Source organism: Saccopteryx leptura, chromosome 5 (assembly GCF_036850995.1).
Source record: "Saccopteryx leptura isolate mSacLep1 chromosome 5, mSacLep1_pri_phased_curated, whole genome shotgun sequence".
Classification (NCBI taxonomy): Eukaryota; Metazoa; Chordata; class Mammalia; order Chiroptera; family Emballonuridae; genus Saccopteryx; species Saccopteryx leptura.
In genome coordinates this window covers 82,567,007-82,711,185 of record NC_089507.1, presented here as the reverse complement: position 1 = coordinate 82,711,185, position 144,179 = coordinate 82,567,007, and the positions used below count along the sequence as shown (strand labels likewise).

The 144,179-nt window shown below is 38.3% G+C and overlaps 2 protein-coding genes and 1 non-coding gene across 6 annotated transcripts; 2 read left to right on the top strand and 1 right to left on the bottom strand.

The window, feature by feature from the left end:
• Positions 1 to 49,839: 49,839 nt before the first annotated feature.
• On the bottom strand, positions 49,840 to 49,946 carry LOC136407274 (U6 spliceosomal RNA). Its single transcript, XR_010751831.1, has one exon. It is a non-coding gene; the product is annotated as a U6 spliceosomal RNA (small nuclear RNA).
• A 26,475-nt stretch (positions 49,947 to 76,421) lies between these two features.
• On the top strand, positions 76,422 to 78,701 carry H2AZ1 (H2A.Z variant histone 1). Its single transcript, XM_066387382.1, has 5 exons — positions 76,422 to 76,576; positions 77,026 to 77,103; positions 77,373 to 77,486; positions 77,855 to 77,984; positions 78,266 to 78,701. Exons 1-5 carry the CDS (start codon positions 76,574 to 76,576, stop codon positions 78,325 to 78,327), a joined length of 387 nt encoding a protein of 128 aa, XP_066243479.1. The 5' UTR covers positions 76,422 to 76,573; the 3' UTR covers positions 78,328 to 78,701.
• Positions 78,702 to 80,212: 1,511 nt separating this feature from the next.
• On the top strand, positions 80,213 to 136,785 carry DNAJB14 (DnaJ heat shock protein family (Hsp40) member B14). 4 transcript variants are annotated; one of them, XM_066387379.1, is made up of 9 exons: positions 80,216 to 80,486; positions 101,991 to 102,165; positions 109,924 to 110,069; positions 124,642 to 124,827; positions 126,628 to 126,722; positions 127,489 to 127,598; positions 128,554 to 128,726; positions 131,815 to 131,984; positions 136,428 to 136,785. In XM_066387379.1, exons 1-8 carry the CDS (start codon positions 80,354 to 80,356, stop codon positions 131,937 to 131,939), a joined length of 1,143 nt encoding a protein of 380 aa, XP_066243476.1. In that variant the 5' UTR covers positions 80,216 to 80,353; the 3' UTR covers positions 131,940 to 131,984; positions 136,428 to 136,785. The 4 variants fall into 4 exon arrangements, with proteins under 4 accessions (XP_066243477.1, XP_066243476.1, XP_066243474.1 ...); XM_066387377.1 differs by lacking the exon at positions 136,428 to 136,785 and having other exon boundaries at positions 131,815 to 136,007; XM_066387381.1 differs by lacking the exons at positions 101,991 to 102,165; positions 136,428 to 136,785 and having other exon boundaries at positions 80,222 to 80,486; positions 131,815 to 136,007.
• Positions 136,786 to 144,179: the final 7,394 nt, after the last annotated feature.

The window sequence follows — 144,179 nt, the reverse complement described above, 5'->3', positions numbered from 1 at the left end:
ACCCCATTAAAAAAATAAAATTATTAAAAAAAAAAACTGTAACAGCATTTCTAAAAAAAAAAATGATTTAATATTTAATAAAAAATGAGACAACTGAAAAAAAATAAAAAAAATAAAAGCCCTTATTTTCTTCTTGTAAGCACATAAATGTTACTTTGCTATATTAATGTTAAATGTTTATTAAATGTAATTTTCTTTTTCCTTTATTGTATGACACTTCAGGCTTTTTTTTTTACACATGTCCTTTATTTAGGTTCATTGGCAAATACCCTATGTAAATATCAATCTCTTGAGAGAATATTTTATCTTGTTTCTCTTTTGGACCATTTAAAAATGCTTATTTAAAAATATGAGCTAGCTATCTTGCTAGATATTAGGGGTGAACAAAAATTAGAACAAAAACATATATAGCTTATGGCTTGGAAGATAGATACTAAACAAAAAATAAAATATGCAAATGAAATTAAAACAGTTGTAAGTACTGGAATGAAAGCATATAACAGGGAGGGTCATTTCTTCATTTCTTTGTATCAAAGAGTGAGGCTAGTTTCAGGAAGATGAGGCTGGAAAGGAAGAGAAAGGGCACATTTTGAAAAGCTTTGATGAAAGGCCATGTTAAAGACTTTGGTCTTCATTTTAAGAGCAATGGGAAGTCTCTGGAGTTTTTATGTGTATGGGGTAGGGGAGATGAGGAGTTGTGGGGAACACGATTATTTTAAATTTAAAATAATCTCTCCAATTTCAGTTTAGAACTGCAGCCTTCAAGGTGGAGTACACAAGATGTTCAATTGGGAAGCAAGAAAGAATTTAAACATTATTAACATATTATATCAAAAACTTGAGCTTTACTAATATTTAATCCAGGGGTCTCAAACTCGCGGCCCTTTGTGCGGCCCGCAGACTAATCCACGAAGTTCAAAATATTTTGGATAAAATTAAGTAAGCCTAGGGGCCTACTTGTATTTTTCATTTCTCTAGCATCCTAGCTAGATATTAGCTTAGTTAACAGCAGTTGTGATGCGAACTACAGTTTCTGGTCGTTTTGTGACACTGAGTAAACTGCATGTACGATTGTGCTTGTTGTACTGATTTTTTTTTGTTTTCAACTGTAGTGAGAAAAGTGTTGTGTAACAGTTGCCTTTTGTAGACCTAGTGCGGCCTGCCGAATGGCTGTGATCTTGCTCTGCGGCCCACATGCTGAGTTGAGTTTGAGACCCCTGATTTAATCCGAGGATTCACTTAATCTGTATGTCAGGTAGTCATGAGTTGCTTAAGGTAGTTGAGATAACCTACAGAAAGTATGGTTATCTACGATGTTGATGGGGAAGCCCTCATCCATTCATTCATCTGTGCACGCCAGGTTAAGTGTACGTATGGACATAATGCTAGTTTAACTGAAATAATCTTCCTCAAGAAAACACAAACTTTCAAACACAAACACAAAAAAAACATGGAATAAAGTTAATTCTAATATTATAAGGCTTAATGATCAAAAGAAATCACCCTGGGTTTTTGACTTGCCTGACGCCAGTCACTGAAATGAGAGCAGGTTTGGATGTGCTGTGGAAGACAGGATGAGGGGTCCATGGCTTTGGTTAGGACCATAATAAGGTCAAAGAAGTGCTACTGAATATGGATGCCAGAAATTTTACAGATATCTAGACTAAACATTTAAGTCACCTCAATAACTTGGTAATTTAATGAAATCTTAACTTTAAACATAAAAATTTCAACTTTTGAAAACCTCATATTGCTGTAATCTGTCTTCCCACATTATCAATAATTTACTCCAATGTTTTTAAAGTTATCCTTTTTAAAGTTAAGCCAATATGTTTCCACTCTGGGATCTTATAAGAAGAGTTCACAGTATTTTTTTCCATAAGCAAAAGTTTTAACAATTATTTCTATGGGTGCTTGTTTAAAAGTGACATTTAAAATAAACTCAATTTTAGCCTGACCTGTGGTGGCGCAGTGGATAGAGCGTCAACCTGGAATGCTGAGGTCGCCGGTTCGAGGCCCTGGGCTCGCCCAGTCAGGGCACATATGGGATTTGATGCTTCCTGCTCTTCCCCCCTTCTCTTTCTGTCTCTTTCTTTCCTCTCTCTAAAATGAATAAATTAAAATAAATAAATAAATAAATAAATAAATAAATAAATAAATAAATAAAAAAAATAAACTCAATTTTAAAGTACAAAAATTTCCAACATACAGAAAAATAAATTTTATACCTATGCAGACACCAGCCATATTTGGTAGGCTTATATTTTGTTATATTTGCTCTGGACTCTTTTTTTGTAGGTAAGAGGAGGGGAGATAATGAGGCAGATTCCCAAATGCACCCCCACCAGGATCTACCCAGCAACTCCATCTAGGGCTGATGCTGGCATACTGAACTATTTTTTGGACCTGAGGCTGGCGCTCTCAGACCAACCGAGCTTGTCCTCAGCACCCAGCGCCATGCTCGAACCAATCAAGCCACTGGCTGCGGGAAGGGAAAACGGATAAAAGAGGGAAGGGAGGCAGGGAGAAGCAGATGGTCACTTTTTCTGTATGCCCTGACCAAGAATTGAACTTTGGATGTCCATACGCCTGACCAATGTTCTATCCACTGAGCCACTGGCCAGGGCCAGATGTTTTTTTAAAAAGGAGCAAAGCATTGTAAAATGAAAACACATCCACCTTTATTCTTGCCCTCTCTTTTCAGAGGTAGCATTAATTCTGCATCTTAGGTACAACAACTTAATGAATGTTTTCAAGTGATAATGGGCTCAAGTTAGCTGTATCAACAAGGATAAAACTTAAACATAAATGGTAAGGGGATAAAAAGGAAGTCTCAAGTTATTTTCGTAGTTCACATAGTTGAATGAAAATAATATTTAACTACAAAAGTATTGCTAAGGCTAATCAAAACATTAAATTGCTTTACTCTTGGTCGGAATTTTTTTAAGTTGTATGGTGTTATGTTTATATCAACAATAATGAGAAGTCAGAGATTATTTTAAAATTGCAGTTTGTTTTGTAGAAATCTGTTAAAACATGAAATTCATTAAGAAAAAAATTATTTTAAAGGGACCTTGTGATGAGAAAACTGTAATCATTTCTGGCTTAGGATATATGTCTGATTACTTAATATTTCAGACTCTGACTATGATCAATTCTATAAATTTGAGGATGAAATTTGCGCTAAACTCTGTAGTTACAAAGATAAGCATATGATTTAGACCTTGCTTTCAAGCATTTCAAAGTTGTGGAGCAGAGATATAAGCAAATTGCGAAACAGCGTGATAAGCGCTTTCACAACCATGCAGAATGTACGAAGGGAAGGAGGATGGTGTCTGATTCCTAGTGGACTTGTTCCAAAGGTTCTGCCCCTGGTACGACCATCATTGTTTTGCCTAGAGAACAATGAACAGATATAATTGCAATTCTCTTTTTAAAATTGGTTTTTGAGGCACAGAGAAGAGCCCTGCATTGGACAGAGAATATTGTCTTAGATATTGGACTTAGACACTCTCTCTTCAGTTTCATGTTAGAGATAAATACTGTAAGTAGATGAGCTCTCAGATTTTCTGTAAGAAAACTGAATAATAGCCCTGGCCGGTTGGCTCAGCGGTAGAGCGTCGGCCTGGCGTGCGGGGGACCCGGGTTCGATTCCCGGCCAGGGCACATAGGAGAAGCGCCCATTTGCTTCTCCACCCCCCACCCCCCCTCCTTCCTCTCTGTCTCTCTCTTCCCCTCCCGCAGCCGAGGCTCCATTGGAGCAAAGATGGCCCGGGCGCTGGGGATGGCTCCTTGGCCTCTGCCCCAGGCGCTAGAGTGGCTCTGGTCGCGGCACAGCGACGCCCCGGAGGGGCAGAGCATCGCCCCCTGGTGGGCAGAGCGGCGCCCCTGGTGGGCATGCCGGGTGGATCCCGGTCGGGCGCATGCGGGAGTCTGTCTGACTGTCTCTCCCTGTTTCCAGCTTCAGAAAAATACAAAAAAAAAAAAAAAAAGAAAACTGAATAATTTTCTCACCAAAATGAACCAAATTATGACTGACCACTAAGGCTTATTATTTCTTTATGACTGAAATGTACATTTTATTACTACTTAACTAAAATATACACCGATTTTATTCTCAACCCTTAGCTTCAAAATAAATTACAGACTCTAATATACACAGTTTAATATATTTCTGATTAAGCAACTAAAATCCATTTAACACTCAATCATATAATTCTTATTCAGGTGAATCAGGGCCCAAGAGTGTCCAGTGAACATTTTAGGCAGTTCGTTCCAAGTGGACTTACCCTTGTTACTTCTCTTAACCCAATGCCTTGCCTAGGTCCTATTCCTGAAAGGCTCACTCTCTGAATTAACCCTATTATCACCTAGGAGGTAATAGGGCAAATGAAGGAGCAATGGCAGAGAGGGAAAGAGAAGAGAAGAGAGAGAAAAGGGAGGACAAGCAGGAAGAAAGAAGAAAAAGAAAAGGAAAAGGATTTGGAGCTAAACACATTTGAGCGAGAACATCAATGCTGCCACTCTTTAATTTGTACAAGTTATTTAATTTCTGAGAGTCAGTTTTCTGCTCCATAAAATGGGGGTAATAGTACTTTCTCATTCAGGACATTGTAAAGAGGGAAGAAAAGGGGTACATACAAATCTTTTAGTTTAGTGGCTCATACAGAGTAGGCCCCTCAAAATAACTATTATTTATTATGAGCTGCATTTTCAAACAGTCCAGAACTATTAGCAAATAAACATGGTCAGTGAGGGAAATCCTCCAGATGACAGAAATTCATACATAAGAATGAAATTGTGCCTGACCAGGCGGTGGTGCAATGGATAGAGCATCAGACTGGGATGCGGAAGGGCCCAGGTTCGAGACCCCGAGGTTGCCAACTTAAGCGCGGGCTCATCTGGCTTGAACAAAAAAATAAATTAAAAAAAGCTCACCAGCTTGGACCCAAGGTCGCTGGCTCGAGCAAGGGGTTACTCAGTCTGTTGAAGGCCCGTGGTCAAGGCACATATGAGAAAGCAATCAATGAACAACTAAGATGTTGCAATGAAAAACTGATGATTGATGCTTCTCATCTCTCTCTGTTCCTATCTGTCCCTCTTTCTGACTCTCTCTCTGTCCCTGTAAAAATATAAATAAATGAATTTAGAAAAAAAATGAATGAAACTGTCAACATGTGTGACATGTGACAAATAGATCTGAACTCTTGTTCTGTTTCTACCATTTACTAGTTGTGTGACTTTGGACACATTATTTAACTCCTCTGAGCTTCATTTGCTTCATTAGTTAAAAACCTGTAAGGGGCTACTGTTCACCACTTTAGTGGATTTGAATATTAAATGAGATAACACACGAAGCCCTCAACATAGCACCTGCCACAGAATGAGTTCTCAGTATCTACCTGCTCTTCAGTAATTACCTAATCCTGGGTACTCCATTCTTTAAACCACCTTGTAAACTGAAAATCTGTGTTTAAAACTAGAGTTTGCCTTTAACAGTTTTTTGTGTGTGACAAAGAGAGAGACAGAAAGAAGGACAGATAGTGACAGAGGAGACAGACAGGAAGGGAGAGAGAAGAGAAGCATAAATTCTTTGTTGCGGCACCTTAGTTGTTCATTGATTGCTTTCTCATATGTGCCTTGACTGGTGGAAGGGGGAGGGAGCTACAGCAGACCAAGTGACCCCTTGCTCAAGCCAGTGACCTTGGGCTCAAGCTGGCAAGCCTTGCTCAAACCAGATAAGCCCTCACTCAAGCTGGTGACCTCAGGGTTTTGAACCTGGGTCCTTCGTGTCCCAGTCTGATGCTCTATGCACTGCACCACCACCAGGTCAGGGGTCAAGAACCTTAGTAATTTTGAACAGATCAGTATATTTCCGGGCCTCTTTTCTCATTTTAACAAACTTTTTACAAAAAGTGGAAAAATAGCCTGATCAGGCAGTGGCGCAGTAGATAGAGCGTCGGACTGGAATGCGGAAGGATCCAGGTTCGAGACCCCAAGGTCGTCAGCTTGAGCGCAGGCTCATCTAGTTTGAGCAAAAAGCTCACCAGCTTGGACCCAAGGTCGCTGGCTCCAGCAAGGGGTTACTCGGTCTGCTGAAGGCCCACGGACAAGGCACATATGAGAAAGCAATCAATGAACAACTAAGAAGTCGCAACGCGCAATGAGAAACTAATGATTGATGCTTCTCATCTCTCTCCGTTCCTGTCTGTCTGTCCCTGTCTATCTCTGCCTCTTTAAAAAAAAAAAAAAAAAAAAGTGGAAAAATAAGATAGATTACATGACTCATTAAGTCACCAGCAGGATTAAGTGAGAAAACATATGAAAAACTCGCATGTATCTTAAAACTCTGTCAAATATAAGATGGCATTTGATGATGCTATAGGAGAGGAAAAAATTTTCTTCAACTCTCAGTTTACCTGGCTGGGTCTGAAAATTAAACTGAAAAGATAGATTAACAGGAGAAAAGCATACATATTTATTTAATATACGGTACTTTTATTTGCCTTCATAAGGAAATAAAGAAACAGTTAACCCTAAGTGGGGTTTTTGTTGTTGTTGTTTGCTTGTTTTTTAGAGAGACAGGATGGGGGGAGGAGAGAGATGAGAAGCATCAACCCATAGTTGCGTCACTTTAGTTTACTGTGTCTCATATGTGCCTTGAGGCAGGGACTTGGGGGAAGTTCAAGCCAAGCCAGTGACCCCTTGCTTAAGCCAAAAACCTTGGGCTTCTAGCCAGTGACCTTTGGATCATATCAATGATCCTGTGCTCAAGCCAGTGACCCTGCACTCAAGCCAGTGACCCTGCACTCTTTCCGGCAAGCTGGCAAGCCTATGTTCAAGCCGATGAGCCCGCCCTCGAACCAGAGAAATTAGGGTTTCAGAGTTTCAAACCTGGGCCCTCAGCCTCCCAGGTTGACACTCTATCCACTGCATCACCACCAGTCGTGCTAAACCTGAGTGTTTTTATGCTTGGTTTGATGAAGAACTGGATAGCTGTGGAGAAACATAATAACACAAAGAGCAGTAAACTGGGAGAAATTTAGCAAGGCCTGTTTGTTCAGATTCTTCACAGTGTCCTTCAGTCTTAACGATAAGGATGCTCCTTCCCTGCAGGTACAAAACGGGCACTTCTCACATGAGGGTCATATGACCAATGTCAGGGGAGAAGGTCAGAGACACCTTTCTGCTTCTGACATTTTCTCAGGCTCTTTCAGCTTAAAATGTTCAATGTGCCAAGGTGCCATACTTTGGGGTAGCCTATCTTGAACTACATTAATGCTAACCGCTCATTTCTTAAACCTTCTCTTCGCTTGATATATACAATATAGTCTTCTCTTGCTATCCCCAAATGTCCATGACCCCTCAGATTTCATCATCAAACCTCCTCTAACCCACTTACTTCAGCTGGACACTTTCCTCCCATGACCCCAAGTCACGTGGCGTAAGATATCACCTACATGTGAAAGACACCCAAATATCAATTTCCAGAGACTATATCCTGATTCAAAGCCCCACTTAAATATCTCACAGGTGAATAAAATTCAAGTTGTCCAAAATTAAAATCCCTATCTTCTCCTTCACAAGTCACTCATCACCCCTCCTCTCTCCCCCTACATTCAATCAGTTCCAAGTCCTGTCTAACCAACTCCTAATGTCTCTCATACATTCCCTTCCCTCCTTCCCCACTGTCATAAACTTAATTCAGCCTCCACTTCCTCACCTGAATTATTCAGCAGTCTTGAGCTTTTCCTCAGACCCGGCGTTGAGCCTTCCTATTCATCCTATAGACTGCAACCAGGAGTTAGATGGCTCTCCTTTCTTCCATAGCAATATTGTACTCACCACCCCCCTGCCGTAACAATAATCACCCTCCACACATACACTTACAGCCACATTTTATATGTTTAACAAAGGAAAAGACATTTTGTTATCATTTATCTTTGTATTCCTACTGCCCAGCTAACTTATACACTGTAGCTCCTTTAATATCTGAATGGATGAATTTGAGTGAAGCAGAACTTGAACTTAATTTATGAAACTTTCTGATTATCTCTACTTTGTGCTTAGTTAGCTTCAGTTCTTAAGGAAAACCAGTTTAGGACATTCCAGTTTTCATTGAGAAATATTTTAAAAGGATATAATACATTGAAAATGCATAAAACCAAACAAAATAGCTTAAACATACTAAAAAAAACAACCTAAACATAAATTGAGATAACAGTTTTGAATTTGCCTTTGTGGTGCTGCAGTGGTTGTTATTAGTCCAGACTGACAATCAGACTCATGAGTCACAAATACGCTTTAATCTAACACTATGTTTGCTCAGCTTTGTAGAGGAAAACAGGACAAGAGATACAGCAGTTACAGCCTCCACGTCTCATTGGGAGGCCCGGAAGCCAGTCTCACCCACAGCATGTGGGGCTCACACAGGCAGGAGGTGTGTGAAGTCACAGGCCACAGGGAAGCCTCCCCTGGTTTCTCAGCTGTCCTTTAAACTGTTCCAGTCACGTCAGCCCAAAGCCTGCCTGCCAAATCAGACCACCAGCCCAGGAGCAGACGCACAGCCCAAGGGTAAATAAAGCAAAATAGACACAACATTTAACAAATTATCTTAACTCTGTAATGGCCAAGGAAATGAAAAGACATTGTAATAACTATGTGCATGCCAGGTGAATACTAGACTTATTGGAGAATCACTTTGTAAAATATAGGTATAAATGTCTAACTACTGTCCTGTATACCTGAAACTGATATAAAATATTGAATGTCAACTGTAATTGATAAGTAAATAAACCAGACATCCGCAGGCAGGCCTGGACCAGCCCAAGCCTGGTGTTAACCCTGTACTCACAGCCTCTGTCCTTTTGTGTCCTCAGCTCAAATTACAGACTTGTTCTTCATGCTGGGAGAGGATGATACTAGCAGTGCCTGTAACTTGTGTAAAAAGAAAATTCTACTAACTGTACCATTTTTTAAATCATGTCAGTAGTAAAAAAAAAAAAAGTTCTGCAGTTTGTTGGGTTTTTTTTTATGGCCAAGAGCATGCCTCTGCTATTTGAAACCATTTTAATGTTAGGGGCAAGGTGGAGGTTTTACACAAGAGATTTATTCTGTTTATCCTTCTCTTTCTCAGAAATTAAATTTATTTCCCTATCCGAAACTTTGTGGTTGCATTTCTAGACCATTTCATAGGTATTTAGTCAGGCCACCTCACAGAAATTGTCACGTTAGATAATTTCCTATCTGAATAATAAAAAGGATAATCCCGTTTCAACTGACTGTGTAATAACTGGTCCTTTTTGATCTGATTAGCCACTAGTTCTTAAGAAGCAGTTTCTGAGACTTTCTAGCCCCTTCATAACTGTCAGAGTTATGGTTAAATGTAGTGCAATAAACATATATTTATGTATATTACCTTCTGAAACCTCATTAAGTTGGCAGGAAACCATGAGAAAAAGAAAAAGAACAGAAGAACAAAAAGATTGAAGTGAATTAGAGCATCTTTCCAGGAAATCTTACTTTTGAATAGTAGAAATTCCATAAAGAAATCAGAGAAAATGAAGGGGAAAAAACTCTCAAACAAATGATTAGAGAAAATTTCCCAGAACTGAAGGGCATAGTGTCCAGACCGGAAGGTGACACCATGGTGAAAGAAGATGTCCAGCTCATGGGAAGAAAAAATTCTAATAAATGCATAACCCTGAGAAACCTCAGAACATTGGCTATAATAGAGAAGATTCTAAAAGCTTCAGGAGGGTGAAGGAAGGAGGAAAAGGACAAGTAAATTAGGGAAGGGAAAATATGAGAAGAGGCTGACCGGTGGTGGCACAGTAGATAGAGCATCAACCTGGGACATTGAGGTCTCAGGTTCGAAATCCCGGGGTCACAGGCTTTTGGGCAGGCTCATCCAGCTTGAACACAGGGCAGCCAGCTTGAGCATGAGATCATTGACATGACCCCATGGTCGCTGGCTTGAAGCCCATGGTCTCTGGCTTGAAGCCCAAATTCGCTGGCTTGAGCAAGGGGTCACTGGCTTGGCTGGAGTTCACCCCCCCACCCCAGTCAAGACACATATGAGAAGCAATCAATGAACAACTGAAGTGATGCAACTATGAGTTAATGCTTCTCATAAGTCATATACCAAGAAGCATGAATTAGAAGACACTAAATGTCTCAGCACCAAAGCTGGTACTTAGAACATAATAGAACAATCCCTTCCATTTTAAGAATAAAGTAATTCAAATTAGAATTCTATATCACCCTAACTAGAAAATACGTGTGACGGTAGAATTAGAACATTTTCACTTGCAGATATGCAAATGTCTCAAAGTTAACCTCTCATGTAATCTTACAGGAACCTATTAGAGGACATGTTCCGCCAGAATGAAAGAGTAAACTAAGAAGGAGGAAGTCTAGGGATCCAACAATGAGGGATCCAGGAAAAGGGGAGGGTGAAGGAAATTTCTAGAATGATGTGATGGCAAATCCCTGGAAGGCAGCTGAGAAGTGGAGAGAACAGATATTTGAGATTGGAGCAACATGATAGAAGGTGTGTCCGCACGAGTATGGGGAAACTTAGAGATTACACAAACTGTTCGAATATATTGAAAGAAAGTCAATACATACTTTCTGAATGAACAGAAGATGAATCAGTCATGGCACATGGAAAACTAAGCAAATTAAAAAATTATAGTTAACCAGAAAACAAAGTTGCAGAAGAAAGTAATTAAATCATATTGGGGTTTGGGACAGCATACCCCAAAATATGGCACCATGATATATTGAATGTTTTAAACCAAAATTGTTTAAGATAACATTGGAAGCAGGAAGGTCTCTCTGACCTTCCTCTATTTCTCTGCCCCCAAACAGGTCAGAAGGCCCTCATGCAGAGGAGCCCATCCCATCCCACAGAAGAGGAGCATCCTGGCCTTTGAGGCCCAGAATCCGAATGGACGGCTCATACCCTGTGTCCTACTATCTTCAATGGTCCCTCTTTGTCAGACCTAGTGTAAAAACAGGTTCAACCACTCCTCAGGTCACTTTTTAATGAAGGCTCTTGTGTCACTAAAACTTGTATTAAATAATTTTTAATGCTTCACTCTTGTCACTCAATCTTTTTTTCTCTTATCTGTTTTTCTTCTTTCTTTTTTTTAAAATGAGAGGTAGGGAAGCAGAGAGACAGACTTCCACATGCTCCCTGACTGGGATCCACCCAGCAAGTCCCCTACCAGGCGATGCTCTGCCCATCTGGGGCCTCTGTTCCATTGCTCCACAACTGACCTTTTTAGACCTGAGGCAAGGCCATGAAGCCATCCTCAACACCTGGGACAACTTGCTCAAAACATTCAAGCCATGGCTTCGGGAGGGGAAGGGAAGGAGGGAGAGAGAGAGAGAGAGAGAGAGAGAGAGAGAGAGAGAGAAGAAGGAGAGGAGGAGGGGTGGAGAAGCAGATGGTCGCTTTTCCTGTGTGCCCTGAACAGAAATCAAACCTGGGACTTCCATACATTGGGTCGATGCTCTATTGCTGACCCAACCAGCCAGGGCCAACTTAATCTTTGTTAATTTAATTTTCAGGCCCAACCAAAGACCTGAGAGGATCATAAAGAACTTTACCCTTCTTCACAATATAATACAGAGGTGAACTATGGACAATATTTTAATGGTCATTATCACAAAAAGTGAACATGAATTTATGGAAAAATAAAGCTGGCCTGACCTGTGGTGGCGCAGTGGGATAAAGCATTGACCTGGAACACTGAGGTCACCAGTTCAAAACCCTGGGCTTGCCTGGTAAAGGCACAGATGGGAGTTGATCCTTACTGCTCCTCCCCTTCTCTCTCTCTGTTTCTCTCTCTCTCTCCTCTCTGAAAATTGAATAAAGTCTTTAAAAAAAAGTCATTAAAAAAATAAAGAAAAATAAAGCTTCTATATGCAAAAGGAGAGGGTAACTTCACATTTGAGGGGCAAGAGGGCAGGTTTAGAAACAGGGAATTGATCCCTGGTATATAAATTGAACAAAATCACATTAAATGAATGTTAATTTAGAAATATGGCAGGAAACACCAAGAAAAAGATTTGAAAATGGTTTTCTCTGAAAAGCAATAATCAGAGGAAGGAGGTAGAAGAAGTGTGTCATTTTTAAATTATAAGCCTTGTGAAATACATGGCTTGTGAATACATGCCATATATCAGTATCACTTTGAAAATAAAAATTCAGTGAATTATGGATAATAGCAAGTTAATATCTCTCGGATGGTTGGCCTAGGAAAATCAGTTTTAAACAGGTTTAGACTTCTTGCTGGCACATACAGGATGGGGCAAAAGTAAGTTTACAGTTAGTTGTGATAATAAATAAAACATGGAGTTTATTCCTGTATTATTATTTATTGTTTTATTTTCCATATGAACAACTGTAAACCTACTTTTACTCCACCCTGTACTAAGGGCATAATAACAGTGATAAATACTATTAGAACAGTAAGAGACGTGACATTCCCATCTTGAGTACCGTCACTGTATAACCGTTCTGCCAAAATGAAATGGGGCAGCTACCTGCAGGGTCCTACTGGCCCCAGTAGTTCCCTTCTTGGTCTGCTAAATGGACCAATTTAGGCATCAGCAGAAAATTAAAATGTCATTTCATGGCGTGTTTGTTATATTTGTTCTAATTTAATCTCACATTTATGGCATTGAGAATTAACAGAGTGCTGACATTTAGTTAACTTTGCTATAAACAACAAAACAAAACTTTGGCATTATAAAAGCGATGGATATTTTGATGAGGACTTTCTGCTGTACCACCCTGGTAAGTTTTAAATGGTTGCAAACTGCAGATATTTTGGAGACATATTTTAAAGTGCTTAGAACTCAAAGATCTACTGCTGAATTATTAATGACTGGTATTTTATACAGACAAGATAGTCATATAAATGTATCAGAGTCTGCAAGGGGACGGGGAAATATGTAGCTTCTGCCTGTCTTTTTTATCAATGTGTTTTCATGTGGCTGGTGATAATTCAGCCACAGCAAATAGGAAACCTTGAATATAACAACAAAGAGCAATCTGTTTCCTTTCACAAGCCAGGGTCACCTAGATTATTCAGCCTATAAAAGGAGTCACATTTCATTTTATATTTTCATTTGCATTCAGTTGTAATTACTAGGCAATGAACTAATGAAATACGACCCATTAAGGGAGGACAGCTTCCTAGGAGTTGGCTATTTATCTTGTAGCTAGAGAAAAGAACTCTCCCCTAGGAGGGAAATCAGGATCATTCTGGGTACATCCAGCAAGTTCTCAGTTACCTGGACTACTAAATGGAAATCTTTCCCAGACAGAATCAAAGACGACAGTTCTATTTTACTGTTTTTTTTTTTTCATTTTTCTGAAGCTGGAAACAGGGAGAGACAGTCAGACAGACTCCTGCATGAGCCCCACTGGGATCCACCCGGCACGCCCACCAGGGGCGATGCTCTGCCCCTCCTGGGCGTCGCCATGTTGCGACCAGAGCCACTCTAGTGCCTGAGGCAGAGGCCACAGAGCCATCCCCAGTGCCCGGGCCATCTTTGCTCCAATGGAGCCTTGGCTGCGGGAGGGGAAGAGAGAGACAGAGAGGAAGGAGAGGGGGAGGGGTGGAGAAGCAAATGGGCGCTTCTCCTGTGTGCCCTGGCCGGGAATCGAACCAGGGTCTTCCGCACGCTAGGCCGACGCTCTACTGCTGAGCCAACTGGCCAGGGCCTCCATTTTACTGTTTTAAGTCATGAAGATTTGAATCTTTTAAGTTTCAATGCAGGGCCAGAAGAGAGTTTAATATCTTCCATGTAGTATCTCTAGAATACACAAGAAATTGATAATAAGTGGTTGCCTCTAAGGGGATTCAGTGGGTGGAGGTTAGGGGTGATAGAGGTAGGAGCTAGTAATGGAAGATTCTTCATACTTCATAACTCTTGAATTTTGCACCATATGCATATATTACTTTACAAAAACACCTAACTTTTAAAAACATTACATGTGTTTTGTGTAATAGGGTATAGCTATAGTCTTATAATCTTAATTGCTCTTGATCAGGCATCAGTGTTGCCTGTTAGCCCAGCAATTACAGTACTCTCTTTCTCTGTTCAACAATATTCTATAAAACTGAGGTTCTACATTAATATATTCCATGGTTTTGTTTTGGAGTACATCACAGCTCCTTCCTAATTTCCTTAGATTTTTGGTGTGTGCACATGTACATGTGTTTGTGTTCACAGCCAGGAGCTGAATTTTATGCTCCTTGAAAGTCCATCTAGTTTTGTTTCTTTGGGAGATAACAGGTGTGCCATGTTCACTAGCCATCAAGTAAGAGAAAAGAAATGTAGAGAGATAGGAGAGATTAAATGTAGAGAGAGGTAGATTAACTGGAGCTGTAGAGAGTAATATAAATCGAGGCTGGCATCCTTAAAGAGCCTAAAGTTGTATTTCTAGCTGCAATAATATCTAAAATAACAGTTAATTTGTACTTTTTTCATCTATTGATAGACATATTTTTTTTCCTTTGTCACCACAAAACTGCTCACAGTCCCTCTTCCACCACCTCTGTCTCTCCATCACCTATATTTACCTGTGTTTAAATAATCCACTCTTTAGAGTTGGAGTATGTTAAAATGAGAGTGGAGAACACTACTAAGCAAGTAGTGTTTATATTTTTATTCTTCTTACACAGAATTTCAATCTTTTAAAGTTCTAAATTTTCAATAGGAAACTTAAACTAATTTTAAAAATAGAAATGACTAAAGTTGATATTTGTTCTCTATTTTTTCAGCTAAATTTGTATAAATTAGACTGTGCTAATGTGATTCCTAGAAACTGGTTTAAAAAAAAAACAGAAAGAAAAGAAAAGAAAAATGTACAGGAAGCTATCTGGTGTCAAAAAATTATTTTGACTAAATTTTAATAATTCTTTTTGTTAGTTGTTTGTAAATAAATCAACTTAATTTAAAAAGTCCAAATATATGTATACATATAAATTTTGGAGAGTGTTTTTGATGTGGATGACTTTGAATAACTCTATGTTCAATATATTTTCCAAGAAAGCTGTAATATTTAATATATAAACTCCTAAATATGGAGCATTGTGGGAAAACAGTGTGGTTTCTATTTTAGGTAATTATGATTCACAGTTAATAGTGTCTTTCCTCTCTCTCAATTCTGTCTTGCGTCTCGTTTGAGCACTTACCTCCCATGTACTCCATGAGTCTGGAGTGTGTGCCTTGTACTTCCGGGGCCGATTTTCTCCCACAGCACTTACATCACTTGCCTGGGATCTTCTTTTCTGCTTTTGAGCTGTGAAAGGTTTCATCTCTCTGCTCCCTCGTTGGCTTCTCTGTTCTGTGGGCGTTCACTGGAATAGCAGAAGACTTTTGTTTCTTGTTTGGCCTAGCAGGGGTCCTCCAGGGGTCTTTTATTTTCCCTTTACCCTTCTCTTCTTTTCTATTCCCTTTCATCCTGCCTCCAGGCTCAGGCTTCACTGAGTAGCTGGGTTTCCTCTTCTGATTTATGCCTGAGGTAAAGCAGCTGCCTTTCAAAGATAAGAACCAGAGAACAGAGATATCAAACAGACACAGGAGTAACGGAAGAAAGACAGAAAGCCCCTTTCCTTAAAAATAGCTTTGTCATCAGCTCTTTTTATGTTGAACACCCTGATTTATTTCACCCTGTGCTCTGTTTGAACAAACCAAGTCAAACTACCTCACTTAAGAAAAATAAAACAACAAAAAATAAATCCTTGACTCCAGGCTGTTTTTACCAAAGTCATACAATATGAAAGGTGGCTAACTTGAACTTTCTTCATTTTTAGTAAATGTTAAAATTATACTACTACAGTGAAAAGGAAGTGTTTTCTGACAAAAAAAGAAAGTATAGGATGAATCAGAAGAAAATAAACTATGAACACCAAAGAAAATTGGAAGCAAAGACAAGTAGGCTAAAAATCATGAAGCAAACATAACACATAGATTATACTGATGGTCAATTCATATCTAGGACCCACAAAATGGAAGCTGCCCCAGTGACCTGACTCTGGCACAGATCTAAACTAAGACAGCCTGCACTTAAAGGAAACTGCTAACTGTGAAGAACACCTAACATACACCCTTTGCAGTCTTCCACTTTAGCCAGCTGACCTTACCCTAAAAAACAGGACCTTGCTAGCCTTACAAGGAAATCCCTGGTCTTCTAGTCAATCATGCCCTTACCCTGGTACCTCTTCTAATGCTCTATAAACTACCTCCTGCCCCAAATCTCTTCCTCGGGAATAATGCTCCATTGATCATACTCCTCCCAATCCATCGACAATTTTCCCTTGAAAAAAGGACATGAAATCTGTTACTAAATTGTTACAGTTTCATCATTGGACAACATGTGTGTGTGTGTGTGTGTGTGTGTGTGTGTGTGTGTGTGTGTGTGTGTGTGTGAGAGAGAGAGAGAGAGAGAGAGAGAGAGAGAGAGAGAGAGAGAGAGAGAAAGAGAAAGAGAGAGATACATTTATATTTGGGCAGGGAGGAGAAAAACAGAGATGAATGACTCCATTCACTGGGCAAGAAAAACTTTGTGACTCAGAAGGATAAGGGAAGTGACAGCTGCCACCATCACCTATATTTTTTCCTCTGGTGAGCAGTGGCCCCAGAAAAGGCAGATATAGAATAGATAGGCTCTAGAGTGAGGATGGTCCCAGTTGTGTTTTGTTTCACTGGGTATTCCTCATGAGCAAAGTTACATCACAAATGTACTTGCAGCAAGGACAGTCTCCCTCTTCTATCTGTAGGTTGTAAACCATAATGTAATAAAGAGAGAGGTCAACACATAACTCTGTGTAGGGAGGGGTTAAGTACATGGACTTTGGTGTCAGAGAGCCAAGGTTAAGACAATCTGCCACATACTATTTCATGATCTAAGACCTTGCTACTCAGTATGTGATCAGTAAGCCAATAGTGTTGACCTACATCTGAGAACTGGTTAAAAATGCAGACTCCCAGGTCCTACCCAAGCCCTATTGAATCAGAATTTACTACTTATTAACAAAAATTGCAGGTGATTCTTTTGCACACAAAAGTTTGAGAAACACTGGTCTAGGGTTTATTACTTAATCTCTGCATGTCCCAGCTTTTTCACTTAAAAAACAAGCATACTAGAACTACTCTTAGCATCATGAGATTACATGTGGAAGCAAAGCAAATGTTCAGTAACAATTAATAAAGACAAGTCATAAAATATGGTTCAGGATTCTGAAATTGAATTTTATCCTCCAGCAGTCATGATTAAACGTGAATAAAGCTGGGTTTTAGTTTGAAATGTTAACAGACTTTTTTGACCATTTTCCTGAATGAAATAGTCATTTAGAAATGAGTAGTTTCAAAATGGTTAGCCATACTAATTGCCTGGCTATGCAAGTCATTTTATTTTGAGCAAAAAAATATTTTAGCTGAGATTCCTTCTAATTTTAAATTTTTATTTTAAAGTATTTAGTATAAAAACTAATACTCATTGATTAATTTGGAAAATTACAAATTACTTACAATTATGGTATATTTTTTAGCCTTTGAAATTTATGAGCATTTTAACTTAGAAGAGAAGGAAAAGAACAAAAAATGAAGGATGACCAGAGTTAAGAGGCAAAACCTGAAGGAAGGACTGAAGGGAATCTCACAGATTCCTGATTTCTTCCCTCTAAATCTATATTCTCTAAGACTGCACGCAATTCAATACGTTGAGCCAGAGATCTTTAAAAGCATATTGGTAAGTCTCTGTTATGGGAGTGGATGAAACCCCTTCCTTTCCTCTTCACATGCCACCCCTGACATGCAGTTTGGACAGAATCCCCTTTTCCGCACTCCTTCAGATTCTTTCTTTCCTCAATCTAATAGGCTTCTTCTGACACTGGATTCCCAATTTTGCTCTCTTAGCCAAACCCCCCTCCTCTTGTCTCCTACCTCCCCTTTCTGTCTTTACTCTGCCATCTTCTCAGGGAACATGCAGACTGGACCCTTCCTCCCATAGGGGGTCCTGATGAAGCACACCCAGCGGTCCCCCTCCAGCCAGGAGACAGGGTTCTTCTGAGGGAGCTCTAGCCCGACTCCCTATAACCCAGGTGGATGGGGCCTCAAATGGTAATACTGACTACTCCTACTGCAGCCAAGCTCCTAGGGCAAACACCTTGGTACCATGTCTCTCGCCTCAAGCTTGCCCCCATGCAGGACTACTGGCAGTCGGAACCACTGGGCCCTACCCATCTCCAGCTCACTAAAAGGTTGGGCCCTGCAGACTCTCTTGTTGCTCCTGTTCCTCCCACGAGAAATCTGCATCCACAGTGAGTTAAAGCAGGGAGCAATGCTGTTCAATGAGACTGGCCTGATGGAAGAAAACATCAATGTCCTCAACCATCTACAAGAGAAACTGCACAAGTACCTCTCCTCCTACAACCTGCTTAACTCCTGGTGGCAGTTACCCATCCTCACCTGGGCTGCCCCTATCCCAGGTCCTCTTCTAATTATCAACATATTATTCATATTTGCTCCTCTTTTTGTAGATTCTTACAGGACCACATCCACAAAGTTTCTCGAGTCATGGTCAAACAGATGCTCCTACACCCATATATGTGACTCCTCTCAGAGCCACTGCCTTCCTACCTCCTGTCCCCACAATGCCCCTAACCAGCAAGAAGTAGCCAGATGAATAGCGGTAAAACTATTTAACATAAAAGGTCAGAATGTGAGGTCAGTTGGCAATGGGGGAAGGTCACGTGAGGAACTAGGCCCGGGAACTTTGGTTGGAACTGCCCACACCCATGCGCACCAAAAGAAACTTCCCAGGAGCCCTTTGAAAAAGAACGACTGTCAGCCAATGAAATTTTGCCATGTCATATCAACCCGACCACACTACTGATGCTATAAATTACCCCCAAACAGGGGAGGCAACGCGACTTCTCTGGCCTGTCTCCCGGACCAGAGAACCTCATCCGGGAAGCACTCTACTAAATAAAGATTTTGCTTGTCCACACTTGGTGGCTACGCCCTTCTTTCTTCCTCGGCAGGGAAAATACCATACAGGTACTCCATACTATTCCGTAAAAGTAGAACTGCCATTTGGGAAATACAAATATCAGCTTCAACTTTGATATATGCTCTATGTTAAGCATGATAAGCAGCAGTTAGGAAAATTATTTAATGTCTATGTTTTTCTTTGTCCTTAACTACAAAATAAGACTGACCTAAATTGTTCTTATAAGGATCACATAAAATAAATATTTTTTAAAACTCTAAAACAACTTTAAATAGAATGTTGGTGATAATATTTCTTTAGCTCATGATTCTTCTCAAGTTAGTCTAGTTCTTGAGGGTAGGGTCTGCATCTTTTAAATTTCTTTTAGTATACAGTTGTTTCTGCTTGCTTAACATTCCTTCACCCTTATTTTGTTAACAGAATCCTAATTTTCCTTTGGGAAACCTCTGTTCTTGCATTTTCAATCCATGTTGTTAGTGGAGAGGTAAGTGGCTCAAGTTTGGGTCCAGGCAACTTCCTGTGACCAACCTAACAAATCTGAGTGCTTCATTCCTCCTTGCCACTGTGATTGGTCCAGGAATTTGTAAGTGATTCAAGCCCAACCAATGGGAGCCAGTCCCTGAAGTTTTGCTGAAACCACTGGGTAAGAGAAATCTTTTTTGTAAGTAGCTAAAACTTATATTAAACATACCTTGGAGTCATGTTCACAGTCACAAAGGAAAGCTTAGCTGAAAACAAAGCCAATGCAAAAGAAAACAGAGCCAAGGGTTTGAAAGAGAAAGACATGTGTCTGATGACATTGTCCTGAATTAAGCACACCTAGATTTTTCCAACAGAAGAAACTCTCTTTCTCTCTCATTCCTACCTAAGCAATTATGCAGTTGGAGGTTTTTAACAAATGTTGATTAATTTGTTTGCTAATGAAACAAAAACTCTTAGTCACAGATGACAAGACATGGGTGGTTTAAATTCATCATTGCAATGTTTGGGTGATTTTTTCAAAGAAGCTTAACACACACTGTGCACTGACAGGGTTTTTTAAAATTTAATCAGCAGACCAAAAACATCTTATGTAACTAGTAGACATTAAAAATCGTCATATCCATAAATTATAATCCTTCTTTGTACAATTTGCCAACTAATTGACTTATTTGTTAACAAAAAAAAAAGAAAAAACATGCAGTTTAAAGGATGAGTCACAACCTGATTGTCTGGTTTCACTTAAAAATATCAGAGCTCAGTGCTCACTGTTCTGTTCTCTTGTTTCCTGTTGTTTTTGAGATCTGAAGACTTCACTTTCCCTTTACTCCTGAATCTGTAAAAAAAAAGGGGGGGGGTGCTATCCTAAGTAAGTAGATCTAAAGTTTTCTTCTTTGTTCATACAGTTTCTTAAGAATTAAAAGGATAGCCCCAAGTGAACAATTATTTATTCTTTTAACATGCTGCCATCATGTGGTTGCTTTGCTCATTGACATTCAAATGTTCAAAGAACAATGGTTATTCAGAAAGGTGCAATGGAGGAATCTCTCAAAGAAAACAAAAGTGAATAGAATACATTCTCCCCTTAAGCTTAGGACATAGTATGGTAACAAATCTGTATAATTTACCAAAGTTGTAAAATATACCTGCCATTTGCCAAATGCAAGATAGAATGTGGTAGGAACCCAAAAAGACTTAGACTAAGTACAAAGGAAACTTAGAGGGAAAAGCCAACTGTCTCAGACTTCAGTCTATTTTTAAAATTTTACAGCTGTAATTTTGATAAAGTGATTTAATAAAATTCGACATATACTGTATTTCCTCATGTATAAGACACTCCTATGTATAAGACACACCTTAATTTTGGGGCCTGAAATTTGAAAGAAAAGTATACATAAAGTTATTGAACTCAAGTTTTATTCATCATAAAATTCATACAACTCCTCATTACTGTCAAAACTCCCATCCATTAGCTTGTCCTCATCTGTGTCTGATGACAAATCACTGTGTTCAATGAGTGCAAAAACAAGAGCAAAAAAGTAAGAAATGCAAGTATAAAAACTACAACCACTGTATAAGACATACCCAGGTTTAGACCCCAAATTTTTTGGAAAAGGGTGCATCTTATACATGGAGAAATATGTAAATATATTCTTATACTATAATCGCTTCTAAACATGTTTATCATCTCCATTTTAATTCTGAGTTGCTTCAGACCAACAGAGAATTTGCCATATGTCTCAATAATGTAAAAGCCAAAGTAAGACTCTGCTCATAATTTGGTATAAAAATATCTTGAACTGGTAGAGCATCATATAGTAGTTTACTCTATTGTTTTGAGTCTTATGAGATTGATTAGGCAGATATATTAGAGACAATTTCATCAAAATTTTCTGACTTTAGATCATTTCTTTATTAAATTTTATTTTATAAGTTGGTGTTCAAAAATGATCTCATTTGATTGTATGATCAAATGTATGATGTGAAAATACTCATGAGTTTTAAGATTTTATACAATTTCAAAGAAAAATTCAATAAAACTAATAAGATTAGGTTTTATTGCAATATTGTCAAATTGTTTTCAGAATAAGTTTTAGAACCCAAAGAGAATTAAAGAAGCTGTGTTCTTTTAAATTACAAAAACAAAATAAAACAAAACAAAAATGGTTTTCAGTGCTGTATCCTGGACATATACCTACCAAATTTTACTTGTATTTAATTACCTAGGTTATTTCTGTAAATTATTCTTTAAAAATATTATAACTATAGATTATATATTGAGAGGTCATCTTGGGTCTGCTCAGATTTAGAAATGTCGTTTTCTCACATTCTGAAACTTTAGCACTGCTTTCTTCCCAAATTAGAAGCTGTAGGGCCAGTGACCACCACCATCATGACCATTCACATGCAAGTTCACATTGGATTCAAGCCAACGATAAAGAAACAGTGGAGCCAAAAAATGGTGGGCCATTCCTTTATTAAAATCTTGCACCGGCCAATGAGCAAACAAACAGGGAAAACACTTCCATTTCATGCAGGACTCCCAAAGCCCTGACACTTTATCTGGTTTCTTCTAGAATCAAATGCCCCCACAATCCTCAGTGGGAATTGTAAAGCCCCTCAGTTCTGGTTCCCCATCTGCACACCTTCTCTCTTTCTGCAAAACATTGCTTGTTCAGCACTCTGCATTCTCTCTGCTCTCTCTGCAAAACTACCTGGGCCCACAAAGACCCCTCCTCCAGCAAACATTAGCAAAACAATGGCCCCTCCCAAGCAGAAATGCAACCGCAATTTTCTTTTTTTTTTTAATATATATATATTTTTAATTTATTTATTCATTTTAGAGAGAAGAGGGAGAGACAGAGAGGGGGCGGGGAGACACACAGAGAGAGAAGGGGGGGAGGAGCTGGAAGCATCAACTCCCATTTGTGCCTTGACCAGGCAAGCCCAGGGTTTCGAACTGGCGACCTCAGCATTTCCAGGTCGATGCTTTATCCACTGCACCACCACTGGTCAGGCCGCAACCGCAATTTTCAATCAACTGCCCTGCTCTGAGGGCAAGCACCTACTTGGCTTGTGCCATTTTTTAACAATAAGCTATCCCACTTTTAAGAATAGACCCTAAGAACACCATAGCACTGTTCCAAAAGGAGAAATGCACCCCCATGTTTATGGCAACATAACAGAGAATGTGCCCAGTGCCATTTTTTTTAACAATAAAAGTGAGCAAACTCTTGATAAAATCCAGCACCCATTCATGATCAAAACTCTCAGCAAAGCGGGAATACAGGGAAAATACCTCAACATGATAAAGGCCATCTATGACAAACCCACAGTCAACATCATACTCAATGGGCAAAAAATTAAAAGCAATCCCCTTAAGATCAGGAACAAGGCAGGGGTGCCTTCCTTCACCACTCTTATTCAACAGAATTCTGGAAGTCCTAGCCACAGCAATCAGACAAGAAGAAGAAATAACAGGCATACAAATTGGAAAAGAAGAAATAAAACTATCATTATCTGCAGATGATATGATACTGTATGTAGAAAACCCTAAAGTCTCAGTCAAAAAACTACTGGAGGCCCTGGCCGGTTGGCTCAGTGGTAGAGCATCGGCCTGGTGTGCGGGAGTCCCGGGTATGATTCCCGGCCAGGGCACACAAGAGAAGTACCCATCTGCTTCTCCACTCCTCCCCCCTCCTTCCTCTCTGTCTCTCTCTTCCTCTCCCGCAGCCAAGGCTCCATTGGAGCAGGGTTTGCCGGGGCCCTGGGGATGGCTCTGTGGCTTCTGCCTCAGGCACTGGAATGGCTCTGGTTGCAACAGAGCGACGCCCCAGATGGGCAAAGCATTGCCCCCTGGTGGGCATGCCAGGTGGATCCTGGTCAGGAGCATGCGGGAGTCCGTCTGGCTGCCTCTCTGTTTCCAGCTTCAGAAAAGTACAAAAAAAATTTTTAAAAAATAAAAAATAAAAAAAAATAAAAAAACTACTGGACCTGATAAATGAATTCAGCAAGGTGACAGGATATAAAATTAATACTCAGAAATCAGAGGCATTTTTATACACCAAAAATGGACAGTCAGAAAGAGAAATTAAGAAAACAATCCCCTTCACTATTGGAACCAAAAAAATAAAGTACCTAGGAGTAAATTTAACCAAGGAGATTAAAGACTTGTACTTGGAAAATTATACACATTGATAAAAGAAATCAAGGAAGATACAAACAAGTGAAAGCATATACCGTGCTCATGGTGAGGAAGAATAAACATCATTAAAATGTCTATATTACCCAAAGCAATTTATAAATTCAATGCAATACCGATTAAAATACCAATGACTTACTTCAAAGATACAGAACACATATTCCAAAAATTTATATGGAACCAAAAGAAAACATGAATAGCCTCAGCAATCTTGAAAAGGAAGAATAAAGCGGGAGGTATCACACTTCCAGATATCAAGTTATATTATAAGGCCATTGTACTCAAAACAGCATGGTACTGGCATAAGACCAGGCACATAGATCAATGGAACAGAACAGAGAACCCAGAAATAAACCCACAGCTCTATGGACAACTGATATCTGACAAAGGAGGTAAGGAAATACAATGGAGTAAAGACAGCCTCTTCAACAAATGGTGTTGGGAAAATTGGACAGCTACCTGCAAAAAAATGAAACTAGACCACCAACTTAAACCACTCACAAAAATAAACTCAAAATGGAAAAAAGACATATATAAGCCGTGAAACCATAAGCATCTTAGAAGAAAACATAGGCAGTAAGCTCTCTGACATCTCTCGCAGCAATGTATTTGCTGATTTGTCTCCACAGGCAAGTGAAATAAAAGACAGGATAAACAAATGGAACTTTATCAAACTAAAAAGCTTTTGCACAGCTAAAGACAATAAGAACAGAATAAAAAGACAAACTACACAATGGAAGAATATATTTGACAATGCGTCTGATAAGGGGTTAATAACCAAAATTTATAAAGAACTTGTAAAACTTAATACCAGGAAGACAAACAATCCAATCCAAAAATGGGCAAAAGAAATGAATAGACACTTCTCCAAAGAGGACACACAGATGGCCAATAAGCATATGAAAAAATGTTCAACATCACTAATGATTAGAGAAATGCAAATTAAAACCACAATGAGATATCACCTCACACCAGTCAGAATGGCACTCATCAATAAAACAACACAGAATAATTGCTGGCGAGGATGTGGAGAAAAGGGAACCCTCCTGCACTGCTGGTGGGAATGCAGACTGGTGCAGCCACTGAGGAAAACAGTATGGAGATTCCTCAAGAAAATAAAAATCGAACTGCCTTTTGACCCAGATATACCAGTGTTAAGAATATACCCCAAGAACACCATAGCACTGTTTGAAAAGAAGAAATGCACCCCCATGTTTATGGCAGCATTGTTCACAATAGCAAAGATCTGGAAACAGCCCAAGTGTCCATCAGAGGACGAGTGGATTAAAAAGCTTTGGTATATATATACTATGGAATACTACTCAGCCATAAGAAATGATGACATAGGATCTTTTACAACAATATGGATGGACCTTGACAACATTATACTGAGTGAAAGAAGTAAATCAGAAAAAACTAAGAACTATAGGATTCCATACATAGGTGGGACATAAAGATGAGACTCAGAGACATGGACAACAGGGTTGGGGTTACAGGGTGGGGGGAGGAGAGGAAGGGGGTTGGGGGAGGGGAGGGGCACAAAGATCATGGCTTTTCAGCATTTGCTGTATTCCCCCCTTAATCTATAGACAGACAGCAAATATTTACTTATGGTATTTCCACTATAAAGACTGCTGTCTTAGGGACAAATGCTGATGAACTATTTCAGCAGTTCCTCCTTCTTCAAAGACTTATATGTCAACATAGAGCTCCATGTTTCATAGGACATACTCAAGCTCACTTCATGCTCCCTGGAGCTTTAGCACAAGGGAATGACTCCTTTTTTTCTCTCTCTTTTCTTTTCTTTATTTTTTTTATTGTTGTATTTTTTCTTTTATTTATTTATTTTTTGTATTTTTCTGAAGATGGAAATGGGGAGGCAGTCAGACAGACTCCCACATGCACCTGACCGGGATCCACCTGGCATGCCTATCAGGGGGAATGCTCTGCCCATCTGGGGTGTTGCTCTGTTGCAACCAGAGCCATTCTAGCGACTGAGGCAGAGACCATGGGGCCATCCTTAGTGCCCGGGGTGGCTTTGCTCTGGTGGAGCCTTAGCTGCGGAAGAGGAAGAGAGAGACAGAGAGGAAGGAGAGGGGGAGGGGTGGAGAAATAGATGGATGCTTCTTCTGTGTGCTCGGACTGGGAATTGAACCCAGGACTTCTGCACACCAGGCCAAGGCTCTACCACTGAGCCAACTGGCCAGGGCCTAGGAATGCCCTTGTTGATCAAGCTATCTAAAAGAAAATTATATAGAGCAACCATGACAGACCGAGCAAGTCAGTCTCATACTATTCATCACCAGAACGCTGCAGCCCAGTGTAAACAGTTTCAACTTTCTCGGGAAGTAGCACGGCAGATTGGGAAATCCTGTCCAAGGGGTCTTATACTGCCCCTTCATTTGGAGTTAACCCTCAAGGACCCCTACCAGGACAACTTTGGCAGATGGATGTTACTCATATACCTTCATTTGGCAAACAGTCGTATGTCCACATTACAGTGGATACATATTTTGGATCTATAGTAACCTCTGTCAGAACAGGAGAGGCTGCTAAGCATGTTATAGCTCATTGTCTGTATGCATTGTTCTATTATTGGATTTCCTAAATTGGCTAAACTGAAAATGCTCCTGCATATGGAGCAAAAGCATTCACTGTATTTTGTCATGCTTACAATCTTTAAAATTAAGGTATTATTAAAGTGTACTCAGCAAACATTTTAAGGTCAATTTAAAAAAAAAAAATTTTTAAAGGGGGTAGTCATATCCTGGAACTCCTACGGGTCTACCATATCATGCTTTTTACTTAAAAAAAAAAAAAAAATTTACATTTCTTTTGAATGCTGATGAACAGGAGACACCAAATCTTTTTCGCCTGCAAACTACTACCTTCTTTATTAGATCCAGCTAATAACACTGTTTTGTCTTTTTCCAAATAGCTCCAGATATATGGAAAAGATTTATATAGGCGGATGGGGATCCTCAAACCCCTCAGCAAGATCTTCTGAGCATGGCTTTTAAGATACCTAGAGGCAGAAAAAGCCCAATAGAGATCAGGGGAACTACCAGCTTTTAGGATACACCCTTAAAGGCTCCAACACCCCAAAGGGGTCTCATAGGATGCCATCTGGATCCTGCTTCAATAGTGAAAAGGAAAGTCATTGAGCTAAAGCCTGCCAGGCTTACATGCCTCTGCTGTGAGGAAACAGGGACACTGGAAGGTAGGCTTCCCCCTCGCTCCTCTAAGGGAGGGTTCAGTCTCTCCCAGCCCTGCTCCAGCCACCTATGACCTAACCTTGCCCAGAAAGCTGGGGCTTGCCACTGAAAGCTGAAGGTGCCCAGGGCCGTCAGCCCCATCTATAACACTGTGGACGAGCCTAGAGTATTTCTTCCAAGAAGCAGGTAAACTGATCTCATTTGCACAAGGGCCACTTAACTATGTTTTGTCTGAATAGTCAGGTTTTTTATTCTTCCCTCAAGGATCTCTGTTGTGGGTGTTGATAGTCCTATTTTCTGCTGCTTTGCTTAATATATAGTGTTTCCTTTATCCCTCCTACCTCAATGCCCAACTCATATCTCAGGCTGGGACCTACTCCTAATTTAGAGCTCTCTTTCCCCCTTTTTCCAACTTCTATTATGAATCTACCTTTGCCACCCAGCTTAGTGTATCCCAAGGTTCTCCTTACCATGCCACAGTCGCAGAGCTCCAGGGAAAAGCAACCTGGTCTCATCTCTCCAGGCAGAGGAGAACAGAAGCTCCATATCCACGCATGCTGCAAATGGCTTTTTCCAGTCTACCTGAATCATTACCAGCTAGAAGCAGCGGTCATTGGGACTTGGACATGAGCTGCAAAGTATAGAATGGTGACAACAATTCCAGTGCCATGCGGACTTTTCCTGGATGTGGACTTTTCCTGCACTCCTGCTCCCTGTGACAGCTCCTAACAGACTGAACTGTGGTTGGGTTGCATTTTTCAGGGATTTGGCATGGTGATGGGGCCAACTTGGACTTGGTGAACATGTTAAAGACACTACTCTTTTATGGATGCTTGCTGTATTGGCCAAGATTTTGCTTAAAGGCTTTTAATCACTGTAAAAAAAATAGAAGACTGGATAAAGAAGATGGGGCACATATATACCATGGTATACTATTCAGCTAGAAGAAATGATGACATCGGATCACTTACAGCAGAATGGTGGAATCTTGATAACATTATGTGGAGTGAAATAAGCGAATCAGAAAAAAACAAGAACTGCAGGATTCCATACATTGGTGGGATATAAAAACGAGACTAAGAGACATGGACAGGAGTGTGGCGGTTACAGGGGGTGGGGGGAGGGAAGGAGGGAGAGGGGGAGGGGGAGGGGTACAAAGAAAACTGGATATAGGGTGACAGAGGATGATCTCTCTTCGGGTGATGGGTATGCAACAGAACTAAATGACAAGATAACCTGTAAATGTTTTCTTTGAATCTATGTACCCTGATTTATTGATGTCACCTCATTAAAATAAAAATTTATTTATAAAAAAAAAAATGAAAAATCAAACTGCCTTTTGTCCCAGCCATCCCACTTTTAGGAATATACCCCAAGAACACCATAGCACTGTTTCGAAAGGAGAAATGCACCCCCATGTTTATGGCAGCATTGTTCATAATAGCAAAGATCTGGAAACAGCCCAAGTGTCCGTCAGTGTATGAGTGGATTAAAAAGCTTTGGTACATATATACTATGGAATACTACTCAGTCATAAGAAATGATGACATCGGATCATTTACAACAACATGGATGGACCTCGATAACATTATACTGAGTGAAATAAGTAAATCAGAAAAAACTAAGAACTATATGATTCCATACATAGGTGGAACATAAAAATGAAACTCAGAGACATGGACAAGAGGGTAGTGGTTTTGCAGGGGGAGGAAGAGGAGGGAGGGGATATGGGAGGGGCAGGGCACAAAGAAAACCAGATAGAAGGTGACAGAAGACAATTTGACTTTGGGTGATGGGTATGCAACATAATCAAATGTCAAAATAACCTGGAGATGTTTTCTCTGAACATATGTACCCTGATTTATCAATGTCACCCCATTAAAATTAATAAGAAAAAAGTGAGCAAATTCAAAAAATACAAATTTTACAAACTCATTTGTTCAACAGAAGCCAAAACAGTCCATACAGTCTTTTATAGTCTTCTCTCCTTTTCTAAACACATTTTATTAAGATGAGCAACCGGATTAGTGTTGATTGTGTTCCCCTCAAAATTCACATGTTGAAGTTTGCATCCACAGTACCTCAGAAAGTGACCTTATTTGAAAATAGTGTCTTTACAAAGATAAGCAAATTAAAAATAGATCATTTGGGTGGGCCTTAGTCCAATACAATCTAAAGTGTCCTTATAAAAGTGATAAAGTCAGACACAGAGACACGTACGAAAGGAAAAACATGTGTAGACACAGGAAAAAGACAGTCATCTACAAGCCAAGGAGAGAAGCCTAGAACAGATCCTTCCCTCACAGACTTCAGAAAGAGCCAACAGTGCTGATGCCTTGATATTGGACATCTAGTCTTGGGTACTTTGAGAAATTAAATTTCTGTATTGCTTAAGCCACTCAATCTGAGGTGCCTTATTACAACAGCTCTAACAAACTAATAAAAATAACCTGAGGGAGCCTGACCAGGTGGTGGCGCAGTGGATAGAGCGTCAGACTGGGAAGTACCCAGGTTCGAGACCCCAAGGTCACCAGCTTGAACGTGGGCTCATCTGGTTTGAGCAAAAGCTCACCAGCTTGGACCCAAGGTCGCTGGCTTGAGCAAGGGGTTACTCAGTCTGCTGAAGGCCCACAGTCAAGGCACATGTGAGAAAGCAATCAATGAACAACTAAGGTGTCGCAGCACGCAATGAGAAACTGATGATTGATGCTTCTCATTTCTCTCCGTTCCTGTCTGTCTGTCCCTGTCTATCCCTCTCTCTGACTCTCTCTCTCTGTCTCTGTAAAAAACAAAAAAAACAAAACAAACAAACAAAAAATAACCTGAGGGAAAAGGTTCATTTTGACTTTTCCCTAGGCTATCTGTATATCTGTGGCTACCCTAAATTTACTGTTGTAATTCTAGAAAATACAAAAACAATAAACTGTTATTTTCATCCAGAAAATGTTAATATATTAAATTATTTTTTATTAAAAGTAAGCAAGTAGAAATTATATAATTTATATAATTTAAAAATCAGATTAAGAAATTAAAAATTGAAACTTCCAGACATAAATTTTAGCTTTGGTGACTGTTTCTCCAACTGCACCATTTTATATTCTATCCCAGCCAAACTCTGTTAGGTTATGTGATGAGAGGGCCAATTATTTTTCCTGCTTAGCACTTATTATTACAGGCTAAGAGAACAGAGTATTTATTAATTTTGATTCTCAAGTATCAGTTTTGCCTGACCAGGCGGTGGCGCAGTGGATAGAGCGTCAGATTGGGATGTGGAAGACCCAGGTTCGAGACCCCAAGGTCACCAGCTTGAGCGCGGGCTCATGTGGCTTGAGCAAAAAGCTCACCAGCTTGGATCCAAGGTCGCTGGCTCGAGCAAGAGGTTACTCAGTCTGCTGAAGGCCCGCGGTCAAGGCACATATGAGAAAGCAATCAATGAACAACTAAGGTGTCGCAACAAAAAACTGATAATTAATGCTTCTCATCTCTCTCTGTTCCTGTCTGTCTGTCCCTATCTATTTCTCTCTCTGACTCTCTCTCTGTCCCTGTGTAAAAAAAAAAAAAAAAATTAAAAAAAAAGTGTCAGTTTTACAAAGACCTCTTCCAGGAGAAGAAAATCAGTTCAAAACTGCTGATGACAATTTTCAATACTTTTGACCACCCAGAATCAAAAAATTCTTCCAATTATAGCGCCTCCCCATCTTATGATGCAGAATCTGAAAATGCCTGATACTGGTTTCCAATATTTCCTTTCAGTTAGAGCATAACCACCTGACCCAACAAGCTAGATACACCTAAACTGGCCGAAGCAAATGTTATGATTTCCAAAGAAGCAGGGTTTGCTCTAAACCCATGGTAGATGAGCCAGTAGTAGTCACATCCAGTTTCTGGGGTAATGGGAACTCAGGGTCTAGTATCAGTAGTGATCAAGCCATAGAAGTTAGCGCTCAACAACTATGATGGAGCTGTGATTCTGTAATGTGGCTCTAATCACCAGTCATGGATGGATAGCCAGGTTTCATGCTTACCAACTATTCTAGAGCCACTCAATTTGTGTTTAAATCATCCATTGTTCTGTTGCTTCCAACTAAGAACTCTGTTGTAAAGAATGTGTAGTCTTTTTTTGTTTTTGTTTTTATTTATTTATTCATTTTTAGAGAGGAGAGAGAGAGGGAGAGAGAGAGAAGGGGGAAGGAGCTGGAAGCATCAACTCCCATATGTGCCTTGACCAGGCAAGCCCAGGGTTTCGAATCGGCAACCTCAGCATTTCCAGGTCAACGCTTTATCCACTGCGCCACCACAGGTCAGGAAGAATGTGTAGTTTTTAATTTATTTTTTACAGTTTTTCATTTTTAATATTTGGTTCAACAAAATATATCTTTTGTAAATAAACCCAGTACAATAGGGGTCCCCAAACTTTTTACACAGGGGGCCAGTTCACTGTCCCTCAGACCGTTGGAAGGCTGGACTATAAAAAAAACTATGAACAAATCCCTATGCATACTGCACATATCTTATTTTAAAGTAAAAAAACAAAACGAGAACAAATACAATATTTAAAATAAAGAACAAGTAAATTTAAGTCAACAAACTGACCAGTATTTCAATGGGAACTATGGGCCTGCTTTTGGCTAATGAGATGGTTGATGTCCAGTTCCATATTTGTCACTGCTAGCTGTAACAAGTAATATGATGCGCTTCCAGAGCCGTGAGGTGTGCGTCCCATGTCACCGGAAGTAGTACGATATGTGAGCGATGCCGCACTTTGCGGCAAGGAATATTAACAGATAATTAACAAAAATAAACAAATAGCCCTTAAATACACGAAAGGATGGTCAATCTCACAATAAGAGGATGCAATTTAAAACAATAGTGATATACAGTCTTTCAGTTGTCAAATTGGCAAAACCCAGGTGCATCCTGTGCTCCTCTCACTGACCACCAATGAAAGAGGTGCCCCTTCTGGAAGTGCGGTGGGGCCGAATAAATGGCCTCAGGGGGCTGCAAGTGGCCCGCTGGCCGTATTTTGGGGACCCCTGCAGTACAAGGTCAACAAAAAAAGGAGGAGGGAGAAAAGCAAGAAAAACAAAAAGCCTGAGGTCACCCCTTTCTGGGCATCAGAGTCAGGCCTGCCTCCTTCCCCAAAGGGTCCTTGTTTGTAAGCACCATAATTGCATGTGAACAGAGAAACTGGGTGAAATGTTTATGTGTCTTTGCATATCTCACTGACTCATGGATTTCAAATAGAATTCTTTACTTTTCTTTTTACACAACAAGGAAATGGATCACAACATTTTACTCAGCATATAGAAATTTTGAATGAACACTTAAATTCTTTAGGAATAATTATGAGAAAGAAGGGAGAGAGGCAAATAGAAAAAGAAGATAGAGAATGAAATGCAGAAGGTGAAAAGATCATAAAAAATTTTTCTCAAGTTTCTTTAAATTATTTTAAGATTAAAAACCTGCTCTCTTGATTTCTGACAACTACTTTGTCCTTATTTTACATAATTTACATCAAAAAAATTTAAAAAAATCTGTATCAAACATTTTTTTAAGTTCCCTAAATAAATATATTATATAAACATTGGTGTAAAGCCAGCAGCCAGGCCACCATCACAGCAGCCCGGCTCTTGCAAGTTCGCATTGGATTTGGACAGTCGGTAAAGAAACAACGGAGCCAAAAACTGGTGAGCCATTAGCTTTAATTCTAGTTTGCACCCGGCGGGCAAGTAAAAACACACACTGGGCTCCAAAACCCACTCACATTCAGTGCTCACAAAGCTACTGACTTATCCGAGTTTCCTAGAATCAAAGGTTTCTAGCTCACCAGTCTCATTCACCTCAGTTCCCCATCTCCTTCCTTATCCCAGATACAAACTCTGCACAAACTGGCATCTCACTCAGCACTCCACCATCTTGGCTGCTTCTCCTGGCCACATGACCTCTTTCTGCTCTCTGCTCTGCTCTCTCTGCTCTCTCATGCTAATCATCCCTGGAACCAAGAGCGTAAGCTCCCGTTCTGCCCCTATTTTATAATGTAGATTCAAAACCTTTAATCCAATATACAAAATAGGGAAGTCTCTAATACAAAGTCACTTCTCTGAGGCATGATTGGATTATACCACCCCACATCAAAAAGGGTGGGAAAGGCTTAATCCCAAAACCAAGCCCCAGGCTACAACGATCCTGCCTACCCCCAATACACATTAATATCACCTGGGCAACGGCCTCCACGTGGGCAGCGTTATCTTTTACAAAGTGAGCATAATACATTTTATCTGCCCAACAATTGGCAAGGAATATTAACAGATAATTAACAAAAATGGACAAATAGCCCTTAAATACACGAAAGGATGATCAATCTCACTCACAATAAGAGGATGCAATTTAAAACAATAGTGATATACAGTCTTTCAGTTGTCAAATTGGCAAAACCTGAAAAGTTTAGTAATATACTGTGTTGGGATAAGTCTGGGGAAACAGGCTCACTGCCTGGGGAAATATAAATTGGAACAATTATTTTATTTTTGGAGGGAAATTCAGTAGTAACCATCAAGGTGGCACATGACCCTGTCCTTTGATCTAGCATTTCTATTTCTAGGAATAGGGTCTGCAGATCAATACATGCTCAAAACTACAAAACTAAAAGGATATTAATTACAACTGTAATAAAAAACTAAGTCAAGTCTGATACATCTAAACAATAAAATGTTATGAAGCTGTTAAGATAAACTGGGAAGCTCTCCAAATGCTGTTATGGCAATCAGAGCCACGACTTACTTAAAAGGAAAAAAATTTTTTGTTATATAGCATATTACCAAGCAAAAACAATAATTATAATTATCTTTATATTTATTACTATGCTTGTGTTTAAATGCTGTATATGGCTAGAATATTTCTAGAAGTTCTTATTTAAAAAAAAAGAAAATACAACTTCTAATACAGAAATGTTTGCTTCCGAGTGAGAGTGGTGAGGTATCAAAAAGTTGAAAAATTAATATTGATATTTTAGCCTGACCAGGCGGTGGCACAGTGGATAGAGCGTTGGACTGGGATGCGGAGGACCCAGGTTCAAGACCCCGAGGTTGCCAGCTTGAGTGTGGGCTCATCTGGTTTGAGCAAAGCTCACTAGCTTGGACCCAAGATTGCTGGCCTGAGCAAGGGGTTACTCGGTCTGCTGAAGGCCCATGGTCAAGGCACATATGAGAGAGCAATCAATGAACAACTAAGGTGTTGCAATGCGCAATGAAAAACTAATGATTGATGCTTCTCATCTCTCACCGTTCCTGTCTGTCTCTCCCTGTTAATCTCTCTTTCTGTCTCGGAAAAAAAAAAATTTAAAAAACTATATATATATATTGATATTTTAGGAAGAAAGGTCAGGCTTTCTGTCTGTCCTGTCCTTTCCTTGGAGAGGGGAGGGAGAAGAATGTAGAAGCTTCCTAACTTACAAGGACAATGGGTTATTTTGTTTTAACTATAGAATAAAAATTGTCTGAGGAACTTCTTTCCTCTTTTAATGGGAGACAGAATTTACATACCAACCTACATTGATTTTGGCTCTTCCTCCCTTCCTGGAATCCTGAGAGTAACATACCTCTAGGGCTAGGCAAAGGAGGGAAGATAGACACTAAAAGATTTGTAAATGTCTTTGATTGTATTACTTTATAAGTTTTAATGTTTCTATGGATCCCCTAAGCAAATGTTATAAGCTTGTTAATAATTATGTCATAAAGTCATGCTCCCCTGTTGGGCAGATAAAATATATTATGCTCACTTTGTTAAAGATGGCGCTGCCCACATGGAAGCCTGTTGTCCAGGTGATATTAATGTGTGTTGGGGGTGGGCTGTGGGCAGGCAGGATCCTTGTAGCCTGAGGATTGGTTTTAGGACTAAGCCTTTCTCACCCTTTTTGATGTGGGGTGGTACAATCCCATCATGCCTCAGATAAGTGACTTTGTATTAGAGACTTCCCTATTTTGTATATTGGATTAAAGGTTTTTATTTCTACACTTTAAAATGGGGGCAGAACGGGAGCTTGCTCTCGTGGTTCCTGAGATTATCATTAGAGGAGAGAGCAGAGAGGAGAGCAGAGAAAGGCCATGTGGAGGAGGCCAGGAGAAGCAGCCAAGATGGCAGAGTGTTGAGTGAGAAGCCAGTTTGTGCAGAGTTTGTGCAGGGAGAAGGAAGGAGATGGGGAACTGAGGTGAATAAGTCTGGTGAGCTAGAAACCTTTGATTCTAGGAAACTCGGATAAGTCAGTAGCTTTGTGAGCACTGAATGTGAGTGGGTTTTGGAGCCCAGTGTGTGTTTTTACTTGCCTGCTGGGTGCAAGCTAGGACTAAAAATGATGGCCCACCAGTTTTTGGCTCCGTTGTTTCTTTACCGACTGTCTGAATCCAATGCGAACCTACTTAGGCCAGGTGGCTGTGATAATGGCCGTGGCTACTGGCTTTACAACCCCCCACACACCTGTAAGTGGTCAAAGGGTATATAACTAGCCTCTGAGATGTATTTGACACACACAATTTGGTTCTGCGATGCCCCATGTTAGTCATATGCGGCCAGCATATTAAACTCCTCCTTTTAATAAAACCCTTCAAAATTCATCTGGACTTGGTGTCTCTACATAAACCCAAAGAAGTGAGGTATGGTAGTTTACAACATTTGGTACCCAATGAGGGGCCGCGGTGTTTCGTGTCACTGGGTAGAGACACCCCAAATCGGCTGGTCTCTTCGGGCAGCTGCCCGACCCCACTGGAATCTCGAAGAAAGGAGTCACCTGAGACATTTTCAGGACTCTCCGTGTTGGTCAAATGAGTTTGTAAATATGATATATGTGTTTGCTCGCTTGTGGTTTGTGTTGGGTGTGGGAGATGGACTGTGGGCAGGCAGGGTCGTTGTAGCCTAGGGTTTAGTTTTAAGACTGGGCTTTTCCCCACACCCTTGATTGATTGTATGATCTAGGTGGTGCACTCTCATGAGGAATCCAATTATACCTTGGATAAGTGGCTTTGTATCAGAGACTTCCTTGTCTGTATATTGGATTAAGGGTTTTTGGTTTTCTACACTATAAAATGGGACAGACCAGGAGCTGGCTTACACAGTTCCTGCTATGACAATTGCAGGGGCTTCCCTGATCCCTTGGCCTTCATGGGAAAAGCTGGTTTTCTGCTTTTCCCTTGTCTTCTTTTGTGGTTTGCCTGTCTTGGTGAGACACCAATAAATAGGATGGCCCACCATCCTCTGACTCCGCCATTTCTTTATCGTCTGCCTGAATCCAATGGGAACCTGCATGTGAATAGCCACGATGGTGGCTCCTGGCCTTACACTCCGTTTTCCTGTGGGTTTGGACAGTTCTTCGGCAGATGCCCCCTGGTTCCCAAATTCAACAATTTGGCAGAAAGATCAAGGAGGTATATAGGTATAATCTTTTGCTTTGCTAAATTTTGTTTGGGACTAATTAATTTGTAACTGCCTTGGGCTCCTCTAGGAGACGTCTGGTTGTACTCTGGAAGGATAATTAATGGGGATTAGGTCCTGTCTCGGACTCCCAGGGACATCTGTTTGTACTCTAAGGGGGGCACTAGTGGTGGGACCGAGTTAACCAGGTTAAGTCAGTCCTGCCTCGAACCCCCAGAAATGTCTGCTTGTGCTCTAGGGAGACAATTAGTGGGGACTTCATCCTGCCCACAACTTCCAGAGACATCTAGTAGTGCTCTCAGAGGGAGACATTAGTTGGGACATTTGGGGGTGCTCTCAGGAAGAGACCTGAGTAGGGACTGAGTTCATACTGAGCTGATCAGTCCTGTCTCTAGACTTCTAGGGACACCTTTGTGTTTGTTGAGATCTCAGCCTTTATTTTTAATGTTTCTGTCTAAAACCCCTAAGTGATTAGTGTGAGTGGAAACCTCTGGTGCCTGAGCCTAAGCCCTTCCAGGGACATGGCCTACGAGCACCTGAGAGGCCCCTAGGGGGAACCCCTTCCCTTGTCTATTGAGCTGTGTGCTTAAATAGTAAGTGATCTGTTTTGTCTCTTTGTCAGAAAAAAAAAACTCTAGTATAATTTTAATTGGAGTAAGTAAAGCGCACTCATTTAAATTTCTTGATTTGTGATTTGTGTATGTAAAGTCTTTGTTGAATGTTTAAATGTGTCTTGCATGCAAAAAATTGGAAGTTTCTGGCTTAAAACCAAAGGGCAAAGTAAAGGGAAATTTATAAACTTCATATTAGGTTAGTGGCTACCTGCCAGAGCCCACAAATTATAAAATTTAGTGAAATTCATAGAATTATTAAAGATTCTAAAATGGTGAATTGTCTATACTGTAGATTCTCTTTGTTCGTCCGAGAAATCTCTCATGACATTTTATGGTTTAGGCCTCTCTCCTCAGAGCCACTATATATCTTTTCTTGGATCCAAGACTTCTGGCTTCAGGGCATTATATTAGAATTCTTCCCTGAAGAAATTATTCTCTTCTGTTGGCTCCTTCCCCTTGTCTTGTGTAATAATTAATACCTCTATAGTCAAACATCCTTTATTCTGGGTGCTAGTTATTATCTCTTATTTCTTGCTTTTATTAATGCACTAATTTCTGAATTTTCCCAGTTTTAATTTTGTAAATCGGTGGCCCTAGCTATTAAGCATGGGAGGAGGGCCTAGTACACAAAAGAGCCCCTTAGGTTGTCTCCTAAAGCACTTTTTTTCTAATTAATTAATTTATTTTTTACAGAGACAGAGAGTGAGTCAGAGAGAGGGATAGACAGGAACGGAGAGAGATGAGAAGCATCAATCATTAGTTTTTCATTGCGTGTTGCAACACCTTAGTTGTTCATTGATTGCTCTCTCATATGTGCCTTGACCGCGGGCCTTCAGCAGACTGAGTAACCCCTTGCTGGAGCCAGCGACCTTGGGTCCAAGCTGGTGGGATTTTGCTCAAACCTGATGAGCCCGCACTTAAACTGGCGACCTCGGGGTCTTGAACCTGGGTCCTCTGCATCCCAGTCCGACACTCTACCCACTGCACCACCGCCTGGTCAGGCTTCTAAAGCACTTTCAAGAAGCTTATAGAGACAACTGTGGATATGGAATTAAATGGTCAAAGAGAAGGCTTTGCACTCTCTGTGAATCAGAATGGCTCACCTTTGGGGTTGAATGATCATTGGCCAGAACTTTTAATCCTTGTCTAGTAAGGACAGTTTGGAACATTGTAACTGAGAATCCAGGCCATCCAGATCAGTTTCTATACATTGATCAATGGCTAAATTTAACAATGAATCTGCCACAATGGCTAAAAGCTTGCTCCATACAGAAAGGGTGTTACGTCTTCCTAGTCTGGCCAGATTTACATCTAGGACAGAAAGGGGATTTGAGAGAAAGAATTAAGACTCCACTAGAAAAAAAAAATCATATTGTGATTTTTTTGTGTGCATACTGCAATAGGAAATACACCCAGGAAATTCTCCAGCCTCTAGAAGAAAGGGGCAGCAAGTGGACAATTTAAATAAGGAAAAAATAAAAAGCCAAGCAGGGATATGCGAGGTGTGGAACTATGGAATAGGAGCGTGGCCATGGAGAAGCGATTGCAGGCCTGCTCCTTCCCCACCCCGCCACGCTCCTGCCTCTGCCCCCGCAGCACACATGAGCGGGTGGGGGAGAAAGGGCTGCAGGCGGAGCACCAAGAGCAAAGTCCCGCTGCCACCTCCTGGTGCTTGGCTAGGCTAGGGTTCAGCCTGCCTTGGGTTGTACAAGAAAAATCCAAGTTAAAAGATTTAGAAATTAACAAACCACAAGGGTGGACCTTGCTGGTTATCACTTCCTTGAAATAAATTGCAACTCCAGAATGAGTAATGAACTCATGGATAATGGGATTATAGGAAATAGAATTATCAGGGACAGGCCCTCCATCTTCCTCTCCCCTTCCCCTCCCCAGGACATGGGGGTTGTGTGGGCCCTCCATGGGTTGGGGGGGGGTGGCTTGTTGCCCTCTACTGGTATAAAAATTATAAAAGGGAAAATAAATGTAAAATGTTCAAGACTAGCACTGGGAGAAGGATTCTGACTCTCCTGCGGGGCCGAGGCGGGTGTTGGGTCCCCTCCAAGTTTCCCCTACCCTTCACCAATTCCCTTCTGTGGCAGGTTGTTGTCTGACGTAGGAGGCATCGGATTCACAGGGGAGACCTACTGCTTTAGCCAAAATAATAGAAAATTTTTTTAAAAAGTATTTTCAGGGAATTGTAGGGAAATTAAAAACCTCATATGGGCTAAAAGCACCTCATATGGGCTAAAAGCAGCCCCCTGTTGGGAAAGTAAATTTGTAATTTTTTAATTTGCTGCTTTTGTTGTGGGAAAGAGCACTGGGCAGCTGCTCAGAGCAAGGCAGTTAGTTGCAGGTGGTGGATAAGATTAAGTTCATGCTTAGGAAAAACCATTGTATTGCTAATGACTTGACTGCAGAAAAAATGGTGGAGAAAAGAAAAAAAAAAGAGGCAGGCTACTCTCAGAGCTCCCGGAGCCTGCTTCCCCTTGGGCACCAGGAATCCCAGGCACCCTGACCCTTATATGGACTTAATAGTGTAAAACACTGTAGGTCAAGAGAGGGTTAGTGTCTCTATCAGCTGGGTAGTCATGAAATAGTGAGTGCATTTTGACCATTCCTTATTTTTCTCAGTAAATCAATAGTTCATTGAGGGTAGCAGTTTACAATTCTCTTACTGTAAACTATACTAAAACTGTACTAATAATAAGGGATATAGAATTGTATAACCTGCCAAATCCAAAGACTTCCTTTTTATACCAAGGATCCCTTATCATGTAAAAAGTATTTTCCATGTTAGAAACATATATGTTATTTCAAAAGCCTTTTGTTAATTTTCCTTTTATTTGCTGTTTTATAGCCCTGTGATATTGAAATCTTGGTTTAATTGATTGTTAATAATGTCTTTTTATGTAATGTTTAGTTTATTATCATTTTTGAAGCAATTATTGTTCAGTATTAAATCACCAAAAATCAGAGTGACCTACAGAATTAAAAAGCTCAGAATTTTCTTTCTAGGGGAAGCCTCAAGCCCTAGCAGGACTATTAGAATCTGTAAAATAATCGAAACCACCTCAAGAAAATGTTTCTAGTTGCCTAGCTTAAGTAATATTTTAGCAACCAAGCAAGTAAGGAAGGTTTAGACATTTTTCCATCAGTTTCTGTTAGCCAGAATCAGAAAAGATACTGAGACAGTCAACTTAGTCTTTACATAGCAACCAGTTCTAAAATTTAAAAAAGGGTTGCATCATTAGCTGCTAAAAATAAATAAGTTAATAAAACTAAGCATTTTGGAAGGGACATTGCTCCTCCCTCAATCACATAGCTCTGCCTGGCCCCTAAAGATGACTGGTTAGTCAATGACAGGTAAGATCTCTGAGAGAAAGGGACAACCTAAGACAGGCACAGTTGAAAAAGGCCATAAAGAGAAAGCTTAAGAACTAACCAAGGTGAGGCTCAAACCCTCACCCCAACAATACAGGAGCCTGCTCCCCTAAAATAGTGGCATCTGCTGACCAGGACACCAAAAGAAGGGAAACTCAAGAAAAACCAAACAGCTGAAGATGCTACATAAAACCAATGGGGTTTCTAGAAAATTTTTGTGACTTTACTAGAATCCTTGTTGCCAAAGATTTATTTGCAACCAATTAAAAAGGGGGTTTTGCTAGTAGGAAAGGGATAATTAGAAAAGCCAGAGTTAGAATCTATTGCAGAAGGCATAATGTCCGAGTGTTTAGTTTGTGCCCAAGTAAATACTAAGCAAAGCAAAGCAAAAACAAAACAAAACAAACAACAACAAAAAAAAAACACACCAGGAAGAGGGAAATTTTTCCCAAGTAAACATTTAAAAATAGATTTTACTAAAGTAATTGACAAATGATAGAAGCTTTTCCTAAACGTGGGGCCTGCATTTGTGTCTAAAGTCTCACAGCTAGTAGGAACCCAATATTAATTAGAAACTAATTTGAAGTTACATTGTGCCCACAGGCCCCAAAGTTTCAGCACAAATAGAATGCATAAATCAAATTGTAAAGCCAGTAGGCACGGCCAGGGCCACTATCACAGCAGCCTTCTGGCCTATGCAGGTTCGCATTGGATTCGGACAGTCGGTAAAGAAACAGCGGAGCCCAAAACTGGTGGGCCATAGTCTTTAATCCTAGCTTGCACCCGGCGGGCAAGTAAAAATACACACTGGGCTCCAAAACCCAGTCACATTCAGTGCTCACAAAGCCACTGACTTATCCGAGTTTCCTAGAATCAAAGGTTTCTAGCTCACCAGACTTATTCACCTCTGTTCCCCATCTCCTTCCTTATCCCAGATACAAACTCTACACAAACTGGCATCTCACTCAGCACTCCACCATCTTGGCTGCTTCTCCTGGTCTCCTCCACGTGGCCTTTCTCTGCTTTCCTCTGCTCTCTCTTCTAATGATAATCTCAGGAACCAAGAGCCCAAGCTCCCGCTCCGACCCCATTTTATAGTGTAGAAATCCAAACCCTTAATCCAATATACATAATAGGGAAGTCTCTAATACAGTCACTTCTCTGAGGCATGATGGGATTGTACCACCCCACATCAAAACGGGTGGGAAAGGCTTAATCCCAAAACCAAGCCCCAGGCTACAAACACATTAATATCACCTGGGCAATGGCCTCCACATGGGCAGCTCCACTTTAACAAAGTGAGCATAATACATTTTATCTGCCCAACACAAATCATCAAGGAAACATAACCACTCCTTCCTTAAGTACTTGCAGGGTCTGCAAATTACTCAGCAGGCTGTTCAAAAGACTGTCCGAGAGGCACTTCCAGCACTGCCAGGAGATCTGGTACATCCTTTTCAGCCTGGGGACTCAGTCTGGGTAAAAAAGTACAACACCGGAGAATTGACTCTCACGTGCACAGGTCCACACACCGTGATCCTGACCACTCCCACTGCTGCCAAGGTAGAGGGCATGCCCGCCTGGGTCCACCATAGCCAGCTGAAGCCTGCAGTCCCAGCAGAGACACCCTCATGGATAGTGGAGACTGATCCCAACAACTCTTATAAGTTAACCCTGAGAAGGACGGCATGCCATGCTCCAGCCACAAACCGAAAGTTGATTGGTCTATATACGGCTAATGCATGAAGAAACCCACTAAGGACTCCCTTTTAATCAGACTTGGAGGAAAAAGGAAACTAGGGTAAAAAGAAAGCCAGCTTAGTTGTCATTAAAGGTTAAAAGTTTTAAAATTAAAAGTTCCGACTAAAAGTAAATTGTTATCAAAAGCCAGTTAGTTTTATGTAAGTTGCAGAAGGATTGTGCAGTTTATAGAAAATTAATCAACATTTGTTTCTTTAATGAACTGTCTTTCTATTAATGCTGTCTGTTAAATATCTGTTACATGTTATAAGTTAATATTCCCACTCAACAGCCTCATGCTCTTCAGAAATTAAGTCAAGAATTTGACTTAGGATATAAAACCAGTGGGGAATGTGGTAAGGCATCAAAAAGTTGCAAAATTAATATTGATATTTTAGGAAGAAAGGTCAGGCTTTTTGTTCCATCCTTTCCTTGGGGAGGGGAGAGAGAAGAATGTAGAAGCTTCCTGGCTTACAAGTGTTGTAAGATACCAAAAAGCTACAAATTAATATTGATATTCTAGGAAGAAAATGCAGGCTTTCCTGTCCTTTCCTTGGAAAATGGAGGAAAAGAAATATAGAAGTCTCCTGACTTACAAGGACAACTAGGGTCATTTGGTTTTAAGTTCTCTGAAAGGATTAAGGTTATCTGAGAAACTTCTTCCCTTTCAATAGGAGGCAGAATTTACATACCACCCTACACTGATTTTAGCTCTCCCTCCCATTCTGGAACCCTGAGATTAACGTGTGCCTCTAGGCAAAGGAGGAGGGATAGATACTGAAAAGATTTGTGAATGTCTTTGATTGTATTACCTTGAAAGTTTTAATGTTTTTTGTAAATCCCCTAGACCAAGTGTTAATCTTGTTAATGTAACATAAATCTTGGCAAATACTAATCTTGTTAATGTAATGTAAATCTTGTCAAATGATAATCTTGTTAATGTGATGTAAATCTTGTCAAATGTTAATCTTGTTAGTGATTATGTCATGCTATCATGGATCTATCTCTACATAGATCCAATGAAGTGCAGTATAGTACCTTTCAGCATCTGGGGTACGGTACTTTATAACACAAGGAAAGTGGGTCATTTAGTTTCAACTATAGAATAAAGGTTGTCTGAGGAACTTCTTTTCTCTTTCAGTGGGAGACAGAATTTACATACCACCCTACATTGATTTTGGCTCTTCCTCCCTTCCTGGAATCCTGAGAGTAACATACCTCTAGGCAAAGGAGGGAAGATAGACACTAAAAGATTTGTCTTTGATTATATTACCTTAAAAGTTTTAATGTTTCTATGGATCCCCTAAACAAATGTTATAAGCTTGTTAATAATTATGTCATAACGTCATGCTCCCCCCAACCTGTATGTGGTCAAAGGGTATATAACCAACCTCTGAAATATACTTGGCGTGCACGATTTGGGCCTGCAAATGCCCCATGTCAGCCATATGCGGCCGTCATATTTAGTAAATCTCCTCCTTTAATAAAACTCTTCAAAATTCATCTGGACTTGGTGTCTCTACGTAAATCTGCTGAAGTGAGGTACAGTACTTTTCAGAATCTGGGGTACAGTACTTTACAACAACCCCTCAAAATTCATCTAGAATTGGTGTCTCTACTTAAACCCACAGAAGTGAGGTATGGTGCTTTACAACATAAGAAAAATAAGTGTCCAGGTGTTGGTCAAATAAGTTTTTAAATATGATGTATATGTTTGCTTCCTTATACTTTGCATTGGATGTGGGGGGACAGGCTGTAAGCAGGCATGATTCTTACAGCCTAAGGCTTAGTTTTAAGACTAAGCCTTTCCCACCCTTTTTGATGTAGGGTGGTGCACTCTCATGAGGAATCCCACTATGCCTCAGATAAGTGACTTTGTATCAGAGACTTTCTTGTTTGTATATTGGATTAAAGGTATTGGTTTCTACACTATAAAGTGGGGCAGACTGAGAGCTTGCTTTCTCTTGGTTCCTGAGATTAGCATTAGATAGGAGAGCAGGGAAAAGCCACGTGGAGGAGGCTAGGAGAAGCAGCCAAGATGGCAGAATGCTAAAGGAGAAGCCAGTTTGTGCAAAGAGAAGGAGATGGGGAACAGAGGTGAATAAGGCTGGTGAGCTAGAAACCTTTGATTCTAGGAAACTCAGATAAGTCAGTGGCTTTGGGAGCCCTGAATGGAAATGGAAGTATCTTCCCACTGTGTGTATTGCTTGCCCACCAGATGCAAGCTAGGATTAAAGTTGATGGCCCACCAGGTTTGGGTTTCATTGTTTCATTACCGTCTGTCCGAATCAAATGGGAACTTACATGGGCCAGGTGGCTATGATGGTGGCTGTGGCTACTGACTTTCCACCAGAAAATAGGGTATAGAGGTACATTAGACAGTCTGTATGCCTTTTTCTACCTTTAAAATGTTATGTTTCTGTATAATCTATTTTAAAATAATTTAAAAGCACTAAAGCAAACACACTCACAAATACATATATAAAGATTTGCAGGTCCTAGCTGGTTGGCTCAGTGGATGGAGCATCTGCCCGGCACGTGAAAGTCCCAGGTTCAATTTCCTGTCAGGGTACACATAAGAAGTAACCATCTGCTTCTCTCCCCTTTCTCTCACCCTTCTCTTCCTCTTCCCCTCTTCTAGCCAGTGACTCGACTGGTTAAAGCATTGGCCCAGAGCACTGAGGATAGATGGTTGATTTGAACATCAGTCTCAGACAGGGGTTGCCAGGTGGATCCCAGCGGGGGCACATGTGGGAATCTGTCCCTCTCTCTCTTCCTTTTACTTAAAAAATTTGTAAATCAGTTTTTCTTTATATATAAAGAAGTGTAAGTACAAAAAAAATGATCAAAACTGTATGGCCAGTAGCTACGGCCACCATCACAGCTGCCTGGCCCATGCAGGTTCGCATTTGATTTGGACAGATGATAATGAAACAATGGAGCCAAGAACTGGTGGGCCATGAGCTTTAATTCTAGCTTGTACCCGGCGGGCAAGAAATACACACAGTGGGAAAACACTTCCCTTTCTATTCAGGGCTCCCAAAGCCACTGACTTATCCGAGCTTCCTAGAATCAAAGGTTTCGAGCTCACCAGCCTTATTCACCTCTGTTCCCTAACTCCTTCTCTCTGCACAAACTCTGCTCAAACTGGCTTCTCATTCAGCACTCCTCCATCTTGGTTGCTTCTCCTCTGTAATGCTAATCTCAGGAACCCGAGAGAGTGACCCCCCCCCCATACATCCCCATTTTATAGTGTAGAATTCAACACGTTTAGCCAATATACAAATAAGGAAGTCTCTGATACAAAGCCACTTATCTTGAGGCATAAATGGGATTCCTCATGAGAGTGCACCACCCCACATCATGCAACAGTCAAGGGTGTGGGGAAAAGCTTAGTTTTGAAAAGATCTTAGTATTAAAAGGGTGGGAAAGGCTTAGTCTTAAAACTAAGCGTTAGGCTATAACGACCCTGCCTGCTTACAGCCTGTCCCCCACACCCAATGCAAACTATAAGCAAGCAAACATTTACATCATATTTGCAAACTTATTTGACCCACAAAAACCATTCAAATATAGGCAGTCCTCGTGTTACAAATGAGATAGATTCTGTAGATTTGAAAATGTTTAAGTATTTATATACACAGAAAAGTAAAAATGAATACTACATTAAAACAAACATCTGCCTAAATTGCATTTAATAGGTAAATGTAGCTGTTCCAATTTACATACAAATGCAATTTAAGAACAAACCTACAGAAGCTAACTCCTTCGTAACCCAGGGACTGCTAGTAAACAAGCAAGCAAACAAAACAAAAAATAAGTTCTTTTTCAAGAATTGGATTCACGCACAAAATATCCATTAAATTGTTTCTGAGTAATCCAAGTCTGTTGTTTGCTTTGCTAATACAATCTGGCAAATAAAGCTTCTTCCATGTGTTTTTTCCCTCTAACCCTAGGTTTCACCTTAGGCCTAGGAGGATTTGATGGCAGAAATGAACTTGTCCAAAGTCGAAGAACAAAGAGAAAGAAGGCTAATATATGTTTAGGGAAGAAAAAACGGGGGATAACATTACGGAAGGAGAGGCAGTGTCTTCAATCCATTGACCATGGTTACACACCTGTGACAGTCCCTGCTATCTTTGGGGTAAATGTCTTGCAAACACAAAAGCAAAGCCAAGATAAAGAAGCTAAAGGGGGCTGCCAGAGGCAGTAAGGAGGGGTGCTGTGCACGCAGCAGCCCAGGAACCCTGCAAGCTGAAAGGGACCTCAGAGATTACATATGATGAACCTAACTCTTTTATCTTTCATAGGAAGTAGTTGAAGGCTACAAAGCCTGTGACTAGCTCCAAGTCACAAAACCTGAATGTAGCAAAATTAGGATTATAACCAATGTTTCCTAACTTCACGTCCAATGCTTGTTTCCAGTGTACACATTCTTCACCTTTCTCCCCATAAATGATCATTTCACACAATTGTTTCTTCCATTTTGGTACCAGAGAGATAAAATGTAAAGAAGTGTTATTCTCTCATTCTGGTAGTCACATGGTAAAGGCTGCTTCAATCCTTATCTTTCCCTTTGGAACACCTCCTCAGGCTGGTCTCCGGTCATGCAGACTAAGGATGAGTGAAGTAAACCCTCGTTGGGTTAATGCTGGGTTTCAGCCAAGACTGCTTTTAGTGAAAAAATCAGAAATTCACTCAAATTAGTTCAGGTAAATGGATAGCCAATCCAGGGACAGAGGGGCACTGATCTTAAATTTTATATAGTCTAAGGACAGAGAAAAAAAAAGATAGGTTTCACGTGAAATAAAGAGTTGGAAACAAAAAACAAAAAAATTTTTTAGAGCCAAAAGTATTTTCTATACTCTTAACTTTGCATCTCACAGAGCAAAATCTGAAAGGAATATATTAAGTTCCTGCAGCTGAATCTTAAAGCCATTATAGGAAAATGGAATGGGTAAAATATGATTCAACCACTAGCTATTATAAAAGAGAATAAAGATTTTAGCTAAAAAATTTAAGATGATTTTAAGACATTTTAATTGAGGTACAGGGCCTAGAATAAAAACAGTGATTTATTTTTTTTTTCTGCATTATTCCTACCACATCTGAAATATAGCACTACATTCTGGGCACCATAACAGAAATAGAGAAATTTTAACAGTATCTGTGGGACACATTTTTTAAGTTCAGAATGGCTTTCTTGAGTTCTATTGGGAAAATTTATACAACTTTGATTACAGTCTTTAGCAAACAGCAAATGTTAGGAAGTTTTGGCACTTCTTTATAGCCATTAAAATGTTAATATTGGACCCTGGCCATTTGACTCAGTGGTAGAGCAGTGGCCTGGCATGTAAAAGTCCTGGATTTGATTTCCAGTAAGGCAGACAGGAGAAGTGACCATCTGCTTCTCCACCCTTCCCCTCCCCTTTGCTCTCCCTCTTGTCCTCTCCCACAGCCATGGCTGGATTGGTTTGACCAAGTTAGCCTTGGGGGCTGCATGGCCTCGCTTCAGGTGTTAAAATACCTCAGTTATCGAGCAATGGAACAATGGTCCCAGATGGGCAGAGCATCACCTGCTAGGGGGCTTGCCAGATGGATCCCAATCAGGGCACATGTGGGAATCTGTCTCTCTGCCTCCCTGCCTCTCATTTAATTAAAAGGAAAAAAAAAAAGTTAATATTGGAGTTCACAAAATGCCTTTAGGTGAACTATCTTATTTCACTCTTGAAACGTCTCTACAAGGTAGGTATTACTATCCTTGGGAAATAGGTTTGGAGAGACAAAATGACTTGCCAAAGACCCTAGCAAATGAGAATAATGTTCAAGCAAGATTTAGTTCTTTCCACTCAGTGAAAACGTTAACACCCCCATTATCTTAGCCACCTATTGTTATCAGAGTTGGCCCTTGAACAACATGATTTGAACCATGCAGGTTCACTTATAAGTAGATTTTTTCAATAAATACCTATAATACTGTAAATGTATTTTCTCTTCCTTATGACTTTCTTAATAATATTTTATTTTCTGTTGGACAGCAAATTCCAGAGGGAAGGAAGTGTAATTGGGGGCACGTTGTTGGGGGTTGAGGGTGTTATATTGAGTGGGACACTTGAATCCATGTAATACAATAAATTTAAAATTTTAATAAAAAATATATAAAAGCAAATACCATGTAACTAACAGGAAAGTGAAATAAATGGAAATACAAATCTACACTAAGGAATGAAGAGCACCAGAAATGATAATAAAATTGATAAAAATAGTATTTTTGTTATTTAAATTAAAAAAAATGATTGCTTCTAAAATTAATGATAAATAAATATATATAAAAGCAGTAAAACAAATAATATTAAAAAAGTTATACATGCATTTTCAACTGTGTGTGGGTGAGCACTCTTAACCACCATGTTGTTCAAGGGTCAACTGTGTATCACATAGTATTTGTGTAATATTATTTGGTTTTAGAGTTCTATTATTGCCATAGCACTAAATTATATTTATTATTTTGATCTTTTAATAAAACTTTAAAATTGTGTTCTAAGGAATATCAATGAAATATGCACTCAACATACTACTGTAATTTTAATGTCTTTAATATATACTGTGAATAATAAATAATTTCAGGAAGAAAATGTGCCATTTCCATTATGCTAGATCCAGATTTTTCCATGGGTAAGTGTAATTTCTACAGACCAAGAGTTGGAAAACACTTTCTCTAAAGGTCCAAGTAGTAAATATTTAAATTTTTATGTGCCATATGGTCTCTGCTGTAACTGCTGGACTCTGCCTTTGTAGCCTGTCATAGGCTGAGTGCCAATAAAACTTTATTTACAAAAACATTGTGGGTCATGGTTTATCAACTCCGGCTGTGCACCATAAGTATTACTAATAATTAGAGAACAAAGCCCTAAGTGTAGTCTAAACCTGGAAGGGTAGGCAATGGATGAAGTGTGTTCTATGCAGAGGAAAGTGAATGTGTCAAGACACAGGCATAAAAACTGACCACTAGTAGAACCTCCGAACAGGTCTACGTGGAGAAAGAATCCACTCAGGTCTGGGGCTAAAAAATTTAGAAGATGTATAAATGAATGCCGTAAGTCAGGGCAACAAATTGTTAATGGTCTTGGAGTCTGTTTGAAGAAGTTGGACATTCCTGTCTCACCACTGGTGGCACAGTGAACGAAGCATGAACCTCAGATGCTGAGGACCCAGATTCTTTTAAAACCTCTAGGTTGCCTGCTTAAATGTAGGCTGTCCAACTTGAGCACAGGGTCGCTGGCTTGAATGTGGGATCATTGATATGACCCCATGGTCATTGGCTTGAGCCCCAAGGTGACTGGCTTAAGCCTAAAGGTCACTGACTCAGTTAGAGCGCCCTGGTCAAGGCACATATGAGAAGCTATCAATAAATAACTGAAGTGAGGCAATTTCAGATTGATGTTTCTCATCTTTTTCCCTTCTTGTCTGTCTGTCTCTTTCACTCTCTAAAACTATAAAAAATAAAAATAAAAAAGTTGGACATTACAGGTTATAAACTTCTCATTATGCCTTTGTTTAATTCTAAGCATTAGCAGAAGCTATGGAATATGTTTAAGTATGTTCGCAATGCCTTACCAGACAACCTTTAAATCTTAACTAAGATCTCAAGAATTTCAGTAGCTTCAGATGGAAAGTACTATGTGGAAGTAGAAGCATGTGATAATTACAGTGCAACTGCTTTCACATACATTCTTTTTTTTTTTTTTTTTTATGGAACGCTTCACGAATTTGCGTGTCATCCTTGCGCAGGGGCCATGCTAATCTTCTCTGTATCGTTCCAATTTTAGTATATGTGCTGCCGAAGCGAGCACTCACATACATTCTGATTTGAAATTTACAGCACTCTTATAAGAATGAAATTGTGTGAAATCATGTATTAGTGTCCTTTTATAAAATATAAAACATAATAAAATATTTTTATATAGTATTAAAACAACCCTAAAAAATAGGGTTAGCTAAGATCAAAAGATTAAGGTTTAAACACAGTTATAACAGTAATTAGCCATGTGACCTTTAGAAAATAAGTCATTTACCATTCTGAGTATTAGTCTCTTAATTTACGAATTGCGGTTGGTAGAAATTATGTGACACCACCTCACAGTAGCTGTGAAACAAATCAAGATCATGTACATGTCTTTGCTCTTCCAGACTCATTTCCTTTCTCCTCTCTCCTCAGCCTCTTTCACTGATCTATACCCAATAATCTGTGCAGGCATGTAGCCTGTCACTTCTAGCTCTACCTCTTGTGATCTCTTGGTGTAGTCTTTCTTCTTAAATTTCCACTTATATCTAAATCAGTTTCAGTAGTGTCTGGCTCAACATCCCAAATAGCAGAAATGTGATTGATCTAAGTCAGGAAAACATACCCCCAAACAAAGACCGTAAAGCTATGTCTTTGAAGAGTCAGACTTAGGAAATGGACTTTAAGAAAAAAGGAGGAAATTGGGGTTAGAGATACTTATAGTGGAAGCACCAAACAAATCAAATGTTCTGATTTTTATTTTAGGGAGCTTCTGAGGTCCATAGTAGGGCAAGATAAGCTGCAGTGGGAAATTACCTTCTGGGAAATTCCAACAACTGATCTCTAATGTAAATCTTAAATGATAATTAGTTATAAACTCCTTACTCTATTATTCAAATTTTCTACCAGTTGAAAGAAAACCACACCTTATTCTTAGACTCGTGTAGGTGTTTGTGAGTGAAGATTTCATTTCTAATCAGTCTCTTTTGCCCCATTGGGCAATTCCCAACACAAAATACTCTATCATGTAACTGTTTATACATATTTTAAGCTCTTTTTAGGAGAAGAAAAGTCCATATCTTAATAAACCTGAAGACATAATAAAATTTTAGAGTTGGAAGTTATTTTTGAGTTAATTTAGACTAACTCCCTTATTTTATAAGTGAAAAAATTGAAGGTCCAGAGAGGTATGATGTCTACCCGAAGTTTACAAGCTGACTGGAGGTAATGACAGTGTAGGACCTTGAGCTTGGTTTGACTTTAATACAAATAATAGCTATTTTTAAATGATACTATGAAAATAAAGTAGTTTTTTCACATGTAGATTTTCCATAAATATTAAAATTTAAGCACTAAATAATATCAGCCATTTTTTAAGTACTAATGTGTGTACTTTATACCTTTCTGCCTTTAAAAACAAAGTAAATTAAACCTCATCTTGCCTTTTATAGATGACATATTCAGAATTATAAACATTAATTGTTGTGTTATTATGTAAGGAAATTCTAAGAGTCTATTGAAATATGAAAGCTTGATCAATAGTGATTCTTCTGGGTCTTAGTAGAAACTCTATAAATATTCATTAATAAATTGATCCTACCCTTTTGCTATCATACTTTTCAATGGTCAGCCTTTCCTCATCTTCCCTCACACTTCTTCAGATGTGTAGTCTAAGTCTTTCTAAATTAATAAGCTTGATTTTACACACACACACCAAAGAAATGTTAGTCCTTATGGACTGAGGACGACTTCAATTCTCTATTTTATTTATTTATTTATTTATTTATTTATTTATTTATTTATTTATTTTTTACAGAGACAGAGTGAGTCAGAGAGAGGGATAAACAGGGACAGACAGACAGGAATGGAGAGAGATGAGAAGCATCAATCATTAGTTTTTCGTTGAGCGTTGCAACACCTTAGTTGTTCATTGATTGCTTTCTCATATGTGCCTTGACCATGGGCCTTCAGCAGACCGAGTAACCCCTTGCTGGAGCCAGCAACCTTGGGTTCAAGCTGTTGGGCTTTTGCTCAAACCAGATGAGCTCATGCTCAAGCTGGCGACCTCAGGGTCTCGAACCTGGGTCCTCTGCATCTCAGTCCGACGCTCTATCCACTGCGCCACCGCCTGGTCAGGCCAATTCTCTATTTTAGAGCAGGGGATTGAGGTTCATGACAACTATTTTCCTTAAGAATTTAACAAAAGTTGGAGTCTGGTTCAAAGTGAAGGCTAATTTCAGATTGGTATGTGCTATGTTCTGAATGATTGTGTCTCTCCCAAATTCATATGTTGAAATCCTAATCCCCAAGATGATGATATTAGAAAATAGAAATTTGGGAGATGATTATGTCATAAGGACAGAGTCCTACTGAATGGGACCAGTGTTTTTACATAAGAAGTTTTAGAGAGATATTTTGCCCCTTCTGTCATGTTGTCCATATAGAAAATAGTACAATAATTAATAAATAATAATACAAGAATAAACTCTGTGTTTCATGTACTCATAACTATAAACCTACTTTTTCCACCCCTGTATGTTATAAATGTGAAATAATTTTCTACCTCTGGATGGTATTGTTAAAATTAATTTAAAGGCAAGTGCTTGTAAGGATTGGGTATACTAAAGTTCTCAGAAATATAGAAACTAATTAAAATGCTTTTCAAGTTCACATTATCTAAGATTAATCCTTAGTAAATAAAAGCTAGCCAAAGTTTATTGGTTTAAATAAAACAGACATGTCTTTATCTTACTGGGTTTTACAAAATAAATCCATGTTAATATTATACTCTATGTCTATGAAAAAGTGTTTCTAGAGGTTATAAAAGGTTTTTATAAAATGTTCAAGTTGAAGAATGCTAGTTAACTACTTCTTAGTTTTCATTAGACATTGAGGTTTTAAGAGTTAAAATGTCCATATATGTGGGAATAACTTTGCAGAATTTCAGAATAGCTCTTGGATCCCTCAAAAATTTGGAATCGCATAAGAAGTATTGTAAAATAAATGATGAAAATGTCTAGGGTATATTATGTGGATAAACAATGGCTGTAAATAAAACAAATGGGGCTATGGGAAACCCAAGATGGTCACTTGGTTCTTCCATGCTCCCTGGCTCACCATTTTCCAGGTTTTGCATTCCTTTATGCATTCCACAGTGCATTTAAGTGAACTTAGATGAAGAAACTTAGGAGCTGACATTACTGAACAAAGAAATCTTACACTCTTGCCAAAGTGTGATAGAATCACTTCAAGAAAATGCCAAGTCAGTAGTGAATTCCCAGGAGACAATAACTTTAAAGATTATTGACTGCCACCTGGAGATTTTCTTTTCTTTCTTTCTTTTTTTTTTTTTAAAAAAAAGGGCATCCGATAAAAAACACTCTCCAACTTCATTGGAAGGGATCTTACCAGATTCTTAAAGAAGTTGCAGAACTCTTATACTGAAGAACATTTGAGGTCTTACTCCTTGGCATATGTTATCAGTTTAGCTCAAATAAACCCTAATAATTTTTAAATAATAATAATTTATAGAAACTTTAAAATTTATTGGTGAGTAGATACATTTTTTTTTTCAGCAAGCAAGAGAGAGAGAGACAGGAAAGGACAAAGATGAGATGCATCAACTCACAGTTGCAACATTTTAGTTGTTCATTGATTGCCTTGATGGGTGGGGGTGGGGGGGCAGATGCGCTCCAGCCAAGCGAGTGACCTCTTGCTCAAGCCAGCGACCCCATGATCAAAGCATATGAGCCTGTGTTCAAGCCAGCAATCTCAGTGTGTTTCAAATCTGGAACCTCAGTGTCCCAGGTCAATGCTCTACCCACTACACCACCACCAGTCAGGCACAGATACATATTTTTAATTCATTATCTCAAATATGTGACATTTCAAAATATCTGCTTTTCCTCTCTATCATATAATTCTAGTAAAATGAAGATTTGACTTTGTTTTTTATGTCCTAGAAATATACTTCCTTGTTTATAAATAAGACTACTTGTTGGCAGCATTGAATATCTACAAGGCAAGTCTGAAACCAGGACAATGAAATCGTTTATTGCATAACAAAATGTTGTTTCCCAGTAGTGCGTAGTGTTTACTTTTTTGCTTTTGTGTGTATGTTTTTCATTTGTGGTTCCAGAAATATTCACAAACTAGCTGGTAATGATAATCACCACAGTTGCACATGGTACCTGAGGAACAATTTTCAACATTATATAATTTACATAATGATCGAATATATAAGTCTAGATAGAGAATCAGTCAATTCTTTATATTATTATACAGATTTAAATGTTGCTTTAAAAGACAAGATAAATTGCAGTATAGGTAATGGCAATGAAATTTCAACTATTTTGCCAAATTTTATGGGGTACTGTGTACCAATAGTTTATAATATGAGAAACCATTACAAAACTTGAAGATGACATATAAAATTCATAAATCTTTAACAAATTTAAGTATTGCCTTAAGAATTATATTAAACTTCAGATGTTATTACTTCAGCAGAGTGAATCTTTGGCCCATTAAAATTAATTTTAAAAAACTATCAAGAAGTATTAATAAATCAAAATATGTCTAATTTTGCATAGTTTCAATACATTAAATGAAAATTTTTATCATAACATTATTTTTCTAAAATGAATGGAAGAAAAACAATATTTTTTCTTTTTTGTGATAGAGATGGAAAGGGGGGGGTGACAGACAGGCAGGAAGGGAGAGAGATGAGAAGCATCAATTCTTTGTTGTGGCACCTTAATTCTTAATTGATTATTCTCTCATACGTGCCTTGACCGGGTGGCTACAGCAGAGCGAGTGACATCTTGCTCAAGCCAGCGACCTTGGGCTCAAGCTAGCAACCACGGGGTCATGTCTATGATCCCACACTCAAGCCAGCCACCCACACTCAACCTGGTGAGCCTGCTTTCAAGCCGAATGATCCCGTGCTCAAGCCAGTGACCTTAGGGTTTTGAACCTGGGTTCTCTGCATCCCAGTCCAGTGCTTTATCCACTGTGTCACCATCTGGTCAGGCAAAAACAATTTTTACAAAGTAAGTATAAAATAATTTATTAATTTCATATAACTTTATACTACCCAAACATCACTGGTCTATTAACAAAAGTCCAGATGTGCCAACTGTAATTAAATCAGTCATCCTTTATATTTTCTATGTTGGAGTTATGCAAAAATAACATAGCTATTCTCATTTTGTTGTTGTTGTTGTTGTTTTTTTGTTTGTTTGTTTTTCATTTTTCCGAAGCTGGAAACGGGGAGGCAGAGAGACAGACAGACTCCCGCATGCGCCTGACCGGGATCCACCCGGCATGCCCACCAGGGGGCAATGCTTTGCCCCTCTGGGGCATCGCTCTGTTGCGTCCAGAGCCATTCTAGTGCCTGAGGCAGAGGCCACAGAGCCATCCCCAGCGCCCGGGCCATCTTTGCTCCAATGAGCCTCGCTGCGGGAGGGGAAGAGAGAGACAGAGAGGAAGGAGAGGGGGAGGGGTGGAGAAGCAAATGGGCGCCTCTCCTGTGTGCCCTGGCTGGAAATCGAACCCGGGACTCCTGCACGCCAGGCCGACGCTCTACCGCTGAGCCAACCAGCCAGGGCTATTCTCATTTTTGTATTTTTGTCATTGTAAATGTAATTTTTCAATGTAAGGATAAAGCATATTTTAGTTAACAATGTTAGCTTAATTTTTAACATGTAAATATTTAGGAATATACTATATAAGCCTCCACAAATGCTAGGGCTGATTTATTAAAAAGTTATTGCACAAATATATAAAGTAGGTATTGTTTCATTCTCAAGGAACTGTAGATTTATATCTTATTTACTTGCCTAATTTATAATTTATTAGCAGATATAGTTTATGATGCTGAAAAGAGATGGCCGTTGAAAACTGCAAAACAAAGGTAAAATGAAGTAACAGTATAATAATAAAAATTGGTTACTTGTTAAGTGACTGACATCTTACTGTCTTATTTTCTGTTCTCTTAGAAACAGTGTATTTCTTGAAGATTTATTATAATGTAATAGATATAATCTATAGATACTAATAGAATTATTAGCTACATTATATCATATTAGACCTTAATATATGTCACTCAAAAAGACTAACAGAAGTACTAGAAAATATAATACATGTATTACATAACTATTCTGTTAGAATCTTAGAAATGTGAATTTAATAATTGATAGATTTATATGTTGACAATGTTCAGTCCTATTAAATATTTAAATAAGGTGATGACAAAAATGACAGCTTTGATCTTGACCTAGGTGCTTTTAAAATTCTTGGGTTCTTGGCCCTGGCTGATAGGCTCAGTGGTAGAGCATCAGCCTAGCGTGTGGAAGTCCCAGGTTCGATTCCCGTCCAGGGCACACAGGAGAAGCACCCATCTGCTTCTCCACCTTTACCCCCCCCCTCCTTCCTCTCTCTCTATTTCACTCCTGCAGCCAAGGCTCCATTGGAGCAAAGTTGGCCCGGGTGCTGAGGACGGCTCCATGGCCTCTGCCTCAGTGGAGCTAGAATGGCTCCGGTTGCAATGGAGCAATAGCCCAGATGGGCCGAGCATCTGCTCTTAGTGGGCATCCTGGGTGGATCCCCATCAGGCACATGCAGGAGTCTGTCTCTGTGCCTTCTCACTTCTAATTTCAGAAAAATACAAAAAAAAAAAAAAAAAGGAATAAAATTCCCAGGTTCCTACATTTTTAAATGTGAATTATTCTAGACTCTTAGATGATAAAAAAAATATTTGAGACAAATTTTATTATTGAACTACATTTTTATATTGCTTTATTGCCACATCTCTTTTTTCTTCTGAGTCCGTCTTCTGTATTGAGTAAATTTTCTATGGCTTCTTTGCAATAAATATATTGCTTATTTTGAAAACATCCTGTAGGTGAACCATAACTTCTCAATAATACAGGCAGTTTCCAAACAGGGTGTGTCATCAGCAAGATATGCTTCCACTGGAGATGAGTGGGGAGCAGAAAGAATGGAGACAGGAAGCTGGAGAGTATGTCTGAGAGAAAAGAGAAGGGAAACCTAGCAGTTGATGGAGGATTTGGGAAAAAGCTAATATAGCTGTGATCTGAAGAAATTTAGGAAAAGAAGAGAGATGTGTAAAGTGTGTTTCATGATTCACCACGTGATTTACTAGTTAAACTCATTCCCTTCATTTTATAGTCTTAAAGTGAGTTTGATTTGTAGGTTATAATCTCTTCTTCTAGTATCATTGGTAAGAAAAATTTATCTATTAAGGTAAAAAAATTTCATCCATTTGCTATCTGAAATCATCTTATACAGAAGTTATCCATGGAAATGGGTGAAGAAAACAGAGGGCTTAGGACCAAGCCCTGGGAAGCTGCCACCTCGAAGTCAGGTAGTGAAGATGCAATAAAAGGGGAGAAGGCAATAGAGGGAAAGGAAACAGCAATGTGGTCTCCGGGAAATCAAGAAAAGATAGTGTTTAGAGCCAAGAGTGGTCATGCAGCTGAGAGGTAAAGGCAGAAAACTGACCCTTGGGTTTGGCAACGTGACGAGAACATTTTTGGAGGCCTGAAGAAAATAAAAGCCAGATATAAGCTGGTTGAAGAGAAACTTGGAGGTGAAAAACTGAAAACCATCTGTGCAGCAAAACCCTATGAGAAGGTTTTCAGGAAAGGAGAGCAAAATAAATGTGGCTACTGGAAGGAAGTCTGTGGGAGGAAAGGGAACTCTGTCTTAGCTACAAGGGGAGCAAAGCAGGAGAAGATGGGTAGAAGGGAGTATGTACGACATTGGTAGGAAGAGTATGTTTTCATGACATGAGGTCATCACCTGAGATTGAGTGGCTACTGATTCTCAAACTTAGCTGCAGGTTGGAGAGTTTTAAATAGTACTCATGCTAAGAACCCTCTCCCCTTCGACCCACATCACTCCCAGATTCTGATCTAATTGCCATGGTGTGAAGTCAGGGCATTCTGAGTTTTCAAACCTCTGCAGGTGATTCTAATAGCAAATTTTGAGAATTATCAGATAAAGTTTTCTGAGAATAGAGAATGTATAAGGCCTCATTTATTTCCATAGATCCAGACTACCTGCTCAGTGGAGAACAAAAGAAATGAGTCATTATTTTTGCTTTCAAGGAGTCTACAAATCTGTTAGCTGTTTGGAAATCTAAAATCTAAATTATTTCTGAACATAATTTAGGATAATTAGCAAGTTTGAGCGTATTAAAAAAAGCAGGGTACACATTCGATTATGCAGAATAAGGGCAATAAGGGATCAATTTTAGAGATGATACTTCAGAAAGCTAATTAAAAGAGAATATTAAGCTACATTTTGAAGATGTGAAGGTAAAAAGTTGAAAGATGTTTGAAGGACATTTAAGAGAGGGATAGCAATATGAACAAAAAAGCAGGTGAACAAGAAAGATATGGGGCAACACGTGTTTCTAGGTAACTGAAAGATGGGTGGGAGAGAGAATTCTGACTATATACCACATTTTAAACCTTTTAAGTATGGAAGCATATAAAAGTTTAACCTTTTCAAAAATAAATAATAAAATTTTTAATGAAAAAAGAACCATCTAGGTTGAAAGACAATTAAGAATAGTGAAAAGTGATCCCTGATCAGGGTGCATATAGGAACAGCTCCAGGTTCCTGTCTCTCTTTCTCTCTCTCTCCGCCTCTCTCTAAAAATAATAATAATAATAATGAAAAGTGAGGACAAGGAAATATGGAAAAACTAGTTGATGAGTTGATGAAAGTATTGCGAGTGCTAACAATACCCACAGTAATATAATCTGTTTTCTTCTACTATTTCACCTGAAGAGACAGAATAATAATTTAACTCAACAAGGTCTAACATCACTGTAATGAAAGGTTTTTCAGGCATAAAATGAAAAGCCAATATGGAACTGTGTGTTTGTTAAGCTGATCTAATCCTTGCACTGATGGAAATATGCAGAGAGATAAAACATGTTTCTTATTGCTGTTTATTAGGGAGAAACCATTTTGTTTGTTTTAAAAGTATTCTGTAGCCCCTAAGTCATTAATTACTTTCCTGTGGCATTTTTTCCTGAAAGGAGGGTAGAGGAAAAAGGTTACTTTTACAATTATATTGTGAGAACTTTTTATTAATGCAGGATGCTTAACTGCCTTAAACAGTTTAGAGAAAGACTGTTCAAAGGCATAATGAGCACAGCAACCTGACTATTGACTGAAAGCTGAAATTATAAATTACTGAAAACAATCTAAGTCACAGTTAATGTTGCCTATTGTTCCTTATGACGGTACTAAATTTACCTATAAGTTTTTGAAGAGGTGGAATTTATAAGGTGTTAAAATTGAACACAAAAATCTTGATATATTAAAGATAAGGCATAAAATAATAAAGCTGAAGAAATTATCTATATTATGAAATTATTATTTCTTACTCTCGTATGTTTTAGTGGAAATTTTTGGTATGCTTATGTGACTTATTTTTAAAAATCAACTTTGATAATTTTTCACTTTTGTAAAGTGAACCTAGTCATATGAGATATTGCCAGTATTCATTCTCCATTCTAATGTTTATTTTGATATGATGCTTTAGAGTAGAAAACGCATCTCACACAGTTCATGTGATCTACAACAGTGCTGTTACCACTTCTATTTTGCCCACGAGAAATGTACTACTCCTAGAGGTCACTTTGACCAATGCCCCTTAGCTGAAAAGTATCAATGTCAAATGCATGTTGTCTAAATTCAATTTTCCTCTCTCTTTCCTCTATTGGCCCACTGCTCCTTATCTTTTGTTGTCCACATTGGTGCCCTGTGAACTCTTATATGTTTCTGCATGTTATTTTAGTATAACCAAAGTAAAACAAAAATAACAACAAAGACATTTGTATAGGTAAATGTATCTGTTAGAGATACCTAAGCACAACCGAGAATAATAAAGATCTTTTATGTGGTGAAACCCAAGTAGCTGAGGAGCCGATCTGGCTCATGCAAATCAGATATAGGAGTTACCCTTTATAAAAATAAATTGAAAAGACAAACTACGAGGCAAAGCATAGTTTTGGTCCCAAACAGTGGGCAAACTGCATGACTACAAAGCAAAGTTTACATTTCCCCCCCCTCTTACATGAAGTTACCATTTGTAATAGTTTCATCACCTTTTTAATTTTTTTCAACTTTTACTGAAATTTTTAAAATGAAAATACCCAATTTTAACAATCATCAATATTTTGCCATACTGTTTATCTCTCCAGCATTTAAAAAAGAAAATCTTTTATTGGTTGGAACATTTTCAGACAAATTTCAGAAAATCATTTCATCTTTCCCCTAAAATTTTTAGTGTTTATCTTTTAAAATTATAAACAAGGGGTATTTTCTCACATAACCAAATGCCATTATTTTATTTAATAACATTAACAATAATTCCTTGATATTACCTAATGTTCAGTTCATATAGAAATTTCTCCAACTATCTAAAAACCTTAAAAACAAAACAAAACTGGGGCTTTAAAGACATCAACTTCTGCCTGACCTGTGGTGGCACAGTGGATAACGCCTCAACCTGGAATGCTGAGATCATCAGTTCAAAACCCTGGGCTTGCCTGGTCAGGCACACACAGGAAGTGACTACTACAACAGGGGTCAGGAACCTTTTTGGCTGAGAGAGCCATGAATGCCACGTATTTTAAAATGTAATTCTGTGAGAGCCATACAATGACCCATGTACGTTACACATTATCCAATAAAAATTTGGTGTTGTCCCGGAGGACAGCTGTGATTGGCTCCAGCCACGCACAACCATGAACATGAGCGGTAGGAAATGAATGGATTGTAATACATGAGAATGTTTTATATTTTTAACGTTATTATTTTTTTTATTAAAGATTTGTCTGTGAGCCAGATGCAGCCATCAAAAGAGCCACATCTGGTTCGCGAGCCATAGGTTCCCGACCCCTGTACTATAAGTTAATGCTTCCTGCTTCTCCGCCTTTCTCTCTGTCTCCCTTCTTTCTAAAAAAAAAAAAAAGAAGACATCAACTTCCAAACAAGATTTACAAGTTTTATTTTGTTCTGTCCTTTAAGTTTTTTGAATCTCTTGACCAGGTAGTGGTGCCCTGGATAGAGCATCGGACTGGACATAGAGGACCCAGGTTTGAAACCCTGAGGTCACCAGTTTGAGCGCGGGCTCATCTGGTTTGAGCAAGACTCACCAGCTTGAGCCCAAGCTCACTGGCTTGAGCAAGGGGTCACTCACTCTGCTGTAGCCACCCCCACATCAAGCGCATATGAGAAAGCAATCAATGAACAACTAAAGTGCCACAGGGAAGAATTGATGCTTCTCATCTCCCTTCCTGTCTGTCCCTATCTGTTCCTCTCTCTGTCTCTGTCACAAAAAATAATAATAATAAAAATAAAATATCTTGAACAGATTTCTCACTCTCTTTCTCTTCTCCCCATTCTCATACCCCTTCCCCTCTTCTCAATGCTATTTTCTTATTGAGTAAACAAGGTCTATTTCCCACATTCCACATGTGACTAATGCTCCCTTGTATTGTCTGTCTATTGTCTTTTGAACTACACAGCCTCATCTATGAAATATTCTTAATTTTTTTTCAAGTAAACTTAAAAATGGTATAACATCCAATTTGCACTGGAATATACTATAAAGGCAAGATAGTTTTGCCATAAATTGATGACATTTAAATGATTCATGTAAAGGTTGCAAATGGGAATTTTCTTCTAAATCTATTATTTCTATTGTGTTTTAGCTGAAAATCTGTATTTTAGAATTTTCTTGGCCCTGGCCAGTTGGCTCAGTGGTAGAGCATCGGCCTAGCGTGCGGAGGACCCGGGTTCGATTCCTGGCCAGGGCACACAGGAGAAGCGCCCATTTGCTTCTCCACCCCTCCGCCGCGCTTTCCTCTCTGTCTCTCTCTTCCCCTCCCGCAGCCAAGGCTCCATTGGAGCAAAGATGGCCCGGGCGCTGGGGATGGCTCTGTGGCCTCTGCCTCAGGCGCTAGAGTGGCTCTGGTCGCAACATGGCGACGCCCAGGATGGGCAGAGCATCGCCCCCTGGTGGGCAGAGCATCGCCCCTGGTGGGCGTGCCGGGTGGATCCAGGTCGGGCGCATGCGGGAGTCTGTCTGACTGTCTCTCCCTGTTTCCAGCTTCAGAAAAATGAAAAAAAAAAAAAAAAGAATTTTCTTCATCAATTAGTTTAATATAAACTGAAATACAGCTCATATAAGAGACACAAGGTAGATATTTATATCTTTTTTTTAATTAGCAATCTTTGAAGTAATGAGTTGACACTGTGGATACTTCCAATGATATCCAATTTTCTTCTTTTTTCCTTCTATTCTTTTCTTTCTCCCTCCCCCTCTTCTCTCTCTATACTCTGTTTTCTCTTTCTTTTATCTCCAATTTGGCCCAGTAGGAGATTTTTCCAACTTCTTTTAGCAGGACACCACAGCCTTTGATGGGGCCCTTACTTTCTGGGATAATATAATGTCACAAGTTCAATCATTTACATTTTCTGTCCTAGGCCTGGAGTTAACCATTTCTCCAAAGATTCCTTTTAGTGGGCAATGGTGTTTAGAGACCAGGATCTTGTCACTACGGCTTTTGTTTAACTTTTTTTTTTTTTTTTTTTTTTGTATTTTTCTGAAGCTGGAAACGGGGAGAGACAGTCAGACAGACTCCCGCAGGCGCCCGACCGGGATCCACCCAGCACGCCCACCAGGGGGCAATGCTCTGCCCCTCCAGGATGTCGCTCTGTTGCAACCAGAGCCACTCCAGCGCCTGGGGCAGAGGCCAAGGAGCCATCCCCAGCGCCCGGGCCATCTTTGCTCCAGTAGAGCCTCGCTGCGGGAGGGGAAGAGAGAGACAGAGAGGAAGGAGAGGGGGAGGGGTGGAGAAGCAGATGGGCACTTCTCCTGTGTGCCCTGTCCAGGAATCGAACCCAGGACTTCTGCATGCCAGGCCGACGCTCTACCACTGAGCCAACCGGCCAGGGCACTATGGCTTTTGTTTAGATAGAGCTAAGATATATGATTTTTAAAGAGGAAATTAAATGTTCTCACTGATTTTCAAATATAAGATTACAAAGTCTTAACTCTTTAAAATTTATATTTAGATCTCTTTCTTCTCATACTAAATTATTGATACTTAAGAAAACATACTTAATAATTTGCTTTATCCTATATTATACATAAAAATTTTAAAAATAACAATACTGATGGTATGTCCAACATTGACTACTGAATGAAGTATAAAGCTTCTTGGTAGTTCTTCCTGAATTTATAGTATTTCCCACTGAAAATTGAGAGTAATACTATTTCTAAGTTTACTTGAAATAATTATTTTCTCTGTTAAAATATGGCACCAACTTAATATTCAGTTAGGTTTATTTAATTCAGTTTGCTTTTAATATTAACTAATTGCTTATTAAGTTCTGGAGGTTTTTTTATTATATAAAGACATTCATAACATAAGTAAACCTGTAAAACAAGTTTTGCTTCCATCCCTGTTCTTTCTATCTTCACTCTCCCTATAATAATTTTTATTAATTTTGGGGTTATGCACCCACTATTGTTTCTTTTTGAAAATATGAGAAAATATGCAACTTCTTACATAAAGCATAACCTACTTGATGCCTTATTCTGTACTTTATAACTTTCACTTAATTTATTCTGAAGATCACTATACATCAGTGTGTACTGATTTTCCTTATTCCTTTTCACAGCTGTCTTACTTTATTGTGTTGCTATATCATATTTAGTAATAAGTTCTCTATTAACATACTATATTTATATACCATATACACCACATATACCATAGTTCATTAAAACATTCTTTATTAATGATTAATGGGTTAAGTCTAATATTTTGCTATTATAAATATTGTTATAATAAATAACCTGTGCATAATTTATTTTGTATTTTTGCAAAGAACAGGTTTGTTTTTTAAGTAGAGGATAATGAAAACAAGGATTCTCTAATAAGCAATGTCTGCCAAAAAGTGTCCTTCTCTTGTGTAGTATTAACAAATGTCAGTAGCATCCTAATAATGATGGGTTACACCTTCATGTTGGTTGTTTTGTGGCTGTAAACTAGGTGTATTAGGGAAGGCTGAATGCTATATATAACAAACAAGTAAACTGTGGTGACTTAACACAATAGTAAATGTCAGTTGTATTCCTGGTTGGCAATTGGCCTTTTGTATGGTTGATCTTGAGGATTTATTCTCCTTGCTTACTTTGCAATCTCCTGCTTTGTGTACAACTCTCAATTACAGAAGAAGAGGATGGGGCAGGCACCTACTTTTTAAAAGCCCTGAGGTAGAAGTGACACATTCCACTTACACATACCTTGACAAGCACCAGTCACATGTTCACTCCTCTCTGCAAAGGAAGAAGAATTCTAGTGGAAGCTCAGGAAGAAGAGGTGGGTTCGGTGAACAGTAAGCCAGTCTGGGCCATTCAGGGCTCTGACTGCCTACCTCATAGCCTTCAGTATATTTACGCCAATGTTTATATACAAATCTATAACCAATATAAAGATTATGTCAGTGAAATGGTGCTGTGCCTTTCTTTCAAAATAACCTTTGGAAATGTGTGAAACAAATGGAGGGAGCTTACAACAGGTGCACTCTTATCAATGTCTGTATTTTTACATGAGTTATCATTCAAGGCAAAGTTTCAGCACCTAGGGGTAGCTTGGGAGATCTGGCCACCTCTAAAATATGCACTGAATAAGAATGTGATGCTTTGTGAATGCAGTTTCTTTTATTTTTTCTTTTTTGTATTTTTCTGAAGCTGGAAACGGGGAGAGACAGTCAGACTCCCGCATGTGCCCGACCAGGATCCACCCGGCACGCCCACCAGGGGCGACACTCTGCCCACCAGGGGGCGATGCTCTGCCCCTCCGGGGGAGGGGGGGGGGAGGGTCGCTCTGCCGCGACCAGAGCCACTCTAGCGCCTGAGGCAGAGGCCAAGGAGCCATCCCCAGCACCCGGGTCATCTTTGCTCCAATGGAGCCTTGGCTGCGGGAGGGGAAGAGAGAGACAGAGAAGAAGGAGGGGGGTGGGGTGGAGAAGCAAATGGGTGCTTCTCCTATGTGCCCTGGCCGGGAATCAAACCCGGGTCCCCCGCACACCAGGCCGACACTCTACCGCTGAGCCAACCGGCCAAGGCCGTGAATGCAGTTTCAAGTCATGCTTCCCAGTCTTGGAGACCAATCAGATTGCCAAAGGCAACCAAGAGTAGAACCTTAATATTTCAAATCCTACTCATCTGGAATTTTCAGTATGTCATTGGAAATTGAACTATAGATTCAATTATCAAAAAAAAGTTTATAAACTAACTTACAAAACACAAAATATCAAAATTTTCAAATATATACTTTAAAGATTTTTAAGCTTTGATATTACAATAGATTTATAATGCTATTATAAAACTTTTTTAAAGCAATCTAATATTTGTTGTTGCAATACTGTTTAACAGTCACTTCGAGTTTTATATATATCATATATAAAAATATTATAAATTTGTTACATATTTACATTTATACATACATGTATTTATCTTCAAGATATTGAATTTTCTTCAAGTTCTCTATAATTCACGATATTCATTAATTTTAACCAGCTCTTTCATATTAGTAAAGTTTAACTATATTACAAAATCAGTGATGTGATTGCATTAAATCTATATACTGCTTTGGGTAATATGGACATTTTAACTCTGTTGATTCTTTCAATTCATGAAGACAGAATATCTTTCCATTTATGTCTTTTCAATCTCTTTTCATAATGTAGTTTTCAGTGTATAGGTCCTTCATGTTCTTTAAATATATTCCTGGGTATTTTATTCTTTTTGTTGCAATTGTTAAAGGAATTGTTTTTGCCATTTCTTTTTCTGAAATTTCATTGTCAGAATATAAGAATGCAGTGGAGTTTTGAACATTAATTGTATATCCTGAATTTTACTGTATTTGTTTATTGTTTCTAATATCTTTTTGGTGGAGTCTTTAAGGCTTTCTATAGAAAGAATTATGTCATGTGCAAAAAATGACAATATTACTTCTTCGTTCCCAATTTGGATGCCTTTTAATTCTTCCTTTTGCCTGATTTCTCTGGTTAGAACTTCTAGTGCTGTGCTGAATAAAAGTGGCGAGAGTGGACACCCTTTTCTTGTTCCTGATCTTAGACAAAAAGCTTTCAGTTTTTCACCATTGAGTATGATATTAGTTGAGAGTCTGTCATATATGACCTTATTATGTTGAGGTACTTTCCTTCTATACCCATTTGATCAAGTGTTTGAATCATAAATAGATGTTGTTTCTTACCAAATGATTTTTCTAGATTTATTGATATGATTATATGATTTTTATCATTTATTTTGTTGATGTGGTATATTACATTGACTGATTTGCATATGTTGAACCATCGTTGTGCCCTAAGAATAAACCTTATTTGATTGTGATATATTTTTTAAATGTATTATTTCATTTTATTTGCTAGTATTTTGTTAAAGATATACATATTTAATGCAATCCCCATCAAAATCCTAATGACAGTTCTTAAAAAAATAGAAAAAAAATCATCAGATTTGTATAGAACCACAAAAGACGCCAACTGGCAAAATAATACTGAGAAAAAAAGAATGAAGCTGGAGGTATCACACTCCTTGACTTTAACTATACTACAAAGTGACAATAATCTAAACAGTGTGGTATTGGTAGAAAAACAGACATACAGATCAACAGGACAGAATTGAGAGCCCAGAAATAAATCCATATGTATATGGGCAAATGATTTTTTAAAAGATTTTATTTATTTATTTTATATAGAGAAGAAAGACAGATGGGGTAAAGCAAAAAGCATCAACCTCTAGTTACTTCATTTTAGTTGTTCATTGATTACTTGTCATATGTGCCTTGACCGGGCAAGCCCATACTTTCGAATCAGTAATCTCAGCTTTCCAGGTTGATGCTTTATCCGCTGTACCACCACAGGCTAAGCTGGGCAATGGTTTTTGACAGAGTAGCCAAAACATACACTAGATAAAAGAAAGCCTCTTCAATAAATGGTGCTGGGAAAATTGAAAAGCCACATGCAAAAGACTGAAACTAGACAAACTGCTGTTTGTCCCCATATACAAAAATTAACTCAAGATGGATCAAAGACTTAAATACAAGAACTGAAACAATAAATTACAGGGAAGAAAACATAGGTAAACATATGGACACTGATTTTAAAGAAGATTTTGTAAATTTGATCCCAAAGGAAAGGGAAGTAAAGGCAAAAATAAATGAAAGGGACTATATCAAACTAAAAAACTTTTACACAGCACAAGAAACTGCAAACAAAATTAAAAGGCAACCAACTGAATGGGAGGAGATATTTGCAAACAAAAGCTCTGACAAAGGGTTAATATCCAAAACATAAAAAACTCATACAACTCAAAACCAAACAAACAATCTAATTAAAAAATGAATAGAGGACCTGGATAGACATTTCTCCCAATAAGATTTAAAAATGATCAACAGATATATGAAAAAATGCTCAACCTCACTAGCTAGTAGGGAAATGTAAATTAAAACTACAGTGGGATTCCACCTCATACCTGTTAGAAAGGCTGTTATAAACAAGACAAATTATAACAAGTGTTGGAGAGGTTGTAGAGAAAAAGGAACCTTCATTTACTGCTAGTGGGAATGTATACTGGTACAGCCATTATGAAAAACAGTATGGAGGCTCCTCAAAAAATTAAGACAAGTTACCATGTGTCCCAGAAACCCCTCTTCTGAGTACCCCCAAAATTTGAAAACATTTATTCACAAAACTATACGCACCCTTATGTTTACTGTAGCGTTATTCATGGTAGCCAAGACTTGGAGACAACCAATGTGTCCTTTGATAGATGATTGGATAAAGAACATGTGGTACATATCTGGAACAGACTACTACACAGCCATAAGAAAAGATGAAATATTGCCATTTGTGACAACATGGATGAACCTTGAGAATATCATACTAATCAAAGTAAGTCAGACAGAAAAGGTTAAGAACCATATGATTTCACTCATATGTGGAATATAAAACTGAAAGCAACAAATGAACAAACAATAAAAACAAACAAACAAAAATTCAGACACAGACGATAGTATGGTGGTTACCAGAGAAAAAAGGGTTGTAGTAAAGGTTAAAGTGGGTCAAATACATGGTGACAGAAGATTTTACTTTAGGTGCTGGGCACACATGTAATAAATATATAGATGATATATTATAGAATTGTATACTTGAAACTTAATCATATTACCCAATGTCACCCTAATAAACTTAATTTTTAAAAAACTAAAAATAATTTTAAAAGAAAAAAATCAATGATATGGAATAAGTACTTAATCATGTACAAAAACACTGATTTGCCAGCTTTTTTCCTCTCCTTACAGATTTTGTAAAATTCCTGAATTGTCAGCTTCATTGGGAGAAACAGTGACTTGTTTCATGTTTAAGAATTAAGATTAATTAAAACACTATTTTAACTTTAAAACAGGAAACAAAAATCTAAACAAAGAATCTGCATATGAATTTCCATATCCAATGGTAAAATATGATAAATGACTGGGCAGCTCTTGCCTAGAGTTGTTAGACTAATCTATGAATGAAGAATTCTCTCAGGCTGTTCCCTGCTGGGATTCTGAGCAGTTAGAGACATCTTGTTGAAGAAATTAATGACTATTTCACGGAACTTAAGGACACTAGAAGACAATGTAAATACTATCCATCTAGAAAGAATGATATTGCATTGATCTCTTAAACGTTGTTCAATTAGAGTTTACATACGTATTTCATTTAAAACAAAGAAAATCACAGCTATGTATGGGCATAGACACTCATTAAACCCTCCTCTGAGATGTTTTCATTCACAAGTACAAAGCTATAGAAAGAGCATGAAGAACCTATATCTGTATGTCCCTAAGTCTGTTTCTTTATATTTTAAAATAAAGATAAGCCTAGCTCAGACACGTTTAGGTTGAAATGGACATCCAGGTCAAATTCCATAGAAAACTCATAAAATGTCATGTAAATGTAAAGAACCATTAGAAAATAATTTTGAGCAATTGATCTTGCTTAGGATCATGTCTCAAATATCCTAAACCTACTGACTCATTAATCATTATCTGATAACCATATATTTACTCCTATCAGTAAAAGCACTGCTCTTTCATTCTCTGCCTGGGTCCTGACAATATTAAATCTCAATAAATCATTCTATAGGAAACTCGGGAAAACTCCTTACAACAGTTATAATACCTAACAAGATGACTCCCAGATGTATTGTGAGCGTATTAGTTAGCTTTCATTAGGTTATTCTTTGCTAACAAACAATTCAAATTTCCCTAACCCAACATACACGGCAACACACAAAATGAAACTGAGAAATTCTAAGAGGGTATAAAAGCCTTTAGATTCTTCTCTGAGCCACTTTTGTCCAATTGAGAGGACAGGGGAGTCACAGCTAACTGCACGTTTTACAGGGTTTTTGAGAGCATATATTATATAGTTTTAGACTCACCTTTTTTTAGTGCTGCCTCCCTTTCCTCTTCAGGACAAAGGGGGTATTTATTTTATTTTATTTTATTTTATTTATTCATTTTTAGAGAGGACAGAGAGAGGGAGAGAGAGAGAGAGAGAGAGAGAGAGAGAAGGGGGGAGGAGCTGGAAGCATCAACTCCCATATGTGCCTTGACCAGGCAAGCCCAGGGTTTCGAACTGGCGACCTCAGCATTTCCAGGTCGACGTTTTATCCACTGCGCCACCACAGGTCAGGCGACAAAGGGGGTATTTAGAATCCCTCTAATACTAAGAAAGATGTGTGGAATTTCAAACACAGAATTTAGCCACCAGGCTTTTCTTAGTTATCATTCTCTTGTAACACTGGGTGTAAGAGATTTATATAACAATCAGGAGTGTTGATAATATCAGATTTACTCACAGAATTCGTGGCAACAATATTATTTTTGGAAAATGAAAATGAGTAGTAAAGATAAAAAAATAGATTAATATTCCTTACCCAGAGCTAGCAATACACATGTGGAAATGTTCTCAACAACACTTGTTAAATGTTAGAATTATAGGAAGTTTTCTAGTTTGGTATGAAATCGTTATGTTTACTTCTCTGGGTCTTTCTGTCTGCTCTTCAGCTTTCATCTGTATTCACTCTCTTCCTTAGAATCCTCATCAATGGTGTTTTAGAATAAGGAGGCCATTAGACTGAGGTGGCTCTAATGCTGTGATGGCCTGTGGAAGCAAACCAAAATTTAAGGTTATGAAATCAAAACCAAAGGACAACCAGTGAGAAACAGCCAATTAGATTTTAATCTTATAGCCAATCAAAAATTTTTCTTGCTTTGCTTTCAAACCATCTGTGTATAAGTTTTTCCCCCAGCTCCCATCAGAAGAGCACATCTAAACTTCCAATTTGGTGCTGCCCAATTGGAATCTTCTTTTGCTCAAAGAAACTCTTAAAATTTTTAATATGCTTCAGTTTATCTTTTAAAAATTCTGACATTATTGCCTAGCTTATTTATTTATTTACTTATTTATATTTTTCTGAAGTGAGAAGCAAGGAGCAGAGAGACAGACTCTCACATGCGCCCGACCGGGATCGACCTGGCAAGCTCATTCGAGGGTGATGTTCTGCCCATCTGAGGCGTTGCTCCATTGCAACCAGAGCCATTTTAGTGGCCGAGGCAGAGGCCATGGAGTGGTCCTCAGCACCAGGGCCAACTTTGCTCCAGTGGAGCCTTGGCTGTGAGAGGGGAAGAGAGAGACAGAGAGGAAGGAGAGGGGGAGGGGTGGAGAAGCAGATGGGCGCTTCTCCTGTGTCCTGGCCAGGAATTGAACCCTGAACTTCCACACGCTGGACTGATACTCTACCACTGAGCCAACCAGCTAGGGCCAGCCTAGCTTATTTTTTAGGAATACCTTTTTCACTGTATCTTTGAAATGTTTTCCTTTCATAAACTCCTGCCCTTATTGTCAATGTACCTACTAGAAAATTCCACTTGGATTCCTTTAATGTCAACTTGAAGTAAATATTTCATAACTTTCCTGACTTAACTCTTTCTTTCTTCTTACCCCCTCACATCCACATCTACCCTTTTGGCTTTCTTATTTCTATAGATACTACTTATAGCCCAGATCCTAAATCTAAAAACTTGAATATTTCTTTTGATATAGTCTCTCACTTACATGTCACCCCTTGTGCCTTCCTAAATGTCATACCCAGTCAATTACTAATCATCAGTGATTCTATCTTTGAGATGTTTTACATCCTTCTCTTGGTTTCAGCATTATATTGGCTTCAGGCTTCATATTCAAATGCCATATATCATTTTTACCAGCCTTCTAACAAAAATTTTCACTGTTGTGATCTGCATCACAGCCAATGCTAGGTTAGTATCCTGAAATTGAGGATTACTGTATTCTACTCTCCTCAGAAATATTAGTTGGTTTTCTAGTCCCTCAGGGTAAAGTCAGCTATCTTTCTCCAAGTATTTAGGGTGTTGACTTGTGATTGTTAAGATTGGGTTTAGCTGCAAGTGACAGATAATCCAAAATAAAAGTGACTCAGACAAAACAGATGTAAAAGTTTAGAGGGCTCTAGGGCACGTTTGATACTCTGTAGCAGGGGTAGTCAACCTTTGTATACCTACCGCCCACTTTTGTATCTCTGTTAGTAGTAAAATTTTCTAACCGCCCACTGGTTCCACAGTAATGGTGATTTATAAAGTAGGGAAGTAACTTTACTTTATAAAATTTATAAAGCAGAGTTACAGCAAGTTAAAGCATATAATAATAATTACTTACCAAGTACCTTCTGTCAGATTTTCACTGTTTGGCAGAATAAATCTTTATAAAACAACTTACTATAGTTAAATCTATCTTTTTATTTATACTATGGTTGCTCTGCTACCACCCACCATGAAAGCTGGAACGCCCACTAGTGGGCGGTAGGAACCAGGTTGACTACCACTGCTCTATAGTATTATTGGGCAGATAAAATATATTATGCTCACTTTGTTAAAGATGGCGCTGCCCACGTGGAAGCCGTTGCCCAGGTGATGTTAATGTGTGTTGGGAGCAGGCTATGGGCAGACAGGATCCTTGTAGCCTGGGGCTTGATTTTAGGACTAAGCCTTTCCCACCCTTTTTGATGTGGGGTGGTACAATCCCATCATGCCTCAGATAAGTGCTTTGTATTAGAGACTTCCCCTATTTTGTATATTGGATTAAAGGTTTTGATTTCTATACTATAAAATGGGGGCAGAACGGGAGCTTGCTCTCTTAGTTCCTGAGATTATCATTAGAGGAGACTGCAGAGAGGAGAGCAGAGAAAGGCCATGTGGAGGAGGCCAGGAGAAGCAGCCAAGATGGTGGAGTGCTGAGTGAGAAGCCAGTTTGTGCAGTTTGCGCAGGGAGAAGGAAGGAGATGGGGAACAGAGGTGAATAAAGTTTGGTGAACTAGAAACCTTTGATTCTAGGAAACTCGGATAAGTCAGTAGCTTTTTGAGCACTGAATGTGAGTGGGTTTTGGAGTCCAGTGTGTGTTTTTACTTGCCTGCCGGGTGCAAGCTAGAATTAAATATGATGGCCCAACAGTTTTTGGCTCTGTTGTTTCTTTACCGACTGTCCGAATCCAATGCGAACCTGCTTGGGCCAGGCGGCTGTGATGGTGGCCTTGGCTACTGGCTTTACAAGTATCAAAGTCTTTTGATTCTTATATGTCATTATTCCTTTATGTGTGGCTTACATCACCAATGTTATTTCATGGCCCAAAATGGCTTTTCAACTCTGTCTTCATTCCGGTCAGTAAGTGCCCACCCACTGCTACTTACACACTTGGGCCAAAACATATTTCCATGGCTAAATGTACTTATATTCTGATGACCAAGTGTCCCACTAAATATAGGAAATTCTATTACTGAGGGAGAAGGAAAAAGACATAGGGTTATCTCTGCCACACCTATATTCTAGCAGCTACTTCCTTACAGCAACCCACCATTCTAGACAAACTCTCCGCTTAGCTATTTAAACATAAACTCTCTAAAACACTCCAGCCCACAGTTGTCTTTGTTCTTTAAACTAGAGGAACAGTAAACTTGGCAGCCAATCAGGTATTTGTTTCACAATAATAGCCCTTGTTAATGTGGTCTTAATGATTAGAGCATTATTTAAAATTTTCCTTCTTGTCTAATTTTCACCTAGTCTGTATAAAATATAACATCAATTATGTACACTACATAATACTTGATAATGATAATAAACTTACTGATTTATATATTTAATATACTATATATATTGTTATTTTACAGTGTACTCTTCATTTTTTTTAAATTTAATTTACTGTGGTGACACTGGTCAATAACATTAAACAGGTTTCAGTTGTAAAATTACACAATACCTCATCTGTACACTGAACTGTGTGCTCACCCCCCCCCCCCAGTCTCTGGATAGCACACTGTTATTTTTAAGTTTGCTGTCCAACAGTATACTGTGTCACAATGACAGCAGACTCATATATCTCATGTTTAATATTGTCTTTTGATTACATCATTTTCTCTTTTATTCTTTTAAGTGAGAGGTGGGGAGGCAGAGACAGAATCCCTCACTCTGACCAGGGATCCACCCAGCAAGCCCCCTATCTGGGGCTGCTCTGCCAGGCTGGGCCGCTGCTCTGTTGCTTGGCAACTGAGCTAGTTTAGTACCTGAAGCAAGGCCATGGAGCCATCCTCAGCACCCAGGGTCAACTTTGCTGGAACCATTTGAGCCATGGCTGTGGGAGGTGGAGGGGTGGAGAAGCAGATGGTTGCTTCTCCTGTGTGCCCTGACTGGAAATCGAACCCAGAACTTCCACATGCTGGGCCGATGCTCTACCGCTGAGCCAACAGGCCAGGGTTATCATTTTCTCTTGTGCTTGATTTAATCTCTTGTTGTTTTGTACAGTAACATGCTGTATAGGCTTGTAGCCTAAGAGCAACAGGCTCTACCATATAGCCTAGCTCTGTAGTAGGCTATACAATACAGATTGGTGTAAGCACACTCTATAATGTTTGAACAATGTGAAATCCCCAAGAATGCATTTCTCAAAACATATCCTTGTAGTTAAACAGCACATGACTGTATAATTGAGTATAACATAGAACAATAAGAATTATATAGCTCTGGCTCTATTTTTATATCTATGTCTTAGCATAGATGCAAGTAGAAGAGAGATAAGTCAAGAACATCAACATATTTTCCCCATACCATTTCAGAGCAGCAAAGAGAGCAGAAAATCTTCATACAACTGCTGTGAAAAGTGGAGAAACTGATCAGGTCCTGTTCTTCAAAGGAAGAGAAAAACTACTGAATATATTAAACCAATTTTGAATTTTAGTTTGTATATATATTTAAGATTTTATTTATTGATTTTAGAGAGAGAAAGGAGGTGGGATAGGAAGCGAAAGCATCAACTAGTAATTTCTTCCCATCTGTTCCTTGACCAGGTAAGCTTGGGGTTTCAAATCCGCGACCTCAGCATTCCAGGTAGAGGCTTTATTCACTGCGCCACCACAGGTCAGGCTTTAGTTTGTGTATTGGATGAGCTGCTTATGTTTACTTTGTGCAGGTTTCAGTGTTGCTATTTTCCTATCAAAGGAAGACAATGTAATGGATAGGAAAAAAGATTCAGGAATCAGATATTTTATCACTTCCCAGTATCCAATGCAGAAGATAATACAGTAGTAACTATCATTGAGTGCTTATTATGTGACATAGAGATGCTGGAGTGGCCACTGCACATTTCTCCTTTACTCTTTCCACAACCACGTGAAAATATGTGTTACCATATTCTTTTTGCAGCTTGACTCGATATCCTTAGAAGTCATTAACTAAGATGACACAATGGAAAGGAAAGAGAACAGAATTCACATCTACCTGCTCCTGAGCTTCTCTTAACCGCTATTCAGGCAGGCAACAGTGAATTCCTTTAAACGGACCTCATAGTAAAGGTTATATATTTTTACACTGGAAAAGATATTAACGTTGCTTGTGATTTATATATCCGGCAGCCTTAGTGGAACCCAGGTTAACTATTATATTAGGTTTCATAGCTTTTTATTGTCATCACATCAATCCAATGGGGGGAACTGATTAGCCCTTGCTATTGATAACAGCAAAAGAATTCCTTAGTTACAAGGGGAAGAAATAACAAGCCCTGTGTCAAAATTGTTGGGAAGCGCTTTTCTGGAATTTATCTCCAAGAAATAGGAGAGAGTCCTCTAATTTAATAAAAAGCTTTCAAATTGAAACCAAATCTAAAGTACTTAAGAGTATATATTTCAAAATTTCTTCACGCCAGAAATATTAAGTGCATTAAACACTACAAATATGAAATATTTAGATCACTGTCTCCAAGCAGCTGGAGATGTACACAGGTGTTATTACTCTTAGTTGGAAGACTAAGTAACTGCCATTATGACAGTACTGAGTGTACAGTATTTTTTTTTAAGCCCACCATTTGCAATTGATTAAATGGACCATCCATAACTGCCTGTGAATCATGTTAGGAGTTACCCAATGACATTTATATTAACATCTGTCATGGAGCAAAATGTTTAGTATAAAAAAATTGACATATAATAGCTTTAAGGTATCATTAAATCAACTGTAGATACCAGTCTATAGGTGTAACCCACTATCTGTCGACTCCGGGAAAATATAGTTTATGATTTGACTTAAAAAAAATAATAGCGCCCTCACCCCAAGCCCTTCGTGTGTACACCAAAAGGTCTTTGTGTCCAACGCGATGACTTTGCTACAACATTTGTTCCCGTGTAATTGTCCCGTAGGCAGTTTCAAAAGTGGAGAGAAAAGGTGGGAGACACCACTGAAAAGGAAGTGGGGGGCACAGGGTCGTGACCCGTCCGTGGCTGGGGACTCGCGTAGGGTGAGGTAACACGAAATCTCTACCGACACTGTGGTTCGCGGAGGCATCGGGATTCCTCTTACCAAATGCATTCGGGCCACCTGTCAAACCCATGGATGGATAACAGGGTGGGGAGGAACCCCGGAAGAAGGCTGCATGCCAGAAGGTGTCTGCAAGCGACGCGCTGGGGTGTGCGTGGGGAACACTAAGGAGGATCTTGAAGACCCGGAGGCGACTTCAAGTGGTCACCGGAACCCGCTAGGAAACCAGAGGGAGCTGCGTGCTCCTCCCATAGGCCTTTCAGCTCCTCCTCCCAGGCACATGACCACAAACGCAGGGTGTCTCGTTCCCGCAGCGTAGCTCGCTCTGTTTCTTTCCTCCCGCCGTGCTGCCCTTCTTCTCCCCGGTTCCCATCCCTCCCTCCTCCCCCCTCTCCCTCTTCACGCCCCAATAGCGGTTCGAGCTGCGAAGGGCCCGCCCCTCCGCCCTTTTCTACGTTTTCTCATTGGCTGAAACCTCAAGGACGCGTCCCGAGGGCGGGTGGCAGCCATTGGTGGGATGAGCAATCCGAGTTCCCGGATGAGGGAACATTCTGCAGTATAAAGGGAGCGGGGAAGGCGGGAGACAGCGCAGTTTGAATCGCGGTGCGACGGAGTAGGCAGTGAGGTGTCGCTGGGTGTCTCACTAGTCCTTTCTCTTCCTTGCTTGTTTGAGCTTCAGCAGATTTCGAAATGGTAAACTTCCCAGAGGCGCTTGACGGTGCAGCGGGTTTTTTTCCGGCGGAGAAAAACCCGTTACACATGGAAATGGGGGTGAAGTGGCGACGGTTGGGAACGCGCGGAGACAGGATTTGGAAGAGCGGGGTGGGGGGTGGGGGAGAGGTGATTTGTCGGTGGCGAGCGGAGCCGCCTCCGATCTCGCGGCGGGCGGTGACGGTTGCGTGGCGCGCGCAGCGCCACTGGGGGCCAGCGGGCGGCGAACGGGCGGACGGAGGCGCGCGGCCGCGGCTGGCGCGCAGCGGGGGGCGCGCAGGCGGGGTCGCCCTTGCGGTGGGCCAGAGACCCCGGCGGGGCACGGGGGCGCGCTCGCGCCCGGGCCGCGCCGCGGTGGGGGAGGGGCGCGCCGCCCTGGTAATCCTATCTTCTCCGTTCCTCCTTCGCTCGCGGGCGTGTGCGCGCCGTAGGCTGGCGGCAAGGCTGGGAAAGACTCCGGAAAGGCCAAGACAAAGGCGGTTTCCCGCTCGCAGAGAGCCGGTTTGCAGGTCAGTGGCGGTTCGGCGCAGTCAGGGGATCGTGACATTTTTTTTTCATCCTCCTTTCTTGTTTATCATCGCTCTAAACGGGTGTTCTGTCTTTGCGTGGGTGATGAGGTGTCGCGACTTGTTTTGCCGATATACATATCGGGGAGGGGGGCGATCACGTGTGTCGGTACGGGGGCGCGTTGCTGCACCGGCGTCCTTGCTTTGGCGCGGGTGTAATTTTATCACCTTTGACTCTTATCTTTTTGCATTTGTTTGTGCTTAAAATTAAGTTTCCGGTGGGCCGTATTCATCGACACCTGAAATCTAGGACGACCAGTCATGGACGTGTGGGCGCGACTGCTGCTGTGTACAGCGCAGCCATTCTGGAGTACCTCACCGCAGAGGTAAACGGGTGTACGCCTGAAATCTGGGAAAGGTTGGGGGGCGGGGGGGGGGCGCTTAGGTGGCGAGAGGGAAGGAGGAAAGTGATGCAAGAAAACTCCCAGGCCCTAAACGCGGCGAGATGCCTCTGGAAACGCTAGAGGGAGCTGGTGATCATTAAGGGATCCTACTGAGTTTAAGCCGCTCTTGAGAATAAAATTGCGTGGTCCCTTTATAATTTAATGCTGTCGTGATGTTCAGGGGGTGAAGGAAGGAGAGAAACAACTGTTAAATTTACGTTCATGAAGGTTTGGTTCTGCTCTGGATCGTGGCCTAAACTCTTTAGGACCTAAAGAGTTTGGCAAGAGATTGATTAGCCTTTGCCTTCTAGGTACTTGAATTGGCAGGAAATGCATCAAAAGACTTAAAAGTAAAGCGTATTACCCCTCGTCATTTGCAACTTGCTATTCGTGGAGATGAAGAATTGGACTCTCTCATCAAGGCTACAATTGCTGGTGGTGGTATGTAAACAGTAAAATTATACTTTAAATTCCTTTAGAGAAAATAATTTTGCTTCTCAAGCAAAAAAAATGGTAACTTTTCATCTAAAGAGGACACCTGAGTATGTTTTCACTGACATACACAATGATTCATCATGAAATACAACTTATGGAATCAAGTTTTACTTTGCGTACTTGGGGTTCACATTTAAAGTCATCAGTTTGAATAGTAAACTTCTGGTTTAAATATAGTGCATTTTTAAGTGTTTTAAAAATAGAATTAATCCCTGTTCCTCTCCTAGGTGTAATTCCACACATCCACAAATCTCTGATTGGGAAGAAAGGACAACAGAAGACTGTTTAAAGGATGCCGGGATTTCTTATTATCTCAGGACTCTAAATACTCTAACAGCTGTCCAGTGTTGGTGATTCCAGTGGACTGTATCTCTGTGAAAAACACAATTTTGCCTTTTTGTAATTCTATTTGAGCAAGTTGGAAGTTTAATTAGCTTTCCAACCAACCAAATTTCTGCATTTGAGTCTTAACCATATTTAAGTGTTACTGTGGCTTCAAAGAAGCTATTGATTCTGAAGTAGTGGGTTTTGATTGAGTTGACTGTTTTTAAAAAACTGTTTGGATTTTAATTGTGATGCAGAAGTTATAGTAACAAACATTTGGTTTTGTACAGACATCTCCACTTCGGTGGATAAGCTCAATAAAGGTCATATCCCAAACTAGTTGTGTTTAAATTTGCTTGATTGTAGTAGGAACATCTTTTTTTTTATTTTTATTTTTTATTAATTTTTAGAGAGGAGAGAGAATGAGAGAGAAAGAGAGAGAGAAGGGGGAGGGAGGAGCAGGAAGCATCAACTCCCATATGTGCCTTGACCAGGCAAGCCCAGGGTTTTGAACCAGTGACCTCAATGTTCCAGGTAAACACTTGATCCACTGTGCCACCACAGGTCAGGCAGAACATCTTTCTTTGGATCAGGTTCTCTCATCCTGCAATAACTTTGTTTCTTCAACAATTAAACTTTTTAGTTGTCTAGAAAGATCAATAATTAGCAGGCCCAACTGTAAAACTTTTTGTTATATAATTAGCTGTTAAAGATTTTAAAACTAGCAGAAACTGGAATGGGACAATTTTTAAAAGCTATTTGTCAATCTGAGTTTGTGTCTTGGCCAAACTTGTATGATACAGCACTACTGGTGTAGTATTGCTGTGGTGGACTTGGGGCAGGGAGAGAGGCAGGTCAGAAGTTCAGTATCGACCTCCACAGAAGGAACCTTCAGTGAAATGTAAGAATAGTGTTCTCTGTGCTACAGTTTCTGAATTAAATTGTGTAATACTGAGTAACATCTTTAGGGGAATACTACAATAGCTTGAGTGAGCGTATTTTAAATGGTTACAAATAAACTGATTGGATTGGATTATTTTGACTATTTATGGTAAATTATCTTCATTTTTAAAAGTTTGGATGACGTTTCCAAGCAATAAGTGACCCTTTTCCCCTCCCTGAGGAGACCAACATAAACAGCAGCAGTATGAAACGTGGGTTAGGGAGAAAAGCAGGTAGTGTACTGTGATGGTAATGCATACCCAGAAAGCTGATTACTGCTGTGCTTTGGTCAAAAATTAGGATTAGGGCCAGAACTGCAGTTTGCTTCTATCCTCATTGGTATCCTAAGAGGCAATTTCATGAAATCTGGGTCTATGAAAATGGTGTGCAGCTAAAATAAGGTAAACGACCTAGAGTTAGCCTCTTACTGCACTGCTGTGTTCGTCAGCACCTGTGCCGGAAGCGCTGCGTTAGGGACTGACAGTGCGGTCGTCACCTGACGGACCCTCCCAAGGCTGTGGGCCCTGGAGGCGGGCCGGCCATCCCAGGTGATTTTCCTGAAAACGGCATCCTCACCTCTGATCTGTCGCCCGGCCGCCTGGAAGGCGGGCTGCGGCCTGCTCCTGCCGCGCGGGGTTCAAGGGCTCCACGCGGCCAACGCGGAGGGCCAGTCCCAGCCTCAGCGGAACCCCCGGCGCCGCGGGGCTGGCGTCCCGCCCGCCCCCTCGGGCCGATCGGCTTTGAACCTGTAGGCGCCGTGCCGAGACCACCCAGAGGCTCGGCCGCCCGGGTCCCGCGGCCGGGAGGTGCGGCTCGCGCAGTAGCGGCCCACGGGGGGCGGGGAGGCCGCGGAGAGGAGGCGGAGCTGCGAGCCCGTCCGTCTGCCGGGGCGGCCGCCGCCGCGGTCTCTGCGCTGCGCCCCGCCCCGCCCCGCTCGCCTCCGCACGCCCCCACCAGGGCCGGCCTCGCCTCCTCGGCGGCGGCGGCGGCGGCTTCAGCCCCTCGTAGCGGCGCTCCCGGAGGAAAGGGAAGAGGGCACAAGCCAAGGCATGGAGGGGAACCGGGATGAGGCGGAGAAATGTGTGGAGATCGCCCGGGAGGCCCTGAATGCCGGCGACCGCGAGAAGGCCCAGCGCTTCCTGCAGAAGGCCGAGAAGCTCTACCCACTGCCCTCGGCCCGCGGTGAGGCCCCCGGGGCCCCGTCCCTCCGCGCCGGGCCCCCTGCCCTCGCAGCCCGCCCCGCCCCCACAGCCGCCCGTCAGGGAGCCGGCGGGACCGCGGGCAGCCCGACCCTCCGTGGGACGCCCGGGAGGAGCGGCCCGGCACACTCCCGCCCCTGCCCCGAACGGACCGGGCCAGGCAGGGGCTTGGCGGGGGCTCCGGAGACTCCCACTGCACCTGCCTCCCTGCGAGATGCCGGCTCTCACTGACGGGCGCAAGTTGCCGGTTCCCTGGTCCGTTTTCGGAAATGTCCGGCTGCCATTCTCCCAGGAGAATGTCCCTGGGAGATTTGTCTGGTCCCATCTTAGCCTTACCGAGTGGACTTGATATCCAGGTGCTTAGTTGTGCGGCCCTCTCTCTTCCCATCCTCACCCCCAAATAAGACCTAGACCCCTAATGAAGTGAAAGAAACTGGGAATTCTCGCTGCTAATGGTCTCAGGTTCCACCATCCCTAGGGTTAAAGCCCTGCTCCCCAAGCGAAGACTTTTGAATACCTGAGATGACATTGCTTTTCCCTGGGAGGGAGTTCCTTTAGAAAAGACAAACACAAATTTGGCAAGAATGATAGAGTCAGTAATGATTTGCTAAATTGTATTTGGTTTGATAACACCATAATTATCCACAAATTAGGCAGGTCTCTAAGGAACAGATTACTGGACTTCTTTTAGTTGAATTTACCCTTTTTGTGTCCTAGGCTTTAAAGTCATGCTCTCTAGGCTGTAAAGTAATAATAACAACATTTATTGAGCACTTACAAAGTGCCAGACCATGTGCTTAGTGTTTTATATGAATTACTTCATTTATTCCTCAGAACAATTCTATGTAGAGGTACAGAATTTATTTGAACAGATTTACCCTAATGGAAACAGGCTGTCTTTTGGATGGATGGATGGATGGATGGATGAAAGAGAGGAAATATCATAAATAAGGCTACACAGTAATTAGTAGCAAAGGCAGAAAAGCACTGTACTTGAGCTTTCCAGTTTCAAAAGGTCTTTAACCACTACTCTTATTTCCTTGCTAATAGTATACTGTTTCAGGTATTTCCAGGTTAAGAAGAAAATTATTGATAATAGGAATGTGGGGTTACCTGTTTTATTTTATTGTTTTCTTAATTTGTTTCTACATTGTTGAAGACCTTGTATTTTTTATTTTCCTCTATCCTTTCATGACATTGCTATAGAATAGTATACCAGAGCGGACAGGAAAGGGAAGTGGTAGAAAAAAGTTAATAATTTTTTAAATGTGGCAAAAACCACATAAAATTTACCAGTTTAACCATTTTTCAGTGTGCAGTTAGTGGTGTTAACCATTTTCACATTGTTCTACAACAGACCTCTAGAATTTTTCATATTACAGAACTGAAACTCTATACCAGTTAAACAGTCTTCCATTTTCCCCACCCACCTGGTCTGGCAACCACAAATCTTTTAAAATTTGTCCTCCTTGGCCCTAGCTGGTTGGCTCAGTGTATAGAGCATAGGCCCCGTGTGGAGACATCTGGGGTTCCATTCCTGGTCAGGGCACACATGAGAAGCGACTATCTGCTTCTCTTCCCCTCCCTCTCCTCCTCCTTTCTCGCTCTTCTCCCCATAGCCAGTGGCTCAACTGGTTCGATTGGTTCCATTGGTTCCAGCCTCTTGGCCCCGGGGGCGATGAGGACAGGGTTGATGGGTAGATCCCAGTGTGGGTGCATGTGGGAGTCTCTCTGTATCTCCCCTCCTCTCACTTAAAAAAAAAAAAAAGAATTGACCACTTTAGATACCTTATATCAATGGTTTTCAACTGCCTGTCCAGCAGAAATTTTGTGCTAGTCAGCCAAAATGTTAACGACCCTGATGTTGTATGAAGATCACAGACCCAATAATTATAGATCCTATAATCTTTATACAACATCAGGGTGGTTAACTTTTTCTCTGACTCATAGAAAATTTCTGGCAAACTTGCTGCTGAAAACCACTGCTTATATAATTGGAATCATGCAGTGATTTTTCAACCTTTTTACACTTGGGGACCAGTGAAAATAGAATTATTTCTAGACCGCTAAGGCAGAAATCATCCCGAGCATGAGTGAATTTGACTAAGGTCATTGAGTCTGTAATCTTCATACAACATCGGGGTGGTTAACTCTTAACAGGACTGGTGGGAAATTTCTGGCAGACTGGTCCGTGGATCAGAGGTTGAAAAGCCTGTACAGTATTTCCTCATTTCATATAGTCAATAGGTTCTGTGATTTTATACAAAACAAGGTATAATCAAACCAGATTTGCCTTAGGCTATTTAATAGAAACAGAAATAAAGTCCTTATGGCATCTGATCAACTTTGTAATACAATGAAATTGAAAAAAGCAATGTTATTCGAGGACTTATCTTTTTTTTTTTTTTTTTGTATTTTTCCGAAGTTAGAAGCAGAGAGGCAGTCTGACAGACTCCCACATGTGCCCGACCAGGATCCACCCGGCATGCCCACCAGGGAGCGATGCTCTGCCCATCTGGGCCTGGTGCGTTGCCCAATGCAATCGGAGCCATCCCCAGCGCCTGGGCCAACTTTGTTCCAGTGGAGCCTTGGCTGTGGGAGGGGAAGAGAGAGATAGAGAGGAAGGAGAGGGGGAAGGGTGGAGAAGCAGATGGGCACTTCTCCTGTGTGCCCTAACTGGGAATCGAACCTGGGACTTCCACACGCCAGGACGACGCTCTACCGCTGAACCAACCGGCCAGGGCCGAGGACCTATCTTTTTTAAGTGGCTTATTTCACTTAGCATGATGTCTTCAAAGCTCATCTGTGCTGTAGCATCTGGTAGGATTTTCCTTTTTTTTTCTTTCTTTTTTTTAAAATTTATTCATTTTAGAGAGGAGAGGGGGAGAAAGAGGGAGAGAAGGGAGGAGCAGGAAGCATCAACTTTCAATCTTCCATATGTGCCCTGACCAGTCAAGCCCAGGATTTTGAATTGGCCACCTCAGCATTCCATGTCATTGCTTTATCCATGCACCACCATGGGTCAGGCTCCTTTTTTTTAAAGCTGCACAATATTTCATTGCTTGTATATACCACGTTTTCATTATCTGTTCATCAGTTAGTAGATTTTTAGGTTGTTTTTATATTTTGGCTATTGTGAATAATGCTGGTATGAAAATGGGTGTGCAGATATCTCTTTGTAATCCTGCTTTCAATTCTTTTGGATATATACGCAGAAATGGGATTGTTGGATTATTTCGGTGGTACTATTCTTACTTTTTGGGGGAAACTGCTATATCCATAGTGGTTGCCCCATTTTACATTCCTGCCAACAGTGTGCCAAAGTTCCATTTTCTCTACATCTCCACTTGTTATTTTGTCTTTGCTTTTTTTTTATAGTAGCCATTCTGACAAGTGTGAGGTGGTATCTCATTGTGGTTTTGATTTTGCATTTCTCTAATGATTAGTGATGTTGAACATCATTTTATGTGCTTGTGGCCGTTTGTATATTATCTTTGAAGAAATGTCTGTTCAAGTCCTTTGCCCATTTTGTAATTTGGTTATTTTTTGTTTGTTTAGTTGTAGGAGTTCTTTGTATAATCTAGAATAACCCCTTATCAGATATATGATTTGCAGTTTTTTTCTCCCATTCTTTAGGTTGTGTTTCACTCTGTTGATTGTGTCCTTTGATGCACATAGTTTTTAAGTTTGATGTAGTCCCATTTGTCTGCTTTTGCTTTTATTGCCTGTGTTTTTGTTTTTTTCTCTTAAGAAATCAGTGTCCAGAGTTAAAATGTTTTGAATCTTCCTACTGTATGGATACATGATTTCATTTAGTCACTATCAAGTCCTAGAGGGACAGTTTGAACATGCAAATAACCACTTCAGATAGAACATTGGCTTTTGAAACCTAGCTCCTCCACCTATTAACTTGTAACCTGAATCTCGGGAAAGTTAGAGAATCTAGCCTTTAGCTTTTCCATTTGCAAAATGGGACAATAATGCCCTGACTTCTTAGAGCTGTGAGGATTTAAGTGACTTAATACATGGAAAGCATCCTCAGTGAGCGCTCAATTATTTTGATATCATTTTAAAACTTGTAGTCTAGCATTCATTTGTCATACAAGCTACTTGAATGAATATACTGAAGGGATACTATAAGATACTATTAAAGCACAACACAATTATTGCTCTTAAAGACATGAACATAGGAAAAAATAAGACATAAAATGGGCATGTCCGGGTTGCTCTGTGGATAAAGCGTTGACCGTGCACACCAGAATTCATGGGTTTGACCCTCCAATCAGGGCCTATGAGAAGCCTTCAGTAAGGACACAACTAAATGAAACAACTATGTAACACTACAAGTTGATGCTTCTCTCTCCCTAAAATCAATGGAAATTTTTTAAAAAATATATAAGTTGAAAGTAGTACAGTGTGTTATAAGACAGCAGGATATGATTATAGATAAAGTGATGGCGTTCTGTTGTGGTATAGTCTGTGAAAACTTTAGTTCATATGCAGACTTTGCCTCAGACAGCTTTGTAACCAGGGGCAAGTTACGTAGCTTCTCCAAGCCTTGCTTAGTTATCAAGGCTTGTATCAAATGATAATTATGACACAGGATTGACAGGATGTACAGTAGCTGAAATAAAATTATGTACAGATACTTAACAAAGTGTAATTTACATGGAATGTTTTCAGATGTTTATTGGAATAATTTAAGAATTCAAAGGAGGGAAAGGTCTAGAATATTTTTGTAAGCTCCTGGTAAAATGTGAAGTGTAGAAGGAAATTGAAGTTATTGGTTAAAATGAAATTTTACATTTTTATTTCTGAATTTTATCTATTATAGACTACCGTCATGGCCTTGTAACTTGAGTTTTGACTGAATGTTCCTGTGAATATGTTTTCATACCTAAGATAGGCAAAAGAAAACATTGCATTTTGATCTTCATTATTTTTATACAGTAAATGGGAAGATAAACTCCAACTAAATTCCTGAAGTTTTTCTTTAGGTTTTCTTCTTGCCAGGTGAGAAGTCTGATTGATAAAACACTTTTAAAAATTGGCAAGTTTTCCTTGAGGAAAAACTTGATTTTCAAATGGATCTAGGATATTGCTGCTTTCTATGTTTTTAGTTGAGAATATTATTTTACAATTTGTTTATTGCAATGAACTAAATGAAATGAATTTTACAGCTTTCAGATATTTTCTATACTAAGAATTTGATTTATGTTTGAAAGGATTGCTATACATGAGTAGCTGCTACGTAGGAAATATAAATATTCTGGATAAATAATGTCTTCAGGCAGAAAGTAAATTACATTTTGGTTTCTTAAACTATATTTATTGTTATGTATTGGACTTGCACAGAAGGATACTATCTCACTGTTTTAGTGCTTTGTATTGCTATTTTAATACTTTAGTATACTAATTGAGAGGCAGTTTGAAATATAAATCCTTTTTCATAGAAATGCATTTTTATTGTTTTTCGGAATTTCATAGTAATTTAAACCAAATGGAGGCCTACAACTTCAAAAAAAGCCATCCTGTGTCTGTTTTAATGAATGGATAACTTATGTATACCTGTAATTGGCAGCATCTATTTGCAGCATAACAATTAAAATAGTCTTATTTTTATTTTCCCGTTTATGTGAGAGATATATGTGTTTATTTTTCTTTTTTTGCTACATTATTTTAAAGTTGAAATCTAATAAAAAATTCAAAGTTCTGTACCCTATTATCTCACTTAAAAAGGTAAAATAAAACTTTTAACCTGTCATTACACACATGTATTATCCAACCTATTCCTTTTAAGACAGTTTTTTGTCTTTTCCTGACTTAGTTAAAATTTAGTGACAAATATAAATTATGCATTCAGAACAATTATTTTGATAGCGTCAAGTTAAGTGTTATAAAATTATTTTTAAATTTCAGCTTATCGCCAAATGATTTCGGACATTATAGTTGAAGAAAAAACACTGAATTTCATTTTGAACCTTAATTTAGTAGTTGTGCAACCTTACATAAATAACTATCTTGCTGATCCTCAATTTTCTCATCTGTAAAATAGGGATCTAGTTAGTAAACAAATATTTGCTGAATGTACACATTTTTGTGCTAGGCATAGTTCTGGAAACTAGGGGATCAGTAACAATAAGACAGTCATAGTTCTCTTGGAGCTTACATCCTGGAGAACCCAGATACGAAGTATCTGCTGGCTGTAATAATGGCTCAAATCAAGTGCTGTAAGGATGTCATATATAAATACTATGGGAAACGTATCTGGAGCGTGCCGTCGAGTTAACACTATCATAATTGTCTCTTCGGTAATTTTTTTTGGTTACCAAATTGAGCACAAATAATTGCCTTAAGTTATGATTAATCTCCATTTGGATTCAACTACTTTCTCATTCTCAGTTAACATGTTCTCTTTGCCTTGCAGCATTCATTCCTTGTATTGTCTGTGTATATAGCTGTCCCTCTCCTAGATTAAAAACTCTTGCCCTCAGGAACCATTTTAATTTTAACCTTCTTTTTATTTCCATGGTGTCTAAAAGTGTTTTGCATATAATTGTGGCATTTATAAGCCTGGATTTTCTAGAATAATACCTGTTTATATAATTTTATTATCTTCAACTAAGATGATTTGTCAAATATAATTAAATGAAAAATTTATAGCTGTAAGGCTTTTCATGCTAATATATTTTTTTAAATGTTTTCCATAATCTGACAAGTGTGCAAAAATATATACATATAATTGTCACTGTAGCAAATATTTGAAAAGAATATAAATGTTCATAAGTGGGAATTGATTAAATAAATTGCATTCATTCCTATACTGTGTGCCTATTAAAAAGGATGGTGCACCTCAGTCATTTTCCATCCACTGAACTAACCCCCACACTCTGCTCATTGGACATGACCCCAGCTGTCTTTGCGGAATTCTGAGTTGAGCCTCATCTTGCTCTCCTATTACAATAGCCCTGAATAAGGTCTTCAAAACAAAAAAAATGATCATGTGAACCTATATTTATTGCTATAAAATGATATACGCAATGTACTATGAATTTAAGGTAGGCTACAAATATATGTAGATTATTCTATTGATAGCTTTGTTTAAAAATATCTGAAAAGCTAGACTGCTAGCTAACTAGAGTTAAATATACAGTAATGTTGAATGATCTTTTTTTCTTGTGTGGGATTTATATGTGATTTTTATTTTATGGTTGTTGTGTTTTTTAAATGAGGTGAGCAACATTACTTTTGTAATCACACAAATAAAAGCTATTTCTAGTTTGTGAAGAGGAAGGAAAAATCTGTTTTCAAATTGTGTTCTTTTTTTTTTTTTAATTCAGTGAGAGGAGGGGAGGCAGAGACAGACTCCCACGTGTGTCCTGACCGGGATCCACGCAGCAAGCCCACTAGGGAACATGCTCTGCCCATCTGGGGCATTGCTTCATTGCTCAGCAACCAAGCTCTTCTTAGTGCCTGAGGTAGAGGCCATGGAGCCATCCTCAGTGCCCGGGTCAACTTGCTGCAATCAAGCCATGGCAGCAGGAGGGGAAGAAAGAGAGAGAGAGTGAGAGAGAGAAGTGTGAAGGGGAGGGGAGGAGAATCAGATGGGCACTTCTCCTGTGTGCCCTGACCGGGAATCAAACTCAGGACATCCACATGCTGGGCCAACACTCAAGTTGTGTTCTTATTTTAGATTTTGCTAATGATGGACATTATACGTAACAGGTAGGTGGCAGAAACTTTTAAATAAAAATAGACCTTGGTTCTTCACTTCTGGATTATCCACATAAACACGTTTAATATTGTATTTACTTCTCAGTGTTTCTTAATATGGAATAGACTTAACTCAAACTATGTTAAAATCCCAGGCAAAGCAGTATGTCTGGAAAGTGAATGCATGAAATAAGGCTGGATAGTTTCGAAACCAAAAACAAATGTAATCTGGTTCATAATTACTGTATCTGCCCAACTAATATTTGTAATACTGCACATCATTGTAAGTGAAATATCATGAGATATTTCATAAATCAGAAAAATCCAACGTGCTGTAAATTCTGACAACATTTGAACTGAATCATGTTACCTTCTCAGGCGTTGATTCCAGTGATTACTAATCAGAAAACCTTGCTGATTCCATTTTTAAGATGACAAAACTGGATATTGAGACCCAGAGGTAATGGAACTTGTACAAATTTTAATTCTTTGGAACCAGTGTTTGGTGTGAGCGCATATACACACACAGTCATTGTTAAGCAGAACCCTTATGTATGAAATTGTAGAAAATTTTCACTATCATAATAACCTGAAAATCTAAAGCAACTATGTGATACTGCTTTAGCACAGTATTCAGCATGTAGCTATTAACAGGAAAGATGTCCAGAAAAACACTGGGAGAACATGTTTGTGGTAAGAATGAAAGGGAATATACAATAACTTCCAACTAGCAGGCGTGGGATTTTGTAGCCACCTATAAATACTAAATTCATATAACCATTTTTGTATCTGGCTTAACAATTTTTTTTAAGTATAAATATTTAAGTTTTATTGAAATGTTATTGTATCTCAGGATCAATGTCCGGAATTCCTTTTTTACTTAATATTTATTGTTTCCTTCTCAAGATAAGAACTTTTAAAAAAAAATTTATTGTGTTGACATGGTTTCAAGTGTCCCACCCAATATAACACCCTCTACACACTGCATCGTGCCCCCTGCTCATGCGCAGTCTCTTTCCATCCCTATTTCCCCTGTTCTCCCTCCTCCCCATACGTCCATATCCCCCTTTCCTCTGGCTGCTGTGTCTCTCTGTTATGTATAGATGATTTTAGCTAATTCCTTCACTTTCTTCGATCCCATCCCCCTCCCCCCTTCCCTCTAACAGCTGTCCATCTGTTCCCTGTAACCCTTCCTGTTTATACTTTGTTACTCAGTTTATTGTGTTCATTAAATTCCACATATAAGTGAAATCATATGGTATTTGTCTTTTTCTGCCTGGTTTATTTCATTTAGCATAATAATCTCTAGGTCCATCCATGCCATCACAAAAGGTAAAATTTCATCCTTTTTTATGGCCGCGTAGTATTCCATTGTGTAAATATACCAAGCTTTCTTTATCCACTTGTTCACTGATGGACACTTGGGCTGTTTACAGATCTTGGCTATTGCAAACAATGCTGCAGTGAACATGAGGGTGCATATCCTCTTTGGAATTCGTGTTTTAGGATTCTTAGGATATATTACTATAAGTGGGATAGCTGGGTCATAAGGCAGGTCTATTTTTAATTTTTTGAGGAAATATCATACTGTTTTCCACAGTGGCTGCACCAGTCTGCATTCCCACCAGCAGTGCAGGAGGGTTCCCTTTTCTCCACACTCTCACCAGCACTTGTTGATTCTTTTTTTTTTTTTTTTTTTTTACAGGGACAGAGAGAGAGTCAGAGAGAGGGATAGATAGGGACAGACAGACAGGAATGGAGAGAGATGGGAAGCATCAATCATCAGTTTTTCGTTGCGACACCTTAGTTGTTCATTGATTCCTTTCTCATATGTGCCTTGACCATGGGCTTTCAGCAGACTGAGTAACCCCTTGCTCGAGCCAGTGACCTTGGGTTCAAGCTGGTGAGCTTTTTTTTGCTCAAGCCAGATGAGCCCGTGCTCAAGCTGGCGACCTCGGGGTCTCGAACCTGTGTCCTCCGCATCCCAGTTTGTTGCTCTATCCACTGTTCCACCGCCTGGGCAGGCTGTTGATTTTTGATTTGTTAATGAAAGCCACTCTGGCAGGTGTGAGGTGAAATTTCATTGCAGTTTTAATTTGCATTTCTCTGATGAATAGTGACATTTAGCATTTTTTCATGTCTCTTGGCCATCTGTACATCCTCTTTGGAGAAGTGTCTATTCAGGTCCTTTGCCCATTTTTAAATTGGATTGTTTACTTTCTTGGTGTTGAGTCTTAGGAGATTTTTTATAAATTATGGTTATTAATTCCTTATATGTATTGACAAATGTGTTCTCTCATTGAGTGGGTTGTCTTTTTATTTTGTTAATAGTGTCTTTTTCTGTGCAAAAGCTTTTTAGTTTGATATAGTCCCATTTGTTTATTTTGTCCTTTATTCCCCTTGCTCAAGGAAATAATATTGACAAAAATATTGCTCCAAGAGAGGTCTGAGAATCTACTGCCTATGTTTTCTTCTAGGATTTTTATGGTTTTAGGACTTACATTTAAGTCTTTTATCTATTTGGTTTTATTTTTATGAATGGTTTAAGATGGTAGTCTTGTTCTTTTGCATGTACCTGCCCAATTTTCTCGAAACCATTTATTTAAGAGAGACTGTTTTTACTCTGTTATATACTCTTGCCTTGTTTGTCAAATATTAGTTGATCATAAAGGTGTGGGTTTATTTCTGGGTTCTCTGTTCTGTTCCATTGATCTATATGCCTGTTCTTATGCCAGTACCAGGCTGTTTTGATTACAGTGTCCTTTAGTATACCTTGATATCAGGAAGTATGATACCTCCCACTTTATTCTTCATTTTCAAGATTACTGAAGCTATTTGGGTTCTATTTTCATTCCACATAAAGTTTTGGAATATTATTTCTAGATATATTAAGTGTTCCATAGGTATTTTAATAGACATTGTATTGAATCCATAGATTGCTTTGGGTAGTGTGGACATTTCATGATGTTTATTCTCCCTATCCATGAACATGGTATATGCTTTCAATTGTTTGTATCTTCCTTGATTTCTTTTTTCAATGACTTATAATTATCCAAATACTACAGGTCTTTTACTTCTTTGGTTGAATTTATTCCAAGGTACTTTATTTTATTGTTGTTGCAATAATAAATGGGATTGTTTCTTAATTTCTCTTTCTGACAGTTCATTATTGGTGTATAAAAATGCCACTGATTTCTGAATGTTAATTTTATATCCTGCCACTTTGCCAAATTCATTTATCAGTTCTAGTATTATTTTTTGCATAAACTTTAAGGTTTTCTATGTGTGGTATCATGTCAAATAATGACAGTTTTACTTCTTCTTTTCCAGTTGGATGCCTTCTATTTCTTCTTCCTGTATGATTGCTTTGGATAGGACTTCCCGTACATGCATCCTAGAGTTATGACAGTCTCAACATAATTATGTTTTGAGCTTACTATGTTCACTGTCATAAAAACCTAAAAAAAATTGAGACGTGAATGTTTGGCTTATTCAGTTAGCATCCTACTTAATTTTGCACTCATTTTTTCTGTTGTAACAGTCAGTATTTCCTTTTTCTATGGCTTCGTTGTGTTTTTATATTCTAAATTATGATTTTACAACTGTGTTAGGATAGGTAAGTGACTTAGGTTAGGGTGTGTTTCGACTTATACCAAATCTTGGGTTACATCACTGTCGTAGGAACGGAACTATGTTGTAACCTAAGGACTTCCTGTACTATGTTGAATAAGAGTGGTGAAAGGGGACACCCGTCTTGTTCCTGATCTTTTTTTTTTCCAAAGTGAGAAGCGGGGAGAGGCAGACAGACAGACTCCTGCATGAGCCTGACCAGGATCCACCCAGCATGCCCATCTGGGTGGGCAACTGGAGCCATTCTAGCATCTGAAGCGGAGGCCATGGAGCCATCTTCGGTGCCTGGGCCAACTTTGCTCCATGGAGCCTTGGCTGTGGGAGGCAAAGAGAGAGACAGAGAAAGGAGAGAGGGAAGGGTGGAGAAGCAGATGAGCGCTTCTCTTGTGTGCCCTGGCAGGGGTCAAACTTGGGACTTCCACATGCCAGGCCAACACTGTACCACTGAGCCAGCTGGCCAGGGCGTTTTATTATCCTTTATGTTATTTATTTCCGCTCTGATCTTTATTGTTGCCTTCCTCTACTTTCTCTGGCTCTGCTTGTTGTTCTTTTTCTATTTTTTTTTAGGTGCTGGGTTACAGTAGATTGTTTGAGATTTTTCTTGCTTCTTAAAGTATGCCTATACTGCTATGAACTGCCTTCTCAGGACTGCTTATACTGTGTCCTATAGATTTTGGATTGTTGTCTGTTCGTTTTCATTTGTTTCAAGGAAATTTTTTATTTCTTTCTTGATCTCGTTATCCCGTTTGTTATTTAATAACATAATATTTCATCTCCAAGTGTTTGAATGCGTTTTAGTTTTTCTGTTGTAGTTGATTTCTAGTTTCATGCCGTTGTGGTCAGAGATGATATGATTTCAATCTTATTAAATTTATTGAGACTTGTTTTGTCTCCTAACGTGATCTATCCTAGAGAATGTACCATGAGCACCTGAAAAGAATGTATATTCTGCTGCTTTGGGGTGAAATGTTCTGAAGATATCAATTAAATCCAGTTGATCTAGTGTGTCAATTAAGGCCACTGTTTTTTTGTCAGTTTTCTGTCTGGAGGACCTATGTCAGTGGGGTACTAAAATCCCCCACTGTCGAGCTCTCCCTTTCTGTCCATCAAGACCTGCTTTATATGTGTAGGTGTTCTAATGTTGGGTGCATAAATATTTACAATGGTTATATCCTCTTGTCAGATTTCTCCCTTCATCATTATGTAGTGACCTTCTTTGTCCCTTACTATATAGCCTTTGTTTTAAAGACTATTTTGTCAGATATAAGTATTGCTACCCCAGCTTGCTTTCTTTTTTTTTTTTTTTTTTTTTCATTTCCATTTGCATACAATTTTTTTTTCCATCCCTTCACTTTCAGTCTTTGTGTATCTTTTGTTCTGAGGTGGGTTTCTTGTAGACAGCATATATATTGGCTCCACAGTTTTCAAAAAATAATTTATTTCTTAGCTGAAAGACATATAAAGAGACACTTCCCCCTCACTTGTTTACTTGTCTTAGGATAAGACAGTGGTGCAATTCACATAGGAAAGGCAGGATAAGTGTTTGAATGCTTTGATCAGGTTTCAAGAAAAGGAGTTGGTTCCTTTTCTTTCCCCAGAACCTTTAGATTAGCTCCTGAGTTCTAGACACATACTTCCAGCCCTCTTTAGTAGTTGCCTTGCTCTTTGGTAACTTTGTTTCATGCTCCTCTTGTGCGTTTCCTGTACTAGACCTGAATCAACCTTATTCCAATCAGGTGTAGTTTCTTTTAGTGGGAAACGGTGTTTCAGCATCACAATCTGGCATTAAGGGTGCTGTGGATACCAGATTGTTCATTGTTTCTGGGCCTTTTCAGTGTATGGAAGCGGTTTCTTCCACAGTAATAAGTGTTTCTGAAGGCATGGTAAATGATAGATGTGTCATGATTATTTACTTGCTTTATGCCACATTATGTACATTAAAGTTTCACAATAATATTACCAACACTATCCACTGATATAATTGTTGAAAACAAACGATCTTTGCATTACTTTACATTTTCCCTCCCCATTTTAATGTTTTTTTTTTAATTTTGAAATAATTTTAAACTTAGAAAAGTCACAGATTAGTGCAGACTTCCCATATATATTTTATTCAGGCTTCCTGTTGGAAACAGTTTTGCCACATTGCCTTATCATGCCCTTCTCTCCTTCCCTGTATCCCCACATACCCTCCTCACCCTGTGCATATGCACAATTTGTTCTTATATTTTTTCCTGAACTAATTAAGAGTAAATTATAGATATGCTGTCCTATTACCCTGAAATAATTCACTGTATATTTTATAAGACAAGGGCATTCGCTTAACATAACCAAAATATAACCATCAAATTCATGAAATTCATGCATGTAGCTCATTCAAATTCTGCCAGTTTTTCCAATTGTCTTTGATAGCAAAAAGGACACAAATTGCGTTTATGGGCATGTTTTAATCTCCAAATACAGCTTTTCTCCTTTCATCTTTACTTTGGTATTTTTGATGAATATGGGCCACTTATTTTATACAATTTCCTTCAATTTGGGTTTGCCATTTTCACATATAAATTTTTGGTAGAAATACCATAGAAACAATCTTGTTTTCTTAATGTATTAGGAAACATATTATAGTGATTTGGTCTTGACTGGTGCGGTTAACTTTGATCACTTGGTTAAGTAGGTGATGCCAAGTTTCTCCACTCGAAACTTACATTTTTTCACTTTATAATTAAGAAGTATTTTATGGGGAAATACTTTGAGACTGTGTAAATGTTCTATTACTTTCACCAACTCCTTTTCCAGTCATTGATGATTCTTTCCTGGGTAAGTTTCCGATGATTGCCAAATGGTGGTTTTCTAATTCCATCATTTCTTCTATAATTTATTAGTTGGCATTCAACTTATTCAATTTATTAGTATGGGTTTATGGATTCTTCTTTAATCCATTACTATCATTATTTATTTTGATGCTCAGATTGCCTCAGATTTAGTCAGTAGGAGCCCTGTGTCTTTTTGACATGTCCTCATTCACCATTCTTTGAGCATCCCTATTGTATGGCCCAAAATATTTTTTTGTTGTTGTTGTTGGGCCCACTTTTTATTTTATACCCTGGAACTCAGTTTTTTCCCAAAGGAACCTTTATTCTTTTTAGTGGACAGTGGTACTTGGAAACAAATACAGACACTAGGTAAGCTCATTGTGAAAGGGATGTCATTGCTCCTAGGTCTCTAGGAGACAGAGCTATGAACATGTATGTCCATGTATGTATGTGTATGTATATCTGTGTGTTATATGTATATGTGGGAGAAGACACATCTGTACTAATTTAATCTATATAAAGCTTGATATCTGTATGAAACTAACAAACCTCTCTTTGTAGTCCACCATAGAGTTCATTCTAGCTTTATCCCCTTCTGTATTTGTAATCGTGTTCTCTGACCATGAGAATCATGGCTCCTGTTACCTTCATTTCACTTATTTAGTTTTCCCTGCATATAATGAGTTTGCTCCATGACCCCTGTAGGGCAGGCCCAATCAAACTCAGCCATGGTTTTTGCTGTGACTGCTTTCTTGGTCTCAATAAGCTTGCTTGGTCCAGGCCTCAACTGACAAAATGAAATGAAGGGAAGAGAACAGAAGACCAACAACTGTTTTATTTTGTTTTGTTTTCAAGTAAAAAAGAAAGAGTAAGGCTACCATTAAAAAATTATTTCAGGCCCTGGCTGGTTGGCTCAGTGGTAGAGTGTCGGCCTGGCGTGCAGGAGTCCTGGGTTCCATTCCCGGCCAGGGCACACAGGAGAGGCACCCATCTGCTTCTCCACCCCTCCCCCTCTCCTTCCTCTCTGTCTGTCTCTTCCCCTCCCGCAGCCGAGGCTCCATTGGAGCAGGGTTGGCCTGGGCGCTGAGGATGGCTCTGTGGCCTCTGCTTCAGGCGCTAGAATGGCTCTGGTTGCAACAGAGCGACGCCCCAGATGGGCAGAGCATCACCCCCTGGTGGCCATGCCAGGTGGATCCCAGTCGGGCGCATGCAGGAATCTGTCTGACTGCCTCCCCATTTCCAACTTCAGAAAAATACCAAAAAAAAAAAAAAATTATTTCAACCTATTTACAGTGTCAGGATATATTACATACTACATGCTGTCTCTTTTAATCATCATTTAGTCTTTATCTCTGTAGTTCACTATACATTTAATTCTCCCCATCAGTCCTATGTATCTCTAATTATGTTGGATTCCTGAAGCTTGTTGTCCAATAGGTTTCTGGGAAGGGCCTATGAGAACTATGCTCATTAAGTTCTGGAATGTTGAACACAATTTGTCTGTGTTCTTAATGCTTAAAGCTTGGATATAAAATCCTTGGCTCCAGTTTTCTTTTTTTGGCTATCAAGGTATGTTATTTCATTGTTTTCTGATGCAAGTACTATTGATGAGCAAACTCTCATGGCAATCTATTTTTCTTTCCTTTTTAAGTCATTTAATTTTTTTGCCTAGAAGCCCAGTTAATTTTATTAGAATATAGCTTGGTGTCCATTAATATAGATCAATATTCTTAGGTGTGTGATTTGCTCTTCTATTATATGGCTTCAGCTGTTTCTGTTTTAGTATTAGAAATGTTTTCTTAAATTATTGTTATCTAAGTTTTTTTCTTCATCAGGATTCCTATTATATGTATGTTGGATCTTTAACTATTTTCAGTATTTACCATTTCTTTCTAATTTTTGTCTTTTTTTTCCCTTTTATGTGACAGGAGGGGAGGCAGAAATAGACTCCTGCATGCACCCTGGCTGGTATCCACCCAGCAAGCCCATTAGGGGTAATGCTGTGTCCATCTGGTCTGTTGCTGCATTGCTTAGCAACCGAGCTCTTCCTAGGGCCTGAGGCAGAGGCTATGGAGCCATGCTCAGCAACAGGAGTCAACTCGCTCCAGTCAAGCCATGATTGCAGGAAGGGAAGAGAGAGAAGTGAGAGGGGGAGGGGTAGAGAAGCAGATGGGTGCTTCTCCTGTGTGCCCTGACTGGGAATCAAACCCGGGACATCTGCATGCTGGGCCAAAGCTCTACCACTGAGCCAACCGGTCAGGGCTTTTGTCTTTTTCATTAAAAAAAGGTTTTTACTTCTCTTTATATTCCATTTACACAATATCTGTTGTGTTTAACTCTTTGTTTCATCTAATTTAGTCTCTTTTTACTTCATTTTTTATTTCTCATAGGTAAATACTTCTGGGGTTGGCCTAATTCTGTTATTACTTTGTACAATGTATAATTTTTTTTAAATGAGATTAAGGGAGATACAAAGACAGGGTCCTGCATGCACCCCAACCGGTTCCACCCAGCAACCCCTGTCTGGGTTGGATGTTCTGCCCATCTAGGGCTGCTGGCAGCCAAGCTATTTTTAGCACCTGAGGTGAGGCTCCACGGAGCCATCCTCAGTACCTGGGGTCTACATGGTGTAATCAATTGAGTCATGGCTGTGGGAGGGGAAGAGAGAGAAAGAAAGGGGAGGGGGAGAAGGAGGGGAGAAGTGATGGGCGCTTCTCCTGTGTGGCCTGACTGAAATTGAACCCGGGACTTCCAGACTTCCACATGCCAGGTCGACGCTCTACCGCTGAACAACTGGCCAGGGCCTATGTGTAATTTCTTAAAGTCTTTTCAGCTTGGTTTGAAAAGTATTAGGTGATAGTGTTTATTTACCATTTTTTGTCAGCAATTCTTCGTGATGTGCTTTCATTAGCTTGAAAAATTTATTCCTGTTCTCTTGTTTCTTATAATGATTTTGTATCAGATTTTACTTCTATCATTTTCTTTTATGCTTTTTAATGTGTAGGTAGCCTTTGTAAATACACAGAGACCCTTCATTTTTTATGTAATGATTGAAAATAGACCACCTTGCTATATAAAATCTCCTCACTGCTTTCTCCTCCCTTCATCTGGAGTTCCTCACTTCTTCTTCCCTGCTGCCCCTGTCCTCTTCAGTTTGGGTCTTGTTTCAGTAGTTTCTCCTTGGTGTGGCTTTGTAATGGAAGGGAGCTGTGACTGATTAATTTTGAGAGTTTGTCATGACTGGAGAGTTCTATGCCCTTAAGAGTTTATTATGAACCTTTTTATTCACATGCTATTGGAGTGAGCAAATCCCTTCCTTTATTATACCCTGTTCTCAGATTTGCCTGTTGTGCTCCATAGAGAGTCCCTGCTGGTAATTTTGGAGTTGTTTTGTCCTGTACACAAGCAAATGCCCTGTTACTCTTTTTTACTTCTCCCCGCACAGATGATAATACCCACATAATCTTGTATGTTGGTGGTTAATTCTCACCTTCCTGTATTTTAGGATATTGTGCTTGAGGTTTTGATTTTGCTATCTAATTGCTCTGATTTTATGAGGAAATTTGCAGAGATTTTTATTTTAAGCTGCTGTTCACAGCCTTCGTTGAGAATTACCATGAAATTTTCATATTTACAAGTTGTGAGCCACTACTCCATAGACCATACAGCCTTCTACCTCAAGGTTTCCTTTTTTTTTATATCAACAATGCTATTATGAACATTTGTGAATCAGTTTTTGATTTTTAAAAATTTTTTTATTTATTTATTCATTTTAGAGAGGAGAGGGAGAGAGAGAGGAGAGACAGAGAGAGAGAAGGGGGGGGGGAGGAGCTGGAAGCATCAACTCCCATATGTGCCTTGACCAGGCAAGCCCAGGGTTTCAAACCGGCGACCTCAGCATTTCCAGGTCGACGCTTTATCCACTGCGCCACCACAGGTCAGGCCATGAATCAGTTTTTGTATAGATGTATGCTTTCATTTCTCTTGTGTATATACCCAGGGATAAAATTGTTGGGCCAAATGGTAACTATGTGTTTAATCTTTTTTTTTTTTTTTTTTTTTGTATTTTTCTGAAGCTGGAAACGGTGAGAGACAGTCAGACAGACTCCTGCATGCGCCCAACCGGGATACACCCGGCACGCCCACCAGGGGCTACGCTCTGCCCACCAGGGGGCGATGCTCTGCCCCTCCGGGGCGTTGCTCTGTCGCGACCAGAGCCACTCTAGCGCCTGGGGCAGAGGCCAAGGAGCCATCCCCAGCGCCCGGGCCATCTTTGCTCCAATGGAGCCTCGCTGCAGGAGGGGAAGAGAGAGACAGAGAGGAAGGAGGTGGGGGTGGAGAAGCAAATAGGCGCTTCTCCTATGTGCCCTGGCCGGGAATCGAACCCAGGTCCCCTGCACGCCAGGCCGACGCTCTACCGCTGAGCCAACCGGCCAGGGCCTGTGTTTAATCTTTTTAAGAACAACCAAGTGATTTTTTCAAAGTGGCCACATAGTTTACATTCCTAACAGTGTATTAGGGTTCCAATTTATCCATATCCTTGTCAACACTTGTTATTATCCATATTTTTATTATAGTCATCGTAGTTGGTGTGAAGTAATATTTCATTGTAGTTTTAATTTTCATTTGTCTAATGGCGGTTGATATTGAGAAACTTCATGTGCTTATTAACGATTTATAAATTTGTTTTGGATGTCCATTCAGATTCTTTGCACATTTTTATATTGAAGTTTTGGTTTTATTGAATTATAAGAGTTCTTTTTATATTCTGTGTATGTATGTGTGTGTGTGTGTGTATGTTTCAGATATATGATTTTGTAAATATTTTCTCTCATTCTGTGGATTATCTTTTTACTTTATTGATATTATTTGAAGGGCAAAAATTTTTAATTTTGATAAAGTCCAGTTTCTCTAATTTTTTTTGGCACTTATACTTTTATCATATCTAAGAATATTTTGCCTAAATCAAGGTCACAAAGGTTTATTTCAGTAATTTCTTCTAAGAGTTATAAAAAGTTTTAGCTCTTATATTTAGACATCTGATCTATAGTGAGCTAAGTTTTGTGTACAGTGTAAAGCACGTGTCCAAATTTATTCTTTTGCATGTGGATATCCAGTTATTCCAATACAATTTGTCGACCCACAAGTTCTGATATTATAGTATGTTCATTTTTATTTAGTTCTATTTTCTTATTTCTATTATGATTATTTCTTTGATATGTGAGTTACTGTATTTCCCCATGTATAAGACACTGTCCTGTATAAGGCGCACCTTAATTTTGGGGCCCAAACTTTGATTTAAAAATGTATTATACAAAGTTATTGAACTCAGTTTTATTCATCATAAAATTCATACAACTCCTCATCACTGTCAAAATTCCCATCTATTAGCTTGTCTTCATCTGTGTCTGATGATGCATCACTGTCTTCAACAATGAGCACAAAAACAAGCACAAAAAAGTGGGAAATGCAAGTAAAAAAAACTGCAGACACTGTATTAGATGCACCCAGTTTTTAGACACCAAATTTTTCAGAAAAAGGTGCGTCTAACATGGGGAATGCAGTATCTAATTTTTTTCTTTATAACCCATTTATGATCTACCTAGTTACCTTTTTATATTGATTTCTCAATTAAATGCATTGCACTCATAGATTGTGGTAGATATGATACTAAATCTTTGAGATTTAAAAATGATAACATTATGGTTTAGCTATAATGTAGTCAATTTATTCCTTGTGTGCCTATGAAGAATGAATATTCACTAGGCGTTGGATATAATGTTATATCTTTTAGATCAAGCTTGATAAATTAGGTGTTATCATTTGTATACTTTGTGATTTTTTTCTTAATCTACCTGTTACCAGTTATTAATTAAAATGTGTTAAAATCATCTGCCATTGTGGTTGGTTTCTCTGTTTCTTTCCTTTTAGTCCTATTGATTTTTTTTATGTATAGTTTTAACTTATGATAAATTTCAAGCATTCATAGGAGGGATAGACTGTAGTATAATCAATTCCTATCACCCTCCAATCTTAACCATTATGAATATATATAGCCAATCTTTTCTATCCCATCTTTTATGCCCCGTCAGTATTTAAATCAAATTCTAGACATAACTATTAATATTATTGTTTTTTAGACTCAATGTTAAGATTTACTCATACATTTATCACAGCATTTGCTCACCATTCCTTTTCACAGCCTGTCTAGAAGCATTTTCTTTTTGCCCAAAATATAAGGTCTACCGGAAAGTTCTGTCCATTTCTATCACAACAAGTTTTGACACGTAAGCATGTTTATTTGGCACATGTGTGCCTCTCTATTTTTATCACTTAATGTATACATACTGATGTAGCAAATTAACTAAAACAAAGTTAATTCACGTTAGTCTTATGTGTGAAGCGATAGTGTACCCATGGCTACTGATAAAGTTCATTTACGCCACTATAATTTTTACGAATTTCAACAAGGAAGAAATGCTACAGAAGCATGTCTGTCGCATACACCATATTCCCCAGACTTAGCACCCTCCGACTATCACTTGTTTTTGTCCTTACAAAATTTTTTGAAGGGCAAAAAATTCAAAAATAAAGAAGATATCAAACAAGCACTGGTTCAATTTTTCGCATCAAAAGATAAAACATTTTTCAAAAATGGGATATACAAATTGCCCTCACGCTGGCAAGAAATCATTAATAATAATGGCAATTATATTATTTAATAAAGTTTATTGATGGTAAGAAAAACTTGTATTTTGTTTTATTCCAAAAGCGGACAGAACTTTCCGGTAGACCTTATATATGTATTATAATATCTTCTAGAAATTTTAGTAGTAAATTTTCTGTTTTTGTTTGAAAGTATTTCTAATTTTGTGCATTTTCTATAAAATTAATGTAGAACTTAAGTTGACAGTTATTCTCTCTGAGTATTTTGAAGATATTATTCCAGTGTCTCTTTAGCTGCCATTGCTACTGTTGGGAAAGAAATAGGAAGTCTAATTTCTGTTTCTTTGTAGATAATCTTATTGACTACTTTTTCTTTGGTATTCAGCAGTTTTACCATGATAGACAAATTAAAGTGCGTCATAAGTATGATAATTGAATGAAACTAATTTTGAGTTATGAGCTTTAAATTTCTTAATATTCTACTTCTAAATGGTGATTAGTGGTATGTAAACAGTTAAGTACATAAGGGCATGCTTGCTGTTTAAAAAGACCCCCGCTGGGTCTTTGTGGAGTACATGATTCTTAATTTGTCAACTTTATAACTTTCTTCTCAGAATCATGTGTTCTGTACCTTGATGTAGTATGCTTTCTGTATCTTTCTACAGCACTATTGGAAATAATTATGAAAAATGGAAGCACAACTGGAAATAGCCCTTATTGCCGAAAACCATCAGGTAGCGCTGATCAGAGCAAGCCAAACTGTACAAAGGACAGCACCACATCTGGTAGTGGTGACGGTGGAAAGGGCTATACCAAAGACCAAGTCGAAGGAGTTCTCAGGTAGGAACATGTATGATTTATATCTCAACTAAAGTTGATACTAATGTAATTTTTAAATAGTATAGCACCTTAAAAAGTGTTTGAATTACAATGCAGTAGAAAACACACCAAGGAATCGAACTCTGGGTGTGTATGTTTTGTATTCTTAAAAATCAAACTGTAAAATAAAATACTCTGTGGAAGGTTCCATTTTTTAATTTTCAAAAATTTTTAGTACTTTTAGATCATTATTTGAGGAAAATTATTTCAATTTTTTGATAGTACAGTATTTAGATAAAATATTGAAAAGAGGATAGAAGAATTATTCTGTCATATATATTCATGAAAGCAGGAGAATTTTACATGAGAGAAATATTGAGGGCAATAGTAACAGCATTTTCAATTTTCTATTTATCTTAATGAAGGATAGTATTTTTCTGTCTATATTTCTTTATTAAGGTTATCTTTATATAGCTTGATAGATATGTGAACATCATAATGTCCTCTTATTTATTTTTTTGTTGAATTTATTGGGGTGACATTAGTTAATAAAATTATACTGGTTTCAGGTGTACAATTCTATACTACATCATCTGTATATTGTACTGTGTGTTCACCACCCTAAGTCAAGTCTCCTTCTGTCACCATTTATATACCCTCTACCCTCTCCTACCTCCCCTCCCCCCTTTTCCTCTGGTAATTACCATATTGTTGTCTGTGCCTGTGAAGGTTTGTTTGTTTGTTTTTTGCTTACTTCCTTCACCTTTCCACCTAGTCCTCCAACCCCATAATTCTTTTTCTCTGACTATTCTCTCTTAGTGTTTTAGTTTTACCTCATGATAACACTCCACTTAAACCAGAAGAGTGAGGTAGAGTTGAAAATTATGAACTGGATTTTAGGGATTTGACTTTGCTAATTTTGTAATTAAGAATAAATGTTCTGGATAAGATGACCTCTGAGTATGAAATACTAGAGAGAATACTGTTTGTTTCCTATTACAACTTCAGGAAGCTGTATTGATGTATTAATGTTGCTCTCTAGGGAAACTAAAGTGTAAGGATGAAGGACACTGAACAGTGACTAATCGGATAGTGCACACAGAGAGTGAATTATAATACAGTGAACTAGCAAGTAGAGTAGGTAAAACTAGTTAGATTATTTTTCTCTTTTGCCCTTTCTTATTTCTTTTACTCCTTTCTTTTCTCACACTTTTTTCTCCATTCTTCCTTCTTAGTTTCTTTTTTACTCTCCATAATTTGAAATTAAAGTCATTTTAAATCAAATAGCAATTATTTATACTGTATATCCCTATTAATGAAAATCCATAGTGAAGAGTATTTGATTAGCATGAATGGTAGTGAAGCACTTTAAGAATATAAATAATGTTGCTAACCACTTTTATAACTGTAACATTATGTCAGAGATGGCTGAATAAGTGAGATAAGTGAGAAAAACTGAGACATGCTTTTTAATTTCTTTAAGAAAAAGCTTTAATTAAACAGTGTGTTGAAATGCATTTCAGGAAACCACATCTATCTGAAAACAAATTGTATTTTCTTGTAGAAATTACTTTTGCAGGGAGAACATGTTCTCAGTGAAAGACCTAAATAAAGTTAATTGTACACATGTGGTTTTCATTTAGAATCATTTTGACACTTTTTAAAAGAAAGACTGTAAAATCACCTATATATTTGAAAATATCATTAAAAATATAGTTGAAATTTTGGAGAAGAGGAATATTCTAAATCTGGTGGGTTTTTTTTTTTTAACCTATTTTCTTAATTTCCTTTGCCCTAATCTTGAAAGGAAGAAAGGAGTAGCTCCCGGTGTAGTAGAAGTGAGGAAGGGAGGGCAGCACCTTGTTCTGTCTCTGTTTCAGTATTCAGGGGACATCTTAAGAATGGGAGAATGAAAGATGATGGTGGGGGCAGATACACTTCGTCTGTGGTCAGAGGTGGCCAGGTGGAAACAAAGTGCTGAGGGAGTTTCTGTCAGCTGGCTTCTGTGTTCTCTGTGAAACTGTAGCTGAGTTTGTCCTTTGAGAGTTATAAGGAAAGAGATGAGATTGAAAGCTTGAGCAGAGTGGTAAAAGTATGAAATATCTGTAGAGGGAAAAGCAAAGGAAATAGAAGGATTGCTGGTTAGCATTTGGAACGCAGCTATGTTTCAGACCATGAATTCGTATCAGGTAGAAGTATTAGCTTAGCAGTATACCTATATTAGAGATTGTTTCTCTTGTCAATAATATTATTATACCTTTTTCATTAAATAAATATAAGGTTTTTGTCCTTTGGGGAGTAAATATGATTGGAACATTCTTTAATAGTAGAATCCCTAAATTATTCAAAATACTTAAATTAATACCTTGATAAGAGTTGCTTAGCTCAACCATGAAACACTTCATTATATTAGCTTTCCCGCGTGTTGCTTTAGTGAGGTAACATCACCAGCAAACACTTAACATGCTGGACCTTTTTGTTTTTTTGTTTTACCTACACTCAGGGGATTTTTCTGAAGAAAGCCGTGTTATCTTGTTGGCTAACACTGTTATGCAAACAAGTTGCTCAGTGACAGTTTGGCTCAGTGGGAGAAGCCATGCAATAATACTGCGTCCCTTGCATAAGAGCGAGCGAGCCTACAGTAAGATGGAAGGAAAAGCGTGCAACTTTGTGAAAGTAACATTCTGTGAAACTAAGCACTATTTGTTGTTATGAGTTGAGATATATTGAAAAATTGATAAAAAAAAAACTTTCATGGGTCTAATTTGAAAAAGTGTTTAATATCTCTTGTTTTACAGCTCCTCTTTTATTTTAAAATTTACAAAATCAATGTGAACTATTAGCTGGGCCATACTTTTATTTATCAACCTAGAACACCTCTGTACAGCTGTTAAGTCATTTGAATTATGGAGATTTTATAAGAATTTAAGTTATAGTTCCTTAAATGAAAAGAAATTTTGCTGAATTTATAAAATAAATAGTCTTTTACCTCCAAGAATAAACAAGTATTTGGATTCTGTGTAAACACTCAATGGTATCATCTGAGAGAGAACTGAAAGAAGACCCCTGCCCTCTTTGCTCTCACGCCCAGAGGAAGACAGGGAGGCTGAACCAGACAGACCGGTTCAGTCTGCTGAGCACCAGGACAGTTCTTTCTGCCTTGGTTGCACATTTCCTTCTAGGGTGAGTAATGGCTTACCTCTTTTTAACTTATTTTTTTTTCTTCTTTCTTTTTTTAATTCTTTTGTAAGAATTTTTTAAAAAAGGCTTGAATCTTTCAGCGAGGAGCAAACTATAAAAAGTGTGACAAATGCATTTTTATAGTGAAAAGGAGCATGATGAACAAAAATATGAATTAAAATAAGTATATAAATGCTGTTTTCTTAATCAGGTATGAAAACTTAGGTAAATAAATATATTTGGAGTATTGAAATACATAGCCTTCAGTTTTTCATTGGTGATGTTGACTTAATACTTCTGATTTCTCAGAGATTTTTTTCTCTAAAATATGATGAAAAATTTAGTGCAGAGAATATATGGCAGAGCTAGATACAGCTAAGAATTGGCGAAATAATTGTTTTTCTTACTTTCTTTTCTTCTTGTAGCAATTCTTACCTCTATGATCCACATCTAGAGGATTGTAAATTCCAGCCTACTTTCTTTGCACTATCCAGCAGCCCTTTCCTGACTGCCTTCTTCTATTGCCTAGCCTTTTGTGCTCAGAAATTAGCAATAAAACAAATCTAGAGGGTTAATCTAGTAAATAAACATACTATCTATTCAAACCAAATAGTAATGATTTTAGAATTGTTCAGTGTTTGATTGATTTACTACCTTTTTTCTTTTCCTTTTTTAGAAAGACAGACAAACAGAAAGGGAGAGAGATGAGAAGCATTAACTCGTAGTTGGGGCATTAATTATTCATTGATTGCTTCTCATATATGCCTTGAGTGGTGGGCTCCAGCCAAGCCAGTGACCCCCTTGCTCAAGCCAGTGACCTTGGGATCAAGCCAGCAACTTTGGGTTTCAAACCAGCAACCATGGGATCATACAGATGATACCATATTCAAGCTGGTGACCCTATGCTCAAGCTGGTGACCCTGCACTCCAGCTGAACCTTGGGATTTTGAACCTGGAACCACAACGTGCTGGGTTGATACTCTATCCACTGTTAACCACTGGTCAGGCACTACTTTTTGTTTTCTGCATTCAAGTAATGTGTCGTATTCTTAGCTCTATTCCTTGTTTCATAGTCTGTTCACCTCTATTTCAAATTCAGTTCTGATGCCAACTACATTTATGTTACAGCATTTATCACCTTTGGTCCAGAAATGACTTATGGATCTTCACCATTTCTGCCCTCAAATTGAATCAGTCATCCATCCATCTGTCCTTTCATTCGTTCAGCTCATATGGTGAACAAGACACAGTACCTGCCTTCAAGGGGCCTATAGTCTAGAAAGAGTAATCAGACAAGTACACCAGTAGCTACAGTACAGTGTGGTCATTGCTGGGATAGGACTAAGTTATGAGAACTGTGAGAGGCTATATGAGGGTCACTGAACCTAGTCTTGAGGAATTTCAGTTTTTGAGAAGAGAAAGAGCTAAGCTGAGGTTTGAAGAAGTCATAGAAGTTAACTGAGCAAGTAGGGAGGCAGAGAACACATATTCTGGGCACCAACACCATTATTTGCAAATACCTAGGAAGAAAGTCTGTTTAAACACTGATTAGAAAAGCAAATTGGAAGGAAAGAGATGATTACTCCTTTTTTCTTTATTCTGGTTCTGGACAGGATTTTTATGTCAGACAAACTGAGATTTGAATCCTTACTTGTGAAGCCTTTCCTAATCACCCTAGCAGGCCTCCCTTTTCATTCTCTATTCCCCTTTGCCACTTTATTTTTCTGTATTTTTCACCATACAATATACTTTATATTTTTCTTATATATTTGTTCATTGCTTGGCCTTGTCCCAATTGTAAATTTACCGTAAGCAGGAATTTTTTTGACTGTTTTATTCAACACTATAGCATCTGAAACAGGGTTTAGCAGAAAGCAGATATTCAGTAAATTTTTGTTGAAAGAATAAATCCTGGTTATATAACTTTTGGCAATTTAATTAACCACTCTAAGCCTTGATTTCCTCATTGATTGAATAGGAATAACATCTACCTAATGAGGAGTAAATGAGATAATTTGTGTAAAATAATCAGCATAATAGGATTCTACAATTCTCTGTATGAAAACTTTGTGGACCAGATGTAGTTTGTAATTAGAATTCTTCGTGTTTTGGAAATGTAATAAGGGAAGCATACATTATACATTACATAACTGGTAAGAGCTTGGGCCCTAATACTAACATTTTTGCAATAAAACATAGAACTATTCACACTGAAATGGGATAAATGAAGACTGTGTAGCAGTTTCATATTCAATCAGGCCAAATTTTACTTTTAAAAAAGTTCAAGGCAGGTTTTTGCAGTCAGGTCCGTTATAGAGTAACAACATTTTTCAGAGTTTAATGGATGTTAGAACATGGACATGGGTTGTGGACCTGTGCCAGACACACAGTAGGTATTCTATAAATGTCCCCTTTCCTTTTTTCTATCGCATAGTTTCTAATCATATTTAGGGGAGTCTCTACAATGGCAGGACCATCCTCTGTTTGTTCAGTAATATATATACCTCAAGTGTTAGAATGTGGTCTGGGACATAGTTGGTACTCAGTAGATATTATTGACTAAATAAAGGAAATGTCATGTTCATGAAATAAAATTGACTTGTATTAATATTTATAATTATCTAAAGTAGAAAAATCCAATTTTAATTATTGTTACTGTAAAAAAGACTACATAACAGATTTTTATTGATGTGATATGGAAAATTTTTTATAATCTTTTACATTGTCTTCTCTTTTTTTCTTATTTCATAGACCAAATGATGAATGCTTTCATTATAAAGGAAGAGCTGAGGCTCCTTTATTCCAGAAATATTTACTGAGAACCGATTAGGTAGCAAGTGGTGTGATGATTAACATGTTCAGTAGTTTAAAATAAGTAAATCCTGTTTCTTTTCTTTGAAAACTCTGAGTCAGTGTTTGCAGTTCTTTAGCTGCCAGTGAACAGTTAAGCCTCATTTTTACCTGTTACTACCACTGTCATTAAGCCACTCACACATGGAACACATCTAACATCATAAAGTATGCCACAAAAATGTGTAAATGGATCTGGATTTTAGTGAAGAAAAATTATTAGATTGTGGGAGAATGTTAGCATTCATAAGTATTGTTCTCTGTTTTATTTAGAGTTTCGAGTATTTCTTTTCCGTATATTAATTAAGGACTCTGGGTTGAAATCAGTTACATCTTTAGGGTTATAAACTATGTACGTACAGTAGGTCCTTGAATAATGATAATTCATTAAACATTGTTTTGTTATAACATTGATGAGAAGCTGTAAGAACTTAACTCTTTATGTCAATTAGCCTATGGTAAACTTGGTTTCATTATGTGTTGTTTTGCTTAAAGTCATAGAACCTAATGACGATGTCAAGTAGGACTTAACTATAATCTTTAACAGTATGATCATCATCATGAAAATGGGGGTAACAAACATTTTTGAGTCCCGTAATGTATATTATGAGATTTTATCTTTCACAGATGAATTCTCTTTAGCTTAATTCTCCAAGCTGAATTAACTTGCCTTGACATGTAAATCATAGTGTGCTGTAATTGTTTTACTAGCACTAAACTAATTCTTTATTCCTTTTTTTTTTTATTTTATTTCTCTGAAGCTAGAAACGGGGAGAGACAGACAGACTCCCGCATGCGCCCGACCAGGATCCACCCGGCACGCCCACCAGGGGGCGACGCTCTGCCCACCAGGGGTTGATGCTCTGCCCCTCCGGGGCGTCGCTCTGTTGCGACCAGAGCCACTCCAGCGCCTGGGGCAGAGGCCAAGGAGCCATCCCCAGTGCCCGGGCCATCTTTTGCTCCAATGGAGCCTTGGCTGCGGGAGGGGAAGAGAGAGACAGAGAGGAAGGAGATGGGGAGGGGTGGAGAAGCAGATGGGCGCTTCTCCTGTGTGCCCTGGCCGGGAATCGAACCCGGGACTTCCGCACACCAGGCCGACGAGAGCGTCTGAGCCAACCGGCCAGGGCCTAAACTAATTCTTTGATATTTGGTTAGGTATACATTATGTGATAACCAAACTCTTGGTAGTATAATACATGCTGTTCCTTAGGTGCAACATACTTGTGAGGATTATTGAATTTTTTTTAATGTTTTTATTTTATTTTATTGATTTCAGCGAGAGAGAAAGGGAGAGAGGAACAGGAACATCAATCTGTTCCTGTATGTACCCTGACTGGGGATCAAACCGGCAACCTCTGAGCTTCAGGACCATGCTTTAACCAACTAAGCTATCCAGCCAGGGCAATTATTGAATTTCTTTATGTTCTTAAAAATACTATAAAATTGTTCTTACCCTCTCATTTTAGTTACAGTTCTGTGCTCTGTCCTTCATCCACAGTTGTTATGGACTTTGCTTTACTAATCTGTAGTTGCTATAAATTGCACCAAGAACATTCTCATGGTCACCTCTTCTTAGACTAGAAAGAGGTTGGAGGAATGGTCTGTGGTCAAAAAAAAGAATGAAGCAGTAACCCTTAATGGGATAAGCTATCATTCAATATTGAGAAAACAATCCACAGACAGATCTGTGATCTATTACATGAACTTCTTTCTTGAAATTTTCATTATAACACACTCTCTTGTTCACAGCATAAACAAATGTAAAAATTACTATGAAGTACTTGGAGTTACCAAAGATGCTGGTGATGAAGATTTGAAAAAAGCTTATAGAAAGCTTGCTTTGAAGTTTCATCCAGACAAAAACCATGCACCTGGAGCAACAGATGCTTTTAAAAGTAAAGTAAACCTTTTAAAACGATTTTACTAAGTTCTTTTTAGAATCTACCTACAGTGTTTCCGAATATTAAATTCTGCTTTTAGATTGGTGCATACAAGCCAGCATAAGCACGGGTCCTCAGAATCCTCTGTAACTTCACTATTAACCTGTTGCACCGAGAGCCAAACAAATGCAGTTTGGCTTCACAAAAGCAACATGCTGATTTTGGCAAAGTCCTCAGTAACCTATAGACACCGTGCCTGCTCTCTAGTTTACCAAGCACCAGTACTTTGATGATTATGCATGAGCCTCTACTGTCTTACCATCTGCTTCTAAGGGAACTGAAAGCAAAATAACATTTTTGAGATATTAGAGATACTAAGATATTAGAATTGGGAAAGTACTTGGAATCGTCTGCCCAGTGTTCTTATATTTCTATTAACTCTGGCCAAGCTTTGCATCTTTTATCGATAGCACTAATGTGACTTTTTTCTTTTTATTTAATAGTTTCATTTCTCTTACCTGCTCTCCATTTGTCTTCATTTCTTTCTCAGTATTTTCATGTTTTGCCAACTTAATAAATAAACATAAAATAACTGATTTTGTAAGTTCATATTTTGTTACATACAATTTATTCATAGTGGTTAACTTCTAAGTCATAGGAGAATGCTTGAATTTGTGATTGTTTCTTCTTATGAATTTGGCATTCATAGAGCCAAGTATAATGCTTACAGTGAAATAAATTTTGGGATCTTGGAATTAGAGGAAATAGATACTCATAATTAAAATTTTCCTAAAAGATAGATGACGCAATTGGTCTACAAAAACACTTGCCAAATGGTTTTATATCTTTAAGGAGGTTGCCAAGCAAAATACATTTGCGGATTGTTAATAATATTCCAACAAAAGCAGTCACGAAAGTGATACTGGTGGAAGTAAATCACTGTGACAGAGCCTTCTCTGTTTCCTTAAATAAAAAGCGGTGCCTTGAGAGTACAGGAAAGTCTTCTTTACTCAAGAACACTAACTTTAGCATATATCCACCAAAAAGTTCAAGCAAATTTGTTACATTATGAATTAAAATCTTTTAATTTCAATTTGTTATTGTTTTTAAAACATTTAAAAACATTGTGGCAATGAGTTATTTGCATGTTTTTGATCTGCTAGGTGATGTCAGTATTAATTTTCCATTAACATTAAGAATGTTTAATGCCATTTTCTCCCATTTCTGCATTGAAGTCATGTTAACATCATTGGTTTAGAATAACAATAAGTGGATCTACCAATATTTTCACAGCCTGCATCACACTTTGAGTGGTGAGCAGCATAAATGTCTCTCCAGCTAGATACCCAAAAGGGATTTAACAAAAGTGATTGTACTTTGGTTTAGTACATATTTGATTTTAATGCTCTGCTTTGCAAAACTAGAAACTTAATATTTATCAACATTCTAGAAGGTAATTTATATCTAGAGAAGAGACTTATTATTATTCAGGACACAGGAGATTACCTGTAAATCAGATGTCAGTTAATCCCAGAGAGGATCAGAATAGGGAGTTGGTTAATGAGCCCATTTTTCATTGAGTGAAAACTACATAGAAAACCCAGGTTGTAATCCATAGATGCTTGGTGAGTCAAGGTAGAAAATATTACATCTGGTGTCATCATACAGAAATGACGGGTTTTATTCATTCAGCATACAGGATCTTTTCATTACCTTCTTGGTTCATCTTACTTTCATTTTAACCAGTCGATCTTACCTTCTGTTTTGGGGGTATCAAACTGTTTATTCTAAGCAAAGACTATAGCTTTTTCTTTTGCATAAAAGGTCAGTATATGTTGTTGCTCTGTGTATACCAGAACACTATTTGCAGATGGAAACCATTTGCTTTTAATTTATTCTTAGAAAAAGAGGAGATAATTGATTTAAGAAATTAAATTAGATAGAGATATTTTCTTTTGTGTGTTTTGTAAAGCTTTAAAAATAAAAGGTTGCTATCAATCAAGGAGGATAAACTAAATGGACTCTTAAGTTCATGTACCTCTTTGTTCTTTACAGTTATGATTGTCATTTTCCCAAAGCAGGGAATATTTTATTTACATCTTGAGAGTGACTTGCACAGTATATGTAAATATGCTTTTAAAAAATTCTAGACTAGGCCCTGGCCGGTTGGCTCAGCGGTAGAGCATCGGCCTGGCGTGCGGGGGCCCCGCGTTCGATTCCCGGCCAGGGCACACAGAAGCGCCCATTTGCTTCTCCACCCCCACCCCCCTCCTTCCTCTCTGTCTCTCTCTTCCCCTCCCGCAGTCAAGGCTCCATTGGAGCAAAGATGGCCCGGGCGCTGGGGATGGCTCCTTGGCCTCTGCCCCAGGCGCTAGAGTGGCTCTGGTCGCTGCAGAGCGACGCCCCGGAGGGGCAGAGCATCGCCCCCTGGTGGGCAGAGCGTTGCCCCTGGTGGGCGTGCCGGGTGGATCCCCGTCGGGCGCATGCGGGAGTCTGTCTGACTGTCTCTCCCCGTTTCCAGCTTCAGAAAAAAAAAAAAAAATTCTAGACTAAAATTGATACCTTCCCTTCTTTCTGATGTGGATGTTTTCAAAATAGTTTACATTATCATCAAACACAAGTATTTCAGAAACTAATCTGAATAGTATCTGTGTTTGTTGACATATATAGAATGTAATAGCAGGAGATATGGATTAGCTGTATATGTGTTTGCTTGCTAATAATAATAATGAATAAGATGCTATTACTTTTGTTAGGTCAATATTTTAATCTCTAAACACAAAAAGTCAATTTTACATTTCAGGCAAGTTTTTTTACAGAAATACAGTAAGAGAATATGAAATATACTCTTACTCATAGAAATGATAATTCATACAGGGGAGTTAAGTCCCATATAGAACATGTGGTATGATAAGAATACCTAACATTTGACAAGCATTTTATAGTTTTTCTTTTTCACTTCATAGATTTTTATTTAGTGCTTATTAAATGCCTTATGAAATAGTCAGGGACCAATGTCATACTTCTTTCACAAATAAGAAAATTGAGGCTCAGAGAGATTAACTGATTTACCTAGGATCTCCCAGACTACTGAATAATTAAATACCAAAACATAAAATAAAGATGTCTGAAGAAAAGGGAGAGAGATAAAGTAGCACTGTGATCAGAGTAATTGGGAAGCCTTCATATACTAGGTGAAAATTAAGAGTATTCTCAAGATGAATATGATTTCTATGGTTAGAGCAGAGAGATGATGGCAGAAACATGGATATGAGAATGAAGCCAGTGATTTAAAAATCAGTGAGAACTTTCATTTTTGTAAACAGAGATGTACTTTTCCCTGTTCCTCACACTAAATACAACTGAATATTGTATATAAAAGAAAACATAAGAAAACTCGGAAAGGTGGAGAGAAGGTAAACTGGCTAGAGACCTTGGGACCCAAAGAAAACATTGCAGTGACTTAGCTGGGTTTTCATTTTGACTTTTATATCAGACTGGGTTCTGGAGAAGCAGACAAACCAGAAACACCAATTAACACAACCATTCCCAAGAAAAGCCTAAGCACAGGAAAGGGGTAACCTAGAAGACTGGAAACTTTTAAGCAGGAGCCATTCTCCTGATGCCAAATACCATGGAGAAAAAACTGTGGCCCCACTCACACCCGCCAAGGCTGAGGAGCAAACCTAGACTGCCAGCTTCTGCAGGCTGTAGTAAGATGCTCTCAACCCCCCACCCATTCCGCCCAGGGTGGTAAGAAAGAAGATTGAGTAGGAGATGATACTTCCACTTCTACCGGGCAATAACAAGGCATCCTTTCCCCTCCTCAGTGGGGTATTATCTTAAGTGGCCCAATGGAGAATCAGGACTTTCACCATCATCTAGAGGCAAAGAAAGCCATATTGTCATGTGAAGCCACGTGGGAAGCAGTAATGAGGCACCTCTATCTTCTAGCCAGTGAAGTTTCAGTGGAGGCTTAATGGAAAACTAGAAATCCTATCTGTGCTCAGCAGTCGTGAGGACCCCTCATTTCACAGGTCATCAGAGACCAAGGAGGAGACCTGGACTTCTCCATCTAGGATATCAAGGTGGCATCCCCTCTTCCCATACCAGAGTAGTGTCAGAGGGAGAGTGCTAAAACAAGTTTAAAATACGGCCCGGAGTCTCAGAGGATAATATCTCAAATGATCATATTTCAGTCAAAAATCACTTGTCATAGTAAGAACCAGGAATACCTCAAACTGAATTTAAAGTCAACCAGAAGATACCCATATGGAGATGACAGAGAAGTTAGAATTGCCTAACAAAGATTTTAAAGCATTCATCATAAAAATGCTTCACTGAGCAAGTGCAACTATGCTTGAAATAAATTTAGAAAAATAAGTATCAGCAAAAAAAAAATAGAAAGTTGAGCAAGTAAAAGATATAAAGAATTAAATTGAGATTTTACAGTTTAAAAATACAAAAAGCAAATGAGCAATGAATGAAATAAACAGCAGAATGGCAGAGGAAAGAATCAGTGAACTGGAAAATAGAAAAGTAGACATCCAGTCAGAACAGTGGAGAAAATTGACTGAAAAAAAGAAAGAAAACGTGGCTCAGTGACCAGTGGGACTATAACAAAAGATTTAACATTTATATTGTTGGGGTCTGAAAGGAAAGGAGAAAGAGCACAGTTGAAAAGGTACTCAAAACAAATCATGGTTAAAACAGTATGTACTTGGCAAGAACTGTAGGCTTATATAATTTGAGAATGTAAATGAATTCTAAACAGATAATCCTTAGGAGAACACATCATAGTATAAACTCTGAAAACTAAGGACAATGGAAAAGTTTTAAAAACCACAAAAGAGAAATGACATCCTACCTCTAGGGGAAAAGCAATTCAAATAACAGTGACTTTCATATCAGAAATCATGCAGGTTAGGAAAAAATGGCATATTTTTCAAATGCAGAAAGAAAAGAATTATCAGCCCACAATTGTATAGCCAGTAAAAATATTCTTCAGGAATGGAGGGCAAATTAAGATATTTTCAGATGAAGGAAAAATAATAGTTTGTCATTAGCAGACATACCCTAAAAGAATAGCTAAAGACAGTTTTCTAAACAAAACGGAACAGTAAAAGAAGGAATCCTAATATATGAAGAAGGAAGAACACAGTGAGAAAAAATATGGGTAAATGTAATATACTTTGCTTCTCTTAAATTTTTAAATTATATTTGACATTTGAAGCAAAAAATTTAACATTGTCTGATAGTGTAAGTGTATGCAGAGAAAATATATGTTAATTATATTATAAATGGGAAGGATAAAGGAAAGTAAAAAGAAGTAAAAATTCCAAAGTATACCTGAACTGGTAAAATGATGACACCAGTGGGCTGTAATAAGTTATGTATATATTATAATATATACATAATACCTGGAGCAACTACCAAAGAGCTGTACAGAAATAACACACAGAAAACACTAGGTTAATTAAAATGGAATTCTAATTTTAAAAAGTTCAGATAACTCACAGGAAGTCAGAAAACAAAAAATAAAATGGCAGACGTAAGCCCTGACTTATCAGTAATTAATTAAATAATATAAGTGTCTAATATATCAGTTAAAAGACAGATTGACAGAATGAGTCAAAAAACTTGACTATATTATCTATAAGAAACTCTATTTATGACAGTATAGACATAAAAAGTAAAGAGGTGGGAAAAAATCATGCAAACATTAATCAAAAGAAAGCAGGAATGGCTATGTTAATATTAGATTAAGTTGACTTGGTACTAAAAAAATTTTCAGAGAGGGACATTATGTTAGGATAAAGGGGTCAATTCTTCAAGAAGACATGACAATATAAATGTGGATGTACCAGAAAAAAACAAGAGATGTAAAATACGTAAATCAAAAACTGATAGAACTGGAAGGAGAAATTAACAAATTTAGTTATAGTTGGAAACTTGAACACCTCTCGCTCAACAATTGATAGAACTAAACAGAAAATCAGCAAGAACATAGAAGAATTAAATACCTCCGTTATTCAAGATGTAATCATCATTTTTAGAATACTTAATCCAACAAAAACAGACTATAAATACTTTTCAAGTGCTAACAGAACATACTCCAAGATAGAGCGTATTTTGTGTCATAAAATAAACTGCCACTAAGTTAAAGACTGAAATCATACAGAATGTGTTCTCTGACCACAATGAAATCAAAGTAGAAATCAATAACGGAAAGCTAATTGCAAAATGACCAATCACTTGGAAACTGAACAGTACACTTCAGAATATAGGTCAAGGTAGTCTCTAAAGAATTTTTAAAAAAATGCATTGAACTGAATAAAAGTACAGAATATCAAAAGTTGAGGGGACCAGCTAAAGCAATGCTGAAAAGAAACTTGTAACACTAATGCATGTATTAGGACAGAGGAAGAGCCTTAGTCATCTAACCGTCCACCTCAGGGACCTCAAAAAAGAAGAGCAAAATAAACCCAAACCAAGAAGAAAGGAAATAAAGGTTATAGTAGAAATCAATAAAATTGAAAAAAGTAAAAGCAGTAGTCAATATCAGTGAAACCAAAAAACTAGTTCTTTGAAAAGGTCAATAAAATTGACTGACTGACAAAGGGGAAAAATAAAGAGAGAAGACAGAAATGACCATTATTAGAAATGGTATCAGAAACAAGGATACAGACCCTAAAACATTAAAAGGATAATGAGAGGACTGTACTATGAACAGGTCCACACACATACATTTACAACTTTAGATGAAATGGATTAATACCTTAAAAAATACAAATAAGATTCAATCTGAAGTAGATAATGTGAACAGCCCTGTAACTGTTAAGTAAGTTAAATTTGTAATTCAGGAAGTCCCTGAAAGAACTGTCCAGAGTTCTTGACTAGATAATTGCACCAAACCTTTTTTTTTTTTTTTTTTTTGGTGACAAACAGAGACAGAGAGAGGGACAGATAGGGACAGACAGGAAGGGGGAGAGATGAGAAGCATCAGTTCTTCGTTGTGGCACCTTAGTTGTTCGTTGATTGCTTTCTCATATGTGCCTTGACGGGGGGGGGGGGGGGACTACAGCAGAGTGAGTGACCCCTTGCTTAAGCCAGAGACCTCAGGGGTTTTGAACCTGGGTTCTCTGCGTCCCAGTCCGACACTCTATCCCCTGTGCCACTGCCTGGTCAAGCTGCACCAAACTTTTTAAGAAGAGTTCAAAACAGTTGTACACAGTCCTTTCCTGAAGATAGAAGGGAAGTAAACATTGTCCAATGTATTTTACAAAGTGAGTATCAACCTGTATTAAAACCAAATACACTACAAAACAGATTCCCTGTCAGGGCACACAGGAGAGGCAACCCATCTGCTCCCCCTCTCCTTCTCTCCCCTCTCTCTCTCTCTCTCTCTCTCTCTGTCTCTCTCTCTCTCTTCCCCTTCAGCAGCCATGGCTCAGTTGATTTGAGCACGTAGGCCCCAGGCGCTGAGGATGACTCCCTCCATAGCCTCTGCCTCGGGTGCTAAAAATAGCTCAGTTGCCAGTGGCCCCATACAGAGGTTGCTGGGTGGATCCCAGTCCAGGCTCATGCAGGAGTCTGTCTCTGTACCTCTTCTATTCTCACTTTAAAAAATAAAGGGAGGGAGGGAGGGAGAAAGGAAGGAGGGAAAAAAGACACTACAAAAAAGAAAATGAAAAATACAAGAGAGGGAGGGAGGGGCAGAGGGAAGGAGGGAGGAAAGGAGGGGGAAAAAAGACACTACAAAAAGAAAAAGAAAAATACTACAGACCAGTAGTCTTCATGGAATAAGTCCAAATGTCCTTTAAAAAATATCAGCAGCAATAATAGATAAAAATAATTATATATCCTGACCATGTAGAGTTTATTCCTAGAATGAAAAGCGGTTCTATATCTGCATATCAGTGTGACCTACTATGTTCATAGACTAAAAAGAAAAATCTAATGATTATATCAGTCAGTGCAGTAAAAGCATTTAAAATATACTGCTCACAAAATTTAGGGGTTATTTCAAAATGAATATGAAGCTATAAAATATTCTCTTAATATTTGTGAGCAGAATATTTTACCACTCATTCATTTATGATAAAACCTGACAGAAAACTAGGAATTGAAGGGAACTGTCTAAAATTGATAAAAGAGCAACTATAGAAACCTATATATAACCTTATATTAATGGTGAAAGACTTAATGCAAAGCAAGAGTGTCCCCTTTCACAACTCTTACTCAGTGTAGTGTTGGAAATTCTAGTTGGTGCATTAGGTGAGAAACGGAATTAACAGATTCCTAGGTCAAACTGTCCCTATTTGCAAATGATGTGACTATGTATAAAATCCCAAGGAATGTACCCCCCCCCCAATTCTAGCACTAATAAGTGAATTCTGCAATGTTTCAGGATATGAGATAAATATTAACTATCTGTGTTTAAAAATCCAGTTCTATACTTTAAAGTAGTTATGTCTATATATTAGCAAAACATGTAAACACTGAAATTAAAAATACAGTGTGTCCGTAAAGTCCTGGTGCACTTTTGACCGGTCACAGGAAAGCAACAAAAGACGATAGAAATGTGAAATCTGCACCAAATAAAAGGAAAACTCTCCCAGTTTCATACCTATTCAGTGCAGTTCGATGTGGGCTCATGCACAGATTTTTTAGGGCTCCTTAGGTAGCTATCCCATGTAGCCTCTACAGACTCGTCACTGACTGATGGCCTACCAGAACGGGGTTTCTCCACCAAACTGCCGGTTTCCTTCAACTGCTTATCCCACCGAATAATGTTATTCCTATGTGGTGGCGCTTCGTTATAAACGTGCCGATATTCACGTTGCACTTTGGTCACGGATTCGAATTTAGCGAGCCACAGAACACACTGAACTTTCTTCTGTACCGTCCATGTCTCGACTGGCATGGCCGTGGGCTGCTCTGCTGTATACACAGTGTTACATCATCATCTGTGCATGCGCACATGCTGCCACATCATCCTACAGAAACTGGGAGGGTTTTCCTTTTATTTGGTGCAGATTTCACATTTCTATCATCTTTTTTGTTGCTTTCCTGTGACGGGTCAAAAGTGCACCATGACTTTATGGACACAGTGTATATTACCATTTACAGTCACACAAGAAATACTTAAGTATAAATTTTTTGTTTTTGTATTTTTGTATTGGTTTCAGGTATATAGCTTAGTGGTTAGATAATCATATACTTTACATAGTATACCCCTCCATAATTTTCAGTATCCCAACTGGCACCATACATAGTTATTGTAATATCATTGACTATATTTCCTATGCTTTACTTACTTCCCCTTGACATTTTGTAACTACCAATCTGTGCTGCTTAGTCCCCTCACCTCTTTCACCCAGTGTCCCAATTCCCCTTCCCCTTTCTCAACCACCAGTTCTTTCTGTATCAATGAATATCTGTTTCAGTTTTGTTTATTCATTTATTTTGTTCTTTACAGTCTACATATAAGTGAAATCATAGTGTACCTGTCTTTCACTGACTTATTTCACTGAGTATAGTACCCTCTAGGTGCATCTAAGCTGTCACAAATAGTAAGATTTCATTTTTTTTCATGGCCGAGTTATATTTCATCGTATGTATATGTATGACAGCTTTTTTATTCATTTGTTTTTTGATGGGCACTTGGGTTGCTTTTATAGCTTGGCTATTGTAAATAATGCTGCAATGAACATAGGGGTGCATGTATTTTTTAGAATTAATGTTTTGGGTTTCTTCCAATAAATTCCCTGAAATGGAATTGCTGAGTCATAAAGCAGTTCTATTTTTAATTTTTTGAGGAACCATTATACTGTTTTCCATGGTGGCTGCACCAATCTGCATTTCTATCAACAGTGCACTAGGGTTCCCTTTTCTCCACACCCTCACTAACACTTCTCATTGGTGGATTTATTGATGAGCGCCATTCTGACAGGTGTGAGGTATTATCCCATTGTGGTATTAATTTGCATTACTCTGATGATTAATGATGTTGAACATCTTTTCATATGTCTATTGTCCTTCTGTTTGTCCTCTCTGGAGAAGTCTCATTTAAAGTCCTCTGCACATTTTTCAATTGGATTTTTTTTTGATGTTGAGTCATATGAGTTCTTTATAAATTTTGGATATTAACCCTGTATCAGATGTATCATTGGTGAATATGTTCTCACATTTAAAAGTAGGTTATCTCTTTGGGTTTTTTTTAATGATTTCCATTGTTGTGCAAAAGTTTTAATTTGATATTTAACAAAACTTACATAGGATTTGTATTCTGAAAGCTATATAATACTAATGAAAAAAAGATCTAAGTAAAGACGATATCATGTTCATTGATTGGAAGACGCAACATGGTAAAGATGTCGTCTCTCCAAATTGATATACATATTTAACGTAATTACTGTTGGAGTTCTAGCAAGACTTTTTTGTAAATAAAAGCAAGTTTATTCTAAAACTCATAAAGGAAGGCAAAGAACCTGAATAAATATGATTAAAAGAATAGAGTAAGCGTAATCAATGTACCTGATTTTAGGGCTTACTTTATAGCTACAGTTATTAAAACAATGTGTTACTGACAGAGGGATAGACTTAGTTCTAGGGAACCCAGATATAGACCCATATAAATATACCCGATTGATATTTTACAGAGGTGCAAAAGCAATTTAATAGAGGAAAGATAACCTTTTCAGCAAATGTTTTTGTAGTAATTGGATGTTCACAGGCACACACACACAAAGAAAAATTAACCTTGATCTAAATCTCATGCTTTATACAAGAATGAACTCAAAATAAATCATGGATATAAATTTAGAATGACACTTTTTGAACTGTTAGCAAAAAATCAAGGGAGCAAATCTTGAGGATCTTGGGCTACACTAGATAATAATTATAAAGAAGGAAAAGTTGTTAAGTAGGACTTTTTCAAAACTTTTTTTTTTTCCTGAAGTTGGAAACGGGGAGGCAGACAGACAGACTCCCACGTGCGCCCGACCGGGATCCACCCGGCATGCCCACCAGGGGGCAATGCTCTGCCCATCTGGGGCTTCGCTCTGCCGCAATCAGAGCCACTCCAGTGCCTGAGGCAGAGGCCATGGAGCCATCCTCAGCACCCAGGCAAACTTTGCTCCAATGGAGCCTTGGCTGCGGGAGGGGAAGAGAGAGACAGAGAAGAAGGAGAGGGGGAGGGGTGGAGAAGCAGATGGGCGCCTCTCCTGTGTGCCCTGGCCGGGAATCGAACCCGGGACTCCCGCACGCCAGGCCAACGCTCTACCACTGAGCCAACCGGCCAGGGCCTTCAAAACTTTTTTAAAGTTTGCAAAGACCCTATGAAAAGGATGAAAAGACAAGCAGCAGAACAGGAGAAAATATTTTCCAAGTACATACCTCACAATGGAGTAGTATAGTACCTAGAGTGTGTAAAGAACTTCCTGAACTCAACTTTTAAAAGAAGACAATCTATTTAGAAAATAGTTAGGAAACATGAAGAGACATTCCACTGAAGAAAACATACAAATGGCAAATAAGCATATGAAAATATTCTTAACATCTGTTCATTAGCTGTTAAAAATAATGCAAAGTAAAATGAAAATGAGATATCATTACACACCTATTAGAATGGCTAAAATAAAAAATAGTGACAATACCAGCTGCTGGTATGGATGCAGAGGAACTGAATCTATATATTGTGAATGGGATGTAAAATGAAAGTCACTGTTAAACAGTTTGGCAGCTTCTTATACAAACTTAAGTATTAAAATACCATGCAGCCCAGCAATTACATTCCTGGGCATTTATTGCAAAGAAATGGAAATTTATGTTTACACATAAACCTGTACCCAGACTAGAAACAACTCAGGTGCTGTTTATTGGGTGAACAGGTGAGTCAGTGATATATCCATACCATGGAATAAAAATTGAACTGTATTGTTTTACATAATATCCTGGGTCAATCTCCAATGAATTATGCTGATTGAAAAAATGCAGATCCCAAAATGTTTTTTTTGTTGTTGTTGTTGTTTTGTATTCTTCTGAAGTTGGAAACGGGGAGGTAGTCAGACAGACTCCTGCATGCGCCCGACCCCGGGATTCACCCGGTATGTCCACCAGGGGGCAATGCTCTGCCCATCTGGGGCGTTGCTCTGTTGCAACCAGAGCCATTCTAGCACTTGAGACAGAAGCCACAGAGCCATCCTCAGCACCCGGACCAACCCTGCTCCAATGGAGCCTTGGCTGTGGGAGGGGAAGAGAGAGACAGAGAAGAAGGAGAGGGGGAGGGGTGGAGAGGCAGATGGGCGCCTCTCCTGTGTGCCCTGGCTGGGAATCAAACCCCGGACTCCTGCACACCAGGCCGACGCTCTACCACTGAGCCAACCGGCCAGGGCCGAGATCCCAAAATGTTTTATTTCATTTACGTAATATATTATTTCACTTATGTAACATTCTTGAAATGCCAAAATTATAGAAGTAAGGAATAGATTAGTGGCTTTCAGGAGTTAAAGAGGACAGAAAGTGGGTGTAGTTTAAAATGGCAACATGATGACGATGGAATTGTTTTATATCCTGATTGTATCAATGGCTATCCCCTATTTTTAATATTGTACAGTAATTTTAAAGATAATATCATTGGGAAAAATTAGATAACAGGTACAGAGATCTCTCTGTATTATTTATTTCTTGCAACTTCATGTGAATCTAAAGTTATTTCAAAGTAAAATGTTTCGAGAAAAATGAATAAAGTGAAAGGTGTCTTTTTGTGAAGTAATTGAGACTGAGGTAGAAATGTATCTTGTAAGTCTTAAATACCAAAATAAACTTTGGATAATCAGGAACTGAAAATAATATTTGATTATGGTATATAGCACAGAATAAATAAATAGAAATTTAGTCACAGTAGATTGTGTTACAGATACAATTATGGGTTATGAAAGTATTTCACAAATATCTTAATGTTTGGATTTTTTTTAAATAGCAAAAACTTAAAAATAGACAATATATTAATAATTTAAAAATAGCATTATGAAATTTTCTGAAATAGTCCATTTATCCTAAAACTGATATTATTACTGGAAGTACAACTTTGGAAGATCTTGATAGATATGCTTCTTTTTTAGGTGGGGGTAATACCCTGATGTTGTTTGTAAGTACATTGCTTGGATCTCTGATTTTCCTTTGGAGAAAGATTATAAATAATGGCAATATTTCTAAGTCATAGATCTATTTGAGAGTCTGAAGAAAGTTTTGGACTATCTCCTCAAATCAGTGGACCGTCTACCTAATTTTTCATGCATTAGGTTTCCCATACCATTGGAGACTTATTTCTGAAATCTGGGATTAAGAATCCCTATCCGAAGAAAAGTTTCAGAGTATCTGCATATAATTAATTTCAGTGTGATATGTGATCAGCCCAAAACAACTACCTAATGAGCATCTATTTGCTTGGATTGTACCTATGGCAGCCACCACATGGGATTCAAAACTATTTTTTAAATATCCCATATTGCAAGAGGCTTACGTGTTCTAGTTTAAGAAGCAAGCTATATATATGAAATGATCATTAGAAGTGTCAAAATGAGAATAGAGTAGTCCCTGCTTTTAATTGAAAGCATTACAGCTTTTGTAAATTACCTCAAGAAGACATTTTGATAGCCAATGTACCATTGCTGCTTCTTTTTAATGATTAAAAATTTTTTTCAATTACACTTGACATTATATTAGTTTTAGAGGTACAACATAATGATTAGACATTTATATAACTTAAGAAGTGATCACCCCAATACCATTGTCTCTTTTGGATATGGGAGTATGAGATGGGAGATAGAATTCTTTATAAATAAGTACCATGAAAGTAAAGTAATTTGGGAAAACTGTAGAGATTATATGGTTTCATTCAAAAACAAATTCGGACTTTCTGTTGAACCATGGGGATAATGCAGTGAACACACAGACATAGTCCCTACACTCATAGAGTTTACAGTTTTAAGAGGAATAAATTTTTCAGGAATAGAATGAAGACTAGCTCACTCTAGGCTGGAGTGTGCAAAAAAGGATATATAGTGTGGATTGCATAGAGTATTTTTGCTGTGCTAAAAAGAAAAATAGGACCTTGAGTAAGTTTCCTAATCATTTTGAGCCTTAGGGAGCTCATCTGTACAGTAGGTATAATAATGGATAATATAATAAGGTTTTGGGTTCAGAATCTGGCTGTTGGTAGTTACTGCTATTATTATTGGTTTGAATGGCACTAGTGAATGACTAGATTAGAATATTTAAATTAAAGAAGCAAGATATTAGGGAGTGGAGCACAATGGAAAAATAGATGAACATTTCTTTATATTTAAGGTAGTAGGGAGACTTGCCTTCGTTTAGTATAAAAAAGTTGTATTGGGAGATAGTAATATGTGCGATTGCAAGCAAGTATAATACCTTTAAAAGAAATTATTACTGTTTTACTATTTTCTTGATTAGCACAAATAGTTTTTATGTTGTTGTTGTTAACATGACAGTTTTTATATAGGCAGTCTTTTATATTATAAAAACTTTCCTTACCAATTATCACTCATTACCTTTACAGAGATTGGAAATGCTTATGCTGTTTTAAGCAATCCAGAAAAACGGAAACAGTATGACCTCTCAGGCAATGAAGAACAAGCATGTAATCACCAGAACAATGGTAGATTTAATTTCCATAGAGGTTGTGAAGCTGATATAACTCCAGAAGACTTGTTTAATATATTCTTTGGTGGTGGATTTCCTTCAGGTATTTTAATGTTAATTATATTGTATGAAGCTAGATATTTCACCTCCAGATAGGCTATTTAGGGATTTATCTACCTTTCTCCCTATATTTCTTACAGTATTATTTCCTGAGATGGTTTTTCATGAAGGTAGAAGAAAAACTCATTACTTCAACTCATTCTTTTCACTATAAGTCTGCCATCTTTCTAGAAAATATTTTAATTAAAAAATTAAAAATGAAGACTACAGATATTCTATATATATTTTATAGAAATCTTGAGAAAGGATGTGTAAGTAGGAAATCCAGTGGCAATGTCTTAGTTTAGTGCTATGATGACATTGGTTCTCTGGAGTTCTTTGTAGATATTTTATTAATAATATTATAGATTGCTAATTTGAATCTATGTGGAGGTGCTTTCCATTGATATATTAAAATGTTTGATTTGTAGATTATATAAAAATTAAGTGGGCTTTTAAAATTATATTGAGATAGAAATAATTACTTGAATTAGGCTATCAAAGTAAAATATTGTAGAAGTACTACTAAATGAATGGATTTTTTAGTACCAGCTTAGTAAGTGGTATTAAATTCTACTTACATTTCCTGTGAGTTGTTGGTATGGAAATTAATTTTTTCTCAAGAGCAGCTTCTCTAAGGTGTTTAGAATCCTTGAAAGAAAGAATATATAAATACAAATTGATGACTGAAAATATAACGTGTATTTTGAAATATTAGGACTTATAATTACCTACTAGAAAAAATATTCAGAATAATAATCTTGACTAAAAATATGCTAGGAAAATTCAGAAATATTTCAGGTAGTAGTGTTTTTTATAGTTTTTACATAGGTTTTTTCTTTTTTTTTTTTGCTTTTATAACATAGCATACTTTGTCAGTGGTAGTAGACATTTTGTTGGTCACCTTACTTGTAAACAACTCGAATGTCCATCAGAAGGAGAACATTTGGATAAATTGTAATCCACCTGTACTATAGTGTATTCTATAGCTCTTTTCTCAGAAATGAATTGGATTACTGTCTTTGATTTTTAGATATATTTGTGATTAGTTGATAAATGCTGAAAGAGTTTTGGAATAATGATCCAAGGTTTATAAAAGCAACCAACTACAACAAAAGTTCTCTATGTGTGAATGTTAGGAAGAAACTCACATTCTAGTTTTCATAAAAGAAGAATTCTAGCCTGACTGGTGGTGGTGCGGTAAATAGAACATCATCTTGAGATGCTGAGGTCCCAGGTTTGAAACCCTGAGGTTGCTGGCTTGAGCATGGGCTCATCCGGCATGAGCGCAGGCTCACCAGCTTAAACATGGGATCACAGACATGATCCCATGGTTGCTGGCTTGAGCCCAAAGGTCACTGGCTTGAAACCCAAGGCCGCTGGCTTGAGCCCAGGGTTTCTGACTTGAGCAAGAGGTTATTGGCTCAGCTCTAGCCCCCCAGTCAAGGCACGTATGAGACACAATCAATGAACAACTAAAGTGTCGCAATTAGGAGTTGATGCTTCCCTTCCTCTCTTTCTTTCTCACTAATAAAAAAGAATTCTACTTTAAAAGAAACAAAGTCTGAGAAGAATCATTCCTGTTTTCATCCACCCTTCACTCACAAGAGGAGAAGACAATAAGCATTTATTACTCAAACATACAGTATTTCAGTATTAAGAAAATAAATAAAATATTAATTATTAAGAAAATAAATAAAATTAAATATTAAGAAAATAAATAAAAATAAAAAAATTTTAAAAGAAGATTTAATTTTTTATCATAATTGCTTTTCCTAATTTAATCTTGCTTTTAATTTCCTAGGTAGTGTACATTCATTTTCAAATGGGAGAGCTGGTTATAGCCATCAACATCAACATCGACATAGTGGACATGAAAGAGAAGAAGAAAGAGGAGATGTATGTTTAAGATATGATTAGAAATTATAAAATGGTACATTTCAGCTCAGGAAAAGCAATTAGAGTTGTCTGAAAATAGAGCAAGTTTTACCAAAGTTGTTCAATAGAGACTGAATAGCCCTTAGAGATATTAGGGGAGCAAAGGTAAAAGTCAAGGTGGAGGGTGGGTGGTTAGTATGATGCCTTTACATTTGGTATTATGTGATTCTAATTAAGATAATATGCAGTGTGCATATTTTGAAGGTTACTTCTTCTTATTGGTCCTAAAGAATATGGAATTTATACTGGAAAACTTAAGTTAGTTGTGACTTCCTTGTTCTAATGCAGTTATACCTAATTGCATACAGCAGTTAAACCACAGGAAGTAGGTAAGTGGAAAGAGCATTAGACAGGAATTTAAAAGGCCTGGGCCCGCACTCTGTCACTCATTGGTTTCCATTGTTCTATTCTCAAATCCAAAGTAAAAATGAGACCTGCTGCATATTGATGGATTCTCTCTGAGAGAGAAAGAGAGAAGTTCTCATCTATAAAATAAGATTAGGTTGTATCAGTGGTTTCCAAATCAGGATCACTAGGTGAAGTGCCTGGAAAGGTGTGTTCTTAAGAGTCCCCTCAGGAAGTTGGTATGGTCAGGCAAATTGAAAGCACTGATACCAGATGATCTCAAATGTCCTTTCTGCCTCAAAAAATGCATGACAATTGTTGGATTATTGACAGGTACAGTTATATTACAATTTATTCTTCTTTGATGATTTTTTTTTTATAGGGAGGATTTTCTGTGTTTATCCAGCTAATGCCCATTATTGTATTGATCCTCGTGTCATTGCTAAGCCAGTTGATGGTCTCTAATCCTCCTTATTCCTTATATCCCAGATCGTAAGTACCTATGTGAAATTTTACAAAAAATAAATTTTTATTGTTTCTTAGAGTTGTCCAAAAATAGAGCAAGATTTCTTTTTTAAAGGAAGTAATGAGTTTTCCCTTACCACAACTGTTCAGTAGAGACTGAATATTCTTTAGAGATATTAGGGGAGCAGAGGTAAAAGTCACGGTGGAGAGTGATTGGTCAATATGATCCCTTTAAATTTGGTACTCTGTGATTCCATGAATCACAAAGGCTTTGGGCTCTTTAAAACTTTTAAGTGCCAAATCTTCTATTGCTAAAAGTATACCAAATTTTTAATGTCTAATTTTTAAATTACACATTGATAAATTTATATTATGTTGTGGATAAAGACTGAAGTACTGTATTTGAACTTGATAGCAGTTTAATAAGTAATATGTTGACATTAAAGACAAAAATACACAAAAATAGAATTTTCATTCATCTTTCGTAGGTGTGTGTTATTAAGGGGTAAATGACTTCATTTTTTTGTTTGTAAAATATTAAGTAAAAACAAATATTTATGTTACATGGAGTATTTTTTCATAATGTAATTTATATATGAGGTCAGTACATAGAAGAACTTTGCTGCAGCATCTATTCTAGAAAACTTTAATGTAACAAGGAACATAGAAGAAACTAAAATCATACAGTTAGTGATTTTACGCTATTAAAATCACTGGTGTAAAAATTATACGTAATTTTTTATTTCTTCCAAATAAGATTTTTGTTGACTAAAAATTGAGAGCACTTACAAGAACATAGTATATTAAAATATGATTCCTTTCTTATGACATGAATGGTAGTGATTGGCAATTTGGGGGTAATGTAAATAAATGATTTCTAATAACTTTTCAATTATTTATGTTAGCTTGGTTTATAGTAGCTGATCAGAATGTACAATTTTAATTAAAAATAATGATCAATGATCAAGCATTTCTTTTACAGTGGATCAGGGCAAACTATTAAAATGCAGACAGAAAACTTGGGTGTCATTTATTATGTCAACAAGGACTTTAAAAATGAATATAAAGGAATTTTATTACAAAAGGTAGAAAAGAGTGTGGAAGAAGATTATGTGACTAATATTCGAAATAACTGCTGGAAAGAAAGACAACAAAGTAAGTTTATCAAATGTTTAATATTTAAAAACATATTTAAAGTCTTAGAAATTGAATACTGCAGATTTTCCTCAAGCAATGTTCAGAATTACCTAGGACATAAACAGAATTCAGCACTTCAATGAGAGCATATTTTAATGTACAGAGAGCATATTTTAATGTACATGTGGGCTGCAGCCCACATGTGTATTTGGCACATAGCAAAGACTTAAATAGTATTTGTGTTATTGTTGTTACCAATATATATTTGGGTCCCTGGCCGGTTGGCTCAGTGTTAGAGCATTAGCCCAGTATGTAGATATCCCGGGTTCAATTCCCAGTCAGGACACACAGAAGCAGCGACTATCTGCTTTCCCACCCCTCCCCCTTCTTTCTCTCCTTCTCTCTCCTCTTCTCCCACAGCCATGGCTCGATTGGTTCAAGCAAGTTAGCCCTGGGCACTGAGGATGGCACAGGGAGCCTCCACCACAGTTGCTAAAAATAGCTCAGTTGTGAACAGGCCCCAGATGGACAGAGCATCGGCCCCAGATGTGGGGGTTGCTAGGGCAATCCTGCTTGGGGCGCATGCAGGAATCTGTCTCTCTGTCTCTCTTCTCTCACTTGGAAAAGAAAATAAATAAATAAATAAATAGATATTTGGTTTAATGAACAAATAATACTGTCAATGGGACAGTGCTTGAAATTTGAAAATTTACATAATGGTATTATATCGTTAAATTTCTGAATTTGAAAATTGTATTGTATTGTGAATATATAAAAGAATGCAGTTTTTAAGAAAAACATGCTGAAGTAATTAGGAAGGAAAGGTCATGATGTCTGGAAGTTATTCTCAAATGGTTCTGCAAACTAGTAATTAACCACCACAACAGTAACAGCCCTTATTGTAGAGACAGCTAAAGCTAATTTGACAAAATGTGAAGAATTAATCAGTCTAGGTAAAGCGTTTTAGGGTGTTCATTAAAGTATCTTTTGTGTAGGTTGAAATTTTCAAACTAAAATTTAGCAAGTTCAGCCTGACCAGGCAGTGGTGGTGCAGTGGATAGAGCATTGGACCGGGACGCAGAGGACCCAGGTTCGAAACCCTGAGGTTGCAGGCTTGAGTGAGGGGTCACTGGCTTAAGCCCAAAGGTCACTGGCTTGAGCCCAAGGTCACTGGCTTGAGCAAGGAGTCACTCGCTCTGCTGTAGCCCCTAGGTCAAGGTACATATGAGAAAGCAATCAATGAATAACTAAGGTGCTGCAATGAAGAATTGATGCTTCTTATCTCTCTCCCTTCCTGTCTGTCTGTCCCTCTCTGTCTCTCTCTCTGTCTCTGTCACACACACACAAAAAATTTAACAAGATCAGCACATCTGTATGTTAGTGGTTTTGAATAAAGATGGACATAGGAGGAGCTCAGTATATTAATTAATCCATTGACTGAATATTTCATTTGATAAATGAGATTATTTTGTTTTATAAATAAATACCATCAAGAAGATTACTGGCTAGTGTATAGTCTTTTGCCAGGGTTTTTTTTTGTTTTGGAGTCACCACTCTTTAATGTCTAGACTGCTTTAAAAAAGAGCTTTTTTATAAAATATAATAATTTGAGGTACTCAAAGAATAGACTGGGATCGGGAGATTTGTATTGAAGTCTAGATTTTGCCATTCACTAGCCCTTTGAACTTTGGTTTATGTACCTCATTTGGGAAGAATTCTCTGCAAATGGATTTTATTTTATAAGTGCCACATTTGTAAATAAAAGGGTTGGAGTGATTTATATCTAGCTGTTAAGTCCAAACCTGCATTGAGTCCTTTGAGCATATTGTTTGTGGTCCTGGCTGATGTCCTCTACACTGGCCATTGTTTTCCAGAAAGGAACCAATTTTTTTTTGTTGTTGTTGTTGTTGTTCCATCTTTGCTAAATACTGCCACCCTTCACAAATGTTAACAAATAGGGAAATGTCTCAGAACAACAGGAAAATAACGAAACCTTCCCTGAAGAATGTTTGATTCCGCCTGACCAGGCGGTGGCACAGTTGATAGAGCCTTGGACTGGGATGTGGAAGGACCCAGGTTTGAGACTCCCAAGGTCTCCAGCTTGAGCGCAGGCTCATCTGGCTTGAGCAAAAGCTCACCAGCTTGGACCCAAGGTCTCTGGCTCGAGCAAGGGGTTACTCGGTCTGCTGTAGGCCCCCAGTCAAGGCACATATGAGAAAGCAATCAATGAACAACTAAGGTGTTGCAATGAGAAACTGATGATTGATGCTTCTCATCTCTCTCCGTTCCTGTCTGTCTGTCCCTATCTATCCCTCTCTCTAATTCTCTCTCTGTCCCTGTAAAAATAAATTAATTTAAACAAAAACAAGAATGTTTGATTCCTAGTCCATTTATTTTCTTTAGTAATCCATTCCACATACTGAAGGCAAGCCTCACATGTACGTACAAGTATTTGCTGAACGTCACTACTAAGATTGTGGAGGAAGCTTTTTTTCTCATTTGTGTTCCTTCAGTAAGGTTATTGTATATATATTTTTAAAATTCAAGCTAACTCAGAACAAGATTTCAAAATTTTCTACTTCCAAGTCTTAGCATAATTAAATAATGTGAAATCTTTTTTAATTGATTTTAATTTATTATGTTTACATAGATTCTAGTGTTGCCCCGAATGCATCCCCCCTCCCCTGTATTCTCTTCGACATCTCCTTCCTCCCCTCCTTACAGCACCCTCCCCCCTTCCCTTCAGGTTTATCCCAAAAGGTCATAGCCAAAACAACTAGTAGCAGTATTGAGTAGCATATGATAGCATTAGGATAAGGAATCAGGATGATATTTTATAGTAGTTCTTAAACCATTGGGGACAGGAGTGGGGGCAGAAGGTTGAGAGAATTCTAATCTTGTGTCTTTTCCAGAGCAGCTCTCTGTTTTATATACTGGGTTTCCAAATGGCTTGTAGGTGTAGCACTTGGATTTCTCTTGTTAAAAAAAAAAAAGTCAGTTAACAGAAGTATATATGGAAGGGCTTCTATGAAATATCATTTGTGTTAAAACAGCTTAGTGATCTAAATTATTATTTACGTAGCAAAATATTTTTGTTTGTTAACAGAAACAGATATGCACTATGCAGCAAAAGTGTACCGTGATGAACGGCTTCGAAGGAAGGCAGATGCCTTGAGCATGGACAACTGCAAAGAACTGGAGCGGCTGACCAGTATTTACAAAGGAGGATGAACTGGAATTTTATTTGTATCTTTTACTGTACTACTTATTTTTCCTGTGAGTTCTGTTTCATCATGAGAACTAAAGAAAAAGATTTGTTGTTAAAAACTAAACTGAATAGTTGGTCCCTGAAATCTTGGACTGTTTATGACCTACTGACTCCTTTAAATAGTAAGAAATTGAAAACTAAAATTAATATTTTAGTTATGCTTCTGTAATTTTTTTCACTTTAAAAGAATATATGGTTATTAACTTAAAATGTCTCAAGAAAGGATTATCACACCTGTAGCAGTTTCCAGTTTTAGTGATTCTCCTTTTTTCCCTTGTTATGTAAATATTTATGGAATGATCATTTGTGTACATACAAGGTATTTACTTTCTATTTAAATTCTTTTAGGGTTTAGCTCTTTGAGACACTTCAGTTTAAATACATGGAATAAATGTTCCATGAAAAAATTACATGTTCTTGTCAGATGTTCTATGTGTGGAGTTTAAACAGTGAAACTTTTTCAAAAAGAAAAGTAAAAACAAAAGCTGTTTAAGTTTGTGTAAAATCTTGTAGCATTACTAGCTATTTTAATATTGCCATTATATTCCAAAGTATATTATATATTGAGATAAATGAACTGTTGTAGATTATCAGTTTGCTATTTATTTAGTTTTATGAATTGCTAAGCCATGCATAGAAATGAAATCTTATACTGTACGTTTTAAAGAAAATATGAGGAAATGGCTATAGATATTAACCAAAAAGGGTCTTCAGCAGTAAATTCCAGTTATGTCATTTGCAATGCATTATTAAAATTGCCCCCAAATGTTCATATACAGAAGAGGACAAATGTAGGTTTATGGTTGTAATACAAATAACACAGTAACTAATGAAAAAAAACCCAAAAGAGTAAACTCTTGTTTTGTGTACTCACAACTGTGAACCTACTTTTGCCAACCTTTGTATATGTCTTTGAAGACAGCTAAACTTTATGAAGAAGAAGACCTACCTGTTTCCACTGCCCCCCATGGAAATTTACAGTTTCTTCTAAGTGATCATTTAAGCAGAATCTAAAAGTAAACAGATTCTTCTACAAATAATAGGAAAAATTATTACTTTGCTTTGTGCCTTTTAACTTGATTGCCAACTCTTAACCATGTAAGTAGATTACAGCACATTATTTGATCAGGGCATGATCTGTTTGGCCACATACAACAGTAAGCAGAAATACAGCAGCAGGTATTGTAGAATAGTGACTTATAGCAAATTATCCTTATAAAATTTTGAGCTAAAATCTATTCACCATTGAGTAATTCAGTTAATCCTATAAGAATAAGCTCCTTGTAGTCAAATCCATAATATAAATTTGAAAAATCAGCTGGAAATTAAAATTTTTGGTGCCTGTATTGGGTATGAAGCTAGTTGATTTCTCATCTTCTGTATTTAACACAGTAATATTTTAATAATTTTGCTTCATACTCAGTTAATGGAATATGAACACATCTTTGGTATTTTTTTTTATGTGTGAGAGAATGCTAGTTGAAGTGGCAGTATCCTTTGTTTAAAGAATTTTTTTCTGAATTTTAGTTAATTTATAGCATCTGTTGAAACTTTTAAAAAGACTATTCTTTTAAAAATGTTCTCTTGTATCCCCTTTCCAGATGAATCAATAGAAATACATGATTGAATTAGTAGGTTAAACTAAATAACATACTGTCCTAGGAAACTAGACAGCTTAACCAACTTTCTTTTAGAAATGCCACCTTTAAAAAAAATAGTGCTTAAAAGAAAATACAATTTTAAATATTTTCTTGAGGCTGTAAAATGAATTTTTTAAGGGTCATAGCATTCTAATTAACTTTGAGAGTTCATATGCATCAAAAAAATTATCAATGAAAAATTTCATCCACTTATTTTTCTATTTTACTGGGATATTTACATGATTGCGGTTGATACTTATGTGAATTGACTCTTGTTGACTTCTTTTTCCCTTAATCCTAGCTTTAAGGGGCTAGATGAAGTTATCAAAATAAGAGAAATTATATATTCAGGACTCATACGTGACTTTTGGTCAGTATTGTATTTCAGTTGCATTGCTACATTCCATTAAATTTTATAAAATGTTCAGGGAAATGTGTTTGATAAAATTTTGAAACAACTGTGGGAAATGACTGATTGAGTGCCTGACAGTTTAAGCTATATATAAAATATGCAAGTAAAGATTAAGTCCTTATGTTACTTATATCATGGTGTAAAGGCCCAACGAAGTGTTAGAATTTGGGGTTAATTCTACAAAATAAGAAGACTTTAGTTATCTCAAGAATGTAAGATATTTGTTGCTACTTTTTAAAAATTCCAACATTTTCTTAGTTTTACCTCCATGAGCTTTGTGATTTCATTTGAAAACTTGTTCATTTTAATCATTCTCTAAAAGCCCTCACTCTTTAAATATTGTTTTACTAGCTTTTCTTACTGCTATTTTAGAAGTTTGGCAGAAATTATATTTAATAGTGCTTTACATTTTTATTCCTTTTTATATACATCCACACAAACATCATTGTACTTGTGAGTATTTAAAGGAAAATAAATACCTTTCTTCTATGTTTTTTTGATTCCTTAGTTCTCAAATAGACAGGTGCTAGTTATTTATAAGTTTCAGCATTTATTGTAATGAAATCTGATCATTTAATTCTCAATAATGAAAAGGTTCAATTTATAATCCATATAAAAAGTGAAACAATATATTTTGGAAACAGGTTGCATTTGATTGCTTAAATAAGTTATTTGTTTCATAATCATATATGCTTATTTATGATTTACAAAGATTTGGTAGAGAAAAAGAAGTCCTTAAGGCATATGTATGGCAAGGCAATAAGCCAGTCTGCTTTATGTCAGCTCAGGTGTTCACAGGGACAGGAATGTGAAATTCTGGCTCTCGACTCTAATTGCACTTTTATGCTTAAGTTTTCGTCCTGTTAAATCTTCAGTTCTACTAGTATGTACAATAGTTACCAAGAAAAGTCCTTAACGTCTTGATTTCCCTTTGTTCATCTGCAATATTTTAAAATGCAGCTGTTATTTAGTGCACTTGACACGTCATATTACTTAATAATGTATTCCTACATATCCATTAAACATAAATAAGTCTCCCACCTTTTAAGGCAGTGAAATATTTCTTAATGTTGGCCTGAGGACCAAATGAGCTATATTTCCAGTTCAGTAAGTATTATGTTAAAGGACTAAATGGTTCAAAAGGAGAATCTGTGAATATATTTAGCTTCCCCATATGAAGCTTGGGTCTGGTACTACCCATACTACCGTTTTCATACAAAGTGAAGCACACTAAAAGGTCATTCCTAATCTTTTTTCTCATAAGAGGAAAACTTCCAAAAATGAACAATAAGTCAGAATTTTAATCTTTACTAAAATTGCTAAAAAAGCCTTGTCTATTGGCCACATTGGACTACTGCCTAGTTAAAATCCATAAAATTTTCTATAAATCAGTGAAAAAAACAAGTCTGATAATAACTTCCAAAATTTTTTTAATTCTAATTTTTAATTACAAAAAAAAGTGGGTGGAATGCAGATCTTCAAGGAATTCTTGCATATTCCTTTAATAACCTGGCAGGCAACACAGTCCTAGAATTCAGGCTTCCTTTTTGGTTTTATTCCTATTTAAATAGGTACTTTCAAATAAATGGAAACATTTTCCCTCAAACGTTAATTCAAATCCTTATATTAATTAAATCCTTATATTAAGGATTATGTAACCACATTGTTTTTTGTAAATTCTCTGTGTGTAACCTTTCCTTGTTGGTACGTGATTCCTTATTTATTATCTGCTGGTTTGGGGGCCAATAGATTTGTGAATATTCTGTGGATGTGTCCATGTATAGCTGTATATAATATTTTTTCCAGCTAATACCTCAGATGTGTGACTATTTTATACCACACTATGTTTGCACAGAGCAGGGCTTCCATTAGCAGTGGGTATTCTTATTTCTCCCTTTGAAAATCAGTCCACAGAATTTCATTGGTGTGAATTCTTTCTGTTGATATTGTTCATATTTTAAAATATTCCTATTGTAAAGCCCATACTTAAAATATAATTGTATCTTTCTATATCTAGCAATCTGAAAATATGTGTCGGTGGTAAGAAGTGTTTCTTGAAATGTCTTAGTTTAGCATGCTATTGAAAATTGGGATTGCTGGTTGCCAAGCTGTCTAGTAGCTGCATAACAGTTGACACCTGGTATGAATGTGAACAAGTCTCCTTCACTTTAGCACAGGAATTGGGACATTCCAGTCTGATATTATACTTTGCCATTTAAGAGCACCACTAAAATAATAGGGATTTTTCAGTGATATTGGAGTATTTTAAGCATCAATTTCAAAATGAAATTGTTTTGAGTTGAATGACTATACCAATGAGAAGAAACTCACACATAAATGATACTTTGTAATTTATTTGTATTAAGAAATGCTTCTTACCTATTTTTGTTTTGTTTTAGATTGCTACATAAGACTTTCCATTTAAGTTTGAGTCATGTGTTTTTAAAAGCTGCAGGTAATTTTTAAGGTGTGATGGAATTTGAATGGAAGCCTTGTATTGCTTAAATGAAATGGAAAAGGTCAAGAAGATCTTTATTTGTCTATACTGCATTCAAGATTATACCATTAGATTTAAAAATGAAATGTCTGATTTGTGAAATATTTAATATTATATCAGACTTACATGAAATAAAAATTTCTGCGTGAGAACTGTTAAAAATGAATTTGATTTTTTAATGAATGTTTTGCTGAATGATTTATGATTTCTTTATCTTTCAGTCCCTGCAGTTGATCTCAATATATGAATAAAAAGGTCTGCTCTCACTCTAAGGGACTTGTTTTTATCACGTTTTATATACTTAATATGCCCTTTCTTTCTTTCAAGCATTTAATAAATGTATGAATACCTGCTATATCCCAAGCAAGGAGATGAGGGCTGGGAATTAATCACTAAACAGGACAAAAATCCTTATGAGGTTTATATTTAGCAAGGAAGATAAATGTCAAGTAAATAACTAATTATAATTATGACGAATGCCACAAAGAAAATTAAAATGAGTGCCACAGTGAAAGTATGTGTCTAGAAGACTTAACTTACTTTGGGAAGACCAGGGGAGATTCCCTGACAAAGTGAGCTGAAACTGAAACCCAAAAGATGAGAGTAGGAGTAAGGTGAATGCTAGAGGAAACAAGCAGAGTGTGTTAGTTGATCAAGTCATAGAAACTGTATGGCAATGAAAACAAATTTGTATGCTATGCCATAAGGAAGCCAGGGTAAGTTACAGAATTAAAATAGGGGCCAAGCCCTGGCTGGTTGGCACCATGGTAGAACATTGGCCTGGCATGTAGATGCCCCAGAATCAATTCCTGGTCAGGGCACACAGGAGAAGTACCCATCTGCTTCTCCACCCCCTCCCCTCTCACTTCTCTCTCTCTCTTTCTCTCTCTCTCTTCTCCTCCTCCTCCTTCTCTTTCTCTTCTTCCTCCTCCTCCCCTCCTGCAGCCATGGCTCCATTGGAGTAAAATTGAAAAGTTGGCCCGGGCACTGAGGATGGCTCCATAGCCTCCTCATCACGTGCTAAAATGGCTCCAGTTGCAACTGAGCAAGGGCCCCAGATGGGCAGAGCATCACCCTCTAGTGGGTTTGCTAAGTGGATCCTGGTTGGGCACATGTGGGAGTCCGTTTCTGCCTCCCCTCCTCTCACTAAAACATACATACATACATGCCAGATTCCAGAAGAGCATATAGAAACCATGATGATGATCATTGAATCCTAAGTCAGTAGAAAATACCTGTTTTGTTTTGTTTAGTGAGAGATGGAGGGACAGACAGATAGGTAGGAAGGGAGATGAGAAGCATCAACTCATAGTTGTGGTACCTTAGTTGTTCATCGATTGCTTTCTCATATGTGCCTTAACCGGGGGCTGTAGCCGAGCCAGTGATGCCTTGCTCAAGCCAGCAACCTTGGCCTTCAAGCCAGTGACCATGGGGTCATGTCTCTGATCCCACGCTCAAGCTGGTGACACTGCCCTCAAGCTGCGGAGCCCGCACTCAAGCTGGTGACCTTGGAGTTTTGAACCTGGTCCTCAGCATCCCAGGCTGATGCTCTATCCAATGCTCCACTGCCTGGTCAGGCTCCTCTGTGATTTTTGAGGAAAGAATTACATGATGAGATTTGAGTTTTTAAAGTACCATTTTAGTTGTTTTGGGGAGAAGACTGGAAGGCAAAAGTGAATGTAGAAAGGACAGGAAATTGTCAAAGGAGAGATGACCAATGGCTTGGACCAGCGTAGGAATATAAATAAGTGATGTTGAGAGAGATTCAGAAGGTAGAATCAAGAGAATCATTTGACTGATTGGATATGGGATAAATGAAGGCAGCAATTAAAAAGCCTTCCAAAAACTTGGCTATAAAGGGAGAGAAAAAGGTGGTAACTGAGAAAGAAAGTGGTTTCTAAAGAAGGCTTTTTTTTTCAATTATTAATTACATGGGAGAAATTATTTTCTATTCTGACATAAAAGGGCAAATAGAAAGCGAAAGAGTGAAGATAGAGGGAAAAGGGATAATAGCATTAAGTACCTGATACATCTAGATCAGTGGTCCCCAACCTCCGGGCCGCGGACCAGTACTGGTCCGTGGGCCATTTGGTACCGGTCCGCAGAGAAAGAATAAATAACTTACATTATTTCTGTTTTATTTATATTTAAGTCTGAACAATGTTTTATTTTTAAAAACTGACCAGATTCCCTCTGTTACATCCGTCTAAGACTCACTCTTGATGCTTGTCTCGGTCACGTGATACATTTAGCTGTCCCAACCTAAAGGCCGGTCCGTGAAAATATTTTCTGACATTAAACCGGTCCGTGGCCCAAAAAAGGTTGGGGACCAGAGGATATAGGATCCATTGCAAAGACAGGAGAATTACTTTAGCTGAGAGACTTCCAGCATTCTTCCAGAAAGGAATGCGCAGAGGATGGGTACAAATGCAGGTAGATGCATAATGTTTGTGGAACAATGGGCTTGAATTTTCTTGATGAAATAGGCAGTTAACTGGAGGGTTGGGAAGAATGACAAAAAGAGTCTAAGAAAGAGTGAAGACAATTTGAAGGAATCATTTTCTCTGAGTCAGATGACTAGCAAGTGGGGTTTTTGTGGATGCCAGGTTGGTGACAGGATTTATAGCCTGGTAATTTGTATTTTCCAGTTTAACCCAGCAGCCTAGGCATAGCATGGTGAATTTTACTCATTTACTCATTCAAATTCTGGGTACTGTTAGGCACTAAAGATGGTAGGGGAATTTAAGATGTTGACAAGTGAGTGATTTCCCTGACTGAATATTAGGTGCAAGCTAGAAATTGGGGGAATTAGTGATTTCTGAGGTGACTGCATAAGTCCTGGGTGTGATAACAGTGGATGGTAGTATGGAAGAAAAAGTTATTGCCTATGACCTTATAATTGTATTCTCAATGGGCCAAATTCCAAACAAAAGCCAGAATTAAAATTAGTAAGACATCCAACTTGGACAGTCTTAAGACTGAAATTTTTTTAGTTTTGTGTGCTGGAGAATTAGCAAGACCTTTCACTCCATATGAGTTTGAGTACCAACTAGAATTTTCACTCAACAAAATCCAGATGACTGTTCACTTTTTGAAAGGAAGAGAGAATTTTAAAAATTAGAAATCTCGGCTATATACTACAGCTAAATGATTTTTAAACTAAAGAGAAGCCAAAACAATGGCTCTGATAAAACCAATAAAGTTTGAACTTTAACAATGTGTATGTTTATTGACTATATAATATTACTATATGCTGTATACATAATAAAATAGAAACTTTGTTTGATGAGATAAAAATTTCGTACATGTACAATTTTCACTAGTTTCTTCCTGAACCTCGGAAATATTTGGTCCACCCCACTTTAGAGAACTAGTATATATTGCAGATAATCTTTTAGGCCAGTGCATATTTTCCCTTGTCCTAAACTAACAATGGTGGTATTAATGAGTAAATGCAAACAAATCAATCTGAGTACATAGAAACTCTCCTATTGACATGCTGTTATTCAGAAACCACCACACTTGGAAATTAGATCTCATTAGTTCTTTAAATTTGAGGACATAGTAGTATTTAAAGATCTTGGAAAACTATGGTCTCCCTTTTTGCCACTCAAAAGGAAGAAAAATAATCAGCACTATTTTCCAGGACAACTTCTCTTCATTATGGTCATTAATGTGGAGAATTTTGTTAAAATGAAAAGTAGCACTTCCAGAAACTAAAAGTTTTTGCTAGAGTTCGTATTTTTATCTGCTCCTAAACTTGGGTGCAGGGAATGGTGAGGGAAGAATAAGAAATTTTAATTAGGGCCAGAATTAATGGTTTTGTTAATCATTTTTTCTACAAATGTTGAATGAGGGCCTCCTGAGCAAGAAACTTAGACAAGAAACAAAAAAATATAAAACATGACCCAGCCCATGACCCAGTTCACCTTATGGTCTCATTAGGGTAATAAGCCATGGCATGTAATTATGCACAAAAAATACATATAAAGTACTGCTAATACAGAGTAGCATTCAAGAGAATGTGATGGGTAGACTTCTAGTCAAAAAGGCAAAATAGGGAAACACTGTGTTTGCCTCCTCCCACAACTATAATACATCAAAATTACAACTAAATTACAGAAAAACCATCGAGAACAACCTTAAGGCTAGTTGAACAGAATTCCTATAACTAAAGATATAAAGAGGAGACTGGTAGGGGAGAAGATGCAGAATGAGTGATTCCCACACTCAGTGTGGTGGTTACGAAACAGGAGGGATATCTTGGCTGCTGAGGCACTGCAGGGCACACCCAGACTCACTCATTCACCAACTCATTTGAGCTCCAGTGCTGGAGCAGCAGCATGAAAAGCACCAGAGACTGAATTGAATAGCTTCAGAGCAAGGGTTGGAGGGACGGGGTCAGGGCAACTCTGAGGATACAAGTGCTGATAGACACCATTGTTCCTTTGTTGAGCCTTCCCCCTACAGAGCTGGTAGGTGCAGGCAGGGCTGGACTCTGAGCTATCCATTAACTCGGCTAACACCACTTGGCCCACCCGATGATTTTCTGAGACCTCACCCCACCCACTCTCTCAAGCTGGTGTATCAGCTCAAACCTCTTCCAGCAGATCCTCCAATGCAAGTAGCCTACCTTGACCCATGTGGGGTAATTTCCAAAAATCTCTCAAAAGTCCACAAATTCCAAACAATCAGCAGCTGTCCTCTGAGTGCTCTAGACCTTTTGCAGAGCAGACCCAAGCTAGGCAGTAGTGGCAGCTAGCGTGGGTTCATGGCCTAGTCTCTTCCAGGTACCTCCAAGCCCAGAACAGGTGGTAACAACCACAGATCGCTTTGTAACTCCTACCAGATAGCACCAGTTGGGCTCAGGCAGCAGATGACCTTGGCCTGCACTGGAGCCCCTCCCAAGAGGCCTTAGAATAAATACATCCAGTAGTCAGCTTCAGACCATACCAGAGAACCATCAAACCAGCTCCACAAATGTCACACCTAAAGGGTATACTCAGAAGGTACCAGAGCCTTGGTAAAGTGAGTCCTGCTACAAGGGTTCAGCCCCACACAACAACTAGCACATCCACTGTAGTTATAACCATTCTTGACAGCCAGTCGACCTAAGGTTCCAATCCTTGCCACTGATGTGCCAACAGCAATCAAGGCTCAAACAGGAGAGCACACACAACCCACACAAGGGAAACCACTGGAGTACCCAGCTCAGGTGACCAGAGAGACTGTGCCACTGGGCCCCCAAAAACATGTAGTATATAAGGCCATTCTGCTAAAACTGAGAGAGGTAGCACATGTAATAATAAAAAATAAAAAAAAGCCACTGGGAGTAAGCCAAAAATAAGGAGACAAAGAAACACGTCCTAAATGAAAGAATATGACAAAACTGCAGAAAAAAAAATTAAACAAAATTAAGACAAGCATTCTACCAGACACAGATTTTAAAAACACTGGTTATAAGGATCTCAATGAACTTACAGGAAGAATAGAGACACTAATTGAGAACTGCATCAAAGAAAAAAAATATTTAAAAATGGAGATTAAAAAAAAACACACAAAAAAACAGTCAGGCTCCAGCTGGTTGGCTCAGCAGTAGAATGTCAGCCTAGTTTGTGGATACCCCGGGTTTAATTTTTGGTTAGGGCACACACAGGAGGAGTGCCCATCTGCTTCTCCACCCTTCCCCCTCTCACTTTTCTCTCTCTCCCTTCCCCTGCTGCAGCCATGGCCCATTTGGATCTAGTTGGCCCTGGGCACTGAGGATGGCTCCATGGCCTCTACCTCAGGGGCTAAGAGCTCATTGCTGAGCAATGGAGCAATGCCCCCAGATGGGCAGAGCATCACCCCCTAGTGGGCTTGCTGGGTGGATCCCAGTAGGGGCACATGTGGAGTCTGTCTCTCTCTCCCCTCCTCTCACTGAATTAAAAAAAATAAAATAACACAATAACTGAAATAATTAATACATTAGAGGTAATCTACAGTAAGTTGATCAGATGAAGCAGAGGTCTGAATCTGGAAGACAGGTAATGGAAAGCACCCAACTGGAACATCAAAAAGACAAAAATATTTTTTAAATGGAAATAAGTTTAAGGGACATCTGGGACAACAACAAATGAACCAGCATTAACATCATAGGTATACAAGAAGAAGAAAGAGGGCAAGGAATTGAAAACCTATTTGAAAAATGACAAAAAAAAATCCCTAATCTGGCAAAGCAAATAGACATACAAGTCTGCAAAGCATAGAAAGTCCCAAACGAGATGAATCCAAAGGCCCACAGATAAATACATCATAATTAAATTGCCAAAGGTTAAAGACAGAATCTTAAAAACAGCGATAGAAAAGCAGTTAGCAGTTAGTTATCTACAAGGGATCTCTCATGAGACTGTCAACTGATTTCTCAACAGAAACTTTGCAGGCCAGAAGGGACTGGCAAATATTCAATGACAAAAAAGGCAAAGACCTACAACCAAGATTACTCTATCCAGCAAGGCTATTATTTAGAATCAAAATACAGATAAAGAGTTTCCAATACACACACACAAAAAAAAAACAACTAAAGAATTTTATCACAACTAAACCAGAAATATTAAAGGAACTTCTTTATGAAGAAAACATAGGAAATAAAAATTCTCAGTAACAAAGGCAAACATATAATAAAAAGTGGAACAACCAACTATAAAGTTTGTACAGAGATTAAAAGTATGAAAATCATGTATAATTACAACAATAAATTAAGGGATACAAACAGACACAAAAGAAGTAAAAACTAATGGCAAAAACATAAATATAGAGGGGGTGAATAAAACTTGTCACTATTGTAAACATAGCTTGTTATATAGAAGCACATAATAAACACAAGCCAAAAATCTGCACACATATACAAAAAATAAAGAGAAAGGAATCCAAGCACAACAGTAGAGAAAGCCAACAACATATGAGAAGAGAGCAAGAGAATAAGGAAGGAACAGAGAACTACAAAAATAACCAGAAAACATTAATAAAATTGCAATAACTACAAACTTATCAACAATTACCTTAAATGTAAATGAGTTAAATGCTCCAATCAGTTTTCTCAATTGCACATGGAATATTTTCAAGGATAGACTCTGTATTAGGCCATAAAACAAATCTCAAAAAAAATTAAGAAAATAGCAATCTCATCAAGCATCTTTTCTGATCACAATGGTACGAAGCTAGAAATCAATTATAAGAAAACTGAAGGCTGACCGGTGGTGGCATAGTGAATAAAGCATTCACCTGGAATGCTGAGATCTCCAGTTCAAAATCTCGGACTTGCTCAGTCAAGGCACATACGAGAAGCAACAACTACAAGTTGATGTTTCCCACTCCTCACCCCATTTCCCTCTCTCTCTCTCTTGCTCCTCTCTCTAAAATCAATAAATAAAATATCTTTTCTTTTTAAAGAGGCTTTAAAAAAAAGAAGAAAACTAAAAAACACACAAATACATGGAGGATAAATAGCATGATACTAAACAATGAATAGATTAACAACAATTTCATGAAAGAAATAAAGATACCTAAAGAAAAAAGAAAATATGGCCCTGGGCAGCTGGCTCAGTGGCAGAGTGTCGGCTGGCTGGTGTGTGGATGTCCTGGGCTCAATTTCCAGTCAGCACACAGGAGAAGT

Bases quoted from the DNA above. Each gene is read 5' to 3' on its own strand.
- H2AZ1 (XM_066387382.1), top strand. The intron at 77,104-77,372 runs GTCAGTGGCGGT...CTTAAAATTAAG, and splicing joins CGCAGAGAGCCGGTTTGCAG to TTTCCGGTGGGCCGTATTCA. The intron at 77,487-77,854 runs GTAAACGGGTGT...TTTGCCTTCTAG, and splicing joins TGGAGTACCTCACCGCAGAG to GTACTTGAATTGGCAGGAAA.
- DNAJB14 (XM_066387379.1), top strand. From the start codon at position 80,354: ATGGAGGGGAACCGGGATGAGGCGGAGAAATGTGTGGAGATCGCCCGG. The intron at 80,487-101,990 runs GTGAGGCCCCCG...ATCTTTCTACAG, and splicing joins CCCACTGCCCTCGGCCCGCG to CACTATTGGAAATAATTATG. The intron at 124,828-126,627 runs GTATTTTAATGT...TTAATTTCCTAG, and splicing joins TGGTGGTGGATTTCCTTCAG to GTAGTGTACATTCATTTTCA.